Raw genomic sequence first — 121,896 nt, 5'->3', positions numbered from 1 at the left:
TTAATATATACTTTAAAGGAAATAACTTAAGGAACTTAAAATTGGTCTAACATTTGTGGGATTTCAAGCATTTGAACATGTTGGTTGCATCCCAGAGTATAAAAACCTTTTGCACTTCTCATTTAGACTAAGACAAACACGTGTGAAAATTGGCGCAAAATGAGTTGTACACTAACAAAAAAGTTTCTTAATTATCTATTCCGTACAAAAAAAAGAAAAAAAGAAAAGAAAAAAGAGAAGCATGAGCGAGTTATTTGTGGGACTTGTTGGTTTTGAAAGAAACCTGTAAAATTTTGTCCCCCAAGCGGTAGCCGTTCAGACTTGCTATGGCCATTGCAGCTTCTTCATAGTTTGTCATGGTCACAAAACCAAACCCTTTGCACTTGTTGGTGTTGAAATCACGAATCACTTTCACATTGGTGACTGCACCAAAGGGGCCAAACATCTGCCAGAGGATCCCCTCATCAGCGTCTTGCCCAAGGTTGTAGATGAAGATGCACCAGCCCGAGGAAGCATTGCCGGGGACATTGACACCAGAAATCCCACTCATGTGATCTACACCCATAGGGGAGAACCTGAATCTTTGCGCCTGGTGGTGCACAGGGCCTCCAAACCGCCTAGCAGGCGAGTGGTACAGCTGCGAGAGGAGAGCCATGTTTTTGTTCTGGTTGGGATTGGCTGCAAACTTCACTGTGATGGGCTCGGAGGAACCTGGGGGTTTATGACCATTGAAACTGGTAATTGCCTCTTCTGCTTCCGACCGTTTGTCAAACCGGATAAACGCAACCCCTCTGGATAAACCTGTGGTCTGATCCACAAGGACCCTGGAGTTGATGATTCGCCCAAAACGAGAGAACATGTCCTCCACATCCTTCTGAGTCATGGTCCTCGGGAGCCCGCTGATGTACAAGTTGGCATCTTTGATGACCTCTGAGCTTGGGCGGGCATAGGACACCTTAATAGTTTTGGATTGCAGTCTCAAGCCATTCAGCGTGCTGATCGCTCTCTCTGCATCTTTTGCAGTCACATAGTTCACAAAGCCGTAACCCAAGCTGTGTCCTGCTACTTTATCCCAAATAAGTTTTGCAGATTCAACCTCGCCAATGCTGCTGAATAGACTCCGTAATTCCTCCTGGGTCATGTTCTGAGGGAGGTAGTTGACAATTAAATTCGTTCTCCCAATATCATCCCTGCAGTCTTCGGCCATGTGGTCTTCATAACCATTAGACATTGTATTATTTAAAAATCTGAACAAGGGCGGGAAGGCCCGGGGCTCTGCTCCGGGGCGGGCGGCGCGGGGCGATAACGGCTCCACAAGGCCTCGGTAGCCGTGGTGGTGGCGGCAGCAGAGCGGCTATGGCTGCGGCTCCTCCTCAGCACGCAAGACCCGCTCCCTCTCTTCTAACTTATATAACCCATTATTAGCCATTTTTCTTATCTGTGTTAGCCATGTGGCTCAGTACCTTATTCAGCAGGGCAGTTACATCTTGCTTCTTCTGTGGTTGGGTCAGGACTGCTGAGGAATTGGCTTTCTTCTTCCCAGAATTCTCCTTTTCTCCTTGACCCGCCTCTACTTCCTGTCTGGTTGTTCCTCCTATACTTCCTGCCTGGCTACTGGCCAATCAGCATTTACTTAAAATATAATTGACAGAATACAGACCATTCTCCCACACCACATATTTTGATCCTGAAGTGGAACATCATGTTAATACAAGAGAGAACAATTGATTGAAAACCTATGAGGCTGAGATTTTTAAAGGTACAGCAAGGTAGTCCATGCTTAACTTGATAAATAAAAGCATCATCGATATTCAAAATATTTTTATAAAATCACTTGAAATACTACTTAGATATAGTGCAAATAAAACAAAGTATCCCCATGGAATAAGTTCTATGCAATAATAATTTGATTAAGCAAAGGGACAAATTATTTTTAAATACCTGTTGACAGGACATTAAAGACATTATTTTCTGATATGATGTATTTTCCCCATAATACATCTTCCCTCTTTTTCCCCTTCTGTGACATATGGCTATAAAGAAACTCTTATAAGTGAAAGAAGGGAAGGAAAAAATGGAGGGAGGGAGGGAGGGAAGAAAGGAGGGAGGGAGGGAGGGAGAGAGGGAAGAAGGAGGGAGATGATAAGAAAGGAAGGAAGGGAGGGAGGGAGGAAGGAAGGAAGGAAGGAAGGAAACTCTTCCAATAGGCAAGGTACTTATATTACAATTTTAGCTTTATTTTTTTCTAACCTGACTGCAGATCTGCACACATGTCTTCTTTTGTTAACCCTGCTCAGATATTTCCCTGCAGTAGTTTCATGTTTTGTATTAAGTCTTTCTTTTAAGATGAACAGATTCCTGATAGGAATAATTCACCTTCTCTCTCCTTTTGCCCTCCCTCCCTCCTTCCCTCCCTCTCACCCTCCCTCTTTTCCTTCCATTTTGTCTTTCCTTTGCTCATTCTCTTTGTCTTTATTCTTCCATCTCTGTCTCCCTCCCACCAAAAATAGCACAGCACATCAATATTTGTGGCTGCTGTAGAAGCAGGAAGGTGACATCCATTGCCACCTTGGTTCTCCCCTTGTGTGCTGAGAGTATTCACAGGACTCGGGGTAGACAACTATCAGCTCCCACTCACCAAAACAGTGGGACAAACAGAGAGGCAATTTCATTCTCCCCCTTGCTTCTGCACAGGGCATGGGTCAGTGGCTGGTGACCTTCAGCCACTTATGCAATGTGAAGAGAATGTAGTCCAGTCCTGGCTTGCCCACCGGAGAGGAAGGAATTTTAGACTAGTCCTACTCTCAATAGGCTAGTATGAAAATATCCATTCAGAACAGGTGAGGCTTTTGCTTTCATGAAGCAAAGGAGTTTATGAGACAGACATGAGTTCAGATTCAGACTTGATTCATGGCAACTGCAAGACTTTGGAGAAAACTATTTCTCACATTCCAAAATCTTCATCGTAAAGTAAGGGTACCATATACTGCAGGGCGCCCATGAGGGGGTTTGATGAAATCACAACCAGGTCTCCTCCAAAGCCAGGTCAATGCTGTCTGCTGTCAGCAAGACATTTTCTCCTTCCCCTGAACAGCAAAGCTGCGAGCTGTCATTCTCTGGGCTCCCCGGGGTTCTCTGACTTACCCGTGCAATGAACAAAATTCTACTCTCATATTTGTTAAGAACCTACTCCACCTACAGACTTCCTGCTCCGTAGGATGCAAGAAAAAACTAAGGGCTTTAGCCTTTAAGGAGGTAACCATTATGTTCCAATAGATCATTTAATCCATCTCATTATTTGGTAACAAACTGAGCCAGCTGCAAGCTCCCCTGGATGCCAATGAAAAGAAAGGTGTAAACAGCGTAGTTCAGCACCTGCCTTCTCTCCCAGGAACACTGGTTAAGGAAGAAAAACAATTGCCGCCTGTCCTCGTGGCTCATCCCCACACAAAGTGGACAAGGAGCTCTCCAAGCCCTCCCCTGTTTCCTCACAGGATCCCCATCAGAGCAGCGCACCTTGGTACAGAAATTGCCCGAACTGATAATTAGAGATGCCTGCAAGTTTCGAATGGGTTTGAGTGTTCTGTAGGGAAAGAAATGAGTAGGCAGACACACAGAGGACATCAGTCCGGCCTTCCTTGCTTAATTATATGGAGGAGTATTTAACTCATTCATTGATATCCTCCTTCTCCTACTTAAGCATTCATTTGGCTCACCTTAGTCAAACGCCTCCCATGTGTCAAGCACCATGCAAGATGTTTCACCAAGTTACTGTCGAGCCCTATGGCTCCAACGGGCATCACTTAACTCAGGCCACTATTCTCAGCTCTGAGCTCAGCACATGCTGGGACAGGCAGAGTAGCTTCATGGCTGTGGGGAAGGCCCCGTGTTAATGTACTTAATATAATTGTTATCTTGACGCAACCATTAAAAATGTTTCAGTCTACGGAGGAAATGTTGGGTTTTTTTAATGTAAATCTGACATTGCGAGGATAGTTGGCATTTCGTTTGATCCTAAGTGCCTGTCCTGATTGAGTCTGTCTTGTTGATTGAAGATGGCCTGTCAGCCCTTACCTCGTAACCCAACCCAACTCAACTCATGTAGGTCCACAAACATTGTGAGGCTAGCGGGAGACAGCTCTCCAACTCCCTATAGAGCTGAGCATGTCCGGTTTCTCTTGCCATCTAGATGACTCTGAAATGACCCCACTACAAACAGGTTAAATTATCATCTCTGAACCTCAGCTTCAGTTTTCATTTTCCCTCAAATTAGGGCTAATAACGGAACCTTTTTGATGGCTTACTGAAGATTGAATAATAAATGGCTCAGTAAATATAAATGATTATTATTATAGTTTTGAAAGATAACATTCTGTCCTCGTGTCTCTCAGCCTTCTTTGTACACGATAATTTTGTGTCTTGTTCGGCTGTTCTGCCTCTGCCCTTCCTTAATGCTTAGTCCTGTGCTATGACCCCTGGGGAGTTCATGCCTTTCAGGGGACAACAAGGTCAGAAATTCTCTGGGCAGCTGTTTCTTTATGTCTGGTCATGCAGCTTGGAGGAATGTGGAGGCACTAGTTTTCTAAACAGCCCCTACCATACCAAACACACACGTACATAAGCAGAAGCCTGGCCAGCTTCCCTTACCACCAAGATGACTCTGAAATGACCCTGCTACAAATTGGCTTAATTATCATCTCTGAACCTCAGCTTCAGTTTCATCTTCCCTCATATTCGGTCTAATAACAGAACCCTTTTCAAAGACTGAGCCCTTCGTCATTAGGGAGCAAGAGCCCCAATTTCTGGAAGCTGATTTAGTGTAACAGCTATGAGTCTTCAGAACAAGGCTGTCTCTTTTTCACTTTAAGGCTTTAGAAAATTTATTTAACCTTTATGGCCTTTGTTTCCTTATCTGAAAGATAATGATCTTGATGTACATACTTTAGACCAGGTTAGACCAGGGCAGTGTAGACCTCATGCTTTGGATAGTCCTACATTGCTCTCCCCAAGCCATACGCCATAGACAAAGGTGCCATTCCATTGAGATCTACATTCTTCCAAACTATGGCCATCTCCAAAGGTCTCCAGAGTTTGCTGCCAGGCAGTTCCAAAGCAATTTACTTCCAAGGCCTCTGGGGCTTCTTCTTGAGTATCCTCTTGAGGGTAGAAAGAACCATGAGAACTTTGGGTCTGAGGACTGGTGGCAATAGGGGTCTTGAACCTGTAACTTGAGAGTCTGTACACAATATGGCCCCTGGTGGTGAGAGTCAGGTTAAGGAAGAGAAAGCAGAGTTTCCTTTGTCCTTGGGCCCCAGGCCTGCTTCTTGGGATGTTGTTAGAACTAAGTGAGTTAGTTTACAGAGATGTGCAGCTGCCCCCAGTCTGTGCATTACTCGTAATCCTTAGTATTGCTCTCCATTACCCCCACCCCACCCTGATGTGGGAGTCCCCTCTGTGTGCTGTGATTACTATTAATAAATAAAGAAACTGCTTTGGACCTATAGCAAGGCAGAACTTAGGTGGGCAGGGAAAGCTAGGCTGAATGCTAGGAGAAAGAAGGGCAGAGTCAGAGAGAAGCCATGAAGTCACCACCATAGTCAGACATGCCGAAACTTTACCGGTAAGCCACTGTCATGTGGCAATACACAGATTAATGGAGATGGGTTAAATTAATATGTGAGAGTTAGCCAATAAGAAGCTAGAACTAATGGGCCAAGCAGTGATTTAAATAATACAGTTTCTGTGTGATTATTTTGGGGCTGAGCAGCTAGGAACCAACAAGCAGCCTCCTGCTACACTACCCCCGGAACAATTAGCACATTTTTATATTTTCCTAGAAGGAACTTTATCAATTTATTTTCTTCTCCAGGAACCCATATTCTTTGCCTTGCGCTGTATCAGGGTCCTTGAGTACCAGCCTCAGTACCCACTCAGGGCTTAGAATTGGATGTCTATAGCAGGAGAGAATCTGACGGTAAAAAAAAAAAAATTAACTCAAGCATGTTATGTCTGTATCACCTTTATTTTTTGTGCAAGGGGAAAAAAATGAAGGGAAGAGGGCACAGAGAAAAGAAAGAATAAGGGCTGATCTCCACAAAGTTTGTGGTTTTTACAGACACAGTTGGAAAATTACATAGGCAAGGACAATGATAATACACATATCAAAATCACATGCACACAAAAAGGCCAAGTAGAACCTGACAAAGCAGTACTCCGAAGAACAGGTGGCCCCATCAAGGAAAGAGCCAGCATTCAAATGGAAGTACCAGACATTCCAAACCATTAGTTAAAGTTACTAAATATCACTGAATCCTGAACTCACCCAATAACCAGCTTTGGGGACACCCAGATTTGTTGGTTAGCAAAGGTGGAGCATGCTCAGTGCCTGTCTTCTATAGAAATTTCTATGTGGTCTATTAGCAGGTAATTTTGTGGGATTGACTCTATGTAAATTTGACTGTTAGAACAAAGAGTGAATCTTATCATTCTAAGGCCTCAGGGTATGTGGAGGTGGGGGAGAAATGGAGCAAGGTCATTCTGTTGCCCTTGCAGAAGTCATACAGCTAAGGTATTTTCAGAATGAATCCCATTTTGAAGGGAAGAATCACGGCCTCACAAGGAATTTTACAGACATGACAGTGACTTTCCCAAAAGACAAGTGTTCCCACAGCTCTTCAAAATGGATTGCCCCATAGGCTGTACCCTTGTGGGACTGTCATTATGAATCTGTGAGCTGCACATTTACTGTGTAGTCTTGTGGGCTCCAACAATGCTGGAACCCTTGGGACATGCCTTTCCTGTCTTTGAGACCACCTTGGCCTGCTGAGAAGAACTAAGAGGTCTACCATCAGAAGTCCAGCTTAGGAGGGGACACAGACTCTGGTCTCTTCATGAGTGATGCTACCTGTATCTAACATTGATTAATTTATCATTTGATTGTTGGCCTTCACACAGCAAACTGTTCTGTGCCCTTCTCCTCTTGAAATGCCTTGTCTTCCATTCAGGGTGATGCCCACAGATGTGTTGGTTATATTTTCAGTAGCCCAGTTTTCTCCCTAGGGTACCTAGGCCCAGATACACCATGGATGTCCTCCTCCACCCAACTGTCTCATTATTGTGCAAAAACATCAGATACCAATTCTGGGCTGTTGTTATCTTCTCTGGCTGCTGTCTTCAGGCCGCTTAGTGGACTTTCAGGCACCTGCCAAGTGATCCAGACTCCAAGGGCTGCTTTGCCTGGAAGCAAAGAGGGCAGAATAGGTGGAAAGGTAACTGAAATGAGGACAGCACCTGCTTAGAGAAACATTCTGAGGCCCCAATGCCTCCTCCTTCAGTGTGATGACAAGGGAGTCATGCTTCATAATGACCAGATAATGAGCTGTAGAAGCTCAAACAGAAGACTTTCCCTTACTTCTGTGTTGTACGAGCCCTCCACAGCACTGGTGAAAGTGTGTGTTCTGGTAAAAGTAAAATGCTGCAGATCCCCCAGTGGCTACAGCGGGCAGGGGGCCATGAGACTGTGCCGCAGGTCACCAAAGTAGCGGCAGGCAGCGGGCAGTGGGTCCCGAGAACAGTCAGTACCAGGCAGGGATGGTGCAGTTCCCCAAGTGGCTTCAGGGGGCCACGAGGGGCAGTGAGTCCCAGGTAGGGAGCCGCCTGGTGGGTGAGAGACCTCGATGGGACAGCCAGTCCCACTAGGAGAGACAGACAGATGGGCATGCCATGAGTCACGCCACAGGTCTCCAAAAGCAGCCAGTCCTGGGCAGGGAGTCACGTGGCAGGCGAGAGACAGATGGGTAGGCACATCATTCAGAGTGAGGTTGGATATTTATTTAGTGGGTTATGGAGGGTAAAGGGGAGAAGGGGAGAAGAGCAGAAGGAGGGCAGAGAGAGAGAGAGAGAGAGAGAGAGAGAGAGAGAGAGAGAGAGAGAGAGAAACAGTTGTGGGGGAGAAGATCCACAGCAGCAGCACCTCTCTGAGAGAGAGACAGAAAAGCAGAAAAAAGAAGGGATTCAGACTGGAAGCTGAAGATCATCTTGCCTCTGCTGGAATCAGGAGGGAGTGGGTGTGGCTTGTCTCTTAACGGGACAGAGCAGATCATTACATTGTGTGGCCAGTGAGTTGGCTGAGCAAGTAAAGGAATGGGGCTAGCAAGTAGAAGCCCAGGTTTTTTACTGTGAGATTGCTAAGCAGTCTATGAAAAAATGAAAAAAAATGAAAGTCATTGGGAACCTTTAAGTTCTGCTTCAGGTTTTTCTTACATCTGTGAGGATGTGCTTGCTCGTTTGTGAGGACAAAGAGAGGATGGAGCCGGATAGTTCCACCTAACACAATGAGGAAAATTTGAGTATGCCTGACCAGGAGAGTGGGAGCAAGTAGGGGTGAGACAGGCAGTGTGGCGTGTGATGCAACACTTGCTACTCTGTCAACCAAGTCTTCAATAAAGTCTACTGAAGCACACGCACGCGCACACATGTATGCATGTATGACTCTGTAGGGAAGGGGTGTAGTCAGAATTCTACAGTGAACCAGAACCAAGCATGTATCTGGGCTATAGATAGGATGATTCAGTTGGAGAACTGGATCACACACGAAACCAAGATATCTCACCCCAGGTGTAACCTGGGGAGCAAGGAAATTTGGTGGGACAATCCATTCTGAAACCACAGGCCTAACCACTGGTTTAAGTCCTAGGTTCCAAAGACCTTAGGACTAAAATCTCTAGGATCTGATGTTATCAAGAGGCAGGTACTCCAACATAAGAGACTAAAAGGACTCACTATTCTTTCTCCTTCTTTTTCTCTCTGGCCTTCAGGAGACAGGTAATGATCTCTCATGTTGATGAAGAGATCCTTTATGCTTAGCCTATTGATGATTCAAGTGCTAATTGTTAGCAGAGACACTGTTAAATATATACCTACAGATGTTTCCCAGCTGTCTGGGTACTTTTTAGCTCAGTCTAGTTGATCCATAAAACAAACCATCATATATGTGCATATACAAGCCTTCCTTTGTCTTCTGTTATAATAGAACACTCCAAATGGAGCACTGGAAATTTATTTAGCACAGCTATGGAGTCTGGGAGGCCAAAAGCATGGTACCATCTAATGAGGAACTTCTGGATGGACCATGCATAGCAGAGGAGCAAGCAAGCATGTGCTAAGCAGAGCATGGCTCTGTTAGGAACAACCTGTCCCGGTGATGACAAGATCAATCTATTCATGAGGGCAGTGTTCCATGACATCTCTTCAAGGCACCTCCTCATTTGACAGCTCCAGGTAGGTGATACTGAAGATGCTGAAGATGTTGAAGTTGGTGCTAACTGTCACTGATCTCTCATTCTGAGGCAGACACTGTCTCACGAACTCTCCACCCTTAAACTCATCAGTCTTCACAACTTACAAGATGCTTTCCTAGAGCCCAGCCAACTGACCCAGTGAAACCTCTACATCAACTACATCTGCATCCAAGTCCTGCTCTGATAAGCTGTCTCTCTGTAGAACATTGCCATCTTCGTCTATATCCTTAAGCTGTAGTTTGACTATGGTTTGTCTTCCCAAGGGCCCATTCTAATTGGAGGTTTGATAGTCAGGGTGATGCTATTTTGGGATTGGTAGAATCTTTGGGGTAGTGACCTAGTAGGGGTGATCTTAGGTCACTTGGGCAACATGCCCTGAGAAAGTTGCTGTCATGAGACCCTATAAGATGGCTTGTCTTTGCCCTAAAAATTAACCTAGAGTCTTCTAAATACCAGGAAAGCATTCTAAAAGAAAGTGTTTCAAAAAGACAATGAAACCTGTCCTGCTAAGTGTGGGGGTGGACATTCAAACCACAGCAGTGCATATAAGCCTGTATGTAGAAACAGGAACAAAGTCTCTTTCACACTGGTATAGTACAGAGTAGACATAAGAAAGTCCAGAGGAAGGAGAAACTCTGAGAGAGATAACTTCATCATCCCTCATTTTTGGCAGATACTGGATTTCCAACAGGGCAATTTTATCCAGGTTTCTTAAGCACAGGAACCAGCTGATATCCAGTTACTTGAAAAAAAAATAGTACTAATGCTTAAGAACAGTCTGGGCTCTTATAGAAATGAGAACAAACTCACAGAGGGGAGGCTTGGGGCAGCATGAGAATACTCAAGACAACTCCAAAGCAGAAAAGAAATTGGGATAGAGATGGATGTGACAAGACTCTTGGTTCAGGGTGGGGAGGAGAGGATGGTGTCTTCTCAAACTGTGGTTTCCTTGATGTTCCCATTTCAGAAGATCTGTGGGTGTCAAGAAAGACATCAGATCACATTCATCTCAGTGCTCCAAGGTCTATTAGGGTGCCCACTGGCATCAAAGCACTAATGAATGTTTGTTGAGTGAACCAATTAATGGAGATGTTTTTGCATGCAAAACAAGATGTGTTGCTTAAAAGATGCAATTTGACCCAGCTTTGCAGATGCACATCTGTTTTAATCGTTGTTTATACTAATTGCATTCAGCTCTTTTCTGTGTAGCATTCATAAAGTGGACAGTGATAGTAATATAATTATACTAATCAGTGTAGAAAGTGAAATAGGTATATTTTGACCTTGGATTATATGACATAACTACCACCACTCAGAACATATTAAAAGGCAGTTGGTTCAATGGGATAATCAAGCCCTTAGAACAAACTACCCTGGTGTGGCCCCTAGCTTTACTGCTGACTGTCTTTGTGAACTAAATCAGAATCAAATGCTCACTGGGAATATGGCTCTCTGATAGCATGCTTGCCTAGTTTGGAAAGAAAAAAAGGAATCAAATTTTTACTCTTTATATGAAGAAAGCAATATCCATTTTTTGAGACAGAAGGCTTATGACTGACAACATGAGCACATAAGTGGAAATGTCAGGAAGATGACTCTAATTTCAAGTAATTCTGTCCCTGAATCCAAGTCTTTGATGATTGTGAACTTGAATTGGAGACAGGTAAGATGCTTGAGGAATCAGTCCCCAGATCTGAATCCGAACACTGTGAATGACGGGAGCCTTGACTCTGCCTGGCTTTAATCCAAATCCCATGAACCAGTGTTCATCTAGATTCAATATGAAGGCTGATTCCAGAACTGAAACAGTATTTAATATCAGCCCATTGTACCAGGGAGTTCTGCCACAATCTGTTTTCAGATTTGCTGAAGTTTTCCTTCTGATTTTATCAGCAATTATTTCAAATACACTTGGCACGCGACAATTGTGTTACTGGATCGTTGACTCCCATATCCTAGTAGATGATGAAAAGCAAATGCAGTTTTCACAGTTTGGTGTCTGCTCGGTCGTGTTGCTCTTGGGAGAAGCACAGTGGAAGGATCGGAGTAAAGCAGAACAGCATTCAACCTTCTACGTCACCCATCCCTACGGACACAAGTCTACAGGGCCCGAGAGCTCTATCAATTATCTTCTAATTGTTCTTGCATATGTATCTATATCAAACTTCCTGCCACTATGACAGTTTTTGCTCATAGCCAGAAATAGTTTTGAGAAATTTCAGTTGCCTTCTGTTCCCAAGAATTCTCTAGTGAAGGGGGATCCGTTAAAGGGCATGGACCAAAGAGATTTAGACTTAATACCTACCCTCAGGTAATAGCTTTATTTGTAAAACAAAATTAAACAAACTAGTAATTAATGAAGATTAAACAAGATTGTAAGAGACAGAGCTGCCCAGTCCTTTCCAACTCTTCCCTTTTGTATGGATATGTATCATCTATTTATATATTCAACAAATAACACCATTTTCAAGCATTGATACTGATGGAGTAAATTTGATTTTTCTTCTTTCTTTCTTTCTTTCTTTCTTTCTTTCTTTCTTTCTTTCTTTCTTTCTTTCTTTCTTTCTTTCTTTCTTTTTCTCTAAGAGGATCATACATCCTGACCTTGTCTGGATCTTTGGATGTGCAAACACATAGAACAGACACAAATTCAATCTGTATCATTAAATGAAGCATCATTAGGTATAGGGTTTGTGGAGGTTTTTTTTTTAACTTCAGCTAATGGTGTGTTCTTTTTTTTTGTTTTTCGAGACAGGGTTTCTCTGCAGCTTTTTTTTTTTTTTTTTTTTTTTTTTTTTTTTTTTTTTTTTTTTTTTTTTTTTTTTAGAGCCTGTCCTGGAACTAGCTCTTGTAGACCAGGTTGGCCTCGAACTCACAGAGATCCGCCTGCCTCTGCCTCCCGAGTGCTGGGATTAAAGGCGTGTGCCACCACTGCCCGGTTGGTGTGTTCTTGATGTGAAATGAAACTCTATTTTATGCCTCGTAGAAGTTACATCCAGGAAAAATGCAGTTATTTGACAAGTAACTATAATGAATACAAACCTCAAATCCTCGTTGACACAGAAACAATAGAAGCAATAGGATGTGCATGTCGCATGTATATGTACAAGTATGTAAACAGTTTTATTTTAAGGTACAGGCCTAGGAGTCTGCAAGTCTGCAGAGGCTTTCTGGGTTCACATTTCACCGACTAGAGACCTAGGAGAGGACTGAAGTTCAAGTCCAAAGGCTATCTTCCTGTGAAGCCAGAAGGCTCTATTTTCACTCTTGAGTTCTGAGGATCCTTGATTGGAGAATTCCCTCTTGACTGAGAAAAGGTAGGTATCTTTCCCATACACACTCTCAAGTGGTGGGACAAGGCCCAATCACATAGAAGGAGGCAATCTGCTTTCCCTAAAATCCACTGTCTTAGTTACTTTTCTATTGCTATGAAGCACCATGACCCAAGCAACTTCTAAAAAGAAAGCATTTAGTTTGGGGACCACAGTTACAGATGACTCATGACCATCATGGCAGGAAACGTGACTTCAGGCAGGCAGACATGCTTCTGGAGCAGCAGCTGAGGGCTCACATCTTGATCTGAAAGTAGGAGGCAGAAAGAAAGAGAGACACAGAAAGAAAGAGAGACAGAGACATATAGACACAAAAACACAGAGAGAGACAGAAACAGAGAGCTAACTGGGAATAGAAGGAAATTTTGAAACCTCAAAGACCGTTCTCTATTGACATGCCTCCTCTAATAAGGCCACACCTTCTGATTCTTCCCAAAGCTTCAACAACTGGAGACCAAATATCCAAACCTGTGAGCCCATGGAGGTCATTCTTACTCAAACCACCATATCCACCAATTTAAATGTAAATCTTAACTAAAAAACAAGTTTACAGAAGCATCAAAGATAATATTTGAATAAATATCTATGTATAATGACCGAATAAAGTAGATATACAAAGTCATAGGGACTACCCATCACAGAAGTCCATGACAGACAAGGAAGGAATATTTTTAGGGTCAGCTAGTAAAAGCACTTTCCTCACTAGCAAGGACTTGATTCTTAACCTCAGAAACAAGGCTGTTTAATTTTGAGACGAGATCTCACGAAGTAGCCCCAGCTGACCTGGAATTCACTATATAGATAAAAATGGCCTGGAGCTCAAGAGATCTCTGCCTCCCAAGGGCTGGTATTGAAGGCAGATTGCACCACACTCTACCAGACCCACGTGTTTCAAAGGCTGTGGTGTGTACTTGCAATCCTAGATATGAAATACTAGGAAGCAGAGAAGAGGTGTTCCTAGAACTCATTGACCAGCTAGCCTAAACTACTCAGTGAAGGTCCTGGCCAATAAGATACCTTTAAAAAGTGGGAAGCACTCAAGGAACGATGCTCAAGTTGTTCTTAAATCTTCATACACATGCATAAACATGTTCAAGCATGCACCTTCATATAAACATGTACCAGCATACACAAATACATGCAGGAATGCAAGCATACATGCTCACATACACACACACACATACACACATACATGCATAAATATATCTATGAAGAGTCTCTATTCTGTGAGGTCAGGGACTGCCAATGAAGCTATAGGTATAGGGTTGGTAGTCTTTTAATCTCTTCAGAGCACAGCCTGGGGGACAGACCTGGGATCTTTGTGATGGTTGGTTTCATTATCTTTCCAAAATGCCTGTGCCCTGATTTCTGGGATATGCAGTTAGGTAATTTACAAAGAATGGGCAAATTGCTTGCAGAATTAAAATCGTTATTCAGTTGGCCTTAAATTGTTCTAGCTTATATGGGTGATCTAACGTAATGATAAAAATTCTTCAGAAGCAGAAGAGGGAGACCCAAGAGTGACATAGAGAGATACTGGAAGAAACTACGCTATGGGCTTTAAGGACGTGTGAAGCTGCTACAAAGCAAGGAGCGCTGTAGATCTCTGGAGAACGTGGGAGTGTAGTAGACCTGTAAGCTGTAAGTTGCTCCCTTAGAGCCTCGAGAAGCAGCTAGGACATTTGGTTTCTGCCAACTGAAACCTATCTGGAGCTTCTACTCTTTTAGGGGCATAAGATAATAAATGCTAATGATTTAGGTCACTAAGCTGCTTCCTAATTATATCATCAACAGCAAACGGACACAGATCTGGCTCAGGGTCCAGAGCGAGTACTTTGTTTCTGAGGAACCCCTTCCTGTTTCATCTTCACTTGCTCTGAGCTCTTTCAGAACTTCCATTCTTAATTTGCCTTGTATGCCAAGCCCTCAGGCATGAAAGCAACGCTGGGTGAAATCCATTACCTCATACTCATTTGCTGGTCATGAGACCAATCCGAGAGACGTCCTGGGGTAAGAAGACCAAAGACACTCCAGGATCACGCCACCCCTCCCCGCTACATAGACAATGAGTGCATCTAGAAGGGGGCATGCTTGCCCACAGAGGCAGAGCTGGAGGATAGCCGGGTTACCAGGCAACGCTCCAGCCTGCAGACCCTGAGGGACATGCCTTCTATGTGCTACTGATGCAGGGCACACTGAGATCTACCTACAGCCCACACCTAAGAGCAAGTGTGTATTCTAAAATGTTGGTCACCTGGAGAAGAAGGCAAGCTGGAGGGGGGAAAGGCTAAGGGAGTCTGAGAAATCACCTTCGAATTCTACAGGACTTCATGGCAGGGGTGAGTTCTGCAGTAGTCTTGGAAACGTGGGGTGGATGACTCAGCAGGGAATGCCCCCGCTTGGGAAAGGACACCAAAGCTGGAACTTCACTGCTGGGGAAGAAAAGCCTTGTGCAAGCCAGCTTCAAGGTCTTTAATCTCTGTGCTTGCAAGCCTCAGTGAATCCTGGGTGTTGGAGGATCAGCCTTCCTGGTGGGCCTTTAAAGCTCAGGGTTGTCTCTTTCCTTCCACCTCTTACCCTCCATTTTTCCAAAGCAGTGGGGACAACTACCAACCTTGTGCTTTGTCACTAAGTCTTTGTACCTTTAGATCCTCGTTCCCGGCTGCTGGGAGATATATCTGTCTTACTTCAAAGAGGCCCTAGCAGTAGGGTGCTGTGGGGTGACAGGCACCATGCTAGGGACTAGCTCATTTGCAAGTGGCCCTCTCTGTAGTTCAGACCAGGTTTGCCCAGCTCCAGCTGGCGTCTCCCTCCACTTCTAGTTTGACTGTCACGCAGGGCTCACCCTGCCCCCTTACCTCCTCCTTTCTCAACTGCAAACGAAAGACTCCGGGTAACCCCAAGACTGTGGGGCCAAGACAAACCCCTGTGATCGTCAGACCTGGACTCCAAACTGCCCCTTTGCAGCTCTGTAAAACCCTCCAAGTGATATCAGAGAGCCTTTGCTATTCTCCCCTGAAAGAAGGGCATCCCTTAGGCCCTGGAGGATTAAAACAGAATGTGCAATTTGCATATACTTCCACCCTCCGTTGCCCACCCACCAAATATTTCTTTGCCCCAAATACCGATAATACATTATAATGTTTAACTTCCCTTAAGAAAATGACTATGTCTTATTGTCTCATTTTTTTTTTTTACAAGAGAAATTTTTTGTGGAGTCATGGGGAGCCAGAACAGGGGGACTGATATTCATTTCTGGTACCCCAGAGACAAGGCAAATTTCAATAAGGCATCTCCCTCAATGCGGACCCTCGCTGGAAGACCCAATTTGGAAGGGCCACTGACCCTAGTCTCGGTTTCAGTGTGTCTGTTGTCTGTTTTGCATTCAAGGGCTTTCTATCCGTGGTTGTGTGATTTTCCTTCTCTTTGTGTTGCCAGAGTGAGAGAAAAGAAGACAGGAACGAAAGAGGGACACAGCGGGGCCTGCTTCCTTCTTGTTCCTGAACAAAGTCTCTGGTGGGAAGCTGGGTGGTGCGGCTTTTCACATTTGTAAATTGCAACTGAAAAAAAAAAAAATAAAGTCCTGGTAAACATGGCTCAGGAATAAAAGTGAGAGAAAGAGGATTTGGTGGGGTTTTTTGTTTGATTTTCTTTTTTTGCTAGATATTTTGAGGAAAAGGAAGGCTTAACCCGGGCTTCTTAGTTATTTGTGCAAGATGAAGACATCTGAGACGTGGATGTTTCCAATTTTATTTAGAATTGCATTTTACTTAGGATATTGTCTTTTAAAGGGATCATTTGTACAAATATTAAAAAAACTCCTTGTGTTCTACTCCATTGATATCAGTAATGAGGGTTCCATGCTTGGATTAGGCTTCAGTTTTGAACTTCCTCAGAGGGGGGAGAGCAGGAACGGGATGCTGTTGTCTCCGGCAGTCCTGATTCTTATGTGCTTGAAGCCTTCTCCATCGTCTATGTAGACATCAAGGCTCAGAGAACTAACCATCTCACTCAGCTGCACCTGCCAGTACTGAATAACTGTGTAGACGGGGAAACTGGATACAGTCAGGTCTGTAGAGCCTGTGACTCGGTGTTTCTAATGCCTCCGTCTGATCCCAGAAGTCTAGCAAAGTCCACTTTTAACGTCTCCATGCAGCTGGCTCCAGCCTGGCTTCTCTAGTCACCTGGTTGTCACCATTTCTTTCCAGCTTAATGGGTTTTTCCTCTCATCAAAATCCTGTCTTTCTAAAGACACCCAAATCTCCCTATGGTTAACTGCGTCGTGAAACAAACTATCCAAAAATTCAGTGACTTAACACACCCATCAAGTTATCGTATCCTATTGGACAAGAGTCAACTGAGTGACATCTTTTCTATGGGCCTTTGGAGGTGGGAAATACATTGAACTTGATGATAACCATTGGATAGACTGTTGTAGATGGAGAGAAGTCCCCATCTCTGGTAATTTGGTGGGAATATCTAGGAGCTGGGCTTCATGGACTCTTGATTGGGTATGGTCATCAAACATCTTACCTAGCCATGGCTGTATTCTTACAACATTGATTCCATAGGAGAGAGAGTCCAGTTTCCTCCCTGTTGTGCATTGAATGTTTATGGCTCCTCCAAAGGTCATGTTGAAATGTAATCCTCAGGGATCAGTATGAAGAGCTGGAACCTGCAGAAGGTTATTTCATGAGAACACAGTCCTACTGAATGTAATAAGCACCTTATAAAAAATGGGGTAACTAGGTAGGTTTCTTCATGCTCTGCTGTTCTTCTGCCATGTGAAGATGCAGCAAGAGGCACCACCTTATAAGCAGAAAACAGCCCTCACCAGAAACCTACTCTGCCAGAACCTTACTCTTAGACTACTGTGGTAGTTTGAATGGAACTGGCCCTAATATGCTCATAGGGAGTGGCACTATTAGAGGGTGTGGCTTTGTTGGAGTAGGTATGGCCTTATAGGAGGAAGTGCATCACTGTGGGGTAGGTTTTGAGGTCTCCTATGCTCAAGCTATGCTTGGTGTGGTGGACAGTTCACTTTCTGTTGCCTGCAGATCAAGATGTAGAACCCTCAGCTTCTTCTCCAGCATTGTGTCTGCCTGAATGCTGCCATGACCCACCATGGTGATAATGGACTAAACCTCTGAAACTGTAAGCTGCCCGACTAAATATTTTCCTTTGTAAGAGTTGCCATGGTCATGATGCCTCTTTACAGAGAACTAAATCTTCATCTTTAAACCATTTTCTAAGGCAGCACAAGTGGACTGGAACTCCTCCCTTGAATAAGGACTGGCCTTAGTGTCTTGATTCTAATAACTACTATTATGTTGCTCAACTTCCAGGGATAGTTTAGAAAAGGTGTTGCAAGTTTGACCTGGTTCCCTTTCCCAAAGCACACCTTGCATATGGGATTAACTTGTATGTACCTAGGGACTCTGGAGCTATATATAGTGTGGAGAAAATATATAAAGAGATTAGATAATAATAGAATTAATTAGAGGTATTCAAAGGACCAGTTACCCCATGACATGAAGAAGAGAATTTGAGTGAGTCCAGCCCTCAATCTCCATGATTCATGGTGAGAATTCTTTGCTGTGTTAGGTACAGGCTTCTGAATTTCAGAGTTCACAAGCCTCATATACAGTTTCTCAACTACCAAGTTTTGTGTACATCACTTTGCCGTCATAACTACCACAGCAGTGATGACTTGGGGACTTAGAAATGTGTATTACAGAGAATTGAGGGTGGGGGTCCTTGTCTGCTGTGATCTGACCTTAAATATCATAGTCATTTCTGTTGTACTTCAAGTCAGCACAGTGATAAGAGCTGATGGGTGATGTCATAGAATCCACTTCTTAATGAGAGGCAGGTAAGAGATTATAGTTATAGTCATGTTGGATCCTCTATAGCTGCCATTCATTTCTTTCTTTCTCTCCCTCTCTTTCTTTCTCTCTCTCTCTTTCTTTCTTTCTTTCTTTCTTTCTTTCTTTCTTTCTTTCTTTCTTTCATTATTTATTTATTTATTTTACAAATGACAGTCACTGTTCAAACTAGAAATCTGACGTCATGCTTCATTCCTCCTGCATCTCCATGTTTAATCCATCACAATTACTAATCCTGGGTGATGCCCCTTCCAATGCACTTTCAAATCAGCCGGTGTTCTCCCCTCTCTTTCCTGCTGCTCTGGTCAGTGTCACCATTTTCTCTTGCAGAGCACATGGCCGTTTCCTTCCGACACCCTCTACTTTACCTTTGATCCAGACAGCAGTGAGTATACATCACCAAAGGGATATTTAAAAATATATCTTGTATCTTATCTTTGTTCCCCTGAACTCCTTCCGTGGCTTTCTTCTCTAGTGAGCATCATTTGAACTCATTATTATGGGTCACAAGGACCTAAGTGATCACTCCATATTTATCTCTTTAGTCCAAATCATTCTAATGTCTTGCTTTCATCTACTATCATTCATGATAAGAGCCTTCTAATCCTCGGGACCATATTGCATGTTCTTTTTTTTTCTTTTTGGCCTGGAATCTCTTTCTTTTTTGTTGTTGCTGTTTTGTTTTTTCCAGACAGGGTTTCTCTATGTAGCCCTGGTTGTCCTAGAACTCACTAGGCAGACCAGGCTGGCCTCAAACTCAGAGATCTGCTTGCATCTACCTCCTGAGTTCTGGAATTAAAGGCATATGCCACTGTTACCCTGCTATTAGTTTCTTATCACTCCTTAAGTCACATCTTAAATGTCATCCCAGTCCAGCCTGTCCTAACCACACTAGCCAATGTTTACTTCTTCCCCCTTAATCTCTCTCTCTCCCCTCAACACCCTGGTATTGTTATTGTTTATGCAGTGAATTTAAATCTATACACTATGTTTCAGATGTGCCAAAATGACAGCTTAATATTTTTCTATGCAGGTGATGCCATTATGCCCTAGGAGACCTCCTCATTATAGGTGCTAGAGACAGTAATGGGTAGCTGGTGGTGGGAAGATACAACCTTGAATCTTCTGAACTAAAATAGTTCTATGTGAATTTTAGATGTATTTAGATGTATTGGGGAAAATAGTCCATCAGTTTTCATTACAAACTGTTTATCACAATCATCCTGCTCCTCTTTTATTGGTCTCTTCTCATTTGTTTATTAAGATACTATCTGCCCTAGTTTGCTTTTCCCTTTCTGTGAAAAATGCTATGATCAAAAGCAACTTGTAGAGGAAAGGGTGTCTATCATCTTACAGCCTTGAACTGATCTTGAAGGGAAGTCAGGGCAGGAACACTAGAGAGGAATCTAGGGGCAGGACCTGAAGCAGAAGCAACAGAGGAGAAGTACTGCTTATTGGTTTTCTAGGACTTGCTCGGTTTGCTCTCTTAAACAACCCAGGGCCACTTGCTGTGGACTGGGCCTTCTTTCATCAATCCTTAATCAAGAAAACGTTCCATGCATTTGCCTACAGGCCAATCTGTTGGAGGCATTTTCTCGACTGAGGTTCTTCTTCCCCAGATGATTCTAGTTTGTGTCAAACTGCCAAAAGTATAACCAGCACAGGGAAGCTTCCTAATATCTAGTGCTTGGGAAGAAAAACTCTATGGCCCTTTTGTCTCGGGCTTCCACTTCTGTATGTCTGGTCTGATTCAATTCCAGATTACTGCTCTGGGTTAATGTTCTCTGAAGTCTGATTAATCCTGCCTGGATATCACAATGGATACGTGCCAATATCTTTGCCATCTTTTCCCAGCTATGATGTCTCTCTTCTCTTCCTACTTCTGCCTATTCATTGTCTACTTAAGGTCATCATTGACCAATCCCCTGCCCCCAAACATATGTAGATTATTATGGATGTTTTTATTTTTTTATTTTTTTTTCATTGCTATATTTTTTTATTTTTTTTCATGGTTTATTTTTTTATATTTAAAAATTTCCATCTCCTCCCCTCCTCCTCCCCCTTCCCTCCCCTCCTTCTCCCCCTTCCCTCCCCTCCTTCTCCCCCTTCCCTCCCCTCCCCTCCACCTATACCTCCCCTCCCTCCCTCTCAAGGCCAAGGAGCCATCAGGGTTCCCTACTCTATGCTAACACCAAGGTCCTCCCAACTCCCCTCAGGTCCAGGAAGGTGATCGACCAAGCTGAGAAGGCTCCCACAGAGCCCGTCCATGCAGAAGAATCAGAGCCCAGCGCCATTGTCCTTGGCTTCTCAGTCAGCCCCCACTGTTGGCCACATTCAGAGAGACGGGTTTGGTCGCATGATCCATCAGTCCCATTCCAACTGGAGTTGGTGATCTCCCATTAGTTCTGTCCCACCGTCTCCATGAGTGAACGCACCTCTCACGTTCCTGACTTTCTTTCTCATGTTCTCTCTCCTTCTGCTCCTCATCAGGACCTTGGGAGCTCAGTCCAGTGCTTCAATGACATCTTGAATTTTGCATGCAAATGGATGGAAATAGAAAACACTATTCTGAGTGAGGTAACCTAGACCCAAAAAGATGAACATGGGATGTAGTCACTCATAATCGGTTTCTAGCCATAATTAAAGGACATCGAGCCTATAATTTGGGATCCTTGAGAAGATAATAAGAAGGTGAACCCCCCAAAAAAGATATAGTAATCCTCCTGGATATTGGAAGTAGACACGATCACCAGGCAAAAATTGGGAACTTGAGGGTTGGGCGAGACGCAGCCAAGTGAAGATGGGGAGAGAAAAGCGTGAAGGGGAGAATGGGGGGATCTCGGAGGAATGGGATGCTTGGGATACAGGAAGGGTGGATATGGGAGCAGGGAAGCATATATCTTAATTTAAGGAGCCACCTGAGGGTTGTCAAGAGACTTGACCCTAGAGGGGTTCCCAGGTTTCCAGGGAGACGCCCCCAGTTAGTTCCTTGGGCAGCTGAGGAGAGGGAGCCTGAAAAGGCCAGTTCCTATAGCCATACTGATGAATTTCTTGCATATCACCATAGAACCTCCACCTGGCGATAGATGAAGAAAATGACAGAGCCCCACTATGGATGTTTTTAAATATTGCTTACGAAGCAACACTTCAAGGTCAAGCATCCACACATTATACCCCTGCTGTTCTTTACAAGACTCTGGTGAGCCTTGAGCGCACTCAAGATGTGCTATTGAGATGATTTGCTATGCATCACTCTGTGGTGTAGGTTCGGAGGCACAGCTGTGAGGAGGGTGATTTGCAGAGACCAAACCAATCGCTTGCATTCTAGATGAAGACTCTCCAGATCTTTTCGCCACCTTTTGCTCCCCAAAGCAGGGATTTTCTTATATTTTCAGAGGGCAGTGGACTTTATGACATGATGCTTTAGCCTCAATGTACTCTTGGGTGCCTTTTGGTGCATGGATATGTTCTGCCCTAAGTCTTGTTCTAGCTTGTTTTATGCTGATATGATAAACATCATGGTTAAAGCAACTTTGGAACTCCACTGTATCAGGGCTGCTTGCTACACTTCTTGGGTTCCCTTGCACGTGTGACAGTGTCTCAATGCAATGACAACTCTTAGGTCATGTGATGCATTAGAGGGCAACTTAGACTGATTGGTTCCTGGGTAGATCTTAATAGTCTAAGAGTCATACGATGACCCACTGCTGGAGACAACAAATCTTTCCTTGAAAAACTCTTATGCTGATTGTCTCCAAGGTTAAGCCTACAAAAGCTGATACAGACTAGACAAAATCCTACCCATTCTGAAAGAGTGTCTGATAGTTTTCAAGTAAAATTGTTTATAACACAAAACAATGGTATTTTAAGGTCTTGTTTCCTTTCCATGGACAATAAACTTAACTGGAAGATACAGTGCTGAAAAGAGAGAGAGAGAGAGAGAGAGAGAGAGAGAGAGGAGAGAGAGGAGAGAGAGAGAGAGAGAGAGAGAGAGAGAGAGAGAGAGAGAATGCAAAGCCAATGGTTTGTTGTCAATGGCATTACCCTGTATTTACACACAGCATGTTTTAGCTATCTCCTCTGTTTGTGAATTTAGAATGCTATCAGTTTTCCTTTTTAGAATCCCTAGATATGTTTAATATGTTTTTATTAAAATAGAATTACATCACTTTCCCTCTTCCCTTTCCTCCTTCTAGCCCTTCTCAGCTACCCTCTCTTGAACCTATCCCATGTTCCCATCTAATTTATGTGATTATTATTGTTATACACACATGCATACATGTATGTATATATATGCACAAGAATACATATATGCGTGTGTATATCTGTTTTTGCTATTTGTGTGTATGTAGCATTCAGAATGACTAAGATCAACAAAACAACCAACAATATGCTGGTGAGAGTATAGGAAAAAGGAACCCCCACTCGCTGTTGCTGGGAATTTAAATTGATGTAGCCACTCTAAAAATCAGTGTGGAGAATCTGCGACAAACTAAAAATAAGACTATCACATGATCCAGCTATACTGCTCCTTGGCCTGTACCCAAGGGAGTGGACATCTTACCGCACAGCTGCTTGCTCAACAATGTTCATTGCTGATCTATGTACAATATCTAGGAAATGGAACCAACCTAAATGTCCTCCAACCAACAAATGGATAGTGAAAATGTGGTACATATATACTACTCTGCCGGAAAGACAAAGGAAATCACAAATTTGTAGATAAATAACTGAGACTAAAAGAGAGTATATCAAGTGAGATAACTCAGACCCCAGAAAGAGAAACGCAGCACGCTGTCTCTCACCTGTCTTTCCTAACTCCTAACCCCTCATCACAAAAGGCTCTTTTTTTTTTTTTACAGCAAATAGAGACCATCACAGAAAACCACAATGGGACACAATGCAGAGGACCACAGGTGTGGGGAGCCCAGTCCCAACATCTATAACACAACTCCTGCATCTATGACTCAGAGAACATCACAGACGACGGGGCAGACAGATTATAAGATTCAGAATACCAGGAGGTCTGCTGTGAAGGTCTCTCCTAGAAATGGCCGGATAAACAAGACCGCAACAGTGGTGACATCAATGTACACGTCAACGTGGAAGTGGTTGTTATCTCGAGGTCCTATCTCCAGACAAAGGATCATAACATGCTGGGAGGAGAGTTTGCTTTGCCAAGGATGAGCCCTTTATTGGTTGTTCAACAGAGAGTGGTCAGCCCCGAAACCAAATATACAGGAATAAAAACACACAGCAAGTCGTGTTGAACAACTTAACACTCAACTCGCAATAAACTTAGTCCAGGTGATGTGGGCCCTGTTCTCCTTTCCTTTCTTATATGAGCCCCCTTTCATCTACTTAAATTCCTACTTTAGACCTCAACACACGGAAAAGATGAAGCAGAAACTTGGTAGCTGGAAAGCCCAGGACAGGCTGGATAATGGAGTCTGGAATATTTCCTCTGCTATTTCAAAGACACCAAATTACTTGACTCAAAGTGGTGTTCTTGATGAATCGGGAATGGGGGGCTGCTTTTGTTCTCAAGGATAACCAGGTCTGCTTTATTTTGAGAGTACTTTCTACACAGAGAACAGAGCCAGTATCCATAGCAAACCTGGAAGCAAGAGTCATGTAGGCCCTGAAAACAATGTGATGAGAGGAAAGTCAGAGCTGAGGTGGATGAGAAAAGAGATGGAGGCAGAGGGAGGGGTCAAGAGGAAGGCTGGTGAGAGCCTAGTGGTGGCCTCATGAGAGATCTCACAAATCAGCAGTCCCAGAGTTCTTCTCTGAGCAAGGGGCAGAGAAGGCCCTACACTTACTCTTCTTTTCCTCATCTCCAAAGGCTTTAAATATACTGTGGTAGCCTAGCACCATCACCTTCTGGTTATTGTTTGTCTAGGTCGAGCAAGGGCAGCAGGTAGCTCCTGAGGAACAGGGGCGATTCTGTTATTAAGAGACAACTTTCCAGGTCATTGAAAGAAAAGCACCCTACCTTTCCATTTGAGACAATCCAGAGAAAAATTCTCAAAGCAAAGTAAATCCAAGAGAGAAGGTAGCTCAGGGTTTCCCTTGGGGTTATGGGACAGACAGAGGTTCACAGAACCATAGACACCCGAGACTCAAGAGATATATGTCTCTGAGGATTTCAGACCAAATGGGGCAATGAAAGTTTCCAGGGACCCTGAGGCAACTGTTGAATGTCTTTTCTGCTGCTCAACCTAAACCAGTGGTTCTCAACCTTCCTAATGCAGCATCCTATACTAAAATAGTTTCTCATGCTGTGATGAGCCCAAACCATAAAATTAATTTTATTGATACTTCATAACTATACTTTTGGTGCTGTTATGAATTATAATGTCAATATCTGATGTGTGGGATATCTGATATGTGACCCCTGTGAAAGGGTCAATCAACCTCCAAAGGGGTTGTGACCCACAGGTTGAGAACCACTGACCTTAAGCACGTCTGTGTTCAGACTTTTAATGTTAGATTGCTAAGGTTTTGCTTGAAAAGCTGGAATCTGCTACTGCTGAAAGAAAGGTGCAGGTCTCATCTGTTCTGATCCCCTGTTGGTAGGCAAGGAAAGACAGCAGTCGGCAGCAGGGTCCTCATCCCCAATGACAGCTTGCTGGAGACAGAAAAGACACTTGAGGTCAGTGTCCAGTAGGAAACAAATAAGCTGAGTCCCTTTCAGTAAGGAATTGATGTCCCCTGTGGAAAATGCAGTTATTCACCGCTGTTCCTGGTCACAGTCAGTACCGGAACACCCAGCCACTCCATCTCCACCGAGTGCTGTTTCAATCAACCCCCTGGGACAGGACCGCACTGCTTCAAATGCTCATTATCCCAGCTATGGAAATCCCGACAGGTATTTACATCAAAAGACTCTCCATCTCTTTAAATCAGAGCTGCTTTTGTTAGCCCAACAGCATTCCAAACGTTCTGGAGTCTGGGCTATTGGATTTCATTTGCAAATGTGCACACTAACAGGCTATAACATTGTCCAGGCAGTGGGGACTTTCAGAGAAGTGAGCCACAGCAGCTCTGGACACAAGGAAGCCTCTGTCTCTCTCTGTGCCCGTGGCCCAATCTCGGTATATAGATAGGTTGGGTGAGGGAGCTGCTAGCTTTCAGGGAACACAGGTGAGGTTTCCAGCAGTGTTCTGGGTGGACTATGTACCCTTCTCATCTGATCCCCAATCCAGCCTTGAGGGCGATGGTATATTAGTCGGAATAGAGCAGCAACACAAACCCTGACATCCCAAGGGCTTAACATAATGAAGTTTATTAGGCAGGCTGCATTGCAATATGCACGCAGAATGCCTTGCTTTTTCCTCTAGACTATTTCTAGGTCTCTCTTAGTGTAGCTAAACTCAAAGTGCTTTTGATACCCACAGAATGGATTTTTCCCCCTCTTCATATTGGTTCTGTGCACACACTTATGATTTTCTCATTAATCAAAGTGTTACCTCCATGTCTTAGGGAAGGTAACACAATGGCAGTATGATGCTTTGATGAATGCAGCCCTTGCCTGCTGACTTAGATGACAAAGCATCCTATATGGCAAGTGCAATTAAAGAGCCATGTCGGTGGGATTCCTTCTTAATGCCAGGAGAGATTAGAAGTCTCCTTTTATCCATCCACAAAGATAGCCGTTTTAAGAAAAAAAAATGACAATATTAATTTCATTCACAACATATGAAAATAGTAAGACACAAATGTTCTTGAGGCACAAGTTATGAGATTTAGTTGGTTTGGTAAAACTTTTATGATTTTCTATAAACAATCAGGTTTAATGAAGCAATACATCTGTTCATAGAAATGTAAGTGATTATTAGAATTGTAGACAAACATCCCTATTCACAAAAGTCTAATGGAATGAAAACAGTAATTACAATGCCAAAAATACTGCTAAGTGTTAAAATTGACACTAGGAAAATGAAACACTTCGCTTAATTTTTGATAGCATTTCATGTCGAGACATGGCAAGCTTAGTGTTTCAATTGACACAAAACCTTGTATTTTGTTTTTCTGGGTTTTTTGTTGTTGTTGTTGTTGTTTGAACACATCTTGTAGTTTCACACTCTACTTTGTGGTATTAGCACACAAATTTTGGCCCGGCTCCATCAGATGGGTTTCAGCGTATTAAAGGCTCCCTTGTATTTCCTTCCTTCTTAAGCGTTTAGCTAAATGCAAGCGTTTGGTTTGGGTGACATTGGTATTTTCATTTTAAACAGCGGTCTGATATTATGCTCAGAAACACCATTGCTTAAATCTGTTACCTCGCTTCCTAGGATATTCATCACATTAAGGGGAAAAAATTCAGATCTTGGGACCCACAGAGAGCTAGTGAACCCTGGTTCACAGAACTCCCACATGGCACCAACATGAGGTAAAATGTACAGAGAGAATCAATCTTTTGCATTTTGTCTGGCATTTTTTTTTTTTGGACAATCAAAAGATTGCCTGACAATGGCGTGTATGTTCTATTTTAATACCCTCCCTGTAATATATGCAGGCTGCACCAAACAAAAGGAACCCCACAAATTTCCGCAGGTCGACAGTGTGAACGGGCCATCTCCTCAGAGCGCTGAAATCAGCAGCACTTTGAACAAAGCAACCTGTTCTTTTAAGAAAAATCGCTCTATAGAAATGCTGTAATTTCCCTGTTACAAAGGAGCCTTTTCCCAAGCACGTAAAGTGCCAGTTTGTTCAGTGTGACCTCTGCTTTCATTCCATCAAGGTTGTATCTGATTACAATGTAAGACGGATGAAGGGGACGCCGTGCTAGGCAAAGAAGAAACAAAGTTTTAGTCTTGGGTCACTTGCGAAAGTGGTTCATCACTTTTATTGGCAATGTTTTCAATATCATTCTGAGGAGGGTCTCCTGTGTCATTCCGAAAAGATCTCTCTGTAATGCATTTTCAGGCTCTCTGATGTGCTCGTTGAAGACTGAGCCACACAGGCGAGCCCTGGGCTACAGTGCTGGAGATCTCATGGAGAGATCCAGCCGCCACAGAGCAAGCTGGAGTCTCAGCATACAACCTCACCAGCATCACCTCCTCCAGTCTGCGTGGCCTTTGACTCATAAGCCTGAAATCATGTCCTAAGCCAGCACCTATGTCCTACAGGGCTTGGTATGATGTCTGCAGGAGCAGGCAACATGGTGAAGGATAATACGGATTCTCTAACTCAGATTCCGTGTATCACTGATGGAACACCATGGTGGTACATTGCCTAACAGAGTTTGGGGTTTCCAAACTTGCCTCAACTACCTAATTATTCTTGGAGATTATCTACATTATTGGTGCCATGCAAGGTCACTTGTAAGTAAGTGGCTTTGGGTGAGTTAGCTGGCTCTCTGATCCTCAGTTTCATTCCTTCTTACAATGAGTTGTCAAGAATCAAATGTGCTGACAAACAGCATTCTTTGGCCAGTGTCCGGGACATGATGACTGTCCACGAAATGTCAGGTAAGTTTGCTACATGTCGTAATAGTACATTAAGGAAGGGAGTAAAGCCCCTGGAGTTCCTGTCTTGCTGAGATCTACCACAGGGCATGTATCATCAGGGTACCCCCGACTATAGTTTTGCTATAGTTCAAGTTATAAGACTTTGGGTGAACCCATTTCTGTCATGGAGCTTCTCAAGTGTTGAAATGAATTCTTCTTCCAGACACCTGCTGTACAGGATGAACCAGCAATGCTTTACATGCACAAGGGTGAGACAACAAGCATAAAGCGCTTGCATGTTGTGCTGCTCGACAGATGGCATGCTGCTATTGTGCTGGGGGCTGGATTAGCTCCTCCTCAATGGGAAGCCATGCTCTGGTCAGCTTTGCCTTAAGAGCACATTGCAGCCTCCCACGTGTCCTCCTCCAAACCCTCTGTCCCTACTAGAGCAGCAACACCCTCCCTCCTTGTCCCTGTGGTCACCGCCAACCATTTCCCACCAGCCTTTTTATAAAATTAGGAACCAAATCATGTGGCTCGCCTGCTTGGGCCTTCGAGTGGCTGCCACTATCCTTAGAAACAAACAAACAAACACCCCCCAAAAACCTATGGCTTCAACCCTTGTCTTCTGTTGCTGATGCTATTGCTTGTCTCATTTCAGTGCCATGGTCCCAACTGTTTTATTTTTGTTTTTGTTGTTTTGTTTCTTTCATGCATTAAAGCCTCTCCCTCTGTAGCAGATTCCTCCTGCACCCTCCTTCTTCTTATTCATGTTTTGGCCTGCATGTTTTTCCTATGAGAGGCTCTTTGACCGTCTACTTGTCCCGCCACACCGATTCACCGTGACTATGACCGTGTTACACCTGGGCATGCTCCTTTTATTTTTAATGCGTTTCTTGGAAGAATATTAAACCTCTCTGAGACCACGTGCTCTGCAAGTGTCACTCACTCTGGTGTCATCCATGCCTAGTACAGGCCCTGGCATATGGCAGGTGCTCAATCAATGTTGGATTAATGAGTATTGATTGCTCATTTCATGCCGGGCACTAGGATAAGGTGTCTGGGATTCAGAGATGAATGGCTGCTTTGTTCTCAAAGCAGATAAATATTGCAAGAGAGATAAGCGATGGATATTAAGTGAGAACAAAAGAAAGATAAAGCCTCTAAATAAAGTGGGGGTGGGGTGGGAACCCAGAGACCTCCCAGGTTGGCCAGTGAGACGTGAATCTTGAAGACTGGGCACCAGTGACAATACTGTCTCCCTGCTGTCTTGTACCAAGTAGAAATGCATTACATATAATACAAATCAATGTTGCCATTCATGCCACTGTTGCTTTGGGTCAGGACCTCTCTTTGCTCTCCATCCTCTGAACTACAGTCCTCTGGCAGAACTGTTGGTTTCTTTGCTGCACACAAGCAGTGAAGGTACCAGGCCTGCACGCTCTAACCGGAACTCCTCTCGAGGTTCGAGAGGAGACTAGAAACGGTGAATTCAAAGAGGAGGGAAGCCAGCGGCGGTGGGCACGGCCTGGGAAAATTCCTCTTGCTGCTTCAAGAAGATGATTCCTGCCGCCACAACCCTCAACAGTGCCGCCAGGGGAGATGCCGGCAAGAGGCTCTCACAGCCGCGCACAAGAAGAATTGTTGTTAAAAAATATCGTGACAAGTTATACGGAGCGCGGAGGGAAACTTCTGTGTCCTCGAGAGGGGGACCAGCTTCCCAGAGTCGTAAAAGTGCCTTGGCAAGGGAGGACAGTAAATGCAATAAAGGGGGGGGGGCAGGTTGTCTGAGCTCATAAAGGAGGAGGGTGATTGTGTAGTTACAGCCCTTCGTAAAATCCTTCACCATGGTGGAGGGAGAGAAATTGGGTCAGTGGACGATGCTTCTTCCATCGCTCTTTCTAACATAGACAAGATTGGTTGCCTGCAAAAAGAGAAGACCCTCTCATTATTCTAACAAATAAAGGAAAGCCTTGGGGAGTAACTGGTCACTTTAGATTTGGTTCAGGCCACCTTCTAGAGAGAAAACTCACTGGATGAGGGTCAGGAGATCTGGGATCAAGGTCTCCATTTTTTGCATTGCTCCAGCTGGGACTTCAGCTTTTCAATGAGTTAGTCAGGGTGATTAACATTAGTGGCTCCAACAAGCAGATCCATAATTTCAATTTACCAATTAATTTCAGTGTTACCAAAAAAGGTCTCTGTTTCTCATTGCCACTCAAGGATCCAATTCAATGAGCACTTCCTCCTGGGTTGGCAAAGGACACGAGGACCACACTGGGTAGCTTATGGGTCCAGATTCATTAATACTAATATTATGGATTATTTCCCTTTTTATGTACAGTATTCCAAAATTAAACAAAATTCCAAAGTTAAAATAATCTCCCATTCACAAGGGGAGAGAATTGAGGATCCATAGCTGGGTAGAGATTCTGCAGCAGTACCCCATGAGGTATCCTATCTTGATCAAGGAAATCACCCAAACTTTGTTCTACTCTTTGAATGAAAGTCCTGGTCCAATTTTTCTCTATAGTCCAATTTTCCAACTCCTGTGATTTAATTTCTCATCTTCTTCCATGAATACATCTGAGGTAGGCATTGGAGAGAAGCTGACTTTGTGGGCCAAGGAGTTTGTGTGGCCTACTATTTGCTATTAAGAGGTTGAAGAACCAATGGTTGCTCTGAGCCTCAAATTACCAAAGATCTTCTTTTTATTAAAAATTTCTGCCTCCTCCCCGCCTCCCATTTACCCCCTCCCCCCTCCACTCCCCCTCCCTCTCCTATCCAGAGAGCAGTAAGGGTTCTCTGCCCTCTGGGAAGTCCAAGTTCCTCCCCCCTCCACAGGTCCAGGAAGGTGAGCATCCAAACAGGCCAGCCCCCCCCCCCCCCCAAAGCCAGTATGTGTAGTAGGATCCAAATCCAGTGTCATTGTCCATGGCTTCTCAGCAGCCCTCATTGTCCGCCATGTTCAGGGAGTCCAGTTTTATCCCATGCTTTTTCAGTCCCAGTCCAGCTGGGCTTGGTAAACTCCGAATAGGTCAGCCCCACTATCTCAGTGGATGGGGGGACCCCTCGCAGTCCAGACTTCCTTGCTCATGTTTTCCCTCCTTCTGCTCCTCATTTGGACCTTGGGCGCTCAGTCTGGTGCACCAATGTGTGGCTCTGTCTCTATCTCCATCCATCGCTAGATGAAGGTTCTTCTTATTGTCTTCTCAATTATATCACGAATTATAGGCTCAATGTACCAAGGATCTTTTTAATCTGAATTTATAATATAGTTCTTGCAAAACCTTAGTGGACTATTGAACTTTATGGAATTTATTTTTAGATGTGTGTATCTGTGTGAATATAGGCCACATGTATGTGGTACCCTCAGAGGCAAGAGGAGGCATAAAATTCCCTGGTGCTGGAGTTATGAATGTTTACTGCCAACATGGGTGTTGGGACTCAAACATGCGTCCTCTGGAAGAGCAGAAAGTGCTCTTAGCCACAGAGTCATCTCTCCAGCACCAGCTGCAAAAATTTTCAAATCCATCATTCCTCTGCTTTCTTACCATTTGCCGTTCTCCTCCAATTTCATGGTACATTGATTGACACTTTCAGAGCTAAGCAGCAGACCACATTTCAAACTTGATCCTTGTGGCAGTGTTGGATCAGACTACTTGCCCTTTTAAAGAAAAGATTTTTATCAATATTATTATCTGCCATTGGGAATCTAAAGTCAGCTTTTCTGATCATTCCAGGTTCCACATCTCTGAACTCTCTACTCCCTTCGTTTTTGCTTATAAACCAATTAATGGTCTCCTGAGTACATCTTGTTTTTGCAGTGTCTTGTCAAAAAGCCAGTATTAGCTGAGCACTCCAAACATTCAATTTTCTGCTGGACATGAAGCCATTGCTATCTCAAACCTATCACATATCAGATTCTTGGATCCATTTTTTTTTGAGTATATGGTTTATTTAGTGGGTTATGGAAGGGAAGGAAAAGGGGGAGAAGGAGAGAAAAAGAGAGAAAGAGAAGGAGGAAAGGGGGAAAGGAGAAGCAGCAGCAACCTTTTCTAAAAGGGGACTAGGGGAGCTCTTGGATCCAGTCTTATACTGAAAACTGGGCATGTTTCAGGAAAATAAAATCCCCTCAGGGACTTTAAGCAGAAAACAGTTTAATATAAGCAAGTACAATTTTGCTCAGTCATTGGAAGAGCTGAAGAGAAAAATACCTGGAATCCTATTGTACCTACCTTGTATATTCAGAGAGGGAGACAGACATATTGGCCATGGTGTGTGCCACATGGAGACGCTTCTGAGCATGCTCAGAAGCAGCTGGTAGCCTTGTGTGACCCTGTAGAAAGAATTATGTTTATGTTAGCACTTCCTTTAAGTGTAGGCTTCTATTGTATCCCGCAGTGCCTGCACACAGTGATTTTGTTACAGTGGGTCACCATAAGCCACATTATTAGATCCTAGATAGCCAATCACTGTGTTCTTGCTCAAGGACAGTGTCTGAATTCAAAAGAAGCAAAAAGAATACTATCTTTTTCTTCCCTTCAACATGACACACGAGCGTGTTCACAGTCTAACTTCTTATGCCCTCAGCCTTTCCTCTTGTTGATAGCAGACAAAATCAATCTGTATTCTGTGAACATGGTAATTCTGTTCTCTCACGCTTAACCTTCTCTTTGCTAGGTTATGTCCTTGACCCATAATGCCCCTACATGACAGCTCCTCTCACACGAGGAAAAACTTAAACCACCAAAAAAAAAAAAATGATGATAGAACTTGTCAGAAATTTTGAAAGCCATGAAAGTACCGCTAAGGGGGGAAATTACAACATTTTAGTATATATGCATTATTCAAGAAGAAAGATTTAGAATTAACAATGTAGGCTTATGTCAGAAGAAAGTAAAGGGAGTACCTTCAGCTTGAATCAGCAGAAAAGAATGAAAAATATATTTAAAAAAACAAGTAGCTTGAAAGAAAGAAAATAATAGGCAATAAAGCCAATTTTAAAGAGCTCAACACACTGTTAAAACTTTTTTGTTTGTGTAACAAAAGATAAAGTATCAGTATACCAATATCAGAAGTGAGAGATTATTACTACTGATGCAGTAGATGATAAAAGACAATAAGAAAAATTAAGAATAATTTCCTTTGATAATTTAGATAGCATAGAAAAATTTCTTGAAAAAGACAAAAGCTTATAAAATTTGCACACAGAGAAATGGATAATCTGAATAGGTTTATGGTAATCACCAAATAATTTAAATCAATGACTAATACTCTTTAAAACAGCATTGGATTGGAATGATTTCATTGTTAAACTCTACACAGTTCAGGAGTGAATGATACCAATTCTCTTTCACAAAATCAAAGTAGAATGACCACTTTCTCAGTCCTTCTGTGAGATCTGCATTAGCCTAACATCAAAACCAGACGAAGAAATTACCACAACGTATAAACCAGTATTTTTCATACACATAGACACAAAAATCTTCAATAAAAATAAGACCAATAGTGCATAAACAGGATTCTATAATGTGACTAAATTAATTTATTGCCAGTATAGAGAGGTATTTCCATATTTGAAAAAATATTTTAAAAAATTACCAGAAAAGAAGGTAAAAGAAAGAAAACCATGTGACAAGGATAACTGATGCATGACAAGCTTTTCCGAATATGGATTCATGACAAAACTCTCAGAACACGAGGATTAAAACAAGCACCCTCCATGTGATCGGGAGCATCTACAAAAAACCTGCAACTAGCATCAAACTTACTAAGTGAGACATGGAGCTCACCTCTTCAGATTAGGAACAAGACAAAATTCCCTCTCTCACTACCATTCCACTCCAAAACAGAAGTCTGAAGTAGTAGATGAGAGAAAGAAATAGAAAAATGGTCTTGGTAGTGGTGATGACGATGATGATGGTGGTGATGAAAGTTATGGAAGAAAAGAAAAATAAGGTATACAGACCAAGAAGGAAGAGACAAATTTTATTTGTTTATAGATGTTGTATTTATCTATGAAGAAAACTCTAAAGGATGCCCTCCATCCAAGAAGTCCCAGGCAACTATAAAGGATTATAGAAAGGCTGCAGGACAAGAGTTTACTATAAAAATTAGTTGATTCTTATATACTAACGACAAATATTTGATTATGTTTTAACCTATGCTTTGTATACATATTTAAACACCCATAAACTATGTTTTATAAAGTAAATTTTATAATGATCTGATGTGGGATTCCTCTCTGTATGCTATGAAGATTTTATTACCATTGGTTAATATAGAAGCTGATTTGGCCTATGGCAGGGCAGAATAGAGCTAGGAACAAGAACTAAACTGAATCCTGGGAGAAAGAGGATGGAGTCAGAGAGATGCTATGTAGCTGCCAAATGACAAGGACCCTGGAACCTTACCAGTAAGCTACAGCCTTCTGCTGATACACAGACTAACAGAAACGGGTTAATTTAAGATGTAAGAGATAATTAGGAATATGTCTGAGTCATTGGCCAATCAGTATTGTAATTAATATAGTTTCTGTGTGATTCATCGGTTCTGAGTGGTTGGGAAATGAATGAGCAGCCTCCGACTACAATGATCTGAATAAATTAAGAGATAGTCTGTCTTCCTGAGAAACAAGGCCATTGCTGTACTGAATGTGATCATGTGGCTTGTAGGCATTCACAGCTAGTTTGCCAGAATATTGGAGGGTTTGAAACATGGGCCAGAGAAACTCTTAGATACAAAAGGGGATCCTAAAGGGACCTTCTGGTAGGAGGGAGGAAGCCAGAACATTGACAGTTGCAAAGCAGTTCCTTCAAGGGATTGCATGGAATGCTACAACATTGAAAAAAAATGAGATGGAAAATGGTTTATTTTGAGCCCTTGGGAAGGTTTAGTAGATTCCTGATGACCATTGAAGCTCAACTTCAGGTACCTTGGAACCATGAACACTTTAGAAATAATTTGCCAGTTTACCTCCTACAATTTTTTTCCTCGTTCCTGGGGAAGTGAGAACACGAAGGCCTGCTCAGACGAGTTCTTGCAAATGGCGCCACTGGGATTGAGTCATGTGGCGTGTGATGAGGAATACATAGAATCCTTCGTAGGATACACATCAAAGTTCTCACCTTTCCCGTCTTATGAGGAACAGCCTTTATCTCACTTTTCTTCATCTTAATTTTGTGTAAAAATACACTGAAGTATTTTATTTATGACTTTTCATGGGGATTCTTTTTCAGCATTGGTTTTCAATTTTTTCACATATTAAAAAAGCAAGATAATACTGGCGACCCTATACTTTTAATTTCCTTTTTTCATATTTTAGTGAGCCATCAAATTTCAGAGTTTAGGACTGCCCCGAGCATACTAGCCCCCATACGTGCTTCATGACACACTCCTCCATACAGTGCCCTTAGTGGTGTTTATTCATATTGAAGCAGTTATGACTCAAGCTCTCTCCTTTGGGACGAGGACATTTTATTCTATGCAAGTTGACCCTGGACTAGAATGTTTCCTGTGTGTAATTCAGAAAATCAGAGAAGAGGAGAGATGAATGTATAGTAAATTATATTTGACCTGAGGTCAAAAAAAGTTTTGATTATGATTCTAGATTCGAAACAAACTAGAGTTGCAAATTAAAACCCTCCCCAAGATGTCAGAAGGAACGCTGATGGTAATGATGCCTTCATTGCTATTGGAGTCTTTCTTGTCTATTTCAGGGCCAACCAAAACTGGCAGGCTCTCCAGAGTAACTGTCTACTGACAGCACCCCCACCAAGGTCCCCTGAAGCCATATCTGAAATGGAGACCCATTTCATGCCCTTGTCTCCTCTTCTGCAAAGTCAAATGTTAATATGCTGAATTCCTTTGTGTTCGTTGTTAATAGGAGTCCTTGTCTTTCAGCAGTGGCCTTGCTTGCTGTCATCCAAAAGGGACAGGTAGGGACATTTTGCATTACTCCAAGTGACAGGCTGGGAGCATATCTCTCCCCTCACTAGCCTTGGGTTCACTTTCTGGCAAGAGCTGCTCAAAGTATAAGCCTCAAGGTTTCCTACCCCCAACCCACTATGGATCCATTCATTGCACATAGTCTGGGACTATGTTAAGCAAGCAAGGAAACTAGATTATTATGGTGTTGGTGGTGATGACGATGATGATGATAATGTCCTCTTATATCACAGCCATCATTCTAAAAGTCTTGTGTGTATTAACCCAGTTACTGCACACCCAAGCCCTCTGAGAATAGCCCATAATTATCTTCATTTTATACATAAGGAATTGAGTCATCATGAGTCCAAGTTCACACGGCTAAGAAGCTGAGTTCAAGCAATCTTAGAGTTGAAAACTTGAATAAGTAGCCACAAAGCTATATTATTGTCCTAGCCTCAATATGAAAGGGCAAGGATTTTGAAATGGATCAACTAAATGCTAGATTTCTGTCTGGTTGTTCCTAGTTTCTTCTTCAATACTCCTGATTTTGTCTCATCAAAGATCTCCTGCAGATTTAAACCTGCTTACTCCCTCACTGCTTTGTCTGGATTTTTCCTTTCCCCAGAGAACATTATTTCAGATCAAAGCAGCCTCAAGACTCAACTCAAAGGTTCTATATTCTCCACCCAGCTTCCCCTTAACATTCTCCCTTCTGGGTTCCCGCAACCCCCGAGTTTTCCATTTTATAGCCCTTTTTTTGAAGATCTGTCTTTGTCTGAAAACATTTGTGGAGTTTTATGCCATTAAACTCTGAAACCACAATCCCTGAGTTCAAATCCAGACTGGACCTCTTGCTAGCTGTATAATCTTGGAGATTCACAGATATCTGAAAATACTCTTTTCGTGGGACTGAAAACATTGTAAGGGTTGAAGGACTTGATGCTGCAGTGTTCAGAACACTGCCAGAGGCATGTCTCCTAGGCTACTCTAAGTCATTTCAAGTTGACAACTATCATTAATCATTTATTGTACATCGTATCAATTGTCACTGATAACATTCCCTTATGGAACTGTTTGCTTTGGGGAGACTCAAAGCAATATGTGTACCTGCCGTACAGTAAGGTTTTAGATTGATTCAGACTAAACCTTAAGCACTCATAGCACTGAGACTACGTACTTACGAACCTTCAGTCCCAGGAGAACGTCACTCAACAAATATCTATAGACTAAGTAAGTATGTTTAGTGCAATATATACCCATAAAAGAAATTATAGGAACTGCTGGACAGACCCATGAGATAAGAAGAAACTTTCCCAGGTATAGGAATGGTGTTACAGAATAAAATATATCACATTCCTCTGTTATTTCTGGCTAGTCCTTAGTCCTCTGAGCATTTTGTCTTAACTGAATATGAGTGAATTTTGAGGTGGAAAGGAGCAGTAATCATTGGGGCATGTATGTACTGGGGCCCTGTCACATGATTGCACCTGTACAGAGCACCATGTGGATCTGCTGGCACAAAGATTCACAGGTCAGTCTGATAAATTTGGAAGTGGGGGATTTCTGGCATGGGCTAGGTTCCTCAAAGGAACTGTAGAAACTTGGGCTCTTGTGCCTTTTTGTCCCATTACCAGTCTTTCCATTGTCATAGTTGTCACTACATGGCTGTTATGTGATGTGTGAATCTTTAGAAACTACACTTGTGTTTAGAGCAACACAAGGGAACAAAGGGGACAACAGTCTAAAGGACAACAGTCCTTTCTTTAGAAAAGCATGAACCTTTGCAGAGGACCCCATCTGTCTTCACTTTATACCCTATTGGCCAGACCACGTTTCATCATTAAGACTATATTGAGTCCACACAGACGTGTTTCCTAGCACACAGTACACAGTCTATGCCACAGATGAATTTCAAATGGACAGCAAATAACTTTTAACTGAGAGTAACCCATATAATAATTGTTATCTGAGGTTCACGTTTACCTGGGTATCCTGATTTTTTTATATAACATATTCTGACCATACTACCCTCCTAAATACTCTCAGGTCCTCCCCACCTCCCTTTCTACCCAACTTTATATTCTCTCAAAACAACAGCAAAACCCCCCAAAGACAAAAACTGCAAACCACAACAAGAGCAACAAGCTTGTATAACAGAACATGAAGTCTGTTTTGCTGTTGAGCAGCTACTCCTGAGTAGTGTAGTTGATTTACCCGAGCCACTCCATTGGAGAAAATGGATTTTCTCTCTCCCAGCAGTAATCAATTGCAAATACTTTCTTTGTGCCCATTTTCTCTTTTCTGTGCTGGGATTTTTTTCCTGGTTTGAACCTGTACAGTTCTCGTGTACTCTGTCAGTCTCTGTGAGTTTGTATGTACAAATCTTGTGTCTGGAAGATGCTGTTTGCTTGGAGTCATCTACTGTCTCAGGTTCCAACTGCCTCTTATCCATAGATACCTGAGCCTTGAGGGGAAGGCTTTGATAAGGTTGTATAAATCCCATTTACTGTCGAGTGCTCCAGGCTCTCTGTCTTCACATTGTCTCACTGAGGGTTAATCCCATATACCGTCAGAAGAAGATTGAGTGATGCTCTCATCTCCGGATACAGCAATACATCATCAAGAGTAATTTCATTGCTGCTTCCTTAGCAGAATAATAGCAATAGGTTCTAATTTAGTCCCATGAGTTTTCTACTCACAGGTTCGTGGCCTAATTAACAGTATCAGACATGGGCTCCATTCCATGGGGTAGGCCTTAAATCCAATCAAAAAGTGGTTGGTTACTTCCTAACATTTGTCCCATTATTGCATTAATATAATTTGCAAACAGGCCATTATTGTAGATAGCAAGGTTCATAAGTATGTGAGATTGACGACAGCTTTTCTTCTCCAGTAGTGTTTATAGTATCCTTCAGCACTATGGAACCTTGTCAGTAGGGCTAAAACTTCCAGTATGTGTAAGTGTTCAATTTCTTTATGCCTAAGCACCAGGTTTAGTATGGGGGATAATCAATATCATTGGCAATAGCCTGTAATGTTGTATGGGCGGGTAGGGTTATGGGACTCTATTGGCCAGTGACTCAATAAGATATAACTCATTCTTGGGGTTTTACATGCCGTATGATGCCTAGTTGTGTCATTGTGTGCCCATTAGATGGTAATTCCATTTAAAGTGTGTGTGTGTGTGTGTGTGTGTGTGCACACACACACACGGAAACTTCTACTATGGTAGGTTTCTATATGACTTTTCAAAGGCCTTTATTGTTAGTTGTCCTTCCCCACATTCACTCCTTTACCGTTACCCCCCACTCCCACCCCATTTACTCTTCCTATTCTAGTTTCCCCCTTTTCATTTTTCATATTTCATGGTGTACTTATTTCCTGCTGAGTCAGACAGTTCTCATTAGCTCCCTCTTGAGCATTTTCTCAGATGCAACTATCAGTCTTGCTACCTCTCAATATCCCTTTATTCCGTGCTATTCCTCAGCAGCAACTACTGTGACCCTGGGTTTAAATAACAACTTATTAGGAACAGGATGCATATTAGGGGAAGAGTGTCTGAATCTGTCCTACCTTTGAGGGTTAGCAAGTGCATGGGGAAAGCAAGATCAAGCTGGGCTATAAAGTCAGAAGCAAGGGATTCCTGATCTGGCATTTGACCACATGGGGTTTATGATAAATGACTCAAGGAATGAATGATGTCAACAGTTCCGCTCTTAATAGCAAGAAGACAAACACTGGCAAAGGATTTAACTATAATTTCTACTAAAAAGACATAAAAGGAACTCCAAAATCCATCTGGAAAGATACTTAATAAAATTAACCATCAGAGAAATGTGCATCAAAACCACAGTAAGATTCCTCTGCATGCCAAGCAATACGGCTGTAACTGGCAGGTAGAACAAAAGAAAGTAAGGATCACACAGCCATCACACATTGCTGAGAGGAATGTAAAATCAGAGGAGAGATTGGCAATTCTTCTCATAAACATGGCTTAATACAACCCAGTGTTTCTACTCTTACATATATACCCTAAACATTTTAAAACCTTTTATTTAACAGAATTTAAGCATGAATGTTCATAGTAGGAATATTTTTCTTTTTCTTCTTCTTTTTTTGTTTTTGTTTGTTTGTTTGTTTCTCGAGACAGGTTTTCTCTGTGTAACAGTCTTGGCTGACCTGGAACTCACCCTGTAGACCAGGATGGCCTCAAACTCAGAGATCTACCTTCTTCTTCCTCCCAAGTGTTGGGATGAAAGATGTGTGCCACCTGCCACCACCACCACTCAGCTAGAAATATTCTCAATAGTCAAATTCATGACTATTCATGATATTCTCCTGTGTTTTAACTGACAAATGGATAAATATTTTTTTGTATATGCATATGGTAGAATATTATGCAGTTATAGACAGGAACGCAATTCTGGTTTGATGTCAAAGAAAATGGAAACATGTTGATTCACTGAACATAGACATGAAATGTCTTAAGATCTATGGTTTCATTTATATAAAATGTCCAGAATTAGTGATTAGTAGGTTAGTGACAATCAGAGGGTTATGGGAGAGAAATACTGAGCTCACTACTCCTAAGACTCAGTAATAATTAGGGGAGGAATAAGAATTTTTCTAGAATTAAAGAGCAGTGGTCATTCATATGTTAAAGACTTAAGAACTCTAGGCTTTAAAAGGACAAATTTGAGTTGTCAAGATACAAGTACACTTGATGCATAATCATTAGGACCTGAGTCCAGAACCTCAAAACTCATGTAAAAAGCCATGCTCAGCCACGTAAGTTTGCAACCCCAGTGCTCAGTAGGATGGGGTGGGTAGAGACAAGCAGATACCTGGGACTTGCTGAATGCCTGGGTACCACAAAGGTCTTGAGCTCCAGATTCAGTGAAGGACCATGTCTCAAAGATATGCAGTGAAGAGCTAAAAAGATGAACAACCAACATTCTCTCATGGCCTCTGCACATGCATATAGGTAAAAGTACCCACACATATATATGTGCACACACATGCACCACACACACACACACACACACAGAGAGAGAGAGAGAGAGAGAGAGAACGCTGGATGTTATGATGTCTCCATGCTTCCAGTAACTTGGGTATCAACATCATTGACACCTACTCTATTATCACTCCTCTTGTTTTTAGAGTCTGTTTTGGGATGAGGCAATACGGAAGGCATACTTTTGGAAAGAAGTTCTTTGTGCTGACTAAGCTTATCTTTATGAAACACTTAGTATTAACTACTTCGTTCCAGAAGTGTTGACAGCGTATTTGCTCAACATCGGAGACCATACTTGGTGGTCAGTTGGAAACTCTGCTACAGCCTGCTGAGCTTAATGGTGGGACCCATCACGGGCACACAGAAGCCATGGCATGTTTTGGACTCACAGAAGTGGATAGAATACTGTGGTCCTACTCTCACAAAGAGTCCCACCTTCTAGGGAGATATCTGTTAAATAAATAAACCCACACAGACATCTGTAAAAGCGTGCTGGAGGATAAGAATCAGAAAAGTAAGGTACACTCAAAAGGCAGAAGCAGGAAAAGATGCTCAGACATGCTTGTTTTTTTTTTTTTTCCTTACTTCACTTTGAACTGGTGAGAGTTTCACAGAGCTATGCTTACCCACTTCTGGAAAACACAGGGGAAAGTACTCAAACAGAAATGAGCCAAGTGTCAGAAGAGAACTTGGGAGAAAGGCAGGAGCAGTTTGCACAGACTTACAGGGGTGTGTCTTTGTCCTGATCTGCCTGCTGGCAATCTTTTGGAGCGGGAAGCCAGTCTGGTGGGAATAGTTGGGCAAGGTAGTTGGATGTACAGACTTGTCACAGTTTATGTTACTGTCCCAGGGAAGCCGGGAGACCTGTCTAATAGCCATCTCGGTTCTCCTGGTGCCCATTTCAGCTAACAATATTTCCTCCAGGTGGATGAAAAGAAGGGGGAGAAGAGGGCAGCGCAGTTCTTCTGATGCGTTAGGGACTTCTTCAGGCTTTGTGCCTCTCTCAGCTGCACTGGGCTGAACTCTGATGATGGCCAGACAACAGAACAGGCTGGGGCTTTGAGACCCAAAATGAATTTTATTTTCCAGAGCTGAAGCTTTAGCTTAGAGTTGCTTCCTGTACAAGGACAAGCAAAGAGCTGCAGCAGGGACCCCTGGCCACATCTGCTTCAGTACTGGGTAAGCATGGTTTGACATATGCCTTGGGAGATTTTTTTTTATCAGGGAACCTGGGGCATAGTGGGCCCCAGAGTTTAGGGCTGGGGATCCCTTAAACCAGATCCCTGAATCACAATCATGCTTCAGGCAATTTCTACTCAACAATCCCATGTGAGTTACAGATTCAAACAAGCATTCGTTTCTTTTCCTGTAGAACAGGGGTCAGTACAATGCCTCCTCTTAGGCTTCTTTTGAAAGTCAAGTGAGACATGAGAGGGGAACACTTGGCGGAGTATGAGGCACAGAGTAACCCTCATTGGACTATTCTTTGGCTTTTAGATTCTCTCAATGAGTTAGGAATAACTGGACATGGGCAGTACTAAATGCTATGCATTGAGAAAGGAATAAGGAGCTCATTTCCCTATCCTAAGGTCTAAGGTAAAGCCTTCATTTGACTTTTCTTGCCCCATGGTCTCAGGCTTCACCCAACTCTGCAGTCTCATTTCCTGCCTGGTCTTTTCTAAAATGTCTTAATGGTGCTGGGCTTGCATGTTCCCACACCCCACTCACCTTGTTTCCAATCCATTTGCTGGAAGCTGCTTCTGTCTGGAATACCAGCATCTCCTTCCATTCACCTAACCAGCAGGTAGCTCCTGGTCAGGTGATACGCATAGCTGGTCTCTGTCATTTCTCGGTGTGAAAGCACTGAGCTTATTTTTCTCTTGTTTGTGTGGCACATCCAAGAGCCTCAAAAACAGAAGAAGGGAGGTAGTGTGGAGGCCCCAAAATGAGCCTATTTCCACGTTGACCAGCGGTCAGAGAGTTGGAACTTACCTCCAGTTCCTTCAAAGTTATTTTGTTTCTACCTCTAACAATGGTCCCACCCAGAATTAGGTCAGAGAGTTCTGCTCTCTCAAGGTTATTGTCAACAGGTGTGACTAATAGCCAGCCCTTGTACTCCAGGAATAGAGAAATAGAACACTGGGGCAGGAGCAGGAACTATGGGAAGGCTAGTAAGAAAACGTAGTCGGGAAAGGTACCCCAAGCAGGGCTGCACGAATGTGGGCTGCCTCGGTGGGAGGCAGGAATCTGAGCTTTGCATCCCATCCATTGAATAGTGTTGAGAAAAGTCTGGTGCTGTCACTCCCTACCACATGTTACTTCCCACTCTGGTACCATCCCTGAGGGACCTTGTAACCAATATACAGTTATAAGACACCAGTTCTGTGTAAACGATACCACAATTCTGTGTAAGCAACTCCCAACAGTAAGATTCCTTCCTCACTCATCCCGTACACCTCCCTGGTGTGGTTGCTCCTCTTTTACCACAGTGTGTGCTCCTGATGTCGACATAAAGACGTAACTGTTCCTGGGGAGCGGGAAAGGAGACAGGACAGAACAAAGAAGGATCTGTAAGTAGTACTTGTCAGTTTGGCTCATGTCCCAGACAGCCTGGGCTCGACACCTAGTACCAAAATCAAACAGGATGGGGGAGAATTCAAGCATACTGACTTGTCCGAAGTTAGCACCCATTGACCAAGCCTGATGCCACTGCTGCCGAGTTCTTTCCTCCTGATGGCGAGGCGTGCATACAACTCTTTCCGGGTGCACTGTTTGGGGACCAGGTATTGCAGAGCTGCTCTAGATGACATGAGAAGAGTTTGAAGTGAGTGGCTACAGTGGCCAATGGCGCATTTGCATGCCCAAGTGTCTAGTGACATGTGGTGGTGAAAACCATGTGCTCTGCTCAGATGTGGAAAACTACAACTTAGATGCTACTGGGAGCTGCAGAGTCTGGAGCCAGGTGGCCAGATGAATACCAGTCCCTGACATTCCCACTCATCGCCTTCGCCTTCTGCTTCCTATTTTGCTCCTTCTCTTTCTCCTTTCTCTTCCTCTGTCTCCTCTCTTCCTGTCCCCACCCTCTTGTAAAATAATGACCTCCAAGGATAGGAATACTGCTCTGTGGTGGAGTAATTGCTTAGCATGCACAAGACCCTGGGTCTGATTTCTAGAAGTTTGAGGAGCTAAGTGTCCTCAAGTTCAAGGTTAGCAAGTAGAATCGGTGTTCCCACTTCCCATGCTGGAGTCATTTTCAAGGCTGCAATTTGAAGAGCATTAAACAAAGTCATTTATAAAGCAAAGACCTCTCTGGTAAAACTAATCAAAACAAATCAAAGCAAAACAAACAAAACCTTTTTTTAAAACCCAGAAAATAAAACTGAAACAATGAATCCTTCTACAAAACAGCCATTTAGCTAATATTTATTAATTGAATTTCTGTATTTCTCTGGCAAGGTTGAACTTGGCATCCAAAGGTCTGATTGTGGAGGTCACTGCTGTAACTGGAAGCCTTATGTTCTCTGGTTGTTACAGTGGCAGCCGTTACCCTGGGTGAGAGTATTAAGCACATCTGATGTTTGCTAAAGATAATTTATGCCACAGCGGCAGTTATTACAGAACAATCACAGTTTCTCTAGGATTCAGGAAAAAGATAATCTGAGGAGCCACGCTTTCAGTGAGTTCATTAATTGTGTGTCTGTCGCAGGAGCTGACAATCAAAGGCATAAAAAGACAGCCTTCTCTTAGCACAAAAGGCCCTTTCTTTCGATTATGCCACTCGTGGTGATCTCAGCAAAACTTTGAGAATATATCCTGTGCTGTAGTGGGCGAGGGCATGGCTAAGAAGGCACTGGGGCGGCCTGACCACCTTGGGGAGAAAGCCCTCCTGGGGGAGAAACAGTCAACTCAGATGGCTGTGTGACTGGGGTACCTTTCTCATACTCAAGGTCCTCACTTCATGGGGATAAGAAACCTTCCTGATGGGCTTTCCATGCAAAATAAGAATCATGTGTGCAAAGGCTTCTCACACATTTGTCAGTATGTGGTCAGCACATAGAAGAGAGCATCCAGATGTTATTGTGGTGGCCACTGTGCCTGACCATCCTCATTCTGCATGCCTGCCAGCCACATTTTATTTTCTTGTGTCTCTAACTACCCTACAGGGCTGGGCTGCGGGGTGTGCAGGAAGACAAGCGTCACACCGGCACGAGTCATATCTCACTCTCACAGAGAGTTAACAGTGTTTCCCACGCTGGAGTAATGAGCACCAACTGACTGGTCTTGTTGAACCTTGGGGGTGGGAGGGTCTTAAATGATTTCTAGCTTACTCATAATTCAGTGCACTACTCCCTGCACAACCCCAGGACATGCGGCAAATGCTGTCAGCACTGAGGCTCTTAGTGACCAAGGAATTGGACTGGGCATGGTGCTGCTCTTTGGTAATAACAGCATCTGGGGAGGTTGAGGCAACAAGATTGGGGCTTTCAAGGCCAGCACTGGCTGTGTGAGGCCTTGTCTCAACTAGTGTCATGCCTTAAAGAAAAGCTAAACTTGCTGTAGTCCCTAGTTCATTGTTTGGTATTTTCTATCAAGAGAATCACCTCTGGGTGATGAGTGACTGCGCACTGTTCTGTCTCTCCTACCCTTGATCAATTCTTATGCCAGTTAAGTCCTCATATTGTTTTCAGAAAACACATAGCTTTCTATCTAGCTACGGGTCTACTTCCCCAGACAGTAGGGTTTCCATTTTTCTCTTAAATGTTAGTGTTTGGAACGTATGCTAAGCTGAAGTACTTTTAAAGCTCATTGTCACTTTATTTCCCCTAATATCCTAAGTGTTTTGATAAAAAGTAGCCCAGTGCTGTGTTTAACAAGGTGGGCTCTGCAGTTTCCAGCCCGGGCCTACATCCCAGTTCTACTACTTACAGGTAGGTAACCGTGGCACAAGATACTTCAGCTCCCTTAGCGTCATCTTCATCAGTAGAACGGAGACGATGATAATGAGCTCTTGGGAAAACTGCCACGAAGATTAAAAGAGTTATACAAACATCACTGTATGTTTGCTACACAGTGAGTGCCCCACAAATACACACCTCTTTCCAATACACCACACTCTGGAGGCAAGTTGAGGGCCACTGCAGTCTGGATGGGGTTTAAGCATGTCCCGTGAAGCTTCCTAACCTGGGAGCTCAGTCTCTAGTGCAATGATGTTCAGGTCTGTTGTGGTCCTTAGGGGTACCACCTTTGGGAGGGATGAAGATATTTCTTATTAGAACCTAAGTCAGGTACCATAAGACAATAGGTTGTTATAGCAGGAGCAAGACAGGCCCCTCCCATGGTTTCTCACCTCACCATGTTGACTCTTGCACACGTGCTCCACCATTGTGACACCATCTACCGTGAAGTCCTCACTGGAGCAGAACAGAATTGTGACCTGCTCTCAGATATACCTCTTTCTTTGCACTAGGCATGAAGTCCAGATATCAGGTAAAGCAACCATGAACCACTATGTCGGTTTTATGGATTCCTCTTCTGAGGTTGGAATACTTTATCAACTGCATTACAGACTTTCTGGTATTGAAATAAGCCCAGAAAAAGTTGCATTATGGACACTGGGATAGCTCTTAAACAAATAAGGAAATCAAATGCCAGTTTAGTGAGCTTATGGAGGATTTTATTTTTAGATGAGTATCTATTAGCTTACTTAAAATTAAATTAATATGTGCTAAGATGGAAAAGTTCTAGGCAGTGCCTTAAGGTACTTTGCATACCTGAGGGACTTAATTTGGGTTTCTCCAAAGGAAAAACAGCCCTTAAGCCGGGCGGTGGTGGCGCATAACTTTAATCCCAGCACTCGGGAGGCAGAGGCAGGCGGATCTCTGAGTTCGAGGCCAGCCTGGTCTACAAGAGCTAGTTCCAGGACAGGCTCTAGAAACTACAGGGAAACTCTGTCTCGAAAAAACCAAAAAAAAAAAAAAAAAAAAAAAAACCAAAAGAAAAACAGCCCTTAAAATTGTATTTTATGCCCTAGAACTTCATCTCACTGCTAAAATCTGGGATCTGATTAAACTCATATACCTTAACATCACTTCATCTTAAGCAGAGTAGCTGGATGTGGGAGATTGTGTGGAAACGACCCCTATAGACTCCTGTATTTGCATGCTTGGTCCTCGGTTGGTGGAACCTCTTGAGAAGGATTAGGAGATACGGCTTGACTGGAAGAGCCGTGTCACCTGAGAATGGACTTTGATGTTTCAAAAACCCACACCATTTCCAGTTAGCTCTCCCTGTCTCCTACTTGCAGATCAAAAATGTGAACTCTCAACTGCTGTTTGTGCCATGTTTGCCTGCCTTCTGTCATGCTCATATCTATGGTGGTCGTGGACTTTCCCTCTGAAACTGTAAGCCCCCAACAAACTCTTTCTTCTATAAGTAGCCTTGGTCCTGGCATTTTTTTCAAAGTCATTGAAAAGTAAATAAAACGCTGGGAAATTTATACTTCAAATCCCAGTAAACATTGGGAAAGAAAGCATTCCAAAGAACTAGAAAAAGCCAGTTATCAATACATTGGCTTTTCAAGTTCCCTTGTATGCCCTGGTGCATAAAGACAAGACACTGGCAGTCTCTATTAGAGCTCCTTGTTCATATTTAATTGCTTTTGGTGAGAAGACTCGAAGCAGTCTCTGAGCGAGACAACTATGTGAGATTCTCTGCTAAGCTGGATTAACTCGATGCCCCACTATCAAGGGTAAAAAGTATCTATTTGCCTTACCTATGCATGGAAGGCAGAACATTGGAAAGTGTGGGCCCTTTCACAGCCAACCCTTGCTATGGACATCATAGTCTTTAAGAGGGCCAACAGGACCACCTTGTGTGGTCGTTCCAAGAGAAAGAACACAACAAACACCCCATTTTGTGTAACACCCCTCCAAGCAGAGACTTAAAATCAACTGTTGTTCATCATCCATCATGATTCTGTGGTTTCAGTAAGTTCAAGTAGATGGTTCTTCATCATGGGAGGCCAGTTGCTGGCTGTTGTCACGGAATGGCTTAGCTGGACCATGGTTTATAAGGTATCACTTGCATACTTAGCAATGGGTAGAGGCTGCCAATGGGATTCTCTGCTAGGGCTGTTGACTGAAGGACCTTAGTCCTCCTCCATGTAACATCTTCATGTGGTATGGGCTTCCTGCAGCATGGTAGAGGAGTTCCCAAGGAACTTTCTGGAAGAGGGCAGCTGAAGATATTTGAATTCCTATTCTAGGAAGCTACACCACATCTCTTCCACCACATCCTATGAAGGAGTCTCAGTGTCAGTCTAGAAGCAGTTTGGGAGAGAGTGTTATTCATGAAAGGGAATTATTGAAGCTGGTGACCACTGAGACCATCTGTGGAGATTTGTGATGATGGGTTGATGCTCTGGTTTGGGGAGGATTGTGAATTTTCTTTCCATGGGAGCTACATCACGGAGGAGCCGAGAATAGGCTCCTGGGATCCCATGACCACGAAGGTGTGTTCCCAGGAAGGTGAACCTCCTTCCACTCCAGGAGGTGAAGATCTTTCTTTCTTCTCCTTGCCTTGTTTGCATTGTTCAGCAGAGAAAGAAAACTAGTGTCTGCTGAAAACTGAAATCCAACACATAATTGATGAAAAAGTAAATGAATAAACAGCGTATCAAACTGGTTTTGAAGTTTTTCATGAACATTCTCCTACCCAAAGTTAAAAAGTTGAGTGCAATAATGTTTCAGCTTAGTTAGCAACAATGTTTCACCTTAGCCACAATGTTTCACCTTAGCAACAATGTTTCACCTTAGTTAGCGACAATGTTTCACCTTAGTTAGCGACAATGTTTCAGCTTAGTTAGGAACAATGTTTCACCTTAGCTACAATGTTTCACCTTGGTTAGCAACAATGTTTCACCTTAGGGACAATAATGTTTCATCTTAGTTTACCTTAGTTCTCTGTTCATTTGAACAAGGTTTCCTTCCACCTTTCTCTTTGATGGGAATGAGCTCAAATGTTAATTATGGAACTGGCCTGTGTGCCTCCACCTGGAAAAATAAGAAAAGAAAATGCGAGGGCATTCTTCTAGGAAATAAGTTTGTGGCCCAACTGGAATAATCGTGCTTAACTTCACAGCTTGCTTTTCTGCTTGACGACCTTCGATTATTTTAGTTTCATCTTGTTATTCCAGCTTATTTTCTCTTTGTCCCAGTTTTCTGATATATTTTTATTTTTTTTTGTCTTGCTGTGCTATGTGTAAGGACTTCCTCAAATTATTTTCAGAATGAGGCTGAGTTTAAACAAACAAATGTGTCCTTAATTCACAATAGCAAGCCTTGAATTACCTTAGGCCTTTCCTTTCATTGTTTCCTCTCCATCCTTCTCTAAGGCATTAGCTCACCCTACACTTGTCCTTCCAAACAAGTCTCTTCCCACATGTGTGTTCACATTGATGTGGGAGGTTGCACACGTATTTGTGTGCATGTGTGTGTGGAAGCCAGAGGTCAATCTTGAGTGCCTCTCCACTCTGTTTTTGAGACAGGACCTCATACTGGCCTAGAATGCAATGATTAGGTTAGGCTCGCTAGCTGACGGGCCCCAGAGATCTGCCTATCTCTGCCTTTTCAGTGCCATCTCTGTGCTCAACATTTCCACATTACTTACGGTGCTTAAACAAGGTCCACGTGCTTAAACAAGGTCCACGTGCTTATACCGCAAGCACTTTGCTGATGGTATCATCTCCCCAGCCCACACCAGATCTCTTTACCCCAAGATCTGTCATGACAGATGTACGCTCTCATGACTATAACAGCAACAGTTGGCTTTTGATTATATTAGAAAAGTCCCATGAGCGTTGTGTGTTTTTGTAACCTGAGCTTTTAAGGTAAAAGCCAGACCACTAGCAGCTGCAACAAGTTCTTCTCAGACACCTGTCCTTATACACTAATTAAAGAAACAAGTAAGGGTTGGGGAGATGGCTCAGGGCAAAATAGTGCTTCCTGTGTGAGCATGAGGACCTCATCTTGCATGGATAAATCATTGTTCTTAACTTTTCCTCTTAAGTCACTTTGGATGCCCAGAATAGAAGAACGCTGGACAGACCCCTCCCCATTATGAAGGCAAAAGCCTAGAAGGCCCAAGCCTTATCCCAGAGCAGATGTAATCACCTCTTGAGAGGCATCTTATTTGTCCACTCAGTCATTCACATAAAAAGACTGCATGTCTTGTAATCCTAGCATTAGATGAACAGAGACAGGAAGATCCCACAGGCTCACTGGCCTACCAGACTTGCCTGAACTCAGTGAGAGGCCCTGTTTCAAAGCAATAAGGTGGAGCACAATACAGGAAGACATCCTATGTCTTGTTCAGGACTCTGTATACACACACACAAGTGACTATGTTTGCACACTCACATGCACACACACATACACAAACATGTACAAAATATGTACAAAAAGACAAATATCAAGCAACAACAAATAAACAATAAGAAGAGATTTGTTCAGTTCAATATGGCCACATAGAAAAGGCAAACAAATGAAAGGGTAGAGTATCTCTAAGTGAGTCTTGGAGTACTGACAGGAGCTTTAGGTTAAAATAGAGGTCAAGAAGGAGGCATCGCTATGCAGTCCTGGTAGAAGGTAGCATCCCTTATCATTGGCTCAGCTCTGGTCCTACAAGGTGATTTGAAGATATCCTTGTTGCTTGAGGGGATAAAATAGTTTTCAGGAGATGATTACTTCGTCTCCAGTAGAAGGCCCTGCCCTCCTGGATAGCTGTTTTCATAGTGAGAGGGATGTGTCCTTCAGAGTTCCTCTATTCCTGGAATCCAAGGTAACTCAAGAAGAAAGATGAAGGGTCGTGACTTCTGTTTGCACCTTCAGCATTTAAAGGCAGTGAGACAGGTTAGACAGCCACTTCTTGAGTGATTAGCATACTGACCTGCAAAGTAAACAGATGACCCAGTGTAAAGGAGACAGACACAGAAAGAAGGCAGAGACATCAGGCTTTGATGTTTTATTTAGTGCCCTGTGGGTATGAAGCTAGAAGTATTCTCTGTCTCGTTGGTCCCCCTGGACCGTTTTCCCTCTGTCCACTGAGTCCCTGCATCTGTGTATGAAATAATCACTCAGAGGCTAAATATTAGTTACAGTTATTTGGTCAATGGCTTAGGCTTCTTGTTGGCTAGTTCTAACTATAAATTAACCCATTTGTTTGTATTTTACTATGAGGCTTGTGGCTTGTTATATCACATCTTGCTTCCCTGGTGACTACATGGTATCTTTTCAACTCTGCCTTCTCTCTCTCTGTATCTTTGTTTGGACTTCCCTCCTAGCTATATTTTACCTGGCCGTTGGCTGAAACAGATTTATTCATCAACCAATAAAAGAAACACATACAGAAAGACAAGGACACGCCACATCATGCGTCTAGGTGACGAGCAGAGCCAATACATGTTAGTAAAAACAGCCTCCAACTGTCTATTTCATGCCTGCTTCTGAGCATCTAGTCCTATATACCTGAAGAAATTATCCACCTGGAAATACAAATGAATGAACTTTTATTCTTCAATGATCCTTTTACTGAATTAATATTCACTTTTCTACACCAATTTGATGATATACTGGCATTACCTATGAAATAATTGAGTCATGCAGCCTTGCTGGAGACAGACTTTACCCGGTAAGCCAAGTTTTATGCGCCCCCAAGAGGCAACTTTGGCAGTTTCATCCCCTAATAAGCCTTTCTTTCTACCAACAGGGTGATCCGGTTTGGTTTTCTCACTGACAGAGGAAATACATGCCTGGTTCAATGAAAATAGTCCAGAGCACAAAGCTGGGGAGCTCACAGGTCCCAGGAGTGAGCTTACCATGATTATTCTGGGAAAGGGACATATTATCACACTGTCTCTCACTTTCTGTCTTTCGACTGGTAGATTAGTGCAGCCCTCATTTGCAGAGGATGGTGGCTAATGTGGAAGCTCACAACTGGTCAAAGTGCAGAAGATAAGCATTGTGGAATGCTCAGCCACAAGGATGTCTACACCACGCCACACCCCCAAAGGCTCAGGGACCATCGTGGAAACGGAGATGGTGGAAAGAATGTAAGAGCCGGAGACTGAGGATGATCGACGTGAAACTGTGTCTTCTGGGTGTTACAGGCCTGCTGCGGGGCTCCGAACTCACAGCAGCTCTGGTCACCTGACAAGATCCATACAAACCAAACCAAGCAGCGTTCTGCATGAAATGGGGAGGGGTTTTGAGGCCCCACTCCTAACTAAGAAGCTATTTACAACTGTTGGCTTCTGGGAAAGGGTCAGTTTTCTTTAAGGGTGTGGCTTCTTGTAGGCCAATCATGTCCCAGTGGATGGCCACATGCCCAGAAGTATATGAGAAGCAAGAATTGGAGTTGATGGGTATTTAAAAAGAGACAGAAAGTTGGTGGATAAGGACAAGGGTGACAAACAACTTCACTTGAGAGAAGTTAGAGGAAGGAGTTCGGATTAATATGATCAACATACGTTACATGAACTTCCCCCCAAGTTAATAAAAGTATTAAAAATGTTCTTGAAATCAAAGCAACATATTTATGGTAGTTAGATAAGCTCAGATTATTTTTGTTTCTTTCATAGCTGCCACCTATTCCCCTGTCAAATTAGAAAAGACTCACTGGTCCCATAATTAAACAGTGTCTAGTGAACCTGTCAAATTTAGATAAGTAACAGACCAATTCTCAATTGTTAGGACAGTTTATCTTCACTTTTACCCCCATTAAATCCTTTAATCCATTGTGCACACTGTTTGAGCAATAGCTTTGGTGTATTTCTAGCTAGCTCTTATATCTTAAATTAACTCATTTCTATTAATTTGTGTATCACCATGTGGCCTACTGGTAAGGTTCCAGTGGCATCCTTCTCCCTTGGCAGCTACATGGCATCTCTTGATTCTGTCTACTCTCTCTGTATATCTCTATTTGGATTTCCTGCCTGGCTTTACTCCACTAAACCATTGGCAGAAACAGCTTTATTTATTATCCAATAAAAGCAACCATATACAGAAAGACATCCCACATCACAGAAGGTTATAATGATGTATGTATGTATATATGTATGTATATAAATTGAAGAAAAAGAAGAAGTAAATAAATGAGGGGAGTTGGAGGAAGGGAAAGGAAAGGAGGTAAATGATGTAATTATATTTTAATTAAAAATTCATTTAAAAAGGCAATCAGACTTCCACAACATCCAGATAAACTTTCCACAGCAATGCCCTTTGTTATGCTAAAAGTCTTTCTGTCTCCTTTTGTTCTAATAAACTTTGTACATGGCAAACAAGAGGAAATATCAAAAGAAAAGAGAAGGGGGAAAATCCATATTTAAAATTTAATTTCCTTATCTTCAGGATTTTGTATATTATTATGAGCTTTTTAATTAAAAGCTCATCTCAGATTCAGTTTCTGTATTAAATGGGGTAAGGGGAGATGGGAAGGGTGAAAAGGACTTAAACAGATGTAAATGTGGGAGTCATTAGCCGTTATTATTTCAGCTAAATGATGGCAAATGACACACATACGGGGCAGCACTGTAGGACTTCAGGCTTTCTGTGCTCAGACAGCTTCAAGGGGACGAGAGTCTGCAAAGAGGTGACTGGCACTGCTAAATACTTTAAAAAGAAAGGGAGGAAAATCAAACCCCAGAGGACTTTTGGTATCTTCTGCGGAGGGCTCGGGAGTTTCACCCTCTTCCATCCCTCCTTTGCTGGTTCCCTCCTCCATGCACACCTGAGGGTATCAAGAGGTCTTCTTAGCCCCGTGCCTATTAGGGTTGGTTTTCATGTCTGCTGGCCACAGTTCTAATGACCCCAGATAGGACCCTTACCTGAAAAACTGATTGCCTTAATGGACGCTGGAAGATCCCCTGATTGTGGGTGGCAGTCCAACTACAAAGGGCATGGTAGAAGGAAGAGGTCTTGTCTTTTGCTCCTCTGGTCTTCCCTTCACCATGTTGCTGCTGCTAGGCTTCTAGCATGGACTAAGGACCATAGGCTCTCCAGGAACGTCTCAGGGTTTTGGTGTCGGATTGGGTGAGCTGAGGTACCTACCCAGTCTTGTGGACTAAGTGACTAGCAAGTTTTCAGGCTCCCATGAGAGACAGTCACTGAGGGAGTCCTCCAGCTGCTGAGGCACACAGTGTCAAAGACCAAGCAAGCCCAGGAGCTCAGGCTCTCAGCTGCTCTTAACATTTTGAAAAGACTTATTTTGTTTTTAGGCACGTGCATTGCGTGCGTCCATGTGAGGGAGTGTGCACGCTGTGGGCATGCCTCAGGAGGTTGAGGTACTGGGTTCTCTGGAACTGGAATTCCAGGTGGCTGTGTGTCATTTGAGGGGATACCGGTAATTGAACTCAGGCCCTCTGGAAGAGACACAGGAGCTTTTAATTGCTGAGCTTAACTGCTCAACTCCAGCATCTGTGGTTACTATTTTAATGCAAACTGACTTATCCCATTGGTCTATTCTTTAGAGAACCCTTACTAACACACTTCTATTGCTGGTTTCCCCCTAGCTTGGGTGTTTCTGTACCTCTCTGCCCTCTCATGTTCCTTGGTGTGGCAACTTCTCACTCACTTGTGCTTTCCGTGAAGAACTTTCTGCATTGCTGGAAGTTATCAGCCTTCTTTGGCTCAGTGCCCATTAGGGATCTGTAATGACAGTGTTTACTTTAACTCAGCATCCTGAGATGTGTGTCTCTTGTAATGGTTGGATAGGACCTACCCTAGGCTTGAACATAACACACACAAATCTCAATTCAGAAACTTCTGACCTGGATAAAACTACTTTAATATCTGCTGAAAGAGCCTCTCCCAGGCCTGTCCTGAATTAAGAGCCTTGGAACTAACTACTCCTATCCCCTTCCACTAAGCCAAAGTTAGCCTTCCTGCCTATAGTACCTCGGAGAGACATTGAAAACATCTCCATCCCTCTACAGGACCAAGCTCCTCTGCTGACCTCAGTTCTGCCTGCGACGACTTTATTCTAGTCTGTCCAAAGAAATCCGGTGCTTCTAGAAGTCATAGCTGCCATCACAAGTGTGCACCTTCCAGCAGCATCTCCTCATCTCATTTGAATTCAGGCATCCCACAGGACACAAGGCATCTTGTGGATGGCCTGTTACTTCCATATGATGTGCGGACATATGCAAACTAAGACAAAACTGTCTCTCATGGTTGGAGATGCCATTAGGTCCATGTGCCATTCCTGTATCTTCAGTATTATAGCTGCTGATGCCCCGGAAGAAATTGATTAGACGGAAAGTCAGGCAAGCAAGCAAGCAAGCAGGAAGACAGATAGACAACCACAGACACACAGACACTTCCTTCCCCCTATATACACTTAAGTAATAAACAATTTTTGTTCTAAATGCTGTAAAAAAAAGACTCATTTGCTTGAAAAACAAAGATTAAACACATTCATCCTTGCCCATGGGGAAAGCAACTTTTCATACAGGCTTGGTAGCTTTCATGATGCTGACTAGATATTTGTTTAAGAAGAGGATCTTTGCTCAGTGTATGCAAGGGTGTGGGCAGCAAGAAGGTGTGTGTTGGACGGGTGGGGATCTTCCTTTTCCACAGAAGAGGAGGTTTTCCTACAACAAAGCCACTGTCTTCTGCAAAGGCGAGCTCAATGGCTCACCTCTTATAACAGAATTTCTTAAGGTTTCGAAGTAAGAGATTTCAAAGATCTTAGAACAGTGGTGGAGTGATGGAGGAGAGTTATCTGTCTATGTTTCTTTCATTGGTTAATTAATAAAGAAAACTGCCTTGGCCCTTTAAGAGAACAGAAAATTAGGTAGGCGGAGTAGACAGAACAGAATGCTGGGAAGCAGGAGTTGGGGAGACGCTTCAGGCACTCGCCATAGTGAGACTCCATGCTGCTCCTCTCCGAGATGGACGCAGGTTAAGATCTCTCCTGGTAAGCCACACCTCGTGGTGCTACCCAGATTACTAAATATGGGTTAAGGAAGATATGAGAATTAGCCAATAAGAGGCTGAAACTATGGGCCAGGCAGTGTTTTAAAAGAATACAGTTTCCGTGTAATTATTTCGGGTGTAAAGCTAGCCGGTGGCGGGACGCAGCCCCGCCGCTTTACACTACAGATTGGCGCCCAACGTGGTGACTAAATCCACTTAAAAACCTTGCCCGCTTGGGATCGGAAAGAAAGTACTCTGAGACCATGCCAATGGCTCACTGCTCCCTGCCTGCACCTGGGCAGATGGCGGAATCAGGCTTAGGCGAGCGGGACAGCATTTGCGGATTCCTGCCGCCATAGAGAGAGAGATGTTTTCAGACTGCACGGTGCTCTGCGCTTCAGATTCGGCTGTGACTTGGATTAAGAGAGTTTCTGTGCTACACGCTCAGTATCAAAATTAAACTGCTGAGTGCAGCTCCAATGTGGACTGCTGTGCACCTGGAACTTTGTGCAGCTCAGGGGCACCAAATGACTGAGGCAGTAGCAGCTTTGGCTCTGCTCCGCCATGCTGAACTGTACTGAGCTCAGGCAGGATCTATCGTAATTACCATGATAACAGCGCAGTTAAGGTTTAGACTTGGCTGGAAACAGGCAGTACCGTATTACCTATAAGTGGCGCAACTTAAGTTTTTAAGAAGTGCTTAACATTTTAAGAAATGCTCCTGGATAGTAAAAAATTACAGATTCACAATAGGACAGATTCAGACATATAAGACCCCCATATGGGTCACAATGTTGGATGACTGTACGTAGGCTTGAGAGAGAGAAAAAAATAAATATATAGAGAATAAAGTTAATGCCTTAAAAAAGGGGTAAAGTCTTTAAAGAGACAGAATAAAGTAAAGTGATAGAATGAAAATAAGCCGCATAAAAATGGAAAATTCACAGAGAGTCTGGATTATGTATTTTGTTGTGTTTTCTTTGATTTTTTTGACTGTAAAGGAGCTAAGTACAGAGAGACATTTCATTATATGGGCTGCCAGGCTAGATCAGAATGGACATCTTAACGGTATGACTTCAGGATTTGGATCTAAGAACATGATGCTTTGGAAAAGAGTTTCTTCTTTTGTTTTCACAGAGGGCGAGACTCTGTGGATTGCTTCTATCCCAATATGGTATGATAGACCACGCCCTCCTGAAAGGTTGCTGTGAACATCTTCAAAAAATTACTTCACTCAACTGCCAACTGAGAGGAACCTAGCACACAGGTTACACCATGAAAGACCTAAATAACAGCGCCCCCATTCAGCAGGAAGCAGTTTGGAGAGAAAAAACTGCGCCCATTTTCCCAAATATTGCTTATAAATGTTCTTTTACATTTAAAGGGGGAGATGATATAGATATGAATTTGCATTGGTATAGATTTTAAGGTCAATTTTGTTATATGTATATGTATTTCTGATCTTGATTAAGCTATTTTGATTGTGTAGTTCATTTTAAAAACTGTAATGTATAATTAGGAAATATAGGTTGTTAATGGATAATCATTGATAATAGTTAAGCTTGTAGTCATGTTATTAGATTTTCTAGATATGTAGAGATATATTTCAGTTAGATAGACATTCTTCATATCTTTCAAAGACTGCAGAATATGGCATTTAATGTTTTTAATAACTTAGGGTTTTTCATGACAATGAGACATGTCTGCTCCTGGCAGCACCAGTCTACTTCGAGAGGAAGATGGGCATCGAAGAGGCTACTTATGGAGTTTGTTAGCCATTTGGGCAAGAAACTGCTCTTGCCTGGACTGTTCCATAAACTGGACACAAAGAACCCGCAGAGAGAGGACTGCTGAACTTGCCTAAAGGTGAGATGGTCTTTCGGGGTTCCTGATTCATGGCGAGACATTCTGCAGGACACAGCAGAAAGTGACCGAACTGTCTTTGGAATTTTCTGCTTCATAAAAAAGTCTGCTGGACATTATGGGCCTGAAGCCCGAAGATGGATGCCCCAACGGTACAGAGGAACTTTGGGTGACTGTCCAGGCAGCGAGTTGTCTCTGTCATTTCTAGAGTTTTATAAGTTACTTATTTCTTGTTTACTTAGGTAGCATTGTATCCTTCTGGAGTCTTTGATGGAGTTGAAGAATAAATAGATAGTTATAGATTTCCTTAGTTATGATAAAAGATAAAATAGATTTAAATATTGTAACTGTAATACTTGCTTGATAACTGTTTTGTTATATGTAATTTTGCTATGTTAAAATTGAAGCCTTTCTTTTTTGTTTAAACAGAAAAAGGGGAAATGATGGAGGAGAGTTATCTGTCTATGTTTCTTTCATTGGTTAATTAATAAAGAAAACTGCCTTGGCCCTTTAAGAGAACAGAAAATTAGGTAGGCGGAGTAGACAGAACAGAATGCTGGGAAGCAGGAGTTGGGGAGACGCTTCAGGCACTCGCCATAGTGAGACTCCATGCTGCTCCTCTCCGAGATGGACGCAGGTTAAGATCTCTCCTGGTAAGCCACACCTCGTGGTGCTACCCAGATTACTAAATATGGGTTAAGGAAGATATGAGAATTAGCCAATAAGAGGCTGAAACTATGGGCCAGGCAGTGTTTTAAAAGAATACAGTTTCCGTGTAATTATTTCGGGTGTAAAGCTAGCCGGTGGCGGGACGCAGCCCCGCCGCTTCACACTACAGTGGAGTCAGAGTTCAAAATCTACATGCCTCCTACCACACGCTGCACACTCTGCAATAGGGGACCTCCTCCTTACAAACGGCCTAGGAGTGGAATCAGGACATGAGGACTCAGGTGTGAACAGGGGCATGGTGGAGTTCTTCTCTCCTGCTATCACCTAGGGACTCCAGCTTCCACCCTCTTCACCCTGCCCCACCTTTCTCGTGTGTGTGTGTGTGTGTGTGTGTGTACACGCGTGCATGAGGGCATGTGAGAACATGAAGGCAAACTGAATATAAATTTCATCAAGCATCCAGCTGTTTTCAAAAATCTGTCATCACATACTTGATTGAAAGACATTTTAACTTAACACCTGATCTTTGTTGTATCAACTCCGAGTAAGATGAATCAGATTTTTAGAACTGGAAGGGATTATTTTGGCTCAACTACTTCTCACGTCAATCTAGATTGATTTGCCATATATAATGGGTCAGATCCCTCATGGCCCAGCTTGAATCATCTCTTAAGTTCTGGCTCTGGTGGGGTGGACAGAGCGGACAGAATGCATTGTCCCGCACAGGGTGCTTCTTTTGCCAAGCTCATACCAGGCGCTGTCCTCATGGGCTGTAGTAATTGTTAGTGAGCTACCCAACACCCTAGAGAACAACAAGCGAACCTAGAAATACAGAGGGTGCCCATGCTCAGTGCTAACCCTCAAGCAGTAACAATCCTATTTTTCTTGCTTTTTTCCTGGTTGTTGAGCCATCCAACACACTGTAGATACTGTTCACTACGGCATAGCCTTGCTCTTGTTATGACGCGCCTCCTTCCCCCTTCTCTCACCCATTTTCTTTCTCCAGTTCCTCCATCACGGTCTCCCAGTATGTATGCCTGGCTCAGGCCCTAGTCTTGAAGGAGCGTGACCTAAAAGAGTTGGTACTAATAGTGGATGAAGGAGTCTATCAGAGTTGGGGGTCTGGAAACCGGTGAGTGCAAAATGCAGAGGAGATAGTGGGTGAGAAACATTGGCCTGCAGGAGCGTGGTATTCCCGAAGACTTGTGACCAGTAGCAGGGACATGTGGAAGCTGAGTTGTGGAATATGTGAGAAAACAGGATAATGGTAACTTTAGGTTCTGAGACTGTGAGAATGGGTTGATTTTCTTTCTTTCTTTCCTTCTTTCTTTCTTTCTTTCTTTCTTTCTTTCATTCTTTCTTTCTTTCCTTCCTTCCTTCCTTCCTTCCTTCCTTCCTTCCTTCCTTCCTTCCTTCCTTTCCTTTCTTTCTTTTGAGGGGGTGGTGGTTTCAAGACAGGGTTTCTAGCTTTGCAACCTGTCCTGGAACTAGCTCTTGTAGACCAGTCTGTCCTCGAACTCAGAGATCTGCCTGCCTCTGCCTCCCGAGTGCTGGGATTAAAGGCATGTGCCATCACCACCCTCCCTGGGCTGATTTTCTTAATGATTTTAACAGTCACGGAGAAGTCTCCAGCTCCACTGAGAGATCCATATCTCTTATAACTGTAGGGATTATCAGACTGAAAATCAGACCCAGGATTAAAGGGTTGATAGCCTGCAGATAAAACGTCACCTAAAGTCCATGCCATTTCATACCTGAGACCAAAATTGAGTTGACAGGCCTTAGAGTCTCAAACCTCAATCCTCTCGAATTCCATGTAATTTTAGGCTGCGAGGAGCAGCTTCTTCTCTTTTTTCAGAAGTGAGACCTCTCTTTTGTGTCCAGTGATCCCCAAACCATTGTACTCTAGACAGATACTTTACCAGCTGGTTTTCTGTAAGATATATATCTTCCCAATACTATTGTGTTAATAACCAGAAATTTCCATCTAAAAAAAAGCTGCAGAGAAACCCTGTCTCGAAACCCCCCCCCAAAAAATACTTTAAAAGTAAATAATCTAATCAATAATCTACCCTTTATCCTATTCTTGCTATATCCCCCCTTTTTATCTTTTCAGAATGAAATCACTGAATATCTAACCTCCTTTGTTCAGTTTTTTCATTGACCAAGACCAATAACAACTTGCAGTTAACCTCTGTAAACAATGACAAATATCCATAATCAATTGAATAAACATAAACTTCCCACCCTACATCTTGAGAATGTGAATGCCATATTTTCTAGACTGCTTCCTGTTTTCTGAGAGCAATGGCATCTTTATGGAACCCTGAGAAAATTGTGCCAATAGTCAAGTCTTGGGAAGGCTAGCTATATCATTTTTTGTTTAGTCTAGAAATTATCTGAAGTCTGGCTAGTGTAGTCTGTGAAGCTGGACCATCTCAGCCACCAGTTTTGAAATTTAGATTCTCTCTCTCTCTTTCTCTCTCTCTCTCTCTCTCTCTCTCTCTCTCTCTCTCTCTCTCTCTCTCCATAAATCCTGCCTCTCATCTCCTGCTTCGCTACTGACCATTCAGCTCTCTATTAAACCAATCACAGTGGCACATCTCCACACAGTGTAAAGAATTATTAGACCACAGGAGAGTCTTGTGACTCAGGGTTTAACCTCCTGACAAAGGCACCTCATATACTTCTGGAGTGGCTCAATGGCACTAAGATGTATGGAAAACAGTGAGGAAGGTGTCAGAAAGCATATAGAAGTATGAATAATTGAGTGCTTTATTCTGTAAGAGCGAGGGATCCACTACCTCACTGTATTTCTTGGAAGAGTGAAGAGTCCAGAGGACATCCCTTTCATTTAAGCAATAAGAGGAGGCACTGGTGTTATTGAGGCTTTCAGTAATAACTATCTTCTAGGCTATGGTTCCCCATGGGAGATTGTATCATGGAACTTCCTGGTGCCATAGTGATGGTCAACTTCTGGGAGTGTCAAAAAACAGCACTGAAACAGCAGAGACAATACAGTCACTATCATTGTCATAGGCAGTAAGAGCCTTCCAGTGTGGGATGCCCCTCTAAAAGCTGGGAATATGTTTTATTACCATAAATAAAGAACTTGATTTTGGCCTATGGCAGGGCAGAATATAGCTAGGCAGGAAATTCAAACTAAATACAGGGAGGAAGAAGGTGGAGTAGAGGGAGATGTCAGCAACCACTGGGGAAGCAAGATGTGCAGTAACAAGCATAAGCCTCATGGTAAAATATAAAAAAATAGAAATAGGTTAGTTTACATTATAAGAGCTAGTTAATAATAAACCTGAGCTAATAGGCTGAACAATTATAATTAATATTAAGCCTCTGAGTATTTATTTGGTACCTGGTGGGTGGGAGAGAAGCCTCCAGTTACAGCCTTCTGGGTCCATTCTCTGCAATGTCATAGTATCATGCCAAGTAAATATAACCAATATTCTCCCAATCCTTCCTCATAGGACTTTGTAGCAAAGTAGTTGGGTACTGAGGATATAAACATGCTGTATGGTTTCAAGAACTATTAAGATGAGCTGATATGCATGCCAGTAGAACCAAAATGTCATCACAGTTCTTTCCCTAGATAAAGAAGAGGAGCTGTGGAAATGCTACATTTGTTACTTTTCTTCCTATGAAAAAAAATACCTGACACAAACAACAATAAATTCTGGTGTTTATTTTGCTCTTTTCCTTTTTACACAATTCAGTGTTTTATCGCAAGGAATAGTATCACCCAAATTTAGGGTGAATGTGGTAGTTTGAATGTAAATAGTCCCCAGAAGCTCAAAGGGAGTGGCATATTAGGAGGTGTGGCTTTGTTGGAATAGGTATGTCCTTTGTTGGAGGAAGTGTGCCACTGTGTGAGGCAGGCTTTGAGGTGTCATATATGCTCAGAATACACCCAGTGAGTAAGATTACTTCCTGTTGCCATTGGGTCAAGATGTAGGACTCTCAGCTTCTGCTCCAGCACCATGCCACCATGTCACACCACGATGATAACGGACTGAAACTCTAAAGCTGTTAGGCACCCAGTTAAATGTTTCCTTTATGTGAGTTGCCATGGTCATGGTGTCTCTTCAGAGCAATAGGAATCCTAACTGAGACAGTGAGGTTCCTCATCTCTATTAACCTAATCAGGATGTCACCCAGAGTCATTCCCAGAGGATTGTCTATTCAATGATTTCAAGATCCTGTCAAGATGACAAGTAGGGGGCCCAGTAATGAAGGAGACTTGGGCTGAATCTATTTCATTGCAGAGCTGTGGGGCCTGCATACTCACTTTCTGTGTGATTTCTCTGTCTCTGCAGCGTGGGGTGGAGACAGAGATCTGTAACCTCTGGCAGAACTTAAACTCTTGTGTGCATCTCGTGACCTGTGTTTAAAAAATCCATTAAAATAGGAAATGTAAAGTCAACATACATAAGATTTCTTCCCAAAGTAGAGCCTCTTGGATCTTCTCTCTGAGAGGAGGCTCATAAAATCATAATCCCTTCCAAGCTACAAGGACAGTGGTTCTCAACCTGTGGGTTGTGATTCCTTTGGGGGGTTATACATCCCATATCCTGCATATAAGATATTTACACTATGATTCATAACAGTAGCAAAATTACAGTCATGTGGTAGCAACAAAAATAATTTCATGGTTTGGGTCATGACAATATAAGGAACTATATTAAAGTATCCTAGCATTAGAAAGGTTGAGAACCACTATACAAGGATAAACCCGAGGTATATCATTTTCCAGGTGAGTTACAGCATTAGTGCCACCACCAGAAACAGAGAATGCAGGAAAGGTCTTCTGTATCAGATATCAGGTGTCCTATATAGTCAATATTGTAGCAAAGTTTCTGTAGAAAAATCTATACAGATACAGGGCTAGTTGGTTTAAGGATGGCTAGCCCAAATGCCTCTACCATTTCACGGACATTATCTTTACTGGAAAAGAAGATCTCTGGCCTTTGGTATGTGGCTATTACTTAGCAAAATTTCTTTAAGACTCTTTAATAAGGAGGACCAAAAGCAGTTCAGTGTGTTCTACATGGGCTTCTGTCATCTTAGACGTCTCAGCCAAGAGGGGTCAGCTTTGGCTTTCCCATATTGGTCAGTATTCTTTATGCTTATCTTTTAGTAAAAGCCAAGAAGAACTACTAATCATGACCACCCTTCCCTGAAGCCTGACACTCTCTGTACACCATAATTTAATTTTTACTTGAAACCTATGTAGATAATTTTACTAAATCTCTTTTAAAGACTGAAAATAGAGATTGATCAAAGTTTGCAGAAAACCCACTGTAGATATCTGAGATTCAAATCAGATCTGCATGTCATTAGGATACCATACTTTGTACTTTTTAGTCTAAGATAAATTTAATGTGATACTGTTAATCATTCTCTTGGTATAAATAATACTTTCACAGAATAGTCCTCATTTCATGCTTGTACACTGTTTTGTGTTTGTGTATTTGCTTGCTTCCTTTCTGAGACCAGATCTCATGTAGCCTAGACTAGCCTCAATACATCTATGTCGCTGAGGCTGGCCTTCATCTCCTCATTTCCTTGCCTCCACCTCCTAAGTACTGGGACTAGAGGTAAACACTGCCTTTAACTAGTTTATGATTATGTATGTCAAGAACAACATTCTCCCTCCATGCTTAGGTTACTCTTTTTCCTGAATCACCCTATTAGAATCTTGTGGCAATTTTAAAAGGTGAGTACAATTGTGGACCAAATATAACAGGTGAGAAAACTGAATCTTGAGAGTTTAAGTCATATGCGCAATGTCACTTGGCTGTCTAAACCATATCTCACTACCAACTAAGCTCTACTATATTCTTTAGAAGCTTTCCAAGGGCAAAAGAGCCCCAGAAGCCGAGTGTCTGGGGATAAAAACTGGAGTACAAAGCAGGACATGTAACCACACTGACCACTGACTGTATGAAATACACAGCTGTGGTGCACCCATCTCCGCATGCTGTGCTGCATGCTCTGTGCCACTGTCTTGTCCTTCATGGTGCCACCATGAACACAACCTTCAGGCCCCAATTTCTATGCTTCTGTTTCTCATGGTTTGAGTCCACACAGATCCAAGCAGGAAGCATTCATAGGGGGAATCTAGCACACTTTGGGGACAGCTGTAGTTAGAGGTGACATGTTTTAGAAATGAGACATATTTTCTGGTTGGATCTTTTTTTTTTTTTTTTTTTTTGTTACTTGGTGCTCCAGGAAAATCACAAAGTTATGAAAATAAGACATCTGGCTATTTCACCTTGCTGACAAGTATTCAGAAATGATTGATGGGTCCGGCTTGGGCTGCAAAACACACATGTAGTGATGCTGTAAAATCTTTTTTTAGTTCATAATCTCAATTAAATTCTCCCAAATTATTGATACACTTGGTGAACAAATACCAAACATGAGATTTCGGTAAGAAGGACAAGCCCAGGGAGGTGAACTGAGTTGACAAAAGTGAATTAGACAAATGCTTCAAAGATGGAGCCCTGAGGGTGAGGTCTCTATTAAATGGAAGATGACACATGGGCCAGACCCACCCACCAAAAAACCACAGGCAATTAAGAGGGTAGTAAAGGTGTTTGGTCACGGGAGAGGGTGTGAAAGGATCTTTTAGCTCTAGTGTGCCTCTCCATAGCGTGGATGTCACCACTTTATATAGAAAGCAGCCTCTGAACACCCTTTGGGTATCTGAAGATCTATGAAGCTTGGGAGGACAGGCTTGGAGGATCCACCACTGTGTTTGCGTATGTGGAGAAAAAGTAGAAACGAAGATCTTCCCCAAACACTGTCATGAGGCTACTACCAAATTGCCGTCAGAAAACTCAGGCAGCTCCTCCTAAGTAAGACGCTTCTTTGGAAAGTAAGAAGGATTTGTGGTGAGACGAGAAGGCAGAGGTCCATCTGGAGGAGACAACGTATAATACAAGGGAATGAAAGTGTCTGGGATTCATGGGGGAAGAGGGCTGATGAGGCTGAGAGACAGAAAAGCAGGAACATTGTAAGGAACATGAATTTTATCATGCAAAGCTTTTCAAACCTTCTTATACCCATGGACATTGAAAGAAGATGTCCTCCTTCACCATTGTTGGAAATCAGAGTGGATAAATGGCAGGATTGGTACACATTAACACAAAACAGAAGCAATGGTACAAAACACGGCTATGTTTTCCCATTCATTCTTTTGAAACCATTCTTAGAGGCCATAGACACCTTGGGACAGTTCTGAGCTAGGACCAACTTGCTTACTTTGAACTGAGAAGAGGAAGTAATCACTCTAGAATCCATGGTTACCATAGAAATTAAAGAGACAGAAATGGGTGAGGCTGATGTGGTGAGGCTTGGTGCAGAGAGATTTGACTCAGGTCAGTATCGCTGTAAGCTTACTGGGAACTCTCTCCTAAAACTTGCCCATAGAGCTCACCTTTTCTAAGCAGCAGCAATAATAATAATAATAATAATAATAATAATAATAATAATAAATAATGTAAGTTATACTATACCTTTCAAGCTATCCTAACTAATGGCTTTTTAACATTAAGAAACACTACACTGGGTCCTCGGGTAATGGTTTAGTGGGTATGAGTACTTTCTGTGGAAGCATGAAGATCTGAGTTTGAATCTCGAACACCCATAAATGCATGTGCCTGTGACCTCAGCATTAAGGGGTAGACACAGGCAGGTGATTACAGCTCACTAGCTAGCCATTCTAGCAGAAAAGACAAGCTTGCAGTTTAGTAGAGATCACATTTTAAGGTAGTAAGGCTGAGAGCAATAGCAGAAGATGCCTGTTATTCAGCTCTTATCTCTGCATGCAGGAACACAAACATGTGTATTTGCACAGTCATGTGCACCACACATACACACACACGCACAATACTGTATGTATATGTGTATATACACACATACACATATGCATACACTGTTTATAATTTAAATGTGGTTAAGTAGACTACATCTGGAGGTCATTTCTTCCTGAGGAACTGGGGTGGATTTTTTGGAGAATAGATAGTTGAGATATGCCTGTAAGACTAACTCCAGTGAATGACAATTTATCAAAATGCCTCCATGTAGCTGTCTTGTCACCCACCCATTGGAACTGAGTGGCCAAGGCAGTTCCATTTATTCCATCACATCATGTAAATGGCCCTTGGCAACAGCACAAACTCAGACATCTTTCTTGCACAGCTCCGGGGTGATGTGTAACAAGGGATGAAGATGGTGGAGAGTGGCTGCATCTTGGCAGGTCTAGACCCATGAGCGGATAACTGCATTTGCTCACTCTCTGACACTTTAGTTATTCCTGAGCAGTTTCATAAGTGGGCTCCTTTAGACAAGTTTCTTGTTCTGTCCGTTCCCTCCTTTTTTCCTTTCCTCCTATGTGTAAGTACGACATTGTAAGTATCAACCGCCATTTTGGTATCTCCAACTCTACACTCTTTAGTCTCTCTTTCTACATCTATTGATAATGACAGGGACATTCCATTTCCTCATAATTTCCACCCATTGTCCCTTAGTTCTTCTACATGAGAGGCTGGAGTTGATAAGTCAGAATGAAACTTCATGTTCCACAGGCATCACCGGGAAGGTCCACTTTCTCAGCTCCCACCACCTTCCTTTCTTCTTCTTCATTTCTGCCATCCCTTCCTTGCATAATTGCAAAGTCAGTGAAGATCTTTATCACCAAGAGTTTAGGCAGGTATCAAATGATTATCTTGTTTCTCACCTCATCCTCAGTGGCTAGAACAGTATCCCACCCACACAGAGCTTAGTTCATATTTACTAATCCTTGTAAAAAATACAAGCAGGTAGACTGTTTAAGCCCTTACTATGCAATAAAAGAACAGTAAAGAAACACTTTATATCCCCTGTGTGGGATATAAAGGGAGGTTTGTGCTATGGGCTACTATGTTCTATGGAGAGGATCCCTGGTTCTAGAAGGAAAACTCAGAAAAGGCTTTGCAGAGAATAGCCTTGATATGATTTGATGGATACCTAAGGATTTATTAACAAGGAAAAAGAACATCTCAGCAACAAGAGTTGTACGTGTAAGAGGTACAGAAACCACAGAAAACGTCAAAGGGGGAGAAAAATCGCTAGCAAGGCAGTGTTTTCTGAGCCTTCACTGTATACAAGGGATGCTCTACACTCCTAAGGTATAAGATGACAGGATGTCTGCCACTGAATGAGGATTTCAAGCCTAAGAGAGGGAGATTAAGCAAACCCGAGTTATATCCCTGCATAGACTTTGATCTGTTAATGGCTTGTTATTCACTATCCTTCTACTTTACAAGGAGTAGTCAGCCACCCAGTACTGAGTAATGCATCATAAAATAGCAAGTGAAAAAAATAATTACATGTTCCTAAAATTGCTTGGTGGTTATCCTTGAAATATCAAATCATTCCGATGAATTACTTGGTAATGTAACTTTTCTTTTTTAATTTCATGATAATGTTCCAATTTACTAGTCACAAAACTCCCTGACATCACTGCCGTCCCAGCAGTGTGGATATTTTAAGCAGTTTTGACAATATAATTATGGTTATTAGGTGGATATTTGTTTCCTATCAACTAAATAATAACACCTTGTCCTGAGAATCCAGGTTTCTTGGAACAACCTCAAAGTGCTTTACCAACAAGTATTACTTTTCTAAAGGGGGCATTCAGAGGCCCCCCAGGATACAGGAAGCACATTCCAGAGTATGCATGGAGGGAGGGTGATTAAAGGAGACCTGGTCACAGGGGGAGCTCAAGAGACACAGGAGGGTTGGGACCTGGACATATTATCCCCTATTAAAGGATCTCAGAGAGTGACAGTCCCCATGCAAGAGGGGCAAGGATTTAGTGCTCTCTACTTTGGAAGGCCCGTTCTTAGGACCGGATACAACTTCAATAACCAGGTTATGTCTTGGCAAGTCAACTGTGGTTGGTACAGAAGTTTGTAACCAGTGTATTCTTTTGTATAACAAAATAACATCATTAGAATCATTATTTAAGACATTTAGCTTCACTAGCAATTAGCATTATAGTTACATAAAATAAAAATTGGCTTCTGATTTAGCAGAGAACATCTAGTGTAAAAACAAATGCTGTACGAATTTTACATTGCTATATCTTTCTAAAGAAAAATAATGCATAGCTATATTTATAAAACTGTTCCCTGGGCTGTGAGTATGGCTCGGTGGTTGAATATTTGTCTCACATATGTGTGTGAGGTCCTGGGTTCACCTCCTAACACCATAAACAAAACAACCCCTGCCCCCCCACAAACCCAAACTAACTCCTTATTCCCATTGACTAATAATTTACTTCATATTTAAATGGAATGAAATAATGATGGTTTGAGTATATTCCCTGGTACTGGCCATTGAGGAAAATATGGCACTGGCTTAACGCAGCTTTCCTAGAAAAATGGAGGCTGAGATAGCTTGGGTGCTAATGTTGTTTTCAGATATAAGATACCACGATGGTGAGGGGTGGGTGCTTTAAAAGCTAGGTTTTATTATTCATATATCATGAGGATAACAGGTCAGAAACAAAATGGTAACTATTGCAAAGACTGCTAGAGCTCTCATGAGAGGTATCTTGCCCTGCCATAGACAGCCATCTTGGGTTCGTCAGGAGGCAGAGAAGTTGAGAGTGGGGGTGTGTTAGTCACTTTCTTTTTCAATGTGACAAAATACCTGGGAGAAACAACTTACAGGAGGAGTCGTTTGTTCAGGCTCACAGTTGGCATATAGCTTATTACTGCCCCTATAGGCCAGTAAGCTGGGAGAGCTTTGGCAGAAATGGGGACTAGTTGCTAGGGGTGAAGCTTCGAGTTAGGCACCAACTTAAGTTCTTCCTATTTGACGACATATATAAGTGTTTTCTTCAGCAATAACATCTTAGATTAGCTGGGCAGTGGTGGCACATGCCTTTAAACCCTTGTACCCAGGAGGCAGTTGCTGGAGGATCTATGTGAGTTTGAGACCAGCCTGGTCTACAGAGCGAGTCCTAGGACAGGCTTCAAAGATACAGAAAGAAATCCTGTTTTGAATGCCCTCCATAATGTCATGGGTTGTAGAGAATAACTAATAACCTTGACAATTGGTTGTGGTGTTTGGGGGGGGGGCGTGTTCTCTGGGGACCTTGGCCAATGACTCAACAAGCTATAATTCATTCCTGGCACTGGAAGTTTTGCTTTGAAGCATATTATGGCTAGTTGGGTGCACTGTGTCCCCTTTTATTTGGTGACTCCATTTAGATTCATTTTATATATGTATATATTTTAAGAAGCTTCTATAGTAAGTAGATTTCCAAGTGGTTTTTCAAAAGATTATTAGTACTGGTTGTCTCTCCCCATAATCTCTCCTTTACCTTTCTGTAAGAGGCTTTTTTTTTTCAAGCAAGTGCCATCTCATTCCCCATCCCTCTGTCATCAGAAGTTGCTGTCTGGGTGTATATACTCCCAGATCAGATCCCAGGGGTACCAAGAAACAAGAGAACCAACCAGCAAGTGGCATCTGCTTCAAGATAAAACTCAGAGAAGAAACCCAAACAACAGAGAAGCAGTTGTGGGCTGAATTGTGCCTACCTCCAATTCATGTTTGCAGTACTGGCTTCAAGGAACTCAACACGTAACTTGACTGGAAGATAATCTTTAAGGATATCATCTGTCTAAAGCCTGGTTGTTTGGGTGGATGCCATCCAATATGACCTATATCCTTTTTAAGAAGAAGAAATTTGGACCCAAATGCATTCAGAGAGAAGCACACATGAAGACGGGAAAGATTTCCATCAAGAAGACAAGGAAAGGCCTCAGAGAAAATCAGTCCCTTCCAGTATCTTGTTTTCAGACCTCTGACCTTCAGGATTGCAAGAAGGCATGTTTCTCTTTGAGGGATGTAAGCGGTGGTATCTTGTTATGGTAACATTGTCAGGCAGATGGAGTCACTGTGCAAAGTTGTTCCCAGGGTTATGGTTTACATTAGCACAATGACTCAAACAGCTATGTTATTGAACTAACATACAACTTTTGATAAACAATAGTCTTCATGCACATGGAATTCCCCGCATCATATAATAGCAGTAAAGAAAGCAGGGGTGGGTACAGAGTGTATACTACACTTATAGGCTAAGTGAACGGAAGGGGAAATTTAGGAATGATACATAGTAATTCCTCCATAAAGTGTTTTGATTAGACTAATGAGAAACTATAATTACACAAATCTATCTTGTGCTTACTATTATTTTTTCTTTGATTATTTTGTTCACATTTATTTTGAAAGAGAAAGGATGATTTGTTAAATTCCATGACCCTTCTGGTTGTGTTTATTCCTGTGAAAAATAAAAATCATTTAGAAGTTGCATTAAGAAGGATTCTGAGGCTCTGCCTAGACCGGAGCAGGGTAGCAGTGTTTGACACAGGAGCACAGGCCTGACCTGGATCTTCACGCTATACTTTTGCAGGCTATATTCACCATTTATCCCACAGAGTCTGTGCTGACTACTCTGAGATAGGAATCTGTGCAGTCCATCATCTACATGAGCAATAGTGAGAATGTCTTTGAGTGACTGTCCTGGAAAGACTTGCCCCAGACATACCCAGCTGCACTGAAAGTCAGAATAAAGGATCAACTGGACTCTGTTCCTGATGTGGGTTTAGATTTCTCTGCTCTCAGGACTGGGGAAACCCCTTGTTACTGGGATGTTTCCCAGCAGATCTCAAGCATCTTGGCTTATATTTTCCAAAGTAAAATCAGCAATGAAGCCAGCCTGAAGCCTCACTCCTGGCTATCACTGTGGCTTTTTTTCATGGTCTATTTGAGAAATAAGGCAGTGTATCATTTGTGGGCCCAACTCTGTTTGCAGAACATTGTCGATGTGCGTTTGGTTCTCCTGCACCAACTGCTGAGAAGGCAAGTACAATCAAGTTACTGTTCGCAGAGGAGACTTGATGTGATTTTGTTGAGGGCATGTGGGACACATATTAAAAAACCTAGATTTGGGTCTAGCTGACACAAAACTTTATGACACAGTATATCTGATACCAAACTTTATGGTACACATCATGGTACCTCATTGAGTCACACTGATGTAAAACGACAGTGGGGTGACTCTAGTCTTAAGCTGCCCTGATGTGGGATTCCCCTCTGTATGCCGTGAATACCATTGGTTAATAAAGAAACTGGCTTGGCCTGATAGGGCAGAACTTAGGTAGGTGGGGAAAACTAAACCAAATGCTGGGAGAAAGAAAGAGGAGTTGGAGAGAAGCCATGTAGCCCTACTGGAGACAGATGCTGGGAACTTTACCCAGTAAGCCACAGCCACATGGCGATACACAGATTACTCGAAATGGGTTAAATTAAAATATAAGAGTTAACCAATAAGAAGATAGAGCTAATGGGCCAAGCAGTGTTTTAAATAATACAGTTTCTGTGTGATTATTTCGGGGCTGAGCAGCTTATTACTACATGTCCCAGTTTGGAATTATTCATATTCCACCAAGCAAGTCCCAGCCTCACACCTCCTAGGGCATTTTCTGTTGGGTTCAGAATGTCTACAGTGTATTTTAAGGGGGACAGATTGTCTGTCATGCCTTCAATGTAAAGGGCTCTTTGGGTGAGGTTTTCCCAGGATGTAGACAGTATAATTTCTAAGGCTAGGAAAGTGCTCAGTAAAGAAGAATACCTTGGCTACCCTGCCTGAGAAGGAGTTCAGCAGCCATAGGCAACGGAAAAATAAAACTGAGATGGAAGTGGGGGGGCGGCTCCGGCAGCTCAGTGTTTCTGCCTGATCAGTAAGGCCATCTTGGGCCCTAGCAAAGATGGATAAGCCAACTCTCTTGGTTTATTGAAGAGACACTTGAGATTCCAAGAGGCTATCTACCCGGGGACACCAGCTCCAGCCAACTATCAGTCTAGAGCTACCCAAAGGCATCCCAAGCCTTTTCACCAGAGAAAAGTGCCCCAGCAGTGAGGGAAGATGATGGGAAGAGGAAGAGATGGGAAGATGGAGTGATGCCAAAGCAAACAAAGGCTAACAGGAAGGTGATGTGGGTGTGGTACTGATGGTAGTTGCTCTGCTGGGAAGCTGGCAGCACTTGCCACAAAAGTACCAGTTGTAGAACCCTGAGTATCACAGGCCACAATGAGGGCTCTGCAAATGTTCAGATGATGAATGATTGATGGATGCTTTGATAAGTATTGTAGTGATTTACCTACTCCTATTATAAGAAAAAAATCACTCTATCTCTATAGCCATAAACAAGTTATTTCTATAACATTACTTTAGCCTCTCCCTTTGTGCCATCTATGTATGTATGTATGTATGTATGTATCTATCTATCTATCTATCTACCTACCTACCTATCTATTTATCTATCTATCATCTATCCACTCATCCATCTATCCACAGACCATCTCTCTCTATCTAAACACAGTCTTATATTTAGAGAAGGATAGACCGGTGGATAGCTTGATGTTTGTTGTGTGTATTTGGGGCAGGTGTATGAGAAAGAGAGGTGGAATTCCAGCACTAGACATATACAGTTTAGTTTAATTTCCACAGCTATATTATGAAAATATAACTTGGCTGCATTTATTGATGTGGAACCAGAGAAAAATAAAATCTAAGCCACTTTGCCAAGGTTGCATGGTTAGTTAAAACTGGAAGAGTTGGACACAGCTCTGTGAAATGTCAAACAGGGCCCTGTGGCTGAACCTGTCTGCCTCCCTTCTCTGAACCACCTAGCCACACGAGCCATGCCGTCCAACTGCTTTAGCTTTGGAGAAATTCTCCTTGAAAGGCTGCACAGAACAGAATAACTCTCACAAGTGCTTTGTCAGCTTTGATTGACAGCTTACTAAATATCTCCAGCTTGAAAAGAGAAGAGAAAGGGAAAATAACCAAAAAGGAGTCTGATTTGATGAGATGACTAAAACTTTTAAGCAGGTATCTAATTAAAATTGTTTAAAACCAGTCTGGATTAAGAACACAGTTTAGAAAGCTCTCTTGAATGCACCAAGAATAAAGAAAGGGTGAAAAAGTGACTCAGAGGGTAGAGGCCCTTATTGCCAAGACTAATAACCTGAGTTTGATCCCTGGTTACTCACGTTAGAAAAGAGAACCAACTCCAAACACATGGCAGCACAAGCCCCACCCCACCCTCAAATAAATAAATGGATTAAACTTCTTATAAAAGAACAAAAGTAATATATATATATATATATATATATATATGTATTACAGACAGACAGACAGACACACATGCACACACACAGAGAGACAGACAGAGACACAGAGAGAGACAGAGAGACAGAGAGAGAGAGGAGAGACTGGTGTTGAAGAATATTTGATAGCTCTGAGAATCTATTGGCAAAGTCATATTAAAAGATTTTGAGATTTTTTTATATAAAAGCATGACTTTCCCCTAAAGGTTGGAGCAATAAGAGATAACACAATTTCTATTTGGTAAAATGAAACTTCAAGATCCATTTCTCACAAGACTCAGAGAAGGTAGAGCCTGGATTGTCTCAGCTCCACTGGGGGAGTCCTGGAAACGGAGTGCTCTTCTTGTTCTGAGAGCAGGGCAGGGAAGGACTTGAAACAGAGAGGAACATGGATTCACACAGCTGGCCTCTGTGTGGTACTGCTCAGTTCTTACTTCGCAGAATGCTAGATGCTTTCAAACGCCTGGTTTGACAGACGTCTATCAACTTCCCTATTAGATAAACATTATCCTAGAAAAAAAAATCAGCCCTTAAGATATTCAGTTCTAATATCTGGAGCCATTGCATGTTACCTTATATAACATGTAAAACCCTTAAAACTGGATTAAGGATTTTGAGACATGGTAATTATTTGAGTGGGGTTTAGGTGTCGTGATAAGGGTGTTTACCAAAGATAATCAGGGAGATTCAGGGTGACAGGGGGCAGCTAAAATGATGTCTGAGGCTAGAAGTTGCGCTGCCCACTTTGAAAACAGAAGAGGCCAAGAGCTGAGGGCTCAGGGAGGCAACCCTAATTATGGGAAGGGGGAGTGAAAGCGGATCCTCTGGAGGAGCATGGCATCTCTACAACTGATCTTGAGAATTACAAAATCTTTATCGACAGCCATTTAAACCACAGTGTTTGTTGTAGTTTGTCACAGCAGCCCCTGAAAACAAGAGCCATTTCGTATCCAAAGGCATAGCAAGGAACTGAAATAAAAACCTGGGACTTGAACTCAGATATTTTGAAGGAAAATCTGGCACCATTCTTAGAAGTATACTGTTTCCTGTTGTATGGGATAGATTATAGTCACAGGCAGCATTCACTATTTCCCAGCCTCTACCTTCCTACACCGACTCCCAAACATCACTGTGTCCCAATGCCCAAAGATGAGAGAAAAAAAGCAATTTTTTTTCCATTTTAAAATAAGCGAATTTGATGCAGTTTCTAAGGTCTAATTTGGGCATCGTCAGCAGCACTTTCTATTTTTTTTAATGCATCTTATATACATATGAAGAGATAGAAAACACTATGCCAGCAGGCTCATCTTCTTCTTGAATGCACAAATGCTTGAGTGGAACACGGAGTTTTGGGAAGGTTTCTGTGGGGGATATATGTGTGCATAGCAAAGCATCTCACACCCCCCTGAGAGACCAGGAGGTTTTCCTGTCCAAGAAGGGGCTGAGATATATTCAGGCAACCTGCTATGGTATTTCATGGCCCTACTGTCACAAAGGACCATATACACTGTGTGGCCTAAAATAGCAGGGACTAAATGATTCACTGTGCTGGAGGCTAGATGTCAATCAAGGCCTCTGGAAGGCAGGGCTTCCTCTGCAGCCTGGAGAGTAAAAGCTTCATTTTTGCGGTCCAGTTTGTAGTGGTTCCACACCATCCTCATGCTTCTTAGCTTAATCTCCATCTCTGCAGCCACATAAGCATTATCCCTCATGAGGGTCTCTGCGTTTCTGCTTACTTTCTTATGCAATTAGTTAGATTGGATGGAAGATCTATGCTGACTCCAGTATCACTACATCTTAATTTAACTAATTGCATTTGTAATCATCATTTCCAAATAAGGTCAGAGTCTGGATGCCTGGGAGCTATGACTTCAGGGAATCTTTTGGGGAGGGGTATGCAATCCAATCTGCAATGTTTGCCAAGGCCATTTAGCTAGCAAATGACAGTGATGGGCTCAAATATAGACCTGGCCCTTTTCCATTCTCCAAACTTGATGGAGTCTGTGTGCAAGTAAGTGGGTTTTTACCAAAATGAGAATGAGGCTCTGGGCTTTTTGGTGCCTTCTTAAGTCCTTCTAGCAAGTTCCTGGCTCCAGGAAGTCTCCCAGGTATCTTTGCTTGGGAACTGTGCTTTGCTCCACTGAGCTCAAGTTGGAGGGAGCTCATGTTCGCAAGTCTTTTTGTCCCTATTCCAAAAGGCTTAGCTACTTTATTTCCATTCTATTCGGCATGAAATTGCTCTCCTATGTGCAGACGACGACTCTTTTTATTGGAATGAATTTGTTTCTATCTAAGAAGAGTTGGGTCCCCTGGCTCTTTGGATCATCTGCTGAAAGTTAACCATACCTATCCTAGGCATATTTTGAAATTTTGAGACTGCTGGCCTTTTTCCTCTCAATTTATAAGAGTTCTAACTACATTAACCCTTTGCTATCATGATTATAATTTTTCTCTAATCCATCACTTATCTTTTGACATTGATGTATACTCCCTTCTTATGCAAACATCGCAATCCCCTTGTGGTCCACATGCCTTTTCCCTCCCTTGCTGCAATTGGTCTGTTCTGGAGATTTTCTCTGCTCCCTTGATGATATATACACCCTCCTTAATTTCCCCTCTCTTGCACCCCCAGTCTCATTCCTTGAATAGCTTTTCCTCCTATGCATAAATAGAATATGCAAATGATTAAGAAGCTGATGATTCCACTAGCCAGATTAATTGTGCTAAAGTCTGTTTATTTAACACAAACTAATTGTAATAGTTTAGACTATTAGCAGCACTACGTGATTTCTGCATTTCAGTGAATGGGCTCTGAGCTCGTGGAGTTCACAGTATTGAGCTCATTGGTGCCATTGTGACTAGGAGAACCGAAGCAAGGCATGTTGGACAGAAAAGAAGAACAAAGCCTATTCTCTTTTTTTGTACTCATGTTTTCTTTTGGCAACACTTGAGATGAACTGCTAAGCAAATCAATGCCATTGTACTTATACACATCTATGCATATACATGCTTAGGTCAGAGACTGCTGGGTACGTTCCACAACTCACATGCCTTCTATAAGGTTGCAAAGATCCATTCGTCACTAGGGTCCTGGGTCACAGCTAATAGTCCCACGACGACAACAACCGGCACAGATTAGAAAGAGAAAAGCCTTAGAAAATTATTGCAGCTTTTTTTCATACCACGAGAGCCTTACAATATCAAGATCCAGGGGAAATCATGTCTTCATATTTTGTCTGATGAAAGCAGTGGTGAGTTGCGCAAAGATGAACAGACCAAAGAAACATGCTGCAATTATCCAACTTGGGGAGAACCTGTCTGTGCAGATCTTTCTTGGCTTTTCCCTATTTTCCTTCTTTCTGGGTATGGGGAGGAGCACTGTGTAATGAGAGTCTTATAAACGTCCACCAGAAGTTGGCTAGAGGTGGATCTTTCAAGGTTTATGGATTGTTTAGGGGAAGTAGGGCTCTAGTTTTGGTGACCCACCTCTAGAGAGATGAATTCTGGTTTCTGTGACTTTCCTGGGGAAGGAAATGGGATGGGAAAAAGGAGGATGAAAAGTCAAGGGGTTACTTTTGAGGCCTCCCAATCTCCTTCCGTTCAAAATATTCAGCAGTCAACACACTGTTTGATTTGTTTTTTTCTGCCTGATTCTGGTGGAGGATGGGAAATAAACCCCATGGTTGTGTTAAAACTGGCATATTGGTGAAGTTATGTGAAACTGTGGGGAATTAGACACCTGGATTATTTTCAGATCTGCCCTCTATACTTAGTGGACAGTTATCATATCTTATTTAAGCTTCCTGCAAACAAAAGATGGACAGAGTGCTTGATTTAGAATATTTGGATTTAGAATACGGGAACTCTGATCCCTATTGGATAAAGTCTGCCAGTTTGATTGGCACCAAAAGACAAAGGCTTTGCAATGGGTTCCTGTTGTATTAAAAGTTATTCTGACAGGAATTCATTCAGTACAGCAGACTAATGTTATTATATACAAAACAATATCAGACAGCCTGGGAAATTAAGTAATCAGAGTAGGTCTCTAGATTTTGGTTCACAGAAGTGCTTTTTATCATGGAGAAACATACAGTGTTGAAAAAATGTCTGCTATGCCAAATATCTATCCACAAAACACACCAAATAACAGTGCAATTGTGGTTGCCCATCAAGATTTGGATATCATCAGCTCTGCTACGTAATAATGATGGACGGGTATAGCAACGCTGATCATATGATAAAAACAGTCCATGATGAATCAAGCTTAGGTAGGTCAAGAAATCACAGATAAATTATACAAACAGCTAGCCCTTGTCACCTGCTTCTGTGATACCAGACCCTCTCCCAGCACCTATGGTATCTCACAGAGATCCATAGTGTTCCCCAATGTGTAAATAAAAACCCCAATCCTGGTTCTAAAGTGGGCTAGCTCTGTCAGCATGCTGACCAACGTCTGCTGCCCCATTCTGCATCACTCAGTAGAATCCATGATATCAGAGAGTGTCTGAGCGCATCAACTTAGAGAGATCGATCATTGCCTTCATATGGGGCTTCATGCAGCCTGGGAAAAAGACATGTAGAGTGGGGAATGGTTTAACTGAGAGGATAAGTATCTAAAGGAACAAGAGTGGGAGGCTGGAGGCAAAGAAGTCCACAGCAGAATTATGGGTATAAACAAGACAAGTGGATCCAGAGAATATGATCCCCCTGGGCCTGTCACCATCATTCCCAGGAGACTTCTTTGATAATTACCTTTATCTTAAAAGCATGCAAACTTGGTCTTGTTGGACTAAATGTGTCAATTACCAGGAGAATTATATAAGGGCATCTCTGTTAGATAACATCTTAAGGATCCTTCTAAACCTGATACTGGCTGTTGTCTTGTTATGCTGGCCCCTTATACTAGTAGATCAAAAGGCTGGGATCAAAGTAGTTACTAGAGTCATAGAGGTGTTTAGCTGCCTATCATGAGAGTTGAGGCCTCTGATTAGGATGAACACAGAAAGAAGTAAGTGTGAAAATGAGCAGATCTTCTTGGGTATGTCTTGGGGTTGTCTGTGTCATTGGTCACGACAGTGAACATCGGTTATGGCATAACAAAGGCATTGTCAACAGGGTTTCATGCCTTGATGATCAAGCTCTGAGGTGCCACTTTACACAGAAACTTACACTAGCAGAGTCCCAGCCAACGTAGAGGATAACTGTGGTGGATAACCCTGTGGTAGAACCAGGAACAGGCAGAGCCTTCTTCCTCTTGTCACCTGAGCCTCTGCCTGAGGGCTTTTTCAGGATATAGGAGTTTCCAGGCTCAAGATCAGGTATAAAAGTCAGGTAGTTATTCTCCCTACCATCTCTTACTCCTCGCAGTAACCATTACATACTAATGGATGGGAATCAGTGAAGCTTTCCCCAGGAGACCCCTCAGAAGGTCTTCTGCAGAAGCCAGCATTAATAACCCACTGGTCACACACCTTCCATGCTTCCCGACACTTTCCATTTCCACTCCCTGTGTGCGTTCTCCCTGTGCTCCCATGCACATGGTATGAAACAGTTCCTCACCCCTCTGTGTGTTTTTGTGGACATCCCAGCTAGGATATGCACTAGGCAATAAACACTAGGGTTTTTTTCTTGGTCTATGCCTGTTAGAGTACGCCTTAAAAGTATTTTTCTGACTTTGAAAGACAGGTTGATTACATTTCAGATGCCACCAAATTCCAAACAACAGTGAATACTGGAGGATCTAAAAGAACAAAGGAATGCAAGTTTTTTGAAGCAAATTAGATGAGATTTAATATAGATAAATATAAGATAACACATCTGGGAAAGTCATAATCAGTGTTAATTTAAAGCAGGAGCCTGCAATTTGTAAAACAATCAAACCAACAAAAACCCAGGAATAATAATGTGCAATAAATTATAAATGAAGAAATGCACGGCTTGTCAAATAAGCAGAGCCTGCGACTTTATAAAACAGAGATGAAAACTGATCAGAGCTATCATTCTAGGACCCGTACCAAGACAGAGCTGGGCACCAAGGTCCAGTCAGTCATGGTGGGGTGGGCAACGTTAGAATGGGACGTGGGATTTGGGTGAAACCATGGGGTAAATTCTGGGAACATAAGCCTCTGTCTCACCTCAGATGTGACTTGGTTATTAGGATGAGGGATCAGCAGAAGACTCTCAGCCTGGTTGAGGGGAGAGCAGGACAGCAGACACACAGCATCATCAGCAGTGAAGACCATAGCTCTAAGTGGTTCTGACCCGATTTTTTCACTTGTCTGTGTCAAAGTAGAAATGAATTGCTGATTTCCCTCTCTCCTAGAACCTGCAGGTGGGTCAAGGTACAAGCCCTAATAGAGGCAACAGCGAGATGCCTGGGGTGGTAAAGGAAACTGTTCAATTCTCCCACTGACTTCTGTCAGTTGTGATTCCGCTAAGCTGTAAATGAAAGGAAGCTGGACACAGCAGCTTATATAAATGTGTGTGTTGTTTCTCTTATGAAGCAAGACTGGTAGGAGTTGTCTATTTCTGGCTGTGGATGAGCTGTTTTTTGACATCAGGGGCTGCGAGCATATCTTCATCTTTCCTTCATGACCATAAAATGGCTGCCAAAATATTGTGTGTTGTATTTACGTTAGGAAGTTCACTGGAGGGACACTGGAGGGAAAAACAGGTGTCATATACGTTTTGTTTTCTGTAGATGAAAAAGTATCCACTAAGCGTAAGACTTCACTAAACAAGCACAAATGCTCAGCAGAAGGATGTGTACGGCCATCATGATTATCCTTCTACCTAGTGTATGTTGCTCATTCTTTGATTTTGTTCAAAGCAAAATGATCGGCTCAAGTGAAGTACTTACTTTCTCAATAACGCAATGCATCCAAGAGTAGCCAGATCACAGATTTTGATCAATGAAAATTAATCTTAAAGGTCTCCTCTCTGCTAATATTTTGTCCCTAATGAAATATAAATAAGCATGTAAGCACAGGGTATTCAGTCTTTGCCCTCTTCTTCTTTTTGACTTGGACAGAATCATCATACCAAACATCGCCAACCGTCTTGTGATCAGAGCAAAGGTCTAAGACATTCCAGAACTCTCCATAATTTAGGGTTCACCTTCACTTGTCTTTTAACACAGTGTTCCCAATCATTTACGAATAGATTTCATATCCCTCTTTATTAATCCTTCTATTGTTTCCACCAGCAATCAATTAATTCACACTGCAGTGTATGTTTTGTATGTATATTTTCTTGCCTATTAAAATGAAAGCATCTCAGAGCTGGAGTGATGACTCAGCAGTTAAGACCGCTTGCTGCTCTGGCAGAAAACCTGAGTTCAATTCCCAGCACCCACATTGTACCTTACAACCAATTCGATGTACTCTTCTGACCACCATGGATACCAGGTATGCACATGATGCATGCAGACAAAACAGTTGTGTGTGTGTGTGTGTGTGTGTGTGTGTGTGTGTGTGTGTGTATAAAATGAAAATGAATAATTCTCCAAAAGCAGTTTATGATGTAATCAGCTCCTGGGTGTTAGGCACAGAGTAGCTGCTCAGTAAATGTTTTCTAAATTCTTTCATAAAGTCTCTGGAAGGTAGCTCTCAGTTCTAAGCAACCTTTTTCTGATAGAGCTCTGACGACCAAGTGCCACATGCAGAAGTGAAGACTGGATCCCCAGTTTTGCCATTGCATGACTTGGGGCATTGTCAAAGCATCTCAGCTCTCTGAGGACTTCAGATTTTATCCAAGCAATGAGCATGATGGGATGTGATCATTCCAAGGTTCTTCTCTCTCATAACTAATGCACTGACTTCTGATTTCTCTACGTGACTTTTCTGATTTTAGGGAGTGTCTTGGCTAACATTCTATTGTTGTGAAGACACCATGACAATGACAACACTTAGAAAAGAGAGTATTTAACTAGGGCTGGCTTACAGTTTCAGAGGTCTGGTTCATTGTCATCACGGTAGGGAGCATGGCAGCACACAGCCAACATGGTGCATGAGAGTTCTTCACCCAGATCTGCAGGCCACAGAAAGAAAGAGATGCTATGGTTGGCTTGGGCTTTTGAAACCCCAAAACACCACATAGCCCGTCCCAGCAAGGTTATACTTTCTAATCCTTTCCAATAGCTCCCCTCCTAGATGGAGGCTCTTCTCTTTCAAACCATGACAGGGAGGATTTTATGGTTTTTATTTCTTTTAGAGATTTTCAATTATGACCCTGCAGAAATAATGAATTTTACATCATAATTTAAGAAATATTTTTATTTTTTAAGTTCTTTTAGATTTATTTCATGTATAGAGTGTTTGCTTATACGCATTTGTGTGTGCTTGGTGTCTGCAAAGGTCAGAAGAGGGTTTCAGATCACCTGCAACTTTAGTGACAGGTAAAGTCACTAAAGTCACCACTTGAGTTCAGGGAACTAAACCTACATACCCTGCAAGAGGCTCCACAAATGTTCTTAGCTGCTGAACCACACAACTCTCTAGCCTATGTATCTTCATTACCCCTCTATTAGAGAATGGTTACCTGAACTTGGTTGCCTTGACCCATGCAATCTCCAATTAAAACATAGCTCATCTTAGAAAATATTTAGTGGTGATGTTATTAATTATAATATGATATAATATTTAATAAATTGTAAAATAATTATTGCAGTTTAACCATATGCAATAACATAATAAAATAGTAAGCACAGTATATGTATAGCCCTTCAAGTTCACAGTATCTCATTTTATTTATTGCCTTAGTTCTCTAATGAGAATAAATCTATTTTTATATCAGAAAATGAGCTCAGAAAGCAATTAGTATGTCAAAGACCCTTTGTAAGCCCGTGGCAGAGCCGAAACTCAAACCATGAATTTAAATTCTTTGTTCAGACCTCTTTCTCATCTTCCAATGTGAACTGAGATGCAGAAAACTTAGATGAATCACGTCCACCACTCCCGCTACAGTGTCTCCTCAGCAGCACTTCCCCTGAGTCTGCTAATTCCTTTGTCAGCTCTTGGAATAGAGACCTAGAAGCTCGCAAGACACACAGACCTGTTCCACGTGACTTCAAAGGCCTGTGAGGACCTCATCAGGAAGATCCTGCCCCTTCTTCACTGCATGTCATTGAGCGAATGGCTCGACTTATCATATGCTCACTGGAAACAGTTGAATCGTTTAACTGCTTCAGAGCCTTGGGAAAGGTTGTTGTGGAGCCCCGTAAGCGACGTGAAGCAGTGGGGCTTTGCACAGTTCTGCCCTTTGCAGGGACATCTGCTTTTCAGCTTAGCACAGAGTCCTCGTCTCTGAGCGATCCTGTTCGCATCTCTTCCCCTGTCCTTTCACTTCTGCCTCATGTTATTCTCACTTTTACTTCAGTTCTTCCCATGTCCCAAATATTTGCTTCACATACATGGCATAGCATCTGCCGTGTACTGGGTGGTCATTAATTCCCTTACAAAACCTTCGTTCAAAAGGCTGAAGGTTTCAGGTGGTATGGAGTAGTTGTTGTATAGTAAATGAATTGTCTGAGACAGATCCATGGTGATGGGAATCTCTTCATGGTTTGGTGACTTTTTGTGGGAGCCACATGGATCACGGCATCTGTAGGACCCATTTCTCACCTCTGTCTTTCGCCGCCTTAGGAATGACCTGCAAGAGTGACTATGGTAGTGATTTAGACTCAGGTGGGCTAGAGATGGCATGAGGTCATTGAGGTCAGCATCCAGGAGAGAAAGGGCAGCACTTTGATATTTGTGGTGACAAAGTCGAAGTACAGAAATGGTCATTCTATCTCTTCGGGAGTCAGGGACAGAGGAATAGAGAATGGGGGAGGGTGGTTTCTCGGCGGTCCTCTGGGATGCAGGGACATCATGGGGCCTTGAGGTCACAACGGTCTGGGCCAGGGCTATCTACTATCTATCTCCCTTTTTCCTGCTATACTTCTCCAATATCCACTGAGCTTCTGTTGCATCTAGCTTTAATAATATTGATGGGGTGATGTAACGTTTAAGAACATTTGTTCTTGCAGAGGACTCAGGTCTAGCTCCCAGCAGTTCCATGGCAGCTCACAACTGACTGTGACATCATTTCCTGGTGATCCAGTGTCCTCTTCTGGTCTCTCTGTGTACTACACACATGTGGTGCATATACATGCAGACAAAACACTGTGCACATGAAATAAAAATAAACAGCTATTTTAAAAGTAAAAATTAAAAAAGCCAATCTCTCCTCTTCATAGAGCTTGTCTCATAGCAGGAGAAGACAGATAACAAGTACCCAAAGAAGCAAGAATGATGATCATGAACACAAGTCAGTTGGATACGGCTTGTTCATGGACTGAGCCTGTAACAGTATTGAGTGATGTGCCCTCCCATAGTGGACTCTTTGATTTAGAAAAATGTGAGCCAAATAAACCCATCTTCTTAATAAAGTACCCAATCTCGAATATTTTGTTATAATAACATCAACAGATGAATACAGATAACTATCTTTTAAAAAGTAGAATAGGGCAACTGGACAGAGAGGGTAGGGCAATGAAAGATGCTCATTGAGTAGGATGCTCAAATGGGATACTCAGAGAAGGCTTTTCAGAGAAGACAACCTTAGAGCTCACCCTTGAGTGATTATACACACACACACACACACACACACACACACACAATCCATCCACATAATATAATTTTGGTGACATAATCACAGGTTCAGAGACCCCAGTAAGGAATTGAGCTTGGTGTATTTGAAGAACAAGGAGATCAGAGTCTTTGGAGCTGACCTGGATGAGAAGAGGGATAGGAGATAAGATCAAAAGACAGCTTTGAGAAAGTCTATGTAGGCAGGATCAGATACACAATTCATAGTGCCCGGAACCAAGTGAAAATACAGGGCTCTTTGTTCTAGAATTATTACAGATTTCAGGACAGAGCATTAAGGCAAGCTTGAAGTCTTTCTGAGCACACAACACTCTCCATTGTTTTAGTTTGTTTCTATAATAAAATATAGCAGAATTAAGGAGGAAACGATGCATTATGCTTATAATTCCAGGTCATGGTCAATCACTGTGGTGACGTCAAGGCAGGAGCCCGGAGCAGCTGATCACATCTACAGTCAAGAGTGGAGAGAAAGGATGTGTGTGCACTCCTGGCTAAGCCCACTTTCTCCTCTTTCTTTATACAGTTCAGGACCCAACCAGGGAATGGCACTGCCTGCCTTAAGTCTGACTCTTTCCACACCAATCCTCATGACCACAGACCTGCCCCCAGCCAACCTGATTCAGACAGTCCCTCATTTAGAGTCTCTGCCCAGGTGATTCAAGCTTGGAGCAAGCTGGCAATTAAAGCTCACTGTATCGATGGTGCGGTGAATGGTTAGGTCAACAGCATTTGGGTGGCGGGAGGCTTTCTGATGGATTGTGTGGATCTTAAGGGACAAAGTGAAATTGAGACTGCTTTTTTTTACATTGAAACATAATAAACGTTTATGCATTTAGACATGAAGTAATGATACATGTTAAATATATGGATGAATGTTGAAGACATTGAGGTAATTGAAAGAAGAGAAACAAAGAGATATGTCTATAGATAAAGTAATTATATGGCTGTCAGGGGTCGAGGAAAGTGAGGAATGTACAGTAATTCATAACAGGTCCCAGATTTACTTCTATGGCGTTGTGAGTAACTGTGAGACTGCTTTCTATTCTTAGGTTTTATTGTGGGGCCCACAGAATGATCCCCGATGTCATTGACCATCTTAGGAAAGGTGAAGAAGCAATGATTTGTAAAAGAGATGGGGCCTTGAAACTCATGTTAAATTCAACATGTGAATTACATACCTAGGTCAGATTGTAGAGAAGGTAGTGTGGAGCAGACAGAATGGATAGACCAGATATTATAACTTGTTTTGTTATGGAAATGGCATAAACTGGTATTATCCAATGAAGATTGTGCATACATATATATCATATTCATCACAAACATATGAAGCCACATTATTATGTTGAGGCAACCCTAGCACTTACTATCCATGTGCCTTTAAACACATTTCCTAGTCTCTTTATCTCTATAAAATAAGAAGATTGCAACATCTTCTAGGGCAGTTGTGGAGATTAAATGTCATAATGTACCTAGTGCCTGGCGCAGCGGCTGGCAAGCAGGAAAACTGTATGGATAATCAACATCGACACTAGTGAAAATTGGCTTGTCTTCAAGAGGAGATCAGCAGTGGTGTGAACTCTGGGTTTTGAAGGCTTCATATCCAAGTACGTACAAACAGGCAGGAAGAATATCCAGGCATGCCATACCCCCATAATGCCAAAGGTTAGAATTCATTTACAGGTAGAATTGGTTAAAAGAACACACTCTTACATAAAACTTGTACTTTTTTAATATTAAATTTTTTTTTAAAAAAAAATCCTTACAATGGCTACAGAACCCCAGCTGTGCTTCCTGATTTTTCTTGCTTGTGGGATACTAAGGTCCTGGCTCCTAATCCAGACCACCTGGTATATCAAGATAAGCAAAAATAAACCTAAAAAGGCCATAAGCAATCCCAGCTCTATTGAGTGTGTGATTTCTAGTGTTGGAGGTGGCAGTGTTGATTATCTTTAAAATCTGAAAGATGATATTCAAGAAAATGAGATGCCTTGAACTAGGAAGGGGATCCAACTTTGATTCTTGGTGGGGATGGGGGTCTACTAATCCTGCCAGCTGAGAATGAGTGCGTCCCCTAGCTTTTCCATTGTCACACTTCACAGTCAGGCATGACAAAAGCTGCTGACCATACTGGTCTCTCACTGGGACTCTTCTTGGACACCATGTTGTTGCCTTGTGTCATGAAGATCCTGTAGCTTTGGATCTTCAGATCTGGCCCCTTCCCATGTTCCAGCAGTTCATATATGAAGTAGATATTGGGGTGGACCAATTCATAGCCATGGTTATGGACCCAAAAGCTGCTTAGCCTTAGTTGCTTAAGTTATGGAACAACTGACAAAGCACAGAGAAAGATCAACAAAACTTTCCACCTTCAGATTTGCTCCATACACCACTAAAATGGAAACTTAACCGTTCAGGTCTCCTTTTTTCAGGTGGTAATTGGGATAAAAACACTCACATCCTATCAACCATGTGGATTTTTTTGGTGTGTGTGTGCACATGTACATGTGTATGCATTTAAAGCACAGAAGTTTATGTCAGGTGTCTTCCTTGATTACTCCCCACCTTGTGTATTGAAACAAGTTCTCTGATTTGAACCAAGAGTTCTTCATTTTGGCTAATCAAGCTAGTTGACTTGCTCCAGGAATTCCCATCTCTGCCTTCCAAATACTGGGATTACAGCTGATTCCCCATTTCTGCTTGGCATTTACATGGACTCTGGGGACCTAAACTCTGGTTCTCACATTTGTGCAGCAAAGGCTTTTTCATTGAGCCATCTCTCCAGCTCATTTACTATAAATGTGTGGTTTAGAAGCTACACACGCACACACACACACACACACACACACACACACACACACGAGTTTTATGACACTTTAAATGTTTATATACTTTGTATTTACATATAGATATTTTTATATTTACATAAATATGTATATTGTTTTATATACTTGGCATTTTCAGATATACTTCATATTTTTGAGTCCTGTTACTCTGTGTGTGGGGGTTTATTAAATTCAGGTCTGTACCTGTGTGCATAATATCTAAATTTAACTGCTAAATATCACATCTCAAAATGAACAGCATTTTATCATTTCTCTATTGATGACTAATGTCTTAGTTTCCTCTCCTGTCACGATGATAAAATATCCTGACAACAGCAGTTTCTGGGAGAAAGGCTTCGTTCTGGCACACAGTTCCAGAGGGAGACAGTCTATCCTGTCAGGAAAGACAGGGCAGCAGGCCAGAAGCACCTACTCAGGAAGTAGAGAGTGAACAGGAAGTGGGGCTGAGCTATGAAAGTTCAAGGTTTTTCCTAGTGTTGTGCCTTACTTTCTACAGCAAGGCTCCACTTCCTTTCCAAACCTTTCCAAAGAGTTGAAATAAGTCTATGGAAGACATTTCACTTTCAAACTACATCAGATAGGTAGGTTTTTCTCCTCACCCCCAACTTCCTTTCTCCTGTTTCCTTCTTTGTCACTCATTCCTGCTGGCTCTGGCTTTACCCTGGGGCATGACATCTTGTGCGCACTTGGGTGTCTCCCCAGAGCAACTGTGAGCAAGTTTGTTGCAGGATGGAGCAGCACACTGACTTCCAACACTGCTAAGTATATCTTCTTGTTTTCCTGAGTCCTTTTCCCTGCTTACACCACCCTGTGATGAATGCAAGCTCCAGGTCCCTCACAGTCTCATAAACATCAGCTCTGTACTAGCCACAAAGCAGGAAAGATTCATCCTTGTTCCTTTAATTTTATTTCCTTGATTTGTGTGTGGGGTGAACCTCTTTGCAGGTGTTCATTTGGCTCTATTGCCCTGACTGAATTTTTATTAACTTCAGCCAAATGTCGGCCTTGGTGGTTCTCATCTGTGACCTCTGTTACCCACCCAGCTTGCCAGGGTCTACAGTGGCAACTTATTAGCTGTGTGGGGAGGCAAAGATTTAAAGGGATTTCACAATTTAACTTTGTTTGTACTTAGCTGTTCAAACCCCAACCTAGACAACTCTGTTTTTCCAAGTTGGTTCTGTTTTGTTTCTACCGCATGGGTCCTCCTGACTAGGTCCCTCTATATCATGCCCATGAAGAAACTGTCTAAACTTGGGAAAGTCAATCTAGACTCGACAGAATCCTTTATGTAGTTCAATTCTGTATCTATTTATCAAATCCGTGTTTTGAACTACGTAGTGTTCCCCAGCACAGAGAACGGATTCCCTTTCAGGGCCAATTAACACAGTGATTAAAACAAGGAACAGATGTGTCCTGACTTTGAGGAGCATGGAACCTCAAGGGGGCCAGTGTCTTTCTACCTCCCAAATGGAGTTTTCCCCAGCACCTGGCCTGTAGCGGCGGTCGGAGGAGTTTGGAAATAACCAAAAATAGTCCTTTTAAAATAAATCAGTTGTAATAAAAGGAGAATAAGGGAACTTACAGAGCCAAGGGTCCAGCGAAGCAGAGAGTAACGCGGGGGACAAAAACAGGGGGCTCCTTCCGGGACCCGGTCCTTTTTAAAGGTACCTTACTCCCCTGGGGCAGCCACGCCCCTGAACGCAGGGATTGGGCCAGTTGCCCCAACACTGGCCATGTCCACAAGATCCCCACCCCCACCACTCTCTCAGAGCTTGTTTGTGCATCATCAGAGAACTTCAGCCACACTTGGATTTGAAGAAAAAAATAGAAAAAAACACAACCCACTACAGATGGTATTGTGGTTCCAGGCTAATTGCAGCATATTTATCTGATAAGTAATTCTCATTACATACTCGTCAAACGATTATGGAAACAAGTGGTGGCTCCATCCTTGTGCCTGTCAGGTTTGGTTAATAAAAAAAAAAACAGGAAAAAGATTAAAGAGAGGAAAATTGCTAAGCTAAGAGTGGTCATGGGACCAGGAGGCAAAATATAGAAAGAAAAGAGCACTTCTGTGCACTTAACAAGGATGGCTCAGTCCCAACTGGCTATGCTTTCTCAGGGAAGTTCTGTTTCCACTTATGCGCCCCCATCACCACCTCTGCCCCAACCCTTGGTCTTAGATGGAAGATCTGAAGAGTCACTTAGCCTGGCTTTGTCCTTTGCTCCCTGGCCCTTGTCTCTCTGACAAAGTAAATTCTCACAGAAGGTTTTGCTCTTGCACTTGGGGCTACTGCTCACGGTATTCCATAGATCCTTGGATCTAAGTCAAGTCAATGCAGAGGCCAGGGATGTAGCCTGAAAATACTCTATGGTAGGTTCAACCGCAGGTCAAGTCGCAGGACAACCACCCACTAGTCACTGCCTGACACAGAAGACTGGACTCTTCTGTGTCTCAGCTCCAGGGACAACAAAACAATGGACAGCATAGCACTGCTACCCATACAGCTCCTGGGGCTTGCAGAACGATGCGGCATGCAGAACCTTTGCTACAGTGGGCTCCACACAAGCCTTCAGCCAAGGTCATACCTTCTGAGTCATTGACTCCCCACAAGCTCATTGCGTCTCTTCTTTGTTGACTGGTAAACTCCATGAGCTCAAAAACACTAGGATTATAGAAGACCCCGGCAACATTTCATCTTAGGTTGCTTGAGAAAAATCAATGAACATCAACACTGAGACCTGGAGTCATACACAGATCAGAAGTCCAAAGCAAGGAGTAACCAGCAATTCACAAGGCAGAAGGTAGAACAGCAGAAGGTGAAATAGTTTATAAATTTGTATTTAATATTATCATAGTTTTATATGTGGTGTATATGTGTGGAGATGTTAGTATGGGTATGAAGATGTGTGTGTGTATGTGTGTGTGTGTGTGTGTGTGTGCGCGCGTGCGCACGTGTGTGTGTGCATGAGCATTTGCAGTGCATGGAGGACAGAGGTTAATGCTGGGAGTCATCTTCAATATCTTGTGAGTCAGGGTCTCTCATTGAACTTGGAGATTACCTATTTACTTAGCCTGGCTGACCAGTGAACTCTAGGAATCCACCTATCTTCACTGATCCAGGGATGGGATTAAAGATGTGGAGTACCACACTTAATATTTTCGGGGGTGATGGGGCTCCAAAATCAGGTACTCATGCTTGCATGGCAAGCAATTTTTTTTGACTGAGTCACCGTTAGGGCTCCTCCTAACATAGCATTTCTTATATAGAAAACTAGTATCACATGTGGAGCAATACAAGCCACAGAAGAGCACATCTGGATAGACTTTGCAATTGGTAGGGCAAAGTCTAAAAAATATATAATATTTTTACTTACTTGTTTACTCTGCCTTTGGGGAAATAGAATGGGAGTCTGAACAGCACTCTGAGGTGCTCATGGATAGTAACTATTGATTCTGAAGTCCGTGTGTTGATTTATTCATCCATTCACCAGAAACCACTCGATCCCCATGAAGAACATTCTATAGGAGCCAAGGGCATGGCTATAGAATCTGAGAACCCACTCGAAAGGAGGTCACACTCTACAAGCACAGCAGGGTTGGATGAGCAGAGTTTGTCCACTGGGGAAGAGGAAGAGCATAGGATTAGAGACTCCGTGCTGGAGCATGAACGTGGTGGTGTGTGTGATTGGGTAGCTCCTTGAGCATCTTTACGCACATGCTATCTCAACTGCATACCGGCTTTGGTAAGCAAGACATCCTATGAGAACTGAGACCCTTGGTGCCTTTCCTATCCCCTCCTTGGACTACAGAATGCTGACTTCGCAGGTGCTAGATAATACAGATGACAGATGGGGGGACCTGAATCCTGCCTAAGTGGTGTTTCTGACAACTAGTGAAGAGGAGAGACTGACCACCTGGGGAAGCCACCATGGCTCTCTCATGACAGATTTTAACCTCGAAAAACCAGTGATGCTATTTCCATTTCCCTATTACTTTTATTTTATTACTTTCTATCCCACCCATGTGACATCAAATTGTGCCTAGTGATATACCACTGCAGTAAACCAGATGAGGAGAGCAGAGCTTGGGGTGCCACTAAAACACAGGCAGACAATTCTATATGGGGCTCTCTGCAAATCACCTATGTATCCGAACCCATACGACTACCTTCCTCCAACCCCTCATACAGAACCATGGCATTGAGCTTGGATGTTTTTGTATTCCCCTTCTTTCTCCTCTTCTTTCTACACATTTTCTTTATCCCAGGCACAATCTCTGTCTGTGTTCTGGAAGGTGTATCTGATTAGATGACTTTGGGATTATAATGTTTGTCCTGGGTTTCACTTTCTTTCTGGAATTGTGGATAAAGCCACACACAGCCCTCCATTCTGAGCATTTCTCCAAGGCAGGCAACTATCCCCTGATCCAAAGGCAGTTTTGCAATCAGCACCAGGATGCTTCAGCTTTATAAAAGATGGATTCCTTGTTAAAAGTGCATTTGTTAATTTATTCAGTCATTAACCATTTTTAATGCTATTGTTATTATTTTCCAGACCGGAGTTGAGGGTTACAGAAGAGATGTCTTGCTAAAACTCAGGGGATGAGAGTTTCTGAACATACAAACACATCACAGTGGGTGTAAGAAAGGCAAATTAAGAGCCTGCATCTAGACAATTCTAAAGTCACTTGTAGGTGTCTTCGTTAACTCACGCAAGTGATCAGGTTAACTTCAAGTGATTGACTTTAATCAGGGTGCAAACTCCATCTACAGGAGGAAGCAGCACCTGACCACTTGATCGTTGGGAAGGTTAAGTGACTGTCCTAGGAGCAATAGCTATTTATATGTAAACAGAGATGGGGATTAAATGTGAGTCCCTACGACCTCCCTCTTACACTATTTTCTCATTAAAGAAGATGTTTGCAGTTAGAAAATCAAGGGCTACCCAAGGGCTAGCAGCAGATCCTGTTGTTTGAGATGAGCAAAGCCACATGGACATTAAAGCGAACATCTTTTCTTTGGGACCCTGGCTTTTGCATTAGGCAGAGTTCAAAGTAAACCGATTCTTGGAATCCTCCGACAGTTTCTCGGCCTTGTGTATTGATTGGACTGAGAAGTCTCTGGAGTCTTTTGCTTCCCAAGGGCTCTGGCCCTTGTTCTGAACACATCAATAAATGAAGAAGCTTCACAATCAGCAAGTCACCAACAGAACAAGGAAAGCAGAGACACTGGCAAAGCAAGAAGGAGAGGGTGGGTAGGAGGTCCCTGAGGATGGGGTGAGGTGCTGGTCACATTGCGGCAACTCCTCTTCTTCCTTGGATCTGTCAATGGCAAGTGGCACTTTAAAAAACTGATTCCTGGCTTCTTGGATTCCTGTTGACTAGGCATGGTAGGTGCTGGGGTCTAGCTGTCCTAATTAAGAAGGGTGCTTCCTCATCTGGGGACCCTAGCAATGTCAAGCACCCAAGATGACTTCTGAGTTCCAGACTCTGCTCTTGACTTCTCCCCATAGCCGCATGTATAGTTCAGCTTCCAAACTCTTCTCTGTGTTTCCCGCTACTATCCTAGCCTTGCTGCATTCAAAGTCAGAGCCATGGGCCTTTGGGGTTTGTGAGGTCTAGTGAAGAAACATATGAGACGAAGGAGTGTTCAAGATGGTCAAATTAAGTCCCCAGAACACAGCTCATTTTCTGGGACCTTCACAAAGTCCTTGTTCTTGCCTGAAGACAAGCATAGTGTTCATATAATTAGGGGTAGCCTATGTTAAGTACCAAGTATTGTAGTGAGTCTCACACCTGAGTCTGCAGGATCCCGACTCAGAGAGACACAAAGCCAGCCCTTACTGTACCCATGCAATGACGAGAAAGGAAAGGAATGGCAGTTATGGTTCAGCTTCTTTCTAAGTGCCCATCCAATCCTTGCCCCTCATCTTGGACCCTTCATAACGGGATCCCCACTCCGGAAAGCAAGTCGCTGGTATAGTTTTCCCATACCAGTGCACAGCTCCTAGTGTGTCCTATTGTCTGTGCAATGAAGGCAGTGCTGGGCTGCTGGGTCCTGTACTGTTAATAGAGTTTCAGCTTTATTGTCCACAGGTGGAGAATCCCTCAGATCAGCCTGGCTGTGGCCATGGCACAGCAATTACCTTGCATTTGTTTTTAGGATTTGTTTCCTCTCTATCAGTGTGATGGACAATTTTTTGTGTGTATTTTGGAGATTATAATTTAATTACAGCATTTCTCCTTGCCCTTTCCTTCCTCCAAATCCTCCCACACACCCCTCTCCATGTTCCCTTCAAATGCATGGCCTCATTTTTCATTAATTGCTTTTGATTGCTACTACATGCATATATGTATTTGCATATACACATAAATTTCCAAACGTAGCCTGTTGAGTCCATATAATGTTGTTTGTATGTGTGTTTTAAGGGTTTAATATTTGGCACTGGACACCCAATCATGTGCTCTTCCCTGGGAAGGACCAACTCTCTTTCTCCCATCTTTCCTCGGGTGCCTATAGTTCTTTAGGTAGGGATGAGGCTTTGTGGGTTTATCACCTTCCAGTTTGGGATGTTCTTTGTGGCCAATCTTGTTCAGCACATGTCTGAGTGGTCATGTTGGTGACTCTTTATGGGTAATCTTGATTGTCAATTTGATGGATTCTGCAATCAGTTAAGAAACACATCTCTGGGAAGGTCTCAAGGGGCCTTAAGGGCATTTCTATGACGGATTAGCTGAGAGGAACTCCTTCCCTAAAGTAGGTGTTGATCAGAGGACAAGATGACTCCAGAATGACTGGATGTGTATTGCCTCATTCAATTCTCCAGTCCACACTGTTAGGTAGGAGCATCAAGTTTCTTTCAGTTGAGGAAATGAAAATTGCGGGATAGGGTGATGGCTCATTGAGTCATCTCATTGAGAAGGTGATTCAGGGTGGCTTTCCTAGTGCCAGACCTGAACAGGGGACAAGTGCAGAGTGATGCATTAGGAAGTTTCTTGAGAGAAACCCCATGAATGGGGAAGTGGGACAAAGTGACACAGGCAAGAAGAAAATGGTTAAGGACCAGCTTCAGGCCAAATTTCAAGGAAAGAAGACTGAATCCCAATCCATAGGGAAATCCCAGAACTTCGCATATCGTGGACAAGGGAACATTCATGTGCTGCCAGCATTCCTCCTTTGATTAAAGATTGTGCCTGGCAAAGCCCAATCCTCAATATTTGAGGCTCTCCCTGATGGCAGCTTACCACCTGAGGATGTAGGTGGTATGAGGAGGGCAGGTTTTTTGGTGGCTGTTAGGGTGAGGTTCCAAATAGAGAGCCAGCATGCAAAAGGCAACAAAGGGATTAGATCGAAGGCTGTGAGAGCTATGACCACAGTACCAAGAAGGTCTACCAGAGGTGGGTGAATAAACAAAGCCTCCTCAGAAGGAGGTGACTTCTAAGAAGAGGAATAGCAAAAGAAGCCAGCATGTGATGGGACATAAAGCTCCATGGAACATAGTAGGGAAGGGATATTAGTAAGTTCCTCTTCCGCCTTCTTGTTTTATAAAGGAACTAGGGAGGAAAAGTGATCTCAAATAGGCTGAGCAGCTTACCCAGAATCACATAATTCTGGCGATCTTAGAGAGTTCAGGGCAGACCTCAGTCCTGACACGCATGGCCAGGTAAAGGGTACAACATGCATGTACAACTCCTTTGTTGGCAGGGTGTTGGGGAGCTAGCGGGACAGCTCAGGGACGGCAGACAAAGAGGACAAACACCGGGATCTCTGCCTGCTGCACACCCCACCCCCATCCTTGCATGTTATTACTTTGAACAGAAGAGCCTCTCAAGTACATGGATACGACTGAAGAGACACAGTTATAAATAAAGTGACAGATACCATGGCAACAGGGGAAGCAAAATGAAATGCATCATCTTATTGTAAAGGGCAAAACCTACTCTCTATATACAGCAGCGAGCGTCTCCGTCCTCTTTCCAGAGCTTTTTTGCACAAACGCTTTAGACTTTACATGAAGCAGGCAGGCCTGCCTCCTTGGCAGCCGTGATTCAGTCACAGAATGCATGTGTATTTTTGTCTGTGTCTCTGGGTCTCTGTGTGCCTATGTGTTTAGTTATATAAAGTGTGGCTATGTCTCTGTCCACGGAGAAGCATCCTGGGATAGATACAAACATCTTAACTGTAAATAGTAAAATGCATGGAGGTAGGATCTGCGGGATATTATAATTTTCAAAGGTGGTGACAATGATGTTTTATTTCTCCTTGCTTACCTACAAGGAGACCCTGATGCTCTTGTTGCCGGGGGAGTCTGGAGGCACCCATTATTGCCTATCCAAGGATGTGTCAATGTGGTGTTATGTGAATTATGTGGTTCATTAAAGACCAGACATCTCCCGCTGCTTTCTCTTGAGACATTCAGTCCACAAGAAGTCAGTCCTTGGGTAGAAAGGCGAGTGGCTCTGAGGCTACCCCCATGAGAAGGCCATACACTGCTGTTCTAACCCAGAGTATAGGTGGAGCCTAATCCTCCAGCCACCCATGCTGGAGATGAGAACAAAACAATCTAGATGCTTCAGGAGCAAGTTCCCCAAATGGCTCAGGAGATGCCTCATAGAACAAAGAATCAACCACACCCTTTTCAAATCTGGAGTCCATCGAATTTACGAATTATAATAAATGGTTGTTTCCTGAAGCCACTAAGTTTAAAGAAGTTACATACACTTCCCTAAGTGATAGAAACATCCCACAAATATCAAAACTGATGCCATTTTCAACTGCCCGGCACGTGCCCTACTCTAGACTGAGAGTGTATATCTATTGTCTCATATAATGGTCCAGGCCACACCACTAAGAAATAAAAAGTTTGTTTTCAGATAAGAAAAGGGCTGGGGTAATAGTTAATTGGTCAAAGCTCTTGCTACTCAAGCATGAGAATTGGAATTCAGATCCCCAGAATCCACATGAGCATGGACTGGCATGGTGGTCTACCTATAATTCCAACCTTCAAAGTTATACAGCGAGCTGGCTCTTGAGATTAGCCATACTAGAGAACTCTGGGCTTGACAGAGGCACTCTGCCTCAATGGCACAAAGGTGCAGAGCCACAGAGATGCAGACATCAACCTTGGGCCTGTACATGCATGCTCACACATGAACACATGCACCCCCACATGTGCCCACACAATGCATACATGAAAACTACAACATGATAATGTAAATAGAAAAGAAAGCAGAAAAATAAAGAATAGAAAATGAGACTTGAATTGGCCCAGAAACATGCCCAAGGTGACAGAGTTGAGAGTGGATCTGTGTTCCTTGGGTTCAGTATCCCTTCATCAACCACACGTAGCTCCGTACACTGCTAAGGTCCGGTTACTGAATCCTCTTTGTTTTTCTCTGTGCAGCCTCTCCCTCCCTGCTCTCTTTCTTGGATTTATTTTAGAAAGATGGATGCTACTCTGCATACTCTCCTGTAACTTGCCAGTGTCAACTAGCAGACGTCTAAGCTAATTCACACAGATCTGTGTTACTGGTGTGAATGGCACAGTGCAGCCCCCCGGATAGATTTACTCTAGTGCATTAAGCAGTCCTCCTGAGGGTGGGTATTTGGGTTGTTTAAATCATTATTTTCCACTCCTACAAATAATGTTTTAGGAAACGACCTTGCACGTGCGTCTCCACGCCCTAGTATAATTATTTTCCTAGAGCCCCTTGCTGCACATCAATAAATTGAGCTCTGTGAAGGTTTTGCTTGAATTCCTCTGACCGCACATGTGCTCCTATTCAGTAGCAGTCTTCACAACCTGAAAAATTCTCCACTGTCTTCTGCTTCTGACAGTGTCATTCTTTCCATGTTTGTTGAAGTCCGATGAAGATTGGTTAGGAGGTGAAAATGACAAGAGTCTCCTTCCCTTGTCTATAAAATGACAAAAGATGTTTGATTATAAAAAACAAACTCTTGAGTGGAGAGGTTGGAGGTAGGAGTCTCCCTATTTGATTGTGCTGGGATTGAGCCTATGGTGATGCCTGCTACAGTTGTGACCACATAGGTCCTGTGGCTTGCCCAAGCCAGTTTCTTTATCTCAGAAATGGACATTGAAATTGCATCTCCTCTTAGAATTCATATCAGATAGTGCAAGCTAAACCCGCTGCCTTGAGCACGACACACAGCTAAATTATGACATTATGTGGGGTAAGGACAGAACAGCTCTCGGTGTATCTGACCACCGAGTTTCTAAAGTCCTGGGGAAAGAAAAGCAGGGTGTGGGTGTGACAGCAGGTGGCTCAAACAACACCAGCCTCACCCCCAAGACTCACATCCCACAAATTCTTCTGTTATCCCTAAGACTCACCAAGCATAATTTGTAGCATCGAGTTACTTAACAACTGTTCTCAGATTGGGAAACATTTTTGAAAAACTGAATTTTGTGATTAATACGGTTTAAAAGTGAGATGCCTCTCGTAAGTCCATGTGTTTTAGACACCTGATTCGCAACTGGTGGCATTGTCTGGGAAGCAGAGACTGGCTGGCAGAGGGGAGTCTCTGTGGGCTTATCTTTGAGGATTGAAGTCCATCTCTGATTCTGCTCCCATCTTCTGTTTTTTCCTGGTCCAGCTGCCACACTTGCATTAGCTCAAAGACAGAAGCTTTCCCACCTGGCTTTCCTAACCATAATGGACTAAAAGTTTATAAAACCATGAGCCAAATTAAAGTCTTTCTCTGTTAAGTTGCTTTTGCTGAGTATTTTGTTGTTACATCGAGAAAATTAACCAATATGAATAGAGAAAAGAAAGGATCCGAGAATGAAGATTATTCATGAAAGCGTTCCTGGGCTTCCTATATGCATTCCATTGGTCAGAACTTGCCCATCCAAAGTACAGGAGCAATGGCTGCGTACCAACCCCATCCCCCTTCTCAGAGTAGCATGTATCACATCTCTGGTCATTTTCTTCAAAAAGACAAATCTATCTACGTACATGGGAAGAAAACCTGAGAGTGGAGAGTAGCAGTCAGTGAAGCTTTGAGCAGAAGGAGGAAACGGGACAGAGACATAGAGACAGAGATGGATACAGAGACAGAGAGATAGAGACAGAGACAGAGAAAAAGATTTATTTCTTCACTCATTGGGACTTTGTTTTCTTTGAACCAACCAGATTTGTCAGGTAGGTATAGAGCAGTCACTACAGAGATCCTAGAAATGCCAAAAGTGCCCCCAATCCTGCTCATTTTTTCCTGGTGAGACTCTTTCCAAAAGTCTAACCTTTGTCATAGACGACTCCAATGTAAGTTTTCCTGAACACTGGGAAAGCTACTCCCTATTATTCACACCAGAGTCTGTAGTAAGCCCAGTCTGAAGTTCAATAAAATCTTCAGATACTTTTCATTGGGATTAAGTGTCACAAAAGGACCTTTAAAGGAAGGTGACTTGGGCACATGAGCCCACCGACATTAGCCTTGCTAGGCTTGTTCCTGGGTAGCGAGCCTTACACTGGTATGGGCACAACTTCTTCCAAAACTCCTTGTTGATTGGAACCCAACTGTGGATTTATCACACAGTGTCTAAAGAGCGAACAAAATGACAGTAGCCCAGGGCTACTCTTTCTCCAGCTTTACGCACCCCATCATCAATTGAGCTAGCTTGGGAAAGCATGTTCCTAGGGGCTGATCTCTAATTGAAGTGAGATAATCATCAAAGAACACAAAAGAACCCCAACACATATAAGGGAAGACAACAAATCCTGGTTGCAGTTGCCAGATGGGTTATCCCAGGTGTCCAGATACATTGGCTGAGAATAAAGAATATATATGTTGGCTCCGTTAGGTTCCATGTGAACCATACTCTCTGTGTACTGTGCCTCTGCTCTTTGAGGGTAGCTGTTGGGATACTTATATCTGATTGATAATATGTATGATCAAGCAACGTTTAGGAAAGAGTTAATTTTGGCTTATGATTCTAGAGGGATGGCTAGAATCTGTAATAGCAAGCAAGGTGGCAATAGGTAGGCATAGAGACAGGAGCAGGAAATTACATCTATACACAGGAAGTAGGATGAGGCTACAAACCTTCAAAGCTACCCCAGTGGAGTACTTCCTCCAAAAAGGGTCCAAGTCCCAAAACTTCTTTAATCTCTCCTCAAACAGTTCCACCAACCGCTACTCTAGCTTGGGGTCAAGTGTTCAAATACATGATCCTATCATTTTCCATCCAAACCGTCATATATACCTGCTCTACGTCAATACCTGCTAGCAGTTATATGGTGACTCTGGTTCTCATGCCACTGTGAGCCAGAATGCCTGTCATCTAGCACAACCTACATCAGGCTTCAACTTTTCCATCTTAAATATCAACCATGGCTTAGGATAAGGTATCAGTGTTAAGGGGGATTTAGACTAAAGATGTGGATGCACCTGATCCCGTTCACTAGCATTTTGGTTTCAGTATCCAACCCTTATACATTAGTGCCTCTGTAGCTCATGTGGAATTTAGTCACTTTTCCAATTTTAAGTCCTGGCTTACAATCCTTACTGAGAAACACAGGAAAAGAAGCAAAATGATTATTCCTCCTACCACTGGCTTAAAAGCCTATAAATGGAAGCAATGCCTGTCTTCAGGCGAACATCCCCTGGAAGGGCCTGGAAGATCTCATGTGGGCTGATGCTGGCCTAAAGTCAGGACCAGCCAGAAAGACCCAGGACAGGAATCACCAGTCACCTACGGCTGGTATTCTTTAGGATTTGTTCATTCAGCGAGAGTCCAAAATGCCACAAACCACAGAAGAGAGATCGTTTTCTGAAACATAGAAGCTTTCTACCATGGCCATGCAAGTGGCCACATCAGCTGTTTCTTTTCTTTTCCTTTCTTTTCTTTCTTTCAGTTATTTATTTATTCATTCATTCATTCATTTATTTATTTGTTGAGACAGGGTTTACCTATGTAGCCTTGGCGAACCTGGAACTCTCTATAGATGGAAAGGGAACATGTAGCTTAGACATGGTTTCTTGTTCCCTTACTCCAACCACGATAAACTTGGCCCCGACACCCTTTAGGCTTCCTTCATCAAGGTGAGAGTTTGCTATTTCTCTGAGTCTCTTCTTTGAAAAAGCAGAAACCCAGGGCAAATAAAGTTCCCCAGCTTGCTCATCAGAAGCTTGGCTTCCTTCTCCAGGTTCTCTGCAAGAATATCCTGGACTTGGAGTGGATCAGAGAAGGGCAACAATGAGAAGTTTCCAGAACGTAAGTGTTCCTCTAACATCCGTTCTGGTGTGTTGCTCTTCTCTCAGTACCCCAGTTCACACCATGATGAAGCTCCATGCTCCCAGAGCACTCTGATCCACAGTGGAATGTTCTACTACACACAAGCACATGCCATGCAGAGCAAGAGGCAAAGGCGCAGAGAAATACAGCATGGCCTCTCTCCTTGTTCTGTTAGGAGGTCACACTCCAGCTCCAAAGCGCAGACATAGCTTCAGGAGAGGACCAAGAAGGTGGATTGAGGAGATGGGCAGAAACTCAGTGCTCAGGACCAGGGAGAACGCAGGTGAGGTCTCATCAGTGTGAGGATGGAGTGGAATAGAAGTAGAAGGAGGTTTTCAAATGGTGGTTGAATCCCTGCTGTACAGAGCATGCACTTTGTTGACCTGATTAGGCAGAACAGTAACATGATCGGACTTTTAAGGTCTTGATTTGATAGATAAGAAAGTGGAGAACGGTGAGCGTGAAGACTGTCACTCTTAACTGTGGCTGGGCTTGAATTTGAACCTGCATTTTTTCACTGCTGGGCTGCTGCTCACTCCTAACAGGAGGTTTCTTTTGGACAAACTTAACTAAGGCCTGCATAACTCTGCCATATGTCTGTGTGTCACAGAGAGGTCTCTAGAGCAGCATTGGCTTCCAGCATTGCTTCGCAATTGATATGCAGATCAATCCCTGCATTAACCCAGAGTGACAGGCACTTGTTCATAAAGAGACCAGGCATGTATACACAAATACTCCCCCGCGTTTGGAGTAGGTAAGAATCCTGGCATAAGTGAAAAAAGGCATAAACAAATATATGACATATAACATCACCAGTAATGGGAAAAACAAATTCTGAGTTGGATCAAAGAAATACAAAAATCTTAGTACAAAAAGCAAAACCCCTTGAAGAAAATGTCATAAAAACAGCATCCACCCCCAGCTTGCAGCTTCCACTCTCCTTCATTGTCAGCTCTGGCCAGCTGGTGTCTCTCGTTCAGCTCCACCTGCCACTGCTTTCCAGGTCCTGTTTGCAATTCTAGTTCAGAGACACCACCCTGTCCCTCAGCTTTGAACCCTGGAGGCCCCAACTCCACAATATTGTTCTTCCTCTGATGTTTGTGTGACCGACCCACGTGGTCAGGAGTATCTATTGGTTCTTGTGTGTGGGCTGGCTGCCCCAAAACATGCTGTGGCATAGAAACGTGCCAATTTCTACAGGCGCGTTGAAGAAAGTGTACAGAAATATGATCATCCCTCAAAGCCATCACCCTCAGTATCGAGTTATTTGTCATCATCAGTGGAACTGCAGCATGTTTTCGAGGACAGCATCTGGACACTCTATGACTCATACAGTGTCCTGGAGCAGCTCAGCACTGGACACACATCATGTTCATGAGTATGAGCACATTCCCTTCAACCTAGAAAGGAAAGACCGGAGGGAGCCCATCTATAATTCAGTTAGAGGTTCTAAAGACATTGCTATTTTTGAAGATGACTTATTTTTACATTTGAAACTATAAAACTCAAAATTAGATAGAAATATTGCACCTAAAATAGCTAATAAGGGTGATCTTATGCATGTTAAACAAACATAGGCACAAACTTAAATGGCCTAAATAGGGGATGGAAAATATCTGGCTTAATGTTTAATAGCAATCCATGTGCCAAATGTTTCAAATACTTCAAAATCGTAGAGGTTGCAAAACTGTGTTTCAGAAAAGTTTACTAGTGAGTATTTCTACCAGTGTCAGGCCTTTAGACTTAGTAACCCACTTCTAGAATACTCTCCTAAGTAAGGAAGAATAAGTTCTCACAAGGATATTTACATACAAAAGGGTGAAAATAACGTAGCATTAAAGTAGTAAAAATAGAAATAAGTTTAAATTCCAGAAATAGGGATGTTCAGTGGACTGCTATATACTCCTTATGTGATGTGTCAGACTTGAGAGGAGTAGAGTATTCAATGGAATTGCTTCATCATTTCTGTAGCTTTAGCACACAAATAGCTTTAAAACTCATCTTGTTTCATTAGTGACAAAATGTGAAGCTTCACAGAAAAATTGGGGAGTGGATTAAGGGGTAAATGATCCCATTCATGCAGTCACTTTGCTTCTATATAAGGTCATCCACTGAACTCTCTCATCGTTCTCCAAGAAGATGCAACTTGGAAAAGACATCTGAGAATAACTGAAGATCAGACCTCAGACACCAGGGTTGAATATTCTGTCTCACCTAGACATTGAACTGATGCTGGCTTATCCATGGTTAGTGACCCTCAGAGAGTAATGCTACTACAAAGCACTTTTTCTATTCATATTTATTCCTCGACTGCCCACAATTCACAAATTACTTAAGAGTTGGTTTTCATGCCTTGTGATATGCATCTTACAGGTTGTATGAAGGAAACAGATGTTTCTGTCACTCTCCCTGCAACTACCATAAACACCAGAATAAACCACATTTCCTCTGTTTCTTTCTGGTCTCTCCTGTGGTCATCTTCAGGCCTGACAATGAGAAAGTGGTTGAAGATGACAAACTCCGCCTTCTCCTCTTCTCCAAGTGCAAAGAATAAAAAGTAAATGGAATTCAATGAAACTCAAGAGAGAAAGCACTGGTAGATTTCTGAAGCAGAGTCATTTAATAGATGTCATGCATCCCAGACTCATGCTCACAGGCACAAGGATCAAGACATTTCAGAGAAAAAGAAAAGATTTTGGGGTCATCTATTCTGAGACTCCTTAAGGCATATTGAAAAGTGGTACGATCGGAGGTTTGTGGTAAAGCAAGACCTTGCTTTGATTTTACCTGTGCCACTTTTCTGCTCTATACTCTTAGATGAGAGTCTGATTGACCTGTTGCTTAGATTTGTCATGTGGATGAAACAGTATCTACTACCTTCTAGTAGCATGCACAGAAGTGAAGTTATGCTTGGTAGTATTGTGCTGGCCAATCCATCATCACTGAGCAACTAGGGGTCATTTTGCTATTATAGAGAACACAGATGGCTTTAGAATAAACCAGGCCTAAGTTCAAATCCTTATTATCTTTATTAATTTTGTCTCAAGATGTGAAATGCATTCAGTCGGCTAAACTTTGGTTTTCTAGTTATGATAGAGTAACAACATTTTATTTGTACAGAAGCTCATTCAGGAAAATCCATGGGCAACATTGTAGTGGGATTAAACGTGACACCCTTTTCCTTTCAGCCTACTTTCTAGAAACTTCACCCACAAGAAGTGCAGATATTCCAGCACAGAAGTGACGTATTGCAAGATTTCTTATCATATTGCCACACATTCAGAGAAGAAAGGTTTCAACAGTAGGGTCAGGTAATAAATAGTCAGCACCAGACCAAGAAGAATTAGCACTTTTGATCAGTAGCATCCATACAGAGGAATTGAATTCACATCTTGTTTCAGGCTAAACCATGTATTAAGACTCAGACTCTGCCCTTAATAAGCCATAGTGCTTAAAGGTAGTCACAGAATAGAATCAGACCGGGGAGACTGTGCCAGCACAACCAAGCTCTGAAGCAGAAAAGGAATCGAGGTCTTTCAGCACAGAGCACTTCCAACGTACCCATAGGATGCCTTTTTAGTAGGGTAATGGGAATCGAGGGCACCTAGGAGATACCCAGAAGATAGTAACTCACTTCAGAGATTGATGACAAGGAGAAGATGTTTTCTTTGGTGGTGTAGACAAGGGTAAGGTACCTGTGCCTCTTATAGGAGCATGGATAAAGAATTTTTTTTTAGGATGACAAGTTAATTCATGTCAGATTCAGTTTAAGATTCTGGTCTTATAATTTTTTAATTTCCCTCTTGTTCCTCTATTCTCTACCAATAGTTGTAGTCTACCATCTTAATGTGATTTATATATATGTCTTTAATCATTTGAAAAATGTATACCATTTCAAATGTATGCATTTTAGAAATGAAATAATATTGTCTCGAAATCCCTGTTCTCTCTTTATTTTACTATTTTTCTACTCTGTTTTTGACTAACCACGCTATTTTAAGCTTATCAAGTTCAATGCCTTTTCCCACTGCATATAATTTGGAAGTATGTAAGTACTGTATTATAGGAATCCATTTCCTTAGTGATAGGCACTTAGTTTGGCTTCAGCTTCCCATTAGCACAAAATTGCTGATCGGTCATGTGGAAAAGGCATGTTGAATTTTGATAAATATTTCAACAGTTCTAAATCATGATTAAATTTTAAAAACAAAAATCTGTTTCTCTATACCAGCAACAACCAAACCTCAAACCCAATATATGCATGAAATGGGAATGGCCTATGGGTTTTGTCCAGCGGGAAATCCTCCACTCCTCTGTAGTCACAACCCTCACCTGACACCTTATCCCACACTGGACTCCCTGGGGAAATGCCCAGGTCCATCCATCCTTCTAGGGAGCACTGATTTTTCTGCTATCTATGATAGATATTTTGTGTTCTGATACTTTATAACTTCAAGTACTGGTAAAACTAAGTGTGCTCTTACACCTTTATCTTATAAGCTTTTATTGAGTAATCAGCACGTGTCAGGCACTTCTCCAGTGTGGGGATGCCAGATGAACAGGCGTGGCTCCTTCCTGCATAATCTGACATTTATGTAAACAAAAAGCTACAAGAGTAGACATGTTGACAGGCCGAGTGGAGCCTGATGAATCAGGGAACAGGTTTCATATCAGGACAGGCACCAGTTAGAAAGGGAAATGTGAGTACCCCTTTCTCCCATGAGATCTGGACTTGTTGGGGATCCTATACTTTTCCTGTCCATCATTCTGTTATGGTGCCTGGTACAGATGTTGATATATAGTGTAGTATATGTCATTCATAAAAGATACAGGAAACAAACCTTTGAAGACAATGACGTATTAACATGACAGGGGGCCATACCAAGCTAAACAATTGTAGTGTTTTTTAAAGTATGAGAAATTCCTGAAATTTGGAAATGCAAATCTGTGGGGAGTTCCAGATTACCTGAAGTTTAAAACTGGAGAAGGTTGAACAGGGAATTTGTCTATATATTGTTTTGAGGTGACTAGATTTTATCCTGTGGACCATAGTTACCTATGGAAAAATTTTATCTCAGGAAGGGAAATGATCAAATCTGCATTTCAGAAGTAAGCATCGAGGAAGAATGATGCCTCTACAGAGGAAAACAGAAAAAAACAACGATGTAGAAAAACAAACAAGGAAGACTTGCAATTGGGGCATCATCAAAAGATGGTGAAGGTCTAACCTAAGTTAGAAACAAGGTGAATGGTTGGCTAGACATTGGGTGTAAGTACACAGAGGCCAGGGTCCTCATGGTTCTTTAACACAGTAGGAAGAGTCTCCTTGTGACTCTGAACAGACCTGTGTCACGAAGATAAAATTTGTCATCTTATGGAAGTTCTCAATTAGTCCATTCTTGTCCCTAAATAGTAGATGTCTACCAAGGCTCATGACAAAGGAAACACTGGGAACTTGAGTGAATTATCAGATGCCCAGTCCGGCCTCTCTATAGTCAGCTTCCCGTAGGAGAGAAATTGTCCCAGAGGAGTGAGAGAAAGGGAAGTGAGGCTGTGGCAGGTTCACAGCAACACTGGCACATTTCACTTGGAAACAGAGGAGTCCGTGATGCAAACAACATGCGTTCAAGGGATGGCTGGAAAAAGCCAAAGCTTTGTGACATCGTGGGGCTGTCCCAAAGGATCCTCACTGAATGCAGGCAAAGGAACTTAGGCTTTGATCTAGGGGTGGGAAGCTGCCACGGGATGAAGAGAGAAGTGGCATGGCTAGATTTACATTCTAAGTACTGTAAGGTCTCAAGACCAGGACAGACGTGGGAGACAAGACGAGTGGTATGGATGGCAAGGGATGGAGGCTGGATTCTTGTTGGGATGTGTTATCGCATGTGAAAGGACACATTTGCTTCTGCATTCATGGGATCCGGTAATCAGCTTTTGGTGGAGGAAAGGAGGGGGTATTAAGAATGAGGACAACTTTGAGCAGAAATAACTGGACAATACCAGTGGCCTCCTTTAAAGAGGCATACAGAAGTAATGCCAAAGTCTATTGAGTGAATATACATCCCACTCCCAATATCTCTCTGTCTCTATCTCCCTGTCTCTCTATCTCTGTCTCTGTCTTTCTGTTTCTCTATCTCTGTGCGTGTGTGTAAAAGGGATATCAAAGTATCTAGTTGAAGTAATTTCAAATTTGAGACCACCTGAATCAGGAACTAAAAGCTCGTGGGATAAAGTCGTAGCTGGACCCATGAGAATAGATAAAAACCAACTAGTGTAGACAAATCTAAATGAACCAATAACTTGGGAAAGATGAACTGATTTCACCACCAAACCTAGAGAGAATTCTGGACTTCTTGGCCTTGAACTTGCCCTTAGTCACATCTTCTGGTTCTTTCCGACAGAAGATGGTAGTTTTCCTTTCCTACATATTGACGCCAGTATAGGGAACGGACAGAAGTGTGAAGAGAGGATATAACTTGCTGGGAAATCTGTATTTTTCACAATGTTCTAGGAGATGAGCTTGAGAGATTACATCATTTTCTAAGACATAACAGCAATCCTTGCCAGATCCAAGTCTGTATTCAAGCCCAGATGCTCCCATGGAGTACCCTCCAGGTCTCTGCTCTCTGCCATTCTCCCTTCTGACTGATTTAGGGTTGACCGTGGTAATTCAGGGAGAAATAGTTCAAAGGATACTATTGGCAATTAACACCAGACTAAGGTTCTGGGAAGAAAGTTCTAGAGAAGTTTGCATCTTGGCTCTACTTGCTTTGTTAGTATGACTCAGTTTTGGTGAGAAATGAGTGTTTTGGCTGCTCTTCAAGAACAGAGCCTGTTTTTCATATGGATTAGGGACAGTGTGCTCTCCTTCTCTCCAAAGTCCCACTGTTTTCTCTTCCAGCATCCTTATGCGCTGGTTGGGAAGGAACAGCACACCCAGGATACACATGTCGGCTCTGCCCTGTGTCTGCAACAGCAGAGCCATCATCGGAGGGTGTGTGTGCAAATCTGCCATCCTGTCACCAGGAAGGGGCATCCACTTTACAAAAGGTGACTGTGTTCACCTCTTCTCTTCTTACCACTTATAAGGTCTTGCTTCTTTAACTGAGATTTCAATGAATGTGGCAATACCCATAGTCAGAGGTATGACTTCTTATTTTCTAAATTGTGTCACATTTGAGTATTTACCCACAATAGCGCACGTAGGCCAGACTTAAGAGGAGCCCCATATTGTAACTGACATGCTTAGTTTTTTGCAAACTCTGTCATCACTCAGAGATTCTGATACAACAGGCAGAGGATGTGACTTGATATCAAGGTATTGAGGCCTCAAAAACCTGTTTAAAAAGGGTGCTTCTAAAACTTTAATTTGCACTGGAGGCCACTGGGCATCTTATTTAAATAAAGCTTCTGATTCAGCAAGCATAGGGTTATCCTGGGATTATTAATTTCTGCAAGCTCCTGAGTGATGCTAATGTGGCGAATCTGAGGTTGTACTGAGTAGTGACACTCTAGATTAACACATGCTCCAGCATAAACTACTGCCAAATGTTTGTCTGTTCAGAGGATGAATTCAAGTCTCAGTTACAACACTGGTTGCTCTTCAAAGATCTTATTAACATCTTAGTACATTTCCCTGACCTCTATAGAAAGGACTATTCCTTTCTTGTGCCCTAATTTAAACTGGCACAAACATCTATGATAGTTCTAGGGTCCTCTATTCTCAAACTCTTCAAGTCTATATGCATTTCTACTTCCTTTGGAAGCCCCGTGGAGTATTCAGGACAACTCTGGCCAAGAAAGAGTCTGATGTACCTGGTCCACTTTTTCATTGTTAGTATGCTATTTAATTTTATACACCTTTCTTCAATAGAATGTAAACTCCAAAAGAAAAAGCTTTGAATGATTGTGTGTGTGAAATATATGTATACATACATAGCCTAGTATATAACATACAATAAGTATTTGTCGAATGAATGTGGGTACCACACTCAGTGTAAGGCAATGTCTAACTATAGATGACAAGGTATTTGCAATTCATTGGGATGGGAAGATGAGGAGAGTGATGAGAGCAGGAATTCTATCAGAGAACAGAGTGCAACAAAAATAAGAAACAAATTGAAATGAGACTTTCTAGGCAACACAGCAGACTCCAGACTAGCAACCTCTTAACAAAGTATGACAGAAACTCACTGATAACCCATTCATTTAGCTCATCCTTTCCTCTGTCATCACTCTCTCTTCACTGTCTTCTCCTCTCTATATTTTTCTCAGGTAAGGAGGAGGTCTTCTTCTCTTCTCGGAGGAACTGAGGAGGCGGAGTGGAGGGGGACTCCTCATCCTAACTCCGCCTCCTCCTCCTCCTCCTTCTTCTCCTCCTCCTCCTCTTCCTGCTCCTCCTGCTCCTCCTCCTCCTCCTCCTCCTCCTTCATCTGCAGTGCTGGAGATCACACCCAGGACCTCATAAGTACTAGGCAAGTTCTGTTCCACTACTGCCATACATCCCCAGTCATTTTTCATTGATATTGATGGAGCACTCTAGAGACCATCACTGCTTTATCTATAGATATCACCAACACAGCACTGGAATATTTGACACTGTCAATCTTCTTTTACTATGAATTTTTTGTTATGATATTATTTAATCATACTGTGCAATAATTACTGATGAAATGAATTCATGAATGTTCCTATATTTTTAGACATTTTTTTCCAGCCTTGAAGTTCCCAACAATGGTTTTGAACTGTTTCCTCTAGGAAGAACAAGTTGTTTGGCTCAGCATTGTCTGATTCAGACACCGCAATTCATCCTCTATTTGTTTGAGGATGTTTACAAATATTTTTGTGAGTGACAAATTATCCAAGGAAAGGTATCTTGGTTTTCATCTCAATTTAGTGGAAAATTATGAAAAAAGTCTTATAAGTAAGCTGGTTTGACCTGTTTTATGATATCTGTTTTATGACATATGGACACACACACACACACACACACACACACACACACATACACTGATACAAGGAGAATTCAGAGATACCATAGTCACTGTGGAGGGCATCAAACCAACCATCTGTGTTCTTCCTATTGACTTCTATCATGAGAAAAACAAGAAATTTCCTGGACAGTGGGTGAAAACAGGGTTATCATAATCAGATGGACACTGAATTCACATACAGACATGACATTCACAAATGTGTGACTCTCAAGTGTCCTAGCCATATTCAAAGATGTTAATTGTCACCAATGCTTTATTATTTAGCATTTGTGAATGCAGGGTGTTGCAGGTGTCCAAGGGGATGTCCCCAGCTAGGTCCTTGGGAAGCAGAGCAGAGGGTGCCTGAACTGACCTTCTCCTTTAGCCACACTGATGAATATCTTTCATATCATCATAGAACCTTCATCTAGCGATGGATGGAGATAGAGACAGAGACCCACACTGGAGAACTGGACTGAGCCCCCAAGGTCCAAATGAGGAGCAGAAGGAGGGAGAACATGAGCAAGGAAGTCAGGATTGCAAGGGGTGCATCCACCCACTGAGATGGTGGAACTGATCTAATGGGAGCTCACCAAGGCCAGCTGGACTGAGACTGATGGAGCATGTGATCAAACTGGACTCTGAATGTGGCTGACAATGAGGGCTGACTGAGAAGCCAAGGACAATGGCATTGAGTTTTGATTCTACTGCATGGACTGGCCTTGTGGGAGCCTAGTCTGTTTGGATGCTCACCTTCCTAGACCTGGATGGAGGGGGGAGGGCCTTGGACTTCCCACAGGGTAGGGCACCCTGACTTCTCTTAGGACTGGAGAGGGAGGGGGAGGGAGAGTGGGGGGAAGGGGAAGGGAAATTGGAGGGGAGGAGGTGGAAATTTTTAATAAATAAATTAATTAAAAGAAATGCAAAGAATAAGAAAGTAGAAAGAACAAAAACAAGGAAAAGCTACCCATATGTTACCCTTAATGACCATTGCATCCCAGTGAGCTTTTTGGAGGCTCAGCAGGTTGCTTGGAAGGGGGTCTACTTCATGCGTGAGTCACTGTGGAATGATGGGATGTTTGAGGGAGCCCCACTGTGTAGCAGCATTTTGCAGAGAAAGCATTATAGAGATAACTTTTTTGCTAGGCTTTGCCTGTTTCTTGCTCCAAACTCAGTAAAAATTCAGTCTTGACAACCTCAGCTGCATTCTTTGGCATCTCTAGTGGTTATTAAAAACGGTAGGTCCGTCATTCTAAGGTTTACAGGCATTTCTTTTATTATAGAAATGGTTTAAGAAACCAGAACTTGACTGCTGCAGCTAATCTATATGGCTACATGTTAATGACTGATGCAGGATTACAGATCATCTACTTAGTGATTTGTTGAATCTGAAAGCCACCTTAGTCTGTAAGCCAGGTAACCAGACAATAGAAATGGTCCATGATACCAGACTCAGTGCATACTCAGTACAGTAGAGATCTTCTTAGGAAGATTTCAGGCTAGTTTATTCATTTCACTAATGGGAAAAATAAGTTGGAGTGAGATTTTGGCTTGTCTAATACCCCAAGCCTTATAAATGTTATAGCTGACACACAGATGTAAGGATTAGTGTCTGTGAGTTTCATGAATCCAGTGTATAGTGGATGATATCCATGTATTTCAGCACAATAGACACTTGTTTTACTTGGTAAATGACCTGATAGTTAAAACCTTGTGCCTGGATCGGTGGGCCTATATCGATTAATTTCTCATTGGTCACTTACTTGATTTATAGTTTTGGTCATTACTCATTAATTTGAGACCACATTTTCTCATCAATGAGTGGGTATAATAATAGTATAAAATTTCTGATTTTGTTAAAAGATACCTGAAATATTGATGGAGTATCTGATACAAAGATATTCCTAAGTTCCTAAAAATAACTGTACTTAGTAATATTCTAATACCTTTTCCCTATAAATACTCATTTCATTATCTCTGTAAGTTTTAAGCTCAGTGTCATATACTATACTTTTATGATTAGGTCATCCATCCCTCCAGCCCTTCATCCCTCCCTTCCTCCAACCTCCATCTCTCCCTCTATCCATTCATCCATAATCCATCTATCCATCCATCCATCCATCCATCCATCCATGCCCCTATCCATTCATTCATTCATTCATTCATCCATCCATCTATCCATCTGTTTCCCCTCCATCCATCAGTCTAGTTATCCATCTCTCTATTCATCCATTGACATGTATATTGTTTAAATAGACAATGTTAAGCCAGAGCTTTTTTATTAAGCAAAATAAAATGCTGGTTTCTTTACTCAGTTGTTATAAACAACAAATATATTATTAAAAACCTTTTTAACTGAGTGCAAAGTCTCCAAGATTAATCAGGAGAAAATGCATTCAATGTCACAGGCACAAAACAACTCAGCTCTCTCCTCATTTTCACCTCAGTCTTGCATAGGCATGCATATTCTTCTTTATTTATAATGAGACGGGGTCAACCAGAAATTAAATACCTTGCCCACTCATTTTGGGATTTTTCTGGACAGGATAAGAAGAAGCAGAAAAAGGAGACAGGATTAACTTCTCGTGCACATCCAGTGTAACACTGTTGAGAGATGATATTGTCTAGATGGTTCTACAGAGACCTGCCAAAAATAAGATTGGAGGTAATAGGGCTGGACAGGGCTCATCCAGACAATCACTTCCCATTGCTTGCTAGATAAAATGGTTCCCTGAGTTGTGCTTTACAGTTATTTGTCCAGATTTCTATGGTCTTAACAGATCGTTGCTGGGTAGAAAATAGCTTGCCTTTTCCAAGCCCTGACTTAATTCAGCCTTGTTAATTCCTTTGCAGCCTATGTGAATCCCAGAGGGAAACATAATTACCTAACTATCTCATTTGGTGCCCGTTTTCCCAGAGATGGTCAGGGATGCTGTACTTGATGACTTCTAGTGATGCAGATGCCAGGAGCAAATATTTCACTTCTTATGGGTACTTAGCTTTAGCAAAGCACCAAACCTATTCCAACTGTGTTTCTAAGAATGGGCTGTTCTACCCACTCTGCTTTTCTCTGGAGAGTTAACAGTCCAGGGTTTCGGGTTGACGTAGACCGAAAAGCATCAGCAAGGACTTGTTGGGACAATGGTTTCTCACTTTCCACGGCTACATGCAAGGGCTAGCTGTCTGACATTTTTCCTCTTCCTCACTATTTACAGACATTTCGAACTCAGCAAATAAAAACTCCTATTCTTCATTTGATGCATAAAACAAACCAAAATGCATATGCTAATTTGATCATTTTGACTGATGGCTGACATTGTAGATGTGCTTTTGTTCTATGTCGGTCAAAGGTCAGCTAGGGCTCAATCCTTTTACCTCTCTATGTCCGTGTCAGTTCTCCTCTATGGTGGGCGCACACAGCACACTTGCAAGTACAGACTTGGTGTTTATGTCCAGCTATGCCCCATATTTGCTATATCACCTCTCAAAGTTTATCGTTATCAATACTGTTGTTAGTTCCTGTTACTCAGCAGCTTGCCTCTGCTGCCAAAACAGTTACATCATCAACCTGTCACCACCATCAGCTGTGCAACCTGTGCACCCTTAAAAGGACCCACCAGGCACAACTTACTCTCTTGCCTCTTGCTCCTCTCTTTCCTCTTCTTTCTTCCCTTACCTCGCTTGTCTCTCTTGCCTCCCTTCTTTCTCTTGTCTCTTCCCTATTCAATCTGTTTCTCATCTGTCTGCCTGCCTCTCATGTTCCCACTCGGACATGGCCTTCTTTCATTCTTCCACTCTCCCCCTCCCCATCCTCCAATAAACCTCTTGCACTAACTCTGTTGCACGTGGCATGTTTTCTTAGTGACATACCTTTGCAGGGCCTATTGAAAGGTACCCACTTCGCCTTTCTTTTTTTTTTTTTTTTTTTTTTTTTTTTTTGTCCTTTCAGTTATCAACAATGTCAAAGTAAGTATTCACAGGATTAACAACGTTATAGGAGTTTTGAAAGAAACAAATGCATGAATATTTAGAAAGTTTTCAGAATAATGCCTGATGCCTGGTAAGTGGGCTATAAACAGTTGATACTTTAAAAAGCAAAGAGTCCATGGCTTTGGGACATTGCTTTCTGGGTGAAGACTTTGTCATATAATGGTGTGGGATGTCCTTCTGTTGCTTCTATCAGCAAATGAATAAATCTGTTTCAGCCAGTGGCTTAGCAGAAAAGAACTAGGTGGGAAAACTAAACAATGCTGGGAGAATGGAGTCAGTGAGATGCCATGTAGCCACCAGAGGGGAAAGACGCGAGCTGTCAGCTGGAACCTTGCCAGTAGGCTACAAACTTTTGGTAAAATATAAAATAATAGAAATGGGTTAACCAAAGATATAAGAGCTAGCTAGCAATACATTTAAGTGATTGGCTAAGCAGTGATTTAAATAATATAGTTTCTGTGTGATTATTTCAGGAGACTGGATGTCTGTAAAAGAACAAGCAGCCACTCTGTCAACAAATTGTTACCCAATGTGGGGCCCAAATCCATGCTCCTAAATATTAAGAGTCTTATGCTTTACTGACTGAGCTAGCTGGGAATGAACTAAGTCTTTCTGCCTACAAACTGGCATGCCAACATGGTTGACTATATCCACATAAAACCTGAGAAAGCTTAAAAAGGAATTCTAGACCCCCAAAAACAGAGTTAAGCATGGCTTTTTGGTAGCAGCATTTTTTTGGGTGGGATCTGTTTGCTAGAAGCAAGCAAAGGCATGATTCCTTTAAGAGAGGTCTTTCTGATTCAGTGGTAGCAAAAAACAAAAACACAAAAACAATAATACCCCCAAAATGCACAATTTTGAAATGGCGGCTTTCTGGGCTGTGCTGCCAGCATGAACTCTGATGCTTTCGGGAGGTTTGGCTATGGAGCATTTAAATGGGGTTCACAGAGTGCTATAACTTTCTTAATGGCAACACAGGCCTGTTATGACCCAACCCTAGATCTGGGGTAGAGAAAATGGTTCTCAGAGTCAATGAACAAACCTCCACCATATTGGACTGGGTAGAGCCAAAAAGCAAAGCAGCCTTACTCCTAATAATGCTGCTTAGCATTTTAAGAAGCACTCCTGGACAGAAAAGGATTTCAGATACACGATAGGACAGATTCAGACATAAAAGACCTCTAAACAAGACACAGTATGTTTTTAAAATGTACATAGGCTTAAAATAGAGAGAGAGAGAAGAAAAAGAGTAAAGAGACAGTTAATGTAATATAATGGAATAATGTACAGACAGTCATAGATTAAAGGAGTAAAGATAATAAAATAAATATTAAACTTGTAGAAAAAGTAATAGAGTAAGAAAAATAAGCCACATAAAGATGGACAATACACTGAAGGGCATCTAGGTTGTTTCCAGGTTCTGGCTATTACAAATAATGCTGCTATAAACATGGTTGAACAAATGCTTTTGTAATATGATTGGGCATCTCTTGGGTAAATTCCCAAGAGTGGGATTGCTGGGTCCTGGGGTAGGTTGATCCCAAATTTCCTGAGAAACCTCCACACTGCTTTCCAAAGCGGTTGCACAAGTTTGCATTCCCACCAGCAATGGATGAGTGTACCCCTTACTCCACATCCTCTCCAGCAAAGGCTATCATTGGTGTTTTTGATTTTAGCCATTCTGACAGGTGTAAGATGGTATCTCAACATTGTTTTGATTTGCATTTCTCTGATTGCTAAGGAGGTTGAGCATGCCCTTAAGTGTCTTTTGGCCATTCGAACTTCGTCTGTTGAAAATTCTCTGTTCAGTTCAGTGCCCCATTTTTTAATTGGGTACATTAGCATTTTAAAGTCTAGTCTCTTGAGTTCCTTATATATTTTGGAGATCAGACCTTTGTCTGTTGCGGGGTTGGTGAAGATCTTTTCCCAGTCAGTAGGCTGCTGGAAGAATGGATGAAGAAAGTGTGGAATATATACATATTAGAGTACTACTTGGCGGTAAAAAATAATGACATCTTGAATTTTGCATGCAAATGGATGCAAATAGAAAACACCATCCTGAGTGAGGTAACCCAGGCCCCAAAAGATGAACATGGGATGTACTCACTCATAATTGGTTTCTAGCCATAAATAAAGGACATCGAGCCTATAATTCGTAAAAAATCCTAGAGAAGCTATATAAGAAGGTGAACCCAAAGAAAAACATATAGTTATCCTCCTGGATACTGGAAGTAGACAAGATTGACAGACAAAAAATGGGAACATGCGGGTGGGGTGGGATGGGGGGATGGGGGGATAGGGAGAGAAAAGTGTGAAGTGGAGGATGGGAAGAGCTTGGGGGAATAGGATGGTTGGGATATAGGAAGGGTGGATATGGGAACAAGGAATTATATATCTTAGTTGAGGGAGCCATTCTAGGGTTGGCAGAGACTTGACTCTAGAGGGGTTCCCAGGTGTCCAGGAAGACGCCCCCAGCTAATTCCTTGGGCAGCTGAGGAGAGGGTACCAGAAATGTCCAGATCCTATTGCCATACTCATGAATATCTTGCATATCACCATAGAACCTTCACCTGACATTGGATGGAAAAAATGACAGAGCCCCACATAGAAGCACCGGATTGAGCTCCCAAGGTCCTGATGAGGAGCAAAAAGAGGGAGATCATGAGCAAGGAAGTCAGGACCGTGAGGAGTGCGTTTACCCATTGAGACGGTGGGACAGATCTAACGGGAGACCACCAAGTCCAGTTGGAATGGGACTGATGGAACAGGGGACCAAACCGGACTCTCTGAATGTGGCTGACGGTGGAGGAGGACTGAGAAACCAAGGACAACGGCAATGAACATGAACTCTACAGCATGGACGGGCTCACTGTGAGCCTTGTCAGTTTGGTTGCTCACCTTCCTGGACTTAGGGGGAGCCGGGAGGACCTTGGACTTAACATAGTGAAGGGAACTCTGATGGCTCTTTGTCTTGGAGAGGGGTGGAGTGGGGGTATTGGTGGAAGGGAGGGGAGGGAAGGGGGAGGAGATGGAAATCTTTAATAAAAAAAATGAGAAAAAAAAGATGGACAATACACAGAGTCTGGATTATGTATATTATTGTGGGGTTTTTTGAATTTTTTGACTGTGAATAAACTCAGTACAGAGAGATTTCATTGTACAGGCTGCTAAGCTAAACCAACATATATATTTAAAAAGTATCATGACTTCAATCTTTGGGTCTAAGGATTTATTGCTTTGGAAAATGGCTTTTTCTTTTGTTTCCACAGAGGGTGAGAACCTGAGGAATCCTTCCAGAATAATATGGTTTGATGGACCAAGAACCCCTGACAGGTCTCCATGAATCTCCAAATACTTTACCCAACAAAAAAGCAGGAAGCAGTTTGGAGAGAACTATACCAAGTTCCCTAAATGATTCTTTATGTTTGCTTACATTTAAAGAGGGATATGCTATAGAGATTTACATTGGTATAGATCTTGGTCTATTTTGTGTGTTCATGTTCATATGAGTGTTTCAACATACATACAAATGGAATGTGCACATGAATGTGCACATATGTGGAGGCCAGATACTGATGTCAGGTGTTTTCTTCAAATGATTTAAAAAACTCTTTTGAGATAGGGTCTTTCAACCTGAAGCTCATTAGTTAGGCAAGACTGGCTGTCTAGGATCAACCTGTCTCTGCCTACACACATCCCATATCCATACCTCATATTTGAGATTATAAATGTTGATCATGCCCAGATTTTACAATGGTGTTGGGAATCCTACTCTTATTCTCAGACTTCTGTAACAAACACGTTAATATTTCAGCCATCTTGATTAATCCAATATTCCCTATTAAGATCTTCAAAAATTGAAGCTTTAGGGGGACATTCTTGTCCCTCCTTCATTGATGCTCTGGTTTTAGATTAATCCATCAAGCTTAATGGCTTTGTATATTGTGCATATCATCCTCCTACTGGTTGGCACATGTATTGATGGTATACACAGTACAATTAAATTCTGAGGTGGCAGAAATTTGAGTCTTGTGCAACTTGGTATCATCTGAGCCTAAGCAACAGTGGAATTTGGTACTTAAGAATGAGTGCAAACTAAATCTTTAAAGAGGAAGAAAAGGTTAATTTTAAGTAGAACACATTTGCTACAAAGTGCATTTCTTCTGACATAAGCAACAAAGATCCAGACTTCTCTATCAGTGCAGTTGGTATGTGGGATGAATCTCTGTGGGGGTTATTTTGTGCACTGAAGATGTTTAGAAGCATCCTTGGCTTCTATCTTCTAAATATCAGTGTGACAGCAACAACAACAACAAACTGTTTCAAACATTTCTAAATGTATTGTACAGGGCAAAATAACCCTTTCTGATAATGACTAAGCCACTGGCAAATCAGTTTACTAGAAATAAAAGATCAAGGTTCTATTTTCAGCTCTGTGAATTCTTATTTCATAAATGAGATGATAATTAATTACTTTCCAAAGCCTTTTCTAGACATTTAGAGATTGAACACCTATCTTATAATGTAGTTTTGAAGATTAAATGTATCCACACCCCTCCCCCAAATAACCAGTACAGTGTTCACTGATGTCCACTTCCTTCTTGTCTCTTGAACAGACCTGTTATGGGAATACGGTCTCATTTCTAGCTCCAAGGTTCATTTCTCTGAGTTCTGTCTCACTACACTTGGAGTTTTTGAAAGTCTTAGATGTCCCTTTTGTCTGTCTTCAGTACCTAGGTCTTCTTGTCTCCTCCTGTCTTCTGACTCGTCCTATACAGACATCCTTATAGCTACTGCATATTCTTCAGTTCTGAATTCTCCATCCTGGGCATCGCAACTCCATCCTGTCTATTTTCTCCCAGGAATTTCCCATACTTCATTTTTAAATTAGTTTTAAGGTATTTTTTTGAGGCATGTTGTTACTATGTAGTCCAGGCTGACTACGAAGTAGTGATCCTGCAACCCCAGCCTCACAAGTATTGGAATTACAGGTGTTTGCCACCATTCTTAGATTTGGACCATTCTTTAAACATCATCTTTCCTGACACACAGGTTTCAACTGAATACTACTCTACCTGCATCCACAGCTGTATGGAAGCAGAACAGCAGGCCTGGTAATAATTTAATGGTTTCAACACAACATAAGCACTATCTGCTTGGGTCCTGGATTTCATATCTTATAATTAGATGAGATTAGTTCATTGTTAGTGAGATTTTTCCTACTGGTTATGAGATAAAGATCAACTTGCCTTTCTCAAATTAGATAATCCCAAGATTTCCTCCTATTTGAACACTGCACTTCTAAGTTTCAGACACTGAGGAGAGAAATGGTTAAGGGAAATAAACCTTTTCCAACGGGACTATGGTTCTCTCCTGGCTGCTGTTTTTGTGATGGTAATGTTTTTGTGAATGGTGGCTAGGGTCTAGGATGAGTGATCAGGATAGAGGCAGAATCCACAAGTGCTACTCATTAGTGCTATTTGTTTGCACCAAGAGCTATTTTTATGAGGGTGAAAGCAAAAACACATGAGCAGCACACATCTCGCTCAAAGTTGGGGAGGTAGCTCAGCCGATGAAGTGCTTCCTTTGCAAGGACAAGGACAGGAGTTCTTTTCCCAAGAACTTTTGTTTTAATAGTGTAGTTTGCCTTTAACCCCATTGGTAGAAGTAGAGACTGGTGAAATTCTGAGGTTTCCTGGTTAACTAGTCGAAGTCTAGTCCTACTTGACAAGTGCCAATCTAGCAAGAGACCTCGTTTTAAAAGTAAAATGTAACCTGGGTGGTGGTGGCGCACGCCTTTAATCCCAGCACTTGGGAGACAGAGGTAGGCAGATCTCAGCGAGTTCGAGGCCAGCCTGCTCTACAAAGCGAGTTCCAGAATAGTCAGGACAGTTACACAGAGAAAAAAACGAAAAAAGAAAGAAAACGAAAAAAGAAAGAAAGAAAAAAGAGAAAAAAACAAAGAAAAACCTAAACAAAAGTGTGAACAGTGCCTACGAAATGACACACAGGTTATTCTCTGGCATCTGACCATACACATGTGCACACAAGCACACACACACACACACACACACACACACACACACCTGACATAAAACAAGTCTTTCTTAAATATCATTAACTATTACTTTGACCTTCCAAATCTTTTATCTTTACATTATACAGTAAAAACTAACTCCTTTTGAACAAGTCTGTTCTGCTAAGTTTACATTCCCCAACACCTTTGGTGGGGTTTGAACGTGAAATGTCCCAAGCAGGCTCACTGTTAGAACACTTGGTTTCCAGTTGGTGGTGTGTTGGGAGGTGGTGAAACCTTTAGTAGTGATCTTTTGGAAGAAAAACATCAGCCTTCAAGTATGATAGGCTGTGTTCCTCTTCCTGCCCAGTCTCTGTAACTGTGGAGTCAATGTGATCAGTCCCTTCATGCTCTTGCCACCTTGCCTTTCCCCACCGCAATGAAATGCACCTTCAGACAGTAAGCCCAGTAAGCCCTTGCATCCTTATGATGCTTCTGGTCAGTTATTTTTTCAAAGCAACAAGACAGTGAATCATACAGTCTTCTTCAAGGATGTTGTTTTTGTATAGTTAAGACTCAATTAAGCATCTGTTGAGTAAAATAAACCTGGATTCTGTCACACTGCCATAAAAAAGTAGTGAAAATTATATTGTCTAAAAGCATAGTTGAAAATAATGTGAAAATAAGAAGCATCCTAAACCAAAACTACAAAAGAGAAATGGACCTAGGTGTTCAATGTATTATCAGTGGTAGGCTGTGCATGGGTGAGCAATGGTTTGGAGGAAGGGAAAGCCGAGTTTCTGGTCAGACTGATCATGTGTCTGATAGAGTACCAGGCCCATGATAAATCAAGCACTACCTGCTGTGTGGAGCTTGTGTAGCAGACGAATCCCTCACACTGCTATTCACAAGCAATCACGTTGCATCTTGGAGACACAGTCTCTTAATCTGTTAAAGCAGAAGTGGTCAAGAGGATGAGACAAAGTAAGGGAGGGAAAAGAAGGAGCCAGGCCCCTGACTGTCAACTGGGTGCCACGCAGCACAGTGTGACTACTTCAGGGTGTCTGCACGATTGTGGGAACCCGGACGTTGCTAAGTGTGAAGAGGATTAGTAAGAATTTTCCCAGGTGTTAGAAAATCACGTCATCTCAGATTGGGAAAGCTCTGACAAGCTAGAAAAAGCAGCAGTTGCTGTGGAATTAACAGCAAGATAGACACCAGCATAGACATCATCTTCCAAGCTTTCCAATTCTGGGTTAGCTGCTTTCGCTTTCTCACCCTCCTGTCTGTGTGTGCATGGAACAGGTGTATTGTAAGAGATCCTCAATTTCCAACTCTCTAAGGACTAACTGACCTTGGAAGATCCTCATCTTCTTTGGAGTATATGGCTAAAACATGAGGTCCAATTCCCCCTGTAAATTACTTATATGTGAGGGGAAAGTTTCTGAGAAGGTGGTGTGGGAGGAAATGGAAACATTAAATAATTTGACTAATGTCAGAAAGGATGAAACTTTCTTTCTGTGGCTCCTCTCCTCAATTCAGGCTCTCGTTGACAAGGTCCTGCATCATTCATTTGGCTGACACGACAGGTCCCTGGGATGCCTGCATGCTCCCTCCATGGCAGCCAGTCTCTGCACCGCTGAAGAGCAGATAATGTCTACAGGAACCTGGGCTAGTCCTCAGGGGGCAGGCCAAACTTCTTATCACAGACAATACAGTTCTGAGGGGCTGGTTGTCTTGTCTTCAACTCCAGTCACATCTTCAACAGTCAGTCTTTCAATCTCTGTTTATAGAAAATCTTTCCAACCTTCCCATTCCATTTGTATATGCTAGGTTGCTCCCAACCCACAGTCCATATGTTCCTCTTCTTTACTGTCAATGGGACTGGAAAAACATCTGAACTATGCCCGCCTCTCTCTCCTTTCCTTTACCCACCATTTAAACTTGCTATTTGATTTAGATTTTTGAAAAAGCCAATGAAAAAACATTTCATTTCCATTTTGAAAAAAATATTTTTTCAAGAGTTTAAGTGACTTGCCCAAAGGTGCACAGGTAGGAAGCAACAAGACCAGCATCTTAAGGAAGGGAGCTGCATTTTTAGTCACCATGCACTCACTACTCAGTTGCCAAGGACAATGCAGTGACACGGATAATGGCCACCATAAAGGAAAGCTTGAGCTGTCAGCATGGTACTCAGCCTGAGGCTCAGAGGAGACTTTGGTATCAGAGGACTTTCCCTTTCCCATTTGTGGCAGACATACCATCCCCCCTCGCAATGAATCACCCTTTCTTCAGTCATTTAGGGTATTTATTTTTGCTTCTTAGAAGTCCTGTTACTTTCACTAGATGAGCACCTATGTATTTACTGATTTGTCAGGCCTGCTATTCTGTCAGACCCTTCAAGGGTCTGAGTTCCAAAAGAGAAACAGACCTAACTTCTGCCCTTCGGAGTTCACCATCTAGATAGAGATGGACGTGCAAATCAGCCCAAGGTGGACAAGACAC

At 42.4% G+C, this 121,896-nt stretch overlaps 1 protein-coding gene and 2 long non-coding RNA genes across 8 annotated transcripts; all 3 read right to left on the bottom strand.

Annotated features, from left to right (window-relative positions):
• Positions 1-208: 208 nt before the first annotated feature.
• Positions 209-1,282, bottom strand: LOC119823098 (ELAV-like protein 1). The gene has a single exon (XM_038342889.1). It carries the CDS (start codon positions 1,229-1,231, stop codon positions 251-253), a length of 981 nt encoding a protein of 326 aa, XP_038198817.1. The 5' UTR covers positions 1,232-1,282; the 3' UTR covers positions 209-250.
• A 15,749-nt stretch (positions 1,283-17,031) lies between these two features.
• On the bottom strand, positions 17,032-46,711 carry LOC119822154. Of its 6 annotated transcripts, none has more exons than XR_005286733.1 (10): positions 46,265-46,711; positions 46,011-46,159; positions 45,844-45,934; positions 43,588-43,716; positions 42,646-43,444; positions 41,643-42,034; positions 40,748-40,835; positions 32,210-32,310; positions 31,526-31,638; positions 25,015-25,147 (listed from the first exon to the last, which is right to left on the bottom strand). It is a non-coding gene; the product is annotated as an uncharacterized LOC119822154 (long non-coding RNA). The 6 variants fall into 6 exon arrangements; XR_005286731.1 differs by having other exon boundaries at positions 46,011-46,145; XR_005286730.1 differs by lacking the exon at positions 25,015-25,147 and adding an exon at positions 17,032-17,306 and having other exon boundaries at positions 46,011-46,711.
• Positions 46,712-47,030: 319 nt separating this feature from the next.
• LOC119822155 lies at positions 47,031-74,037 on the bottom strand. The gene is made up of 4 exons (XR_005286735.1): positions 73,937-74,037; positions 62,722-62,814; positions 50,661-50,862; positions 47,031-48,968 (listed from the first exon to the last, which is right to left on the bottom strand). It is a non-coding gene; the product is annotated as an uncharacterized LOC119822155 (long non-coding RNA).
• Between the last annotated feature and the right edge of the window lie 47,859 nt (positions 74,038-121,896).

This window comes from Arvicola amphibius, chromosome 9 (genome assembly GCF_903992535.2).
Source record: "Arvicola amphibius chromosome 9, mArvAmp1.2, whole genome shotgun sequence".
Classification (NCBI taxonomy): Eukaryota; Metazoa; Chordata; class Mammalia; order Rodentia; family Cricetidae; genus Arvicola; species Arvicola amphibius.
This window is presented reverse-complemented; position numbering and strand designations above follow the sequence as displayed.

Bases quoted from the DNA above. Each gene is read 5' to 3' on its own strand.
- LOC119823098 (XM_038342889.1), bottom strand. From the start codon at position 1,231: ATGTCTAATGGTTATGAAGACCACATGGCCGAAGACTGCAGGGATGAT.